Source organism: Callithrix jacchus, chromosome 8 (assembly GCF_049354715.1).
Source record: "Callithrix jacchus isolate 240 chromosome 8, calJac240_pri, whole genome shotgun sequence".
Lineage (NCBI taxonomy): Eukaryota > Metazoa > Chordata > Mammalia > Primates > Cebidae > Callithrix > Callithrix jacchus.
The window spans coordinates 97,874,790-98,018,968 of record NC_133509.1 but is presented as its reverse complement, the minus strand read 5'-3'; the positions used below and the strand labels follow the sequence as shown (position 1 = coordinate 98,018,968).

At 40.4% G+C, this 144,179-nt stretch overlaps 2 protein-coding genes across 2 annotated transcripts; one reads left to right on the top strand and one right to left on the bottom strand.

Moving 5' to 3' along the window:
• Positions 1-3,598: 3,598 nt before the first annotated feature.
• On the top strand, positions 3,599-9,961 carry GPHB5 (glycoprotein hormone subunit beta 5). The gene is made up of 2 exons (XM_002753994.7): positions 3,599-5,026; positions 9,195-9,961. The coding sequence occupies exons 1-2, from the start codon at positions 4,823-4,825 to the stop codon at positions 9,381-9,383; spliced, it is 393 nt and encodes a 130-aa protein (XP_002754040.1). The 5' UTR covers positions 3,599-4,822; the 3' UTR covers positions 9,384-9,961.
• A 17,892-nt stretch (positions 9,962-27,853) lies between these two features.
• On the bottom strand, positions 27,854-118,518 carry RHOJ (ras homolog family member J). The gene is made up of 5 exons (XM_002754011.7): positions 117,872-118,518; positions 51,977-52,035; positions 40,275-40,439; positions 37,945-38,040; positions 27,854-30,190 (listed from the first exon to the last, which is right to left on the bottom strand). The coding sequence occupies exons 1-5, from the start codon at positions 118,047-118,049 to the stop codon at positions 30,044-30,046; spliced, it is 645 nt and encodes a 214-aa protein (XP_002754057.2). The 5' UTR covers positions 118,050-118,518; the 3' UTR covers positions 27,854-30,043.
• Between the last annotated feature and the right edge of the window lie 25,661 nt (positions 118,519-144,179).

The following is a 144,179-nucleotide window of genomic DNA, read 5'->3' as shown; positions in this document are numbered from 1 at the left end:
CTAATTAATTTGACCCTTGGCAGAGCTTTGTGTATTTTGAGGATCCCGTGGTGAAAAACATATTAGAGCTTGTACATCTTTTCTAAACTCTTAGGAGTCATGTAAAGTGATACAGCCAACAGATTAGCTCCTTTGGGCTCTCACTTCATACCTGGGCAAGACAGTGGGTGCTCGGTGAACACTGGTTGGCTTAGTTGGTTTGACTCCATATTTGGTCAGAACTGAAATTGAGTGTTTATGAAGATTTATTAGTATATTGAAATTTACAACTGTGATAAAGCTTCTACCCTCAAAATGTGAGATTTGGACTTTTAAAAATGAAGCCTAAAAATTAAGATCTGAAAACATGTTGTTAATTTTAGTGTCAGATTAAAGCACCTGGTGTTGGTTGGGAAAGTAAGGTTGGTGCTTATCCATGTCCTGGTTTGATAAGGCTGGTGAGGTCCCGTAGTCCCCAAAGACTTGGCTGCTTCTCTTCTCAGATTCAAATTTTGTTTTTTCATATCTAATATTTTTGAAATCAGGATATGTCTAATAATTGCTGGTGTGATTTAATGTTTTATTGGTACCTTTTTATTTCTCTGGGGTACACATGAAATGATGCATTTCCAGGGAAGGAAAGAGAAAACAAGTATTGCCTGCTTATCATTGTATCAGGCCCTGTAATAAGTAATTTATAGACATTATTTTGTAGTATCCTCACATGACCCCTAAGATGGAGGCATTTTCAATTTTGTAGGAAGCTGAGATCCAGGTAGGTTACTAGACTTGTCCAAGATCATAAGCAGATGAGTGTCAGCATGAAGATTTCAGCACCAACATGGCCAACTTTATGGTTGTGTAACCGTCTGCTCTCTCCCTCTGACTTGTCCTCAGCTTCTTGTCCTCAGAAAATAGTTTATAAATCTTTAAATTCTGGAGCTGGGGAGGGCCTTAGGAGTCACAGGGTCCAACCCCACTGTGTTGCAGGTGAAGAAACTGAGGCTCAGAGAAGTGACTTGCTCAAGGTAGTCCCAAAGGAGATTGTGCCACTGAGAATCAACATGGCTGTGGGAGGGAAGGGCGTGTTTCCAGGCTCTGTCAGTGTCTCCATCTCCTGCACACTGTGTGCACCCCAGGATTTCCCCACCTGGGGCTGCCTTCCCTGGGGCAGGCCTCAGTTTCTCAATCACCCATTTGAGGCACTAACACTTGGCTCATTCCTCTGGACTCACGCTCCTCCAAGAACTCAAGATGATTGCTCACGTTCACCACTTCTCCTTTCTTTTTACCCCTAGTGAACCTATAGCTTGTGCCTCATCCACCAAGGTGACATGTGAAGATGATCATGGAATAAAAGGAGAGAAGATTCTCCAGAGCCTCTCCTTGGGGACATCACTCATATGTTTGTTTGCTACCTCAAGAGAGTGACTTTCATCGTGGGAACTTCCATGTAGATTGAAGGGAAGGTAGCAGGCACATGCATGGTCTGTGGTGCAGAGTTATTTCCTAGGTAGCAGGGCATTAATTAGCCTTTGAAGTCACACTACAACCTCTCACTCTGCCCATAGCGAGGTGCGACACGGTCTAGATTGCAAAAGGTGGCATCCATACACCATTCTCCTTTCCGACACCCAGGATGAAGCTGATGGGCCACTGCCCTCTGTCCTTAGAATAATTTCAGCTGCCTTCTCTAAAACAACATTCCTGGTAGCCACTTCCCATTAAAGGTAGTTGGTTACAGCGATGAAATTTGACACATTTGCCATTCCCGGTGTTGTTGAAAGGTTTGGAAGTAGACAGGTTACAAAACAATTGAGTTTCTATTTCTTCCAGTGTAAAATGGAGAAAAGAATAACTGACTTAAAGAATTGTTGTGAGGTCTAGAGATAACATATGTAAGAGCACAGCAGATTTCATGGTACCTGGTACACAGAAGATGCTTCGTGATTATGGATTGTCATTCTTACAAAGTTAATGCTGACGGGGTAGAATGCATGATGCCAGAGCTCTGCATTATAAAGAAGTTGGAGATTGTGAAAGAAATCTGCTCTTGGCCTTTGTAGTCTGTCTTTATTTTGTGACACTGCAGACACAAGTATGTGTTTCAGGTCTAAAAGGGTTGAGCAGCCGTCTTCAGAAACAGCTCAGGATGGCAGCTCACCACGACTGGCCAGCTCTTGGCCAGCAAGTTAGGAAGATCATGCTCATTGAGCATCCAACCCCAGAACACTCCAGTTGTGGTTATGCCTCTCACAGTCTGAAGGGGTGAAGAAAGTCCTTTATTCCAAGCCTAGTTCAATTTTCTATAAAACATGTATAATTCTGTTCTAAAGAGAGGCATGGTAAATTGATGGACTCACTGGGCATTGTTATCTGTTTTGAAAATGAAATCTATAATGAGCAGTGCATTTATTTAAAGAATACCTTTCTTTGCAGGAAATGGAAATGGTTTAACTTCTTTATATAGTTTCACTAGTTAGTGTGCATCTTAAATATCTCTGCCTATGTCATTATTTACTGTGATATCAAAAGTCCTAAGGGCAAAGATGATGTCTGCTTCATTTAATTTTTAGAGCACTCAGAAAAATGCCATGAACAAGTACATTTTTAATCCACTCATATACTGTTATTGTAGATTGAAATATAAACTATATCCCATACTCATAAAAATATTTTGTTATTTATTTATTATTATTATTATTTGAGAGGGCGTTTTGCTCTTCTTGCCCAGGCTGGAGTGCAATGGTACAGTCTTGGCTCACCATAACCTCCACCTCCTGGGTTCAAGCAATTCTCCTTCCTCAGCCTCCTGAGTAGCTGAGATTACAGGTGCGTGCCCCCATGCTCAGCTAATTTTGTGTTTTTAGTAGAGATGGGGTTTCTCCATGTTGGTCAGGCTGGTCTCAAACTCCTGACCTCAGGTAATCCACCCGCCTTGGCCTCCCAGAGTGGTGGGATTACAGGTATGATTGCATCACGCCCAGCCTTTGTTCTAATTTTAATAATTTAAGACCAAAAATCTGATGAAACATCTCTATCAGAGCAGCCCTGAATGTCTTTCCACTCAATACAAATGCATACCTATTGGTTTACTTTAAACATATTGATATTGACCGACTCTCTATTACAAAAGCCTGCCCAATGTAGAAAATGTGAAAAATGCTGAAAACCATATAAAAGAAATGAAAAGTTTTCTTTAATTTCCATGCTGGAAGATAATCACTTGGAATATCTTGGTATTTTTTCCCAAATGATTCATTTTAAGGTGTTACTAATATCATCTAATTCTTAGCTAATTTTAAGACTTTCAACATGTTTCTTCTCACGGTGATTTCCATTTTTCAGTTAGTGATTCTGCATTCTTTCCAGCAAGAATGATGGTTCTGTTATTTTTCAGTGTATTAAAACATGTTGTGGGTTAAAGGAAAGAGTTTGCCATGAGCTGCTAGTCACTTACCCCTGTTTCAAAAGAAAGTCATGGTTACCATGAAGGAAAATTTAATCCATCTGCCCCAGTGCATTTGTTCTCCTGAGAACCAGGTGGAACTACCTCTGTTTCCCTAGGATTATGCCACCCACCAAGGTAACTTTCTGTTTCAGTAGGTGATGTTGAGAAACAAAACAACACCCTCTAAGTTAATCAGTTTTGGAAAATAGAGACTGGCTTTATATTCCGTGGCTTTGATGTGTTTAGTAGTTCCTGTAAGGATCTGCCTCTCTTTTGTTTTGATTGACAAGACTTTCCTATATATTTGAGCAATCAAGCAGCCCAGTAACTGAAGGTAGAGACATTTACTCAGAGCAAACCTCTACCATTCATTGTGACTTTCTGAAATCTTAGTGCAAGTTTCAGCTCTAAAAGAAGAGTTGGCTCCTGCAAGATTAGGTAAGTGCTTCTCTGTATCTGCAACCTCATTCCAGAGGAGGGGAAGCCCAGAGAACTTGCTACAAGGTCAGAAGTAGGAACTGTGAGAATAATGAGTTCAGTGGGGGGTCGGGGTCCATGAATGCCATATCCTTTATACTTCAAAATCCAGGTGAGTTTTGTCTACTGGGTTAAGTATGAAGGGGGGTGATTTTGGCTTCTGAAAGAGCACAGGGAATGACCAAGACCCAGAGAGGTTAAACTTGACAGTGGGTTGAGGTTATGTGTTAAATAACTCCTATGCTTTCCATCATTTGGATTTAAATTGAATTATAAGTAGGTAATACAAATAGAAGCCTAGAGCAGAAGCAATTTATAGTGAGTAGGATACATTTATAAATGGCCACCACCTTAGGTGATAGGTTTCATATCTTCTGCATATCCTTGTTTCGTGGTGAGTTGGTTTAGTAGCAATGCATATAGGGAGTACTATTATTAATACTTATCAATGACTCCCCCAAATCATTCCCCATCATGATGCTGAAAATATAGTTTCCAGCAAAGTGTGTAACACGGCACCCAAATACCCTGGACCTGAATACAAATAATTTATATGTATTTGTGTATTCTATTGGGTTATGGATTACTTTTGGTTTTACTCCTATTTTATGTTTATTTTGGAAAGACCGTTTGGAAACACACAAGTCAACTGCAGCAGTTAAGTTACAATAAGGAAAAGCCTGAGAATGCACTCAGAGGGTGGGCATCTAGAGAGGGCTATGGAATCCACACTGGCACTAGTTACATCTCTGGATGCCTGTGTTGCAGTTTGTGGGCATTTACAATTTCTGGGCTCATTTTCCCTGAAATGCTAGGAGCAAGGTCCCTTTGATAGTGATCAATGCATGGTTGGCTGCCCCACTGAGGGCCGCTGGATCTGTTAAACTCTCTCCTTTCCCTCTTTGGAAGAGCGGCATGAAGCTGGCAATCCTCTTCCTTGGCCCCATGGCCCTCCTCCTTCTGGCTGGCTGTGGCTGTGTCCTTGGCGCCTCCAGTGGGAACCTGCACACCTTTGTGGGCTGTGCCGTGAGGGAGTTCACTTTCCTGGCCAAGAAGCCAGGCTGCAAGGGCCTTCGGATCACCACGGATGCCTGCTGGGGTCGCTGTGAGACCTGGGAGGTGAGTTGCTAAGATGTGTAGATGACAGTGTCTTCTGGGCCAATAGCTTGGGTCTGATTCTTAAGAGTTCACTTTTTAAATGATATGAGGTAGATCTGGGACATCTGCCCTTTCCTGTGGATATACAAAACCAAAACAAAACTATGATTGGCATCTTCTAAAAGTGATTTGAAAAACATGATGTTGCCCCTCTAACAAAGCATTGATAGAATCTGGTTTCCATAGTGTCTGTGTATTTGGGAATCATCTCTGGGAGGTCAAGATGTACTATTCTATCCATTTTACAGATGAGATGGAGGGATTCGAGGGAGAGTGGCTGCAAAGTCACATAGAGTGTCAGTGTAAAGCCGGGCATCAAACTGTGGTTCAAGCTTGTGACCTAAACTCTTCCCTATATTCTCTCATTTTGGATAAATCAGCCAGTTTCCAAGAAAGAGGCCCTGAGCTGAAGGGTAAGAGTTGGTTCTAGACCCCTTCACTGACTCTTCTGCAGCCTGTTCCCCCTCAAGTCCCTGGGGGCCCTCTGGGGTTATCGCTGAATGATCCATTAAGTTCCTTTATATTCAATTATACCTAGTCTTTTTAGAGACATTTAATTTAAAGTGGGGCTACCAGTCTCAACAAAGTTAAAATCCTATTGGGCTAAGAGAAGCTATGTGAGTGGTGGAGAGGAAGAGAGCTGTTCAGCACCCCAGCAAGTCACATCACGTAGTGACTGTTGGCTCTTCCCCCTGAGGCCCACCCACTTGGTACCTGATGAAATGCTAGCTCTGATCTTGTCACTTACTGGCCTAAAAACCTTGAATGTCCACACACCACTGCAGATTTAATAACCAACTTTCAAAGTCCTCAGCAATAAGGCGTCCGCCTGCTTTCCCGGGGACAACACATTTTCTTAGCTCTGGCCTTGGTAAGTGACTTTCAAAGGTTTTATCCAATAGCCCTCATGGATCTCATTTTGGTCCTTTCCTCATATCCCTTCGACGTCCCATCTGCCATTGCCGTATTTATTCCTGATGGCCATCTGCAGCACCAGCTTCCTTTCTGGGCCTTTTTTGACTCTGGGTCTTTTTTGACTTGCCCTTGACTATGTCTATTTTTTGGTCTTACTTCCTCCCCTACCACACACGTGTTTTAAAGTTTTTGAGGACAGAGGTTCATTCTTATAACCCTCACAGTTTTTGTCAAAGTGTTGTGTATGAATAAAGCATTCAAATCATATGTGTTGGTTGAATAGGATGGACCTCTCCCTGGAGCTGTAGATCCTCTAGCTGAATGGAAGGCCACTTAGAAGCACACGTGCTCTGTGAGGACACTGCCATTAGGAAAAATAGCTTTCCCTTCAGGGACCCAGAGGGTAACTTGCTCTTGCTTAAGTACAATTAGGCCCTATGAATGGAATTGGGTTAAAGAGATGAAATCTCCAAATTGAATGAAACTGTTCCATCAAAGTAGTTTTCTTTTCACCTCATTCAGGGGCTTGAGCCTTACCAGCCACATGAAAATCGGGTTTTGCTAAATAGACTTTGCCTATCAGTTGGCAGCAAACTTACTTGGGGCACTTGGGGCCTCCTCCTGTTCAGGGATTGGCCTGGCAGGGCCTCTCCCTGTTTGCATCGAGTATCTGAACTATTTGAAGCCATCTCTGTGCCAAATCCTCAAAATCCTGCTTCCCCTCAATTCAGTCCATCTTCTCTTCTTTTTAAAATCTGATGAATGTCTTTAATCAGAGCATGGTCACCCATAGGAGGTCAGGAACTGTGCTCTCACTGGAAAGATAGAAGCACCCAAACCATTAAAGAACAAGATTCTCCCTAATCTTAGCCACTTTCATTCATGTCTTGACTGTGTTATGAAAAGGGAGGTTACCTATAGAAAGCAAATAAAACAATGAGGTTCATTTCCCCAGCACTTGATTTTCTTGTGGGGTAGGGGGAACTTAACTGAAAGCATGTTTGAAAATAAGTATGTTCATGACGACAGACTGGCTGGATATACTTGGAAGGTGGAACGTTTGTTGAAAATAACTATTCCTCATAATCTGGGTATAGAGTTGCCAGATTTAGTGAACAAACAAAATAAAACAAAACAACCAATCCCCTCCCCACAAAACCCAAACTGAAACAAAACCAGAAAACCAGGAAGACCAGGTAAATCTGAATTTCAGAAAAACAATAAATAAGTTTTTAGCATAAGCCTGTATGTCTCATATAGTATTTGGGACAGACTTATACTAAAAAATTATGTATCTGAAATTTAAATTTTATGGGGTGTCTGGTCTGCCTAGGTTCCCAGAGTACTAATGGTAAGAGGACATAAAGCAAACATGGCAAGGTAGGAGAAAACAGCTGAGGACAAATTCAGCTCTTCTGGTCCTTATCAAAGGCAAGGCTGGCTGGGCACAGTGGCTCACGCCTATAATCCTAGCACTTTGGGAGGCCGAGGCAGGTGGATCATGAGGTCAGGAGTTTGAGAACAACCTGGCCAATATAGTGAAACCCCATCTGCACTAAAAATACAAAGATTAGCTGGGCATGGCAGCGTGTGCCTGTAGACCCAGCTACTTGGAGGCTGAGGCAGGAGCATCTCTTGAATCCAGGAGGCAGTGGTTGCGGTGAGCTGAGATCACACCACTGCACTCCAGCCTGGGCAACAGAGTGAGACTCCATCTCAAAAAAAAAAAAAGGCAAGGCTCCTATTTTCATGACATTCATGAAAGCTTCACTTGAGCTACATATGTATATATGTTCTTTTTTGCCTAGAACGAAGAACAAAAAAGCAAAGGTACTGTCATTTGAAAGCTTGTTATTATTTTCATTATTATTTCCACATAGTGATTGCTTTAATAAGAACAATGGATTACATTTATTGAACACTTACTTTGTGCTAGGCTTTGTGCATTGAGTATATCGTCTTACCTTATCTCCCAAACAATGGTGGGAGGTAGATAATTTGTTTTACAGAGGAGGAAACTGAGTCTTCAGGAAGTTAAGTGGATTTTCCAAGGTCTCCAGCAAGTGGCAGAACAGGGACTCAAGCTCCATAGTTCTGACTTCAGGGCTTGAAATTTTAACTCCTGCTTTGTGCTGATTTTGTTTCTGATCTTTGTGTTCTGTTTATCAAAATTATCTTTGAACCTAAGATTTATAAAAGGCTAAGGAAGGAAATGAATCTTTCAATGATCAGAACAGTGCACAGAGTATTCAGGAACCTCTCTTGTAATGTTTTCTTTTATTGGTTCAGTGACAAATAGTTATTGAAACCCTCCCAGGGTCTGTTTTAGGTACTGGAAGCATAGCAGGCAAACATCTCTCTCCTAAAAGGGCTTATTTTCTGGAGCGGGAGGAATATCACATGAATGAATGAAAGATAGATTATGCCATGTGCTATTGACCAGTGTTATGGTGAAAAGTAAAGCAGGGTAGGGGATGGGAAGTTTCTGGGCATAGAGATGGAATGTTGCAATTTTAAATAGGATGGTCAGAAAATGCTTCCCTGAGAAGGTGACATTCTAACAAAAACCAAAGATTGGTGAAGGAGTGAATCATACAGGAGAAGAATGTTCCAGGCAGAAGGAACAGTAAATTCGAAGGCCCTGAGCTGGGACTGTTCCTGGTGGGTCTGAGGAGCAATGAGACCCCTTTGAGCCTAGTGAGGAAGTCCGTGAGGTGGGGATGGTTGCAGGCATTTCAGAAGGTAGAGGTGCAGAGAAGGCGATGGACGTCTTGAAGGTGATCGTAAGATCTTTGATTTTTGCTCTGTGCGAAATGGGAAATCACTGGGGCTTTGGGCAGTAGAGTAACTTGATGTGACTTATGTTTAAAAAGGTTCACTCAGGGCCACTGTGTGCAAATAGATTGCGGGGAGTAATAAAGGAAGAGGGGAGGGGAGGCCAGTTAGAAGGCATTTGCAGTGACCAAGATGATTCATTTGCCGACTATGTATGGAGCACTTGCTGTGTGCCATGGTCTTTCCTGGGAGCTTAGGACATGGTCTTGAATGAAATCAGCTTCTTGCTTTCAGGAGTTTGTTTTCTACTGGCAGATGACAGAGTAATAAGTAAACCAATGAATAACAAGTTAATTTCTGAGAGTGATAAATGATACTAAAACATTGAAACAGGATCATATGTTCTAATGAATTCCCTGTTTTCTATCTGTGGGGACAGAAACCCATTCTGGAACCCCCCTACATTGAAGCCCATCATCGAGTCTGTACCTACAACGAGACCAAACAGGTGACCGTCAAGCTGCCCAATTGTGCCCCGGGAGTCGATCCCTTCTACACCTATCCTGTGGCCGTCCGCTGTGACTGCGGAGCCTGCTCCACTGCCACCACGGAGTGTGAGACCATCTGAGGCCGGCATGGTCTGCGGAGCCCAGCCAGTGGCCTGAGCCTCACAGACCCACCTGTGTGAGCAGCACAAGCAGTTATACTTCCTGGATGCAAGGCTGTTTAATTTCGACCACACCCATGGAGGAGGTTACCTGTCACCCCTTAGATCCAGCTCAGGCAAAAGGCCCAAATGCAGCCTACTTATGCTAAAAGTGCAAAACAATATTTGTGTCTTCACCAAAATAATTTCTCCAGTTAATATGCCTGCAAATTAATTTTTCTTTGCCTTGAGTCTTGGAATATAATTTGTGTATCACAATCCTTGCCCAATTTGGACTCATAATATGCTAATGATTTAAACATACTGGGTGTAATTAGGAAATGGGGCTGGAAAGTGAAAGTCTTTAAATTCTCATGTTCTATTTAACCACTGACTCCAACTGGATTTATGATTAAAGGGCTAGAAATGAACAAAATCCATGCACTAGTCTTCCTTACCCCAGAGGAATTCCAACGGCAAGCTTCTTTAGGGAAAATGCTCCCTTACCCCTTTTAACTGAGCAATTAACTACATAAGAAACAGAGAGTGCTCAGATTAAAAAAAAAAAGAGAGTAGCTTCAATGAAAAGATGTTTGGATTTGGATAACTCTTTTTCCTAGCAAAATTCCCTAAAATCCCTTAAGATCCTTAATAAAGAGGCTATGTTGTGATTAAAAAACAAACTCAGAAATAAAATATGTAGCTGGTAGCTATCATTTAGCCTTAAAAATTTATGAAAGTAAACTCATGTTTTAGAGTGTGATGCTCTCCCAAAGCTATGGAAAAAAGGTCATGCACGAGTATTCCTCCCCATTTATCATATTTTAAACTTAAAGTATAACGTGTTAAGCTCAGAAATTTTACATGTGTTTAGGGATAAAACTGCATCGCTGGCTCAGAGGAAAAAGTCTGTGATTTTCTAGCTCTTGCCCTCTCTAATTAGCTAATTCTGTGATTGAAAAAATAAAAACCCAAAACTCTAATGTTATGCAAATGTCTTTAATTCTGACATTTTTGGGGTTGAATTTAACCTTGTTCCTTTTTCATAATGTGCCAAGAATACCTATATTGATGCCAATAAAGTGTGTCCTCTGTCTTTTGAATTCATGAAAACTTTCAAGAAAGTCTTTTTAATTTTTAGTACACTTGGAATAACAGTGAGAAGCACACCTCAACTAAACGACATGATTATTTTTACTTAATCATGAATTTGGCATGTTATGTTTAGTAAGGGACCTTGGGTAGCATGAGTCCCAAAGATGGCACAAACTGCACAGACATACCCACTGATACCACGGCTGGGGGCCAGGAGTTTTCCTTGAATAAGGATTCAATGAATCTCCCTAAAACACAGTAAAGCAAATGTTGAGATTGACAGTCAAGTACTGGGATGTGGGGTGAACATCTGGGCACAAAGGGCAGGAGCAAAATCCACCCAATCTTTAGCAGATGTGTTGGTAGGAACGGAAGTCACTCTAACATAAAAAGAAGGCAAGTACTTGGGGTCTCTGCTGGACCAGGGGGTGATAATTAGGGATGAATCCTGGGTGCTGCCACTCAAGCGTTTTCAACCGATCCCTGAAGACTTTCCTCAGAATTTTCTGAGGCACAAAGGGCTTGGCAGGATTTGAGAAAAGATGACCACAGCATGAATAAGGAAACTGGTGATCTGTTGTTGTGGGATGCTGAAGAGATGATTTATAAATGTGTGAGTAGAATTAAGGAAACCAACAAGGGGGTGAAACAGATCTGGTTCAGCAGCAAAGGACAACCCCAGGCTGAAGGAACAAGGGGAGGGAGTGATTGTCAGACCCCAGAGAGAAGTGTAGGAGTGAGATCCTTGACAGGAGCTGCGGCCTTTGGTAGGAAGATGCAGCCCTTCCCAAACTGAGACCTGGTAGGGAGGGAGGTAGGGGAGCAGATACCCATCCTCACTCTCCTTCCATCCACTGGTCTGTTGGTTGAAATGGGAATCAAGCTGGGTGTAGTGACTCATGCCCATAATCCCAGCACTTCCGGAGGCTGAGGTGGAAGAACTACTTGAGGCCAGGAGTTTGAGACTAGCTTGGGCAACATGGTAAGACCCTGTCTCTTCAAAAAATAAAATGATTAGCCAGGTGTGGTGGTGTGCACCTGTAGTCCCAACTACTTGCAGAGCTGAGATGTGAGGATCACTTGAGACTGGGAGGTCAAGACTGCAAGTGAGCTGTGACTGTGCCTCTGCACTCCAGCCTGAATGACAGAGCAAGACCCCATCTCTAAAAAAAAAGAAAAAAAAAAAAAAAAAGGAAAAAACCCACATGGGAATCAAATGGGAAAACAGAAATTGAGAAAACCCATTGATTCAGTCCATAAATGTTGGCCTCCTAGGCATCAAAGTAAAGAAAGGTAAGAGTGGATTTAAGGGGCCAAATGGATAAGTTCCAGCTTAGCTGCCTTTTGGGAGGCTCAGCTTTAATGCAGGAGGCAGTAACGTTTGCTGAGAGAGCGATAAGACATGCTGTAGCACCACAATTACAGTCATGGGTCACTTCATGAGGAGGATGCATTCTGAGAAACACATCATCAGGCCGTTTTGTCATTGTAAGAACATCACAGTGCAATTTCACAAACCTAGATGGTATAGCCTAGTATAGCCTAGCCTATGGCTCCTAGGCTACAAATCTGAATGCTGTAGGCAACTGCAAAATAATGGTAAGTATTTGTGTATCTAAATACAGAACAAGTACAGAAAAAGTAAAATCTTCTGGGACCTCCATCCTATGTGCGGTCTGCCATTTACCAAAACATTGTGCGGTTCATGACGGTACTGACTGCCTTGTAGTGAATTAATATGGAATACACATGGGAAGGCATGCACTGGCTAATACAATAACATTTGGGAGATGAAGACAATGGTAATTATAAGGCCTGTGGGAATTGGTTGGTCATTAAGTGGAATCAAAGCCCTCAGGGCATGGTATGAAAGCTGATTTGAAGAGACTGTTTTTGAATGCAGCTGAAGGGCAGACTGTGCTGAACATTAGGCACAATATCTAATTGGGAGAGCAGCTGAATTAATAAAAGGGCTGAATTTACCACTCTGGCAAGTCTTCTATACTTAAGTGAAGGTCGTAATGGGGGGAAAAGTGGGACATGGAGACCTAGAATGGGAACAGTTAGGTGGATGATGGACTTGAGGTTTCTCTGCAGAGGAACCTCCCGGCTTCTCCTTGCTAGTGGAGAGCAGACTCCCCTTGGCTGGAGACCATGCCGAGGAAGATGCTTTACATGATGATACTCGCCCTCCTCAAATACTGCCCACAACCTCGTATTATTCTGGATGGTTAATTATGGTCAAGTCTCAGGTTGATCTGGCTGGGGAAGAACTTGCTCTGTGGTGGGAGGAACAAGCATCTCTCCTGAAGGAGCTTCAGAATTTGACAATGTTAACCAGGAGGAATTGGTGGAGTGTGCTTAGCAATGGATCTTGAGGGTTTCAGACAGGGATATGGGGGATCGGGTGGCAGAATATAAGACTGGATAAGAAGATTTCATCCATACCTGGGCATTCTCAGAATTTAATGTATCCCTAAGGGCACCTGGATCTGGTCCCTGTGTGCTGTTGGGATGTGTCCTTCAAGAGTGGGGAAAATGGTGGCTTGTGTTAATGAAAAGAAGATGCTGGAACTGTCATGGCAGAGTACTGAGGAACAAAAGGCATAGAGAAGTGGGCCTGGCAGGATGGATTTATTACACAAGACCAGAGAACTTGCCAGTTGGCTGTGTTTGGAGAGTTTAGTGGCCACTTCTTTTACTAAAGCAACAAAGAATGACTAGTGAGGGGCGCATCTCAGAAAAGCTTGCTGGTCACTGTCCTTTCTAGGCTGAGGTTGATGCCCGGGGAAGCTGCTGTGGAACTGGGCTTCTTGGAGTCAGCGTAGGTGATAGGGATCTAGGACAACAGGGACCAGGTGGTGACATGCAGCTGTAAGAGACAAGGTGGGCATAATTTTCCTAACAGGTAGCAAAGCTGCAGTGGCCACCAGAGGGCTCTGATCTGCAGGATCTGTGTGCTTAATAGTCCATGGTATTCAAACAGTTTCCTCAATAGATCTGTGTTATAATCAGATAATTTATTAGTGAAAAAGAGGAAAAACTCTATCAGGATTTATACTGTGTTAAACTTGAATCTTTTTCAAGTCTTTTCCCCCTTCCCTCTTACTTTCTTCTTTCCTCCTTTCCACAAATATTTATTAACTTAAATTTTGTGCAAGATACTGTGTTTGGAAAATAAATAAATAAATAAATATTGTTACAGTTTATGGATACCATTAGCATTTTATAGATGATGAAATAGAAGCTCAGAGAGGTCAAATAACTTGCCCAAGGTCACAGAGCTAATAAGTAGCACGTGCTGGGTTTCTTTGAACCAGAACCAAACGTTTTCCACTAGAGCACAGTGCCTTTTTGGAATGCTTCTTACAAGTCATTCCTGCTTGGAGAAGTCTTCGGGTTTATCGTCAGACTATCACCATTGGTGAGCATTTCTTCCATCTTTCCTGGAGGTGGCTCTATGCAAGGTTGGATTGTTTTATGGAGACTGGAACTTTTCTCTGGTTTCCTGTATAATCTCTAGAAAGATAATGTTTTGCTGTAGCTTAAATGAAAGCTTGCCACAGAAGAGAATGCAGGAGAAAAAGCAGAACCTGGAAGGGAAATTCCAAAAGGCCGTGGTGGAGCTGAGGAATGTATGTTCTAAGCTTATTTCCTAGGCATGTGAGGAGTGGTGCAGAGAAATTGACTCTGGTGCATAAACTAACTCTCAGCAACTCCTTACTCTTGAAAATGTGTTTATTTTTTATTTTAAAATTTTTCCATAAGTTATTGGGGTACAGGTGGTATTTCATTACATGAGTAAGTTCTTTAGCAGCCATTTGTGAGGTTTTGGTGCACCATCACCCAAGCAGAACACACTGCACCATATTTGTAGTCTTCTATCCCTTGCTCCCCTCCCCATCTCTCCCCAAGCCCCCAAAGTCTATTGCATCATTCTTATGCCTTTGCGTCCTCATAGCTTAGCTCCCACATATCAGTGAGAACATACAACGTTTGGGTTTCCATTCCTGAGTTACTTCACTTAGAATAATAGTCTCCAATCTCATCCAGGTCACTGCAAATGCTGTTAATTCATTTCTTTTTATGGCTGTATAATATTCCACTGTATATATATACCACAGTTTCTTTATCCACTTGTGGGTTAATGGGCATTTGGGTTGGTTCCACGATTTTGCAATTGTGAATTCTGCTGCTATAAAAATGTGTGTGTGGCTGGGCACAGTGACTCATGCCTGTAATCCCAGCACTTTGGAAGACCAAGGCATGTGTATCATGAGGTCAGGACTTCAAGACCAGCCTGGCCAAGATGGTGAAACCCCGTCTCTACTAAAAATACAAAAATTAGCTGGGTGTGGCGGTACCTGTAATCCCAACTACTCAGGACGCTGAGGCAGAGAATTGCTTGAACTTGGGAGGTGGAGGTTTCAGTAAATTGAGATTGTGCCACTGCACTCCAGCCTGGGCAACAGAGTGACACTCTGTCTCAAAAAAAAAAAGCATGTGCAAGTATCTTTTTTGAATAAGACTTCTTTTCCTCTGGGTAGACCCAGTAGTGGGATTGCTGGATCCAGTGGTAGTTCTACTTTCAGATCTTTAAGGAATCTCCACACTGTTTTCCATAGAGACTGTACTAGTTTACATTCCCACCAGCAGTGTAGAAGTGTTCCCTGTTCACTGCATCCATGCCAACATCTACTGTTTTTGATTTTTTTTTATTATGGCTATTCTTGCAGGAATAATGTGGTATCACATTGTGGTTTTGATTTGTATTTCTCTGATCGTTAGTGATGTTGAGCATTTTTTCATATATTTGTTGGCCATTTGTATATCTTCTTTTGAGTGTCTCTTCATGTCCTTAGTCCACATTTTGATGGGCTTGTTTTTTTTCTTACTGATTTGAGTTTGTTGTAGATTCTGGATATTAGTCCTTTGTCAGATGTATGTAGATTGTGAAGATTTTCTCCTACTCTGTGGGTTGTCTGTTGACTCTGCTGACTGTTCCTTTTGCTGTGCAAAAGCTCTTTAGTTTAATTAGGTCCCAGCTATTTATCTTTTTTTAAATTGCATTTGCTTTTGGATTTAAGGTCATAAAATCCTTGCCTAAGCCAATGTCTAGAAGGGCTTTTCCAACGTTATCTTGTAGAATTTTTATAGTTTCAGGTCTTAGGTTTAAGTCCTTAGTTTATCTTGAGTTGATTTTTGTATAAGGTGAGAAATGAGGATCCAGTTTCATTTTCTTATGTGTGGCTAGCCAATTATCCCAGCACCATTTGTTGAAAAGGATGTCCTTTTTCCACTTGATGTTTTTGTTTGCTTTGTTGAAGATCAGCTGGCTGTAAGTATTTGGGTTTATTTCTGGGTTCTCTATTCTATTCTTCTATTCTATTAATCTTTGTGCCTATTTTTGTACCAGTACCACACTGTTTTGGTGACTATGGCCTTACAGTATAGTTTGAAATCAGGTAGTGTGATGCCTCCAGATTTGTTCTTTTTGCTTAGTTTACTTTGGCTACGCAGGCTCTTTTTGGTTCCATATGAATTTTAGAATTGTTTTTTCTATTTCTGCAAAGAGTGATGGTGGTATGTTGGTGGGGATTGCCTTGAATTTATAGATTGCTTTGGCAGTATGGTCATTTTCATAATATTGACTCTCCATCCATGAGCATGGGATGTGTTTCCATTTGTTTGTGTCATCTATGATTTCTTTCAGCAGTGTTGTGTAGTTTTCCTTGTAAAGGTCTTTTGAATTCTTTGTTAGGTATATATATATTTTTGCAGCTATTGTAAAAGGGGTTGAGTTCTTGATTTGATTTTCAACAGCTTCATCACTGTTGGTGTAGCTACTGATTTGTGTACATTAATCTTGTATCTGGAAACTCTGCAAAATTCTTCTATCAGCTCTAGAGCTTTCTGGAGGAGACCTTAGGATTTTCAAGGTAAACAATCATATCGTCAGCAATCAGTGACAGTTTGACTTCCTTTTTAACTGATTTGGATGCCCTTTATTTATTTCTCTTGTCTGATTGTTCTGGCTAGGACTTCCAGGACTATTTTAAAGAGGAGTGATGAGAATGGCCATCCTTGTCTTGTTCCAGTTCTCAGAGGGAATGGTTTCACCTTTTCCCTATTCAGTATTATGTTGGCTGTGAGTTTGTCATAGATGGCTTTTATTACATTAAAGTATATCCTTTCTACGCTGATTTTGCTGAGAGTTTTAATCATAAAGCAATGCTGGATTTTGTTGAATGCCCTTTCTGCATCTATTGAGATGATCATGTGATGTTTGTTTTTAATTCTGTTTATGTGGTATATCACCATTTATTGACTTGTGTATGTTAAAGCATCCCTGTATCGCTGGCATGAAACCCACTTGATCACGGTGGATTATCTTTTTGTTGTTGGATTCAGTTAGCAAGTATTTTATTAAGGATCTTAGCATCTATGTTCATCAAGGATATTGGGCTGTAGTTTTGTTTTTTTGGTTATGTCCTTTCCTGGTTTTGGTAGTAGTGTGATGCTGGCTTCATAGAATGAATTCGGGAGGGTTCCTTCTTTGCCTATCTTGTGGAATACTGTCAAAAGGATTGGTACTAATTCTCTGAATGTCTGGCAGAATTCTGCTGTGAATCCGTCTGGTCCTGTACTTTTTTTTGTTGGTAATTTTTAAATTACCATTTCAATCTTGCTGCTTGTTATTGGTCTATGCAGGGTATCTAATTCTTAGGTGATCTGACCTAGGAGGGTTGTATTTTTCCAGGAATTTGTTCATCTCTTCTAGGTTTTCTGGTTTATGTGAGTAAAGGTGTTCATACAGCCTTGAATAATCTTTTGTATATCAGTGGTGTCAGTTGTAATATCTCTGTTTCGTTTCTTAGTGAGGTTATTTGGGTTTATTCTATTCTTTCTTGGTTAATCTTGCTAATGGTCTATCAATTTTACTTACCTTTTCAAAGAACCAGCTTTTTGTTTCCTTTATCTTTTGTATTTTTTTGGTTTTGATTTCATTTAGTTCTGCTTTGATCTTGGTTATTTTCTTTCTTCTGCTGGATTCGGGTTTGGTTTGTTATTGTTTCTCTGGTCCCTTTAGGTGTGACCTTAGATTGTTTGTGCTCTTTCAGTTTTTTGGATGTAGGCATTTAGGGCTATGAGCTTTCCCTTAGCACCACCTCTGCTGTATCTCAGAGGTTTTGATAGGTTGTGTCATTATTGTCATTCAGTTTGAAGAATTTTTAAATTTTCATTTTGGTTTCGTTTTTGACCCAGTGCTCATTCAGGGGCAGGTTATTTAATTTCCATGTATTTTCATGGTTTTGAAGGTTCCTTTTGGAGTTGATTTCCAGTTTTATTCCACTGTGGTCTGAAAGAGTGCTTGATATAATTTCAATTTTCTTAAATTTGTTGAGGCTTGTTTTATGGCCTATCATATGGTCAATTTTGGAGAAAGTTCCAAGCACTGTTGAAAATAATGTATATTCTGGGGCTATTGGATGATATGTTCTGTATGCATCTGTTAAGTCCATTTATTCCAAGGTGTTCTTTAAATCATGGTTTCTTTGTTGACTTTCTGTCTCGACCTGTCTAGTGCTGTCAGTGGAGTATTGAAGTCCCCACTATTATTGTGTTGCTGTCTATCTCATTTCTTAAGTCTATTAGTCATTGTTTTATAAATTTGGGAGCTCCAGTGTTAGGCGCATATATGTTTAGAATTGTGACATTTTTCTGTTGGACAAGGCCTTTTGCCATTATATAATGTCCATCTTTATCTCTTTTAACTACTGTTGCTTTAAATTTTGTTTTTCTAAGAATAACTACCCTTGCCCCCTTTTTGGTGTCCATTTGCATGAAATGCCTTTTTCCACTCTTCTAGGTTTATATGAGTCCTTATGTGCTAGGTGAGTCTCCTAAAGACAGCAGATGGTTGGTGAGTTCTTATTCATTCTTTGGTTCTTTTAAGTGGAGCATTTAGGCCATTTACATTCAGCGTTAGTATATTGAAATGTGAGGTACTGTTGGAGTCATCGTGCTCTTTGTTGACTGTCTACTTTGTTCTTTTTTGTTTTTGCTTTTTAACTTGTATTTTTGTTTTATAGGTCCTGTATGACTTATGCTTTAAACAGGTTTTGTTTTGATGTGTTCCCAGGATTTGTTTCCAGATTTAGAGCTCCTTTTAGCAGTTCTTGTAGTGGTGGCTTGGTAATGGAGAATTCTCTCCACATTTATTTGTCTGAAAACGACTGTTCTTTCCTTCATATATGATGCTTTGTTTTGCTGGATATAAAATTTTTGGCTGGTAATTGTTTTGTTTGAGTAGACTGATGATAGGGCCCCAATCCCTTCTAGCCTGTAGGGTTTCTGCTGAGAAATCTGCTGTTAATCTGATAGCTTTTCCTTTATGGGTGCTTCTGTCTCACAGCCCTTAAGATTCCTTTGTCTTAACTTTGGATAGTCTGATGACAGTGTGCCTAGGTGAAGATCTTTTTGTGATGAATTTCCTGGATGTTCTTTGTACTTCTTGTATTTGGATGTCTGGGTCTCTAGCGAAGCCAGGGAAATTTGCCTTGATTATTCCCCCAAATATGTTTTCCAAGCTTTTAGAATTATCTTTGTCTTCAGAAATACCAATTTTTCTTAGATTTGCTCATTTAACATAATGCCAACCATCTTGGAGGTGTTGTTCATCTTTTCTTACACTTTTTTCTTAGTTTTTGTTGGACTGTGTTAATTCAAACACCTTGTCTTCAAACTCTGAATTTCTTTCTTCACTTTCTATATGTGGTGTCTTCTGCCTGGAATTAATTTTCTTTCTCTTTCTCTCCCCCTGCCCTCCCACTCCTGGTAACCAACTGGAATCACCTCTCAAGGAAGTATGACCTCCGTGAAGGTTCTTAGCTTTGGTGGTTTAATGTTCTATTTTTGTGCTGGTTGGCCTCCTGTCAGGAAGTGGTGATTTCTGAGAGCATCAGCTGTGGTATTATGGGGATGAATGGTGATGGGTGGGGCCTTAGAACTCCCAAGATTATATGCCCTTTGTCTTCTGATACCACGGTGGGTAGGGAAGGATCATCAGGTGGGGGCAGAGCTAGGCGTGTCTGAGCTCAGTCTCTCCTTGGTCAGGTCTTGCTGCTGCTGCTGTGGAGGATGGTGGTGAGGTTCCCAGGTCACTGGAGTTGTATATTTAGGAGGATTATGGCTGCCTCTGCTGAGTCATCCTGGTTGTCAGGGAAGTGGGGGAAAGCTGGCAGTCACAGGCCTCATGCAGCTCCCATGCAAATCGAAGGACCTGTCTCATTCCCACTGTGCCCACCCTACCCAACAGCCCCAAGACCGTTTCCAGGCAGAGTGCAATGTGGGCTTGAAAACCTGCCCCAGGCTATCCTCCTTCCAGCTTTGAAAGAAAAGGGCTCTCGGTTCTTCCCCCACCTGTGGCGTCTGCACACTGGATTTGCACCCTCCCACGAGTTCTGGCTAGGAGGCTGCTCACCCAGCTCAAATTGTTACAAAGTTCATCCCCGTGGAGTTTTATCCCCTGCTTCTCTGGCCACCCTTCTGATGGATCCCTGTCGTGCCAGGCAGGAATGGGCTGCTTGGGGACCCAGCGAGCTCCCAGGACCTTTCTGCTGCTTTCTCTACCCCTGTCTTTCACTTGGCTGTCCAAATTGACTCAGCTCCTGATAAAGTGAGAAACTTCTCCTGCAAGTTAGAACTTCATCTTCTCCAGTGCATGTGTGTGTTCAGGAGAGGAGAGTTTCCCTTTCCCACTTCTGCAGTTGGGGCACTCATAGTTTTAGGAGATCTCCTGGGTCCTGCAGGAGCAGTCTGCTTCATTCAGAGGGTATGTTAAAATCGGAAATGCATTATTTTGTAGTTAATAAAGGGTAAACAGAGGGGGAATTTCCTGGAATTTTATTTTTCCATGGGAGCTTTATTTTTCTTATTCTTTGAAACAGTGTTTCTCTCTGTCACCAAGGCTGGGGTGCAGTAGCTTGATCTTGTCTCACTGTAGCCTTAACTTCTCAGGCTCAAGGCTCAAGCGATCCTTTGGTTTAATGAATGGGATTGTTTGGAGTTGTGTACAGGGAAGTCTAGAAGGCTTAGTGGCTTGTAGTTGTGATCCTGGAGTGTCTGAAGAGGGTGAAGCCTTCTGAGCAGGTGATGTCTGGGACAAGAACTATGGAAGGATGAGCAAATGAGGGGAGCAGGTGCACAGCTGTATAACTGGCAATGTAAGGCAGGGATTCGTCTCCAATGTTAAGAAATTTAGATGGATTATTCTATTCGCTTTTCCAGGTCCTCATTATCAGAAGTAAAGTAAACCTTTCCAAGCTCTTTGGCTTTACATTTGACTCTAAGTTCCTCTGGCTGTACAATTGCTTTAGCATACTAAATAATTGAGTTTTTAAAATAAAAGCCTTCCTGATACACAAGAACAGTTATATGCTTTGACCTTGACTGTGAACTATTGGGGCGTTTGGAAAGTCACGCAAAGCCAAAAATGCAAACACCTCCTTCCCCCTCACCCCTGGCCATAACCAAACAGACATTCTCTAAAAGACAAAAAAATTTATTTTAATAAAGAATATCAATAATGCCAATATAAGAATAGTAATTTTCTTTTGGTGATTTCAGAGAATTATAAGCCAGGAATAAATGTGTCTATCTCCAAGTTAAAAATATGAGTTAAAATCATTTGAAAGAGCATTTACTCACTGAAAATAAACTGTACACATACACAATAAGGGATATTGATGAACTATTAATAGTCATTATCTCAAGAAAGTATACATACAGAATTGTGCACTTAAAATAGAAATTTTATCCTGTTAGTTTGCAAGTTCTTTCTACCTGAAATGCATGAACAGATAATGCTTTCTTGGCTTTACTATGTTGCTCATGTAAAAATTTTTCAGGTAATAGCCAGGCACAGTGGCTCATGCCTGTAATCCCAGCACTCTGGGAGGCCGAGATGGGTGGATCACTTGAGGCAGGAGTTCGAGATCAGCCTGGCCAACCTGGTGAAACTGCATCTCTATTAAAAATACGAAAATTAGCCAAGTGTGATGGCAAGCACCTATAGTTTCAGCTACTTGGGAGGCTGAGGCAGGAGAATCACTTGAACCCAGGAGGCAGAGGTTGCAGTGAACCGATATCACGCCATTGCACTCCAGTTTGGGCAACAGAGTGAGACTCTGTCTCAAAAAAAAAAAAAAAAAAATTCTTCGGGTGACCCAGTATGGAGGAGTGAGCCATCAAAGTCACATGATCTAAGCTTCCAGACTGTTTTGAACCTCCCATCTTCCATTTCTTCTTGGAATCTGCATATCAAAATTAAAATACTTTGAGGGACCAGTTTTACTGAGTGGAATTAAACTACTCAGTATTTTAAAATATGTTGGATTCTTTTTTTTTAAGATGGAGTCTTTCTCCATTGCCAAGGCTGGAGTGCAGTGGTGCAGTCTCAGCTCACTGCAACCTCTGCCTCCTGGGTTCAAGTGATTCTCCTGCCTTGCCTCCCAAGTAGCTGGGACTACAGGTGCATGCCACTACACCTGGCTAAGTTTTTGTATTTTTTTTTTTTTTGGTAGAGACGGGGTTTTGCTGTGTTAGCCAGGATGGTCTTGATCTCCTGACCTTGTGATCTGCCTGCTTTGGCCTCCCAAAGTGCTGGGATTACAGGCATGAGCCACTGTGCTTGGTTGGATATGTTTTTAAGAGGAAGATCTTGTTCAGCTTTTGGCTCCTGCTTGAGCAAGCTTAAGGAGCGAATGCTGAAACATCTCCCCACTGCAATATGAACTCATTAATGAGAAACAAAGTCCAATTCAAGTCAGCTGCAAATTTCAGCATTAACACAATCTGAGCCAACTTCAGGACAAAGCTGAAAGGAACTAATGTACCATAAATTTGCCCATGCCAACCTCTAGGCTGCAGAGAATGGAGGAAGTGAGTGGGCTCTGAGCGGGGGGCAGGGGGAAGGTTCTCTCCTTCAGCAGTTGATCATTTCAATGTGCCTAATTCAGTAGAAATGTTTTTATTCAAATGAAGAGAGGCCTTTAGTTATCCTCAATAGGGAATTTATTTTCCTGTTGCAGTAAAGGCGCTGGGAATTAAACATTTTAAGATTACAAATAAATTGATTCTTGAAGGCAAATAGATTGTCGATACCAGTTTTCTCCCATTAGTTTTTCTTTGAAGAGGATAAAAGAGACTTTCCTCTGTGGCCTGAGGAAGGAGGTGGCTGGGTGGGGGCGCTATGCTGTGGCAGACTCTAGGAAGATAGGCAGCGCCTTGAGGTGGAAGCCCTTTTGGCTGCTTGCACAGTGGTTACAGGGAAGAAATCAGTGATGCATTTGCAATAAAAAGAAGTAATCTTTGGTAAGATTCTGTTTTGGGATTTGCTCAAACCCAAGAATGTTAGCTGCTTTGTCTAGCTGAGTGGCTCCCAAAGGTGACAGCTATCCCAGTTTAAAAGCTTTTCAGTTGCAAGTAATCTTGGGACACAGGTGGGGTTTCTTGGAGCATGAGGAACACCTGATTGAACGTCCTAACGTCAGTCCTGTGTCTGTAATGGAAAGCGAAGCCCTTCCAGCAGGTGGTTGGTGCTTCCTAGAGGAGGTGGGCCTTTAAAGACTGCACCTGCACAAAGCTATCAGGTCCTTATTCTGGGATGGAATCACTGACATCCTAGTGAGAAAGTTAGGCCATTTGCAGGTACAGGAGCACTGGTGGACCTTGTGCTCTTTTTTGATTTGTTTAAAGGTAGGTGTGATTTGCCTTTAGAACTTCATCAGCAACAATAGGTTACGAATAAGAGGATAGGCTGCAGTACACGGTTGTGTACAATTTTTAAAGGGCTCTTGTACACAGGATAGGGTGTGGGCAGGGAGAACAAAGCCTGGTCCCCAGTGGTGGTGGTAAAAATATGTTGAGGAAGTGAATAAAACTCTGGTCCGTGCTTAAGGCAGTAACAATACAAGTCTTTGGCATGAGTCTGTGTCCTGTTTAGAGGACAAGTTGTTTGTAATCAACTCATATTCTGTCATCTAGAGCTCCGTGTTTTAAGCAACGAAGACAGAAACTTCACCAAAAGTTTTATGTCTCAGAAATGTGTTTTATCTTTATTTCATGAGTTTTTAAAACTTCATGGGCTATGAATCTTTCTTATGACTTCATGGAAAATAATTTTGGGGGGAGCTTTTTTTCCCTCACCCTAATAAACACAAAAAAAGCTTTCAGAACAGAAGGACTTTAGATCTAGCAGATCTTTCAAACCAGATGCTGCTTTTCTGCTTTTGATTCTAAAATATGCATATTCCTTTCCTGCAGCTGGGCAGCACATGACAAGCAAAAGAAGAGACGTCTGACAGCCCTTTTATTCATCCAGTAAAAGTGAGCAACTCAAATATTAGCCTAAGGAATACTCAAAAGGTAGCATCTGAGACACAGGCTAAGTTGATGGTTCTTCATTAGGCGCTATATGTTTGGATGTAAAGACTGATGATGAATTTTGTTATCTTAGAGACCAGTGCTTCCCCTATTTCACTGTGTATACAGATCATTTGGGGTCCTGTTAAAATGCAGATTCTGACTGGGTCTGAAATTCCATGGTCCTTGCTAGCTCCCAGGTAATGCTGAGGCTGCTGATTCCTGAGTCACATTTTGAGTCACAAGGGGCTGGACAATTTCTTGTTCTAACAGAGGCCTGGGGAAGGCAATTTTCTGGAATGGCAGATGGAGATACCCTCAGATTACGCAGAAATATGAATAGAAAAAACATGATTTAATGACTTAATAGTCAGAACATGGCACAAAATAAATTGTAATGTTAAAGAATGCATAAAATAATATTCCATTAATGACACAGGCAGACAGAATGGCCATTACATAAGATGCAGATTGTAAGAACGCCGTCCCGTGAGCAGGTCAGCCTGCTTCCCTTGATGATCATTTCCTCTGCAGAGATTACATTGGGAGAAACATGACTGTTGCAATTGGGATGAAATTCTGCTGAAATGTACTTCAGCAGTAATTACTGTTTACTCAGAGCAGAAAACAATTTAAACCAGGTGATGAGAAGGATGTAGAATTCATTAGCTTTCTTGCCCATAGCTCCTCTAGGAGAAAAGAATCTGATTGCTTGAAAAAAATTGATTTAAAAAATGGCAAATGGAGGTAATTTTAGATATGTGTTCACAAAGCAGCCCCAAACATACTGCCCTATTCAGAAGTTGTTTCTATTTTTTTCCCCCCAAAGAACTAACATAAGCTCAAAAGATTGACTTGCATGGAGGCAGTGGGAGGCTAAGTGTGCTAAGGTTGCTTCAAGGCATGACTCAGGTGTGGGCCCTGGGGACCCTCTCCTTGTAGAGCCTTAGACATCATTTTCCCTGTAACACTGATCAGATTCTGTTCGGCAGATACCCCTACATATACTGGGAGGCTTCGAGGACATGGCTAAAAATACAACATTACTCTAGTTATAGTATCATGGAGCTTCTGAGTCACTGAAGAACTCACAGAACAAAATGAAAGTATCAAAGCAGAACATACTTAAAACACACGCACACACTGAAGCAACCCTCGTTTTTTGACATAATATCCTCTAAGGAGAAAAAAATAGATTGTGTCCAAGATGAATGGTGCAGATTTTACTCTAATTTCCTGTAGTGAAATTTCAAAGCCAAGAACTATTGTTGAACTTGGAGCTCACCATTTCTCAGAGCAGCCAAGCCCCTTTGACTCATTCCTCCCCTAATCCGAGGAGATCTCCAAAATAGCCTGGCTGAGCTTCGGAGGGCTAACGTGCTGCTGAGTAGAACATGTGCTGTAATGTCCTTTCTGGTCTTTGTCGACTGTTGCGCCACCATGAACTGTTGCTTTATCTTGTATTTTCTTTTTTTTTTTACTATGGTTGTACATTTTAAGTACAATTTTTTTCTAATTAGAAATATCTCACTGAAGATGAATTAATATTATTTATACAAGTAACTATCCTTCCAACTATCCCCAAATCATCCTCTTCATGTTCCTGCTCAATGAGACTTTCAAAATCATTTATTCACTCATATTACTTGGCAAGTTTTCCTTGACTGCCTGCTGTGTATGTATAAGCAGAGAAAGGGAGAGGGTGATGTCCTTCATTGCTATTAAAGACCCAAAAGGCTTTGCCCAAGATTCCACTTGCTTTTTAGTGAATTCTGAGGTGGAATTACTCAGGATTATCACATGGTTAGCCCCGTTGACCGACTCTGCTTGGATACCCAGAACCTCGGAGTGTTCTTCACACTAACAGTCCTTTCTTCCCTGTGCTTCTAGGGGCCAGGCAGAAGTTCCCAACTTCCCGGAACAACTGTCAGCTGTGTGGTTGGGCTGTGTTTGGTTTTAGCTTCCTCTCCATTCTCTAAACATTTTCTTTTTCAAAGTGCCTCACTTCCTTCGTTAGAAACTAAGTTTCCCTGTCCTTCTCTTTTCCTTTCTGTTTCTAATGGTCCTTGAAATGAAAACAGTTTGTTGAGTTTCCCTATTTGTACTTGGACAGCCTACTCAATGACTCCTGGGAGAATACTAGCTGGTGACCTGTGGCGCTCTCTGTTGAGAGAATGTGCAGTTTGCATTTTGGCAGCTAGACATAGAGATGGATTTAAAAACGAACGTGTAAGTAGCTGGATAATACTTTCCAGCATGATGTCAACATTTCTTTAAAGCAGAGCCTCAATTTCTAATCTTCTATCACTTTGGCCTCAAGGATGAGTTTGCCTTTATGAATGTAAAACGGCAATCTTGAAAGCCTTACCTCAAGTCAAATATTTCTTCTTGAAGATGTTCTACTTTGGAAGGTAGTGTTCACAGGAACTTGACCCTAAATAATGACATTTTTTTGTTGGCTTCAAATTCTGGATTTAGTTTTATTTTCTCCTAAAATTGTGAGTATAGTTGTGATTGCTTTTTTACTACCATGTAATACTATTTCCTTCCTGGGGGTCCTGTGCAAATTGTGTATGGTCACATCCACTTCATTTAGTACTTCTCTTATGAACTAGAAATCATCCAAATGGCTCTTTGCACATCCTGATTGGACGTATTCTCACTGAAGTCTCAGGACCAACTCCCACGCCTTGTCGTATGTCTATGACTTAGTTTTGGACTTCCTGGCTTAGTGCTTTCTGGTGTAGGGTTGCTGTAGTTACTGTCTTCAGCAATTGCTCTTTTTTCTTTCTTTTATCCATTACTTCTTTTATGTCGAAATTTCCCCACGTGACCAAGTAATTATTCTTTGTAACTTTCCTTGGCAGAAATCAGCCGGGATTTCTTACTGTGGACGTGGCTTTGTGGACTTGTGTCCTAGTCCTTTTGTGTTCCCCAAATAGCCCAAGGAGTCCATTCATTCTACCAAACAACCAACCATTTGAGTGAAATCAATATGTGTAACTAGCTACCTGATTGAGCCATTATTAGATGGGGGCTAAATTGCCGTACACTGTGGATTTCCAGTATCTTAGTGTGTAGGTCAGATTCTCCAGTGTATTACCAGTTTGATGGATTACTTTATTTTTAGTGGCCTAACTACATGAAGTTTTGAGTTTAAAATGTGGCTAAAATCTACAGGATAAACAGCCGCAACTCCAATAACATGGCAACAGAACTCTAGCTTAATATGTGTGATAACGAATACACTGTAGTATTGAGTTGAAGAGCACTGTATGAAGCAGAAGAACTGGGATCCGTCCCAGCACTGCTACAACACACCTCTTTTTACCCATCTAGGCCTGACTTTCTCAATGGTGCAATGAGGAATTGAACTATAGTTTCTGAGGCCTTGTCTAGCTCTGAAAAGTTAGGACTCTACTTTCAAATGGATATCAGCTGCCACTTCTTGACTTCGGAAGATGGTGTGGGCCATTAAAGGATCCTTCTTCAAATTTCTATGTCTCTCCTTATCTTTGGTCTCAGAAGACAGCTTAATCTTGTAGCAGAAAACACTTTTTAGTGAAACAAACTGGATCTTGCCGTGGAACAAGGAATAACTAATTGATTTGGCAGAATAACATTAACTCGTTTAAATTGCTTTGTTCTAGAGTGTTTTATTCAGTGATTAGCTCCTAAGACCCCTAGGAGCCTGTGCTCCATGCAGACAGTAACAACAGTCTCTATCCAGTTGCTGGTTCTAGGTGAGAGAGTGATCTCGCCATCATGATCAAGTTACTTTCTGTGGCCCGTTAGGGAAGTGGTGACCTGGGGAGCTATTTGCCTGTTTGGTGCATATACCTGGAAGCACACTGCCCTCAATTTTTCACCCACATCAATGAGAAATTAGTGGCCCGTTAGCAAGATGTAACTATGCAATCATGCAACAAAACTGCCTAATAACATTTCATTTATTACAGGACTAAAAGCTCATTATTGTTTGTAAAGGATGAATTCATAACCTCTGCAGAGTTATAGTTTATACACAGTTGATTTCCATTTATAAAGGCAGAAAGTCCTTGTTTTCTCCAAATGTCAAGCTTTGACTTAAAACTCCCATTTTCTAGTCAGCGGAGTGTGTGTGTATGAAAGAAAATGTTTAGCAATTAGATGGGAAAGAAGGGAAATAGTTCTTAAATTGTAGGGTTTTTTTTTTTTTGGAGACAGGTTCTTGCTCTGTCACCCAGACTGGAGTGCAGTGGCACAGTCATGGCTTACTGCAGCCTTACCTTCTGGGCTCAAATGATCCTTCCACCTCAGCCTCCTGAGTAGCTGGGACTACAGGTGTGTGTCACCACACCTGGATATTTTATAGAGACACAGAGTCTCACTATATTACCCAGGCTGGTCTTGAACTCCTGAGCTCAAGCTATCCACTCACCTCAGCCTCCCAAGGTATTGGAATTAGAGGCATGAGCCACTGTGCCTGGCTAGCATGTAATTCTCATGTGCTTACTCCAGTAGCAGAAGAGATTAGAAAGACTGGCTTTTTCCAACAGTGGGAGCTTGAATCTGGAAAGTCTTAAACTAAAATTGTTGTAATTTCATACCACTAAGAAGCACTTTGCTCATGCAATTGAAAAAAAATTAAGTGCCTACTTGGGTGATTTCAGGGCACTTATAAGCAACTAAGACTAATTAGAAGCCCTCATAGCCTCTAATGACAAGGTAGGAAGTAATTGGCTCTATGATACAAAAATTCCTAGATGTTTCGAATTGTTTCACATAATTGGGCACAGGATTCCTTACTGGGAGCTTTTGCTTTCCCAGGGCCACGTCCCTGTTCTATGTCACACATTGTGGAGGGCAGGGGACAAATGGATATGGAGCTTGGTATCCACGGATATGGCTCCCTAACAGACATTTGGGAGGATGAGTAAGGAAAGAGAGAGGCAATATCTCAGTACCAGTTGTAACTGGAAAATGTCATTTACATGGAATGAAATGAGAACTTACATGAGGCAAGCTGAGAAGCACTTTTGGTTGAAGCAAATAGAAAAATTAAGGCACTTTCCTTAACCTTTAGGTGCTATTAAACATGTGTTTTTATGCTCAGATCTTTCTTTTATAACTGAGTTACAATTGGAGAGAACACAAGGATCTGGGCATGAGAAAAAGTGAAATCAAGGGAGGAAGAAGGCATGCAATGGGGAAAGGGAGGAGCAGGAACGTCCACTTTACTGAATAAACAGTACTGTAAAAGATGGATCCTGCATATTCTTCCCCCAATCAACTTGGATGAAAACCAGAAATACTACATTCTTAAACACAGTTCATTTTTAGTTTGTCATGGCAATATAATATGGAAAAAAGTCAGACCACTAATAAGCATTTTCAGAGTGCATCTTTGGCAAAAATGTGGACCTGCAACAATTCAGATGGCTTTTTTCAATCCAGTTCAAAAATCATGGCTCTGTAAATTTCCAGAAGTTTTAAAGTCTTCTCATGTCTTCTTATAATCAGGCATTCAGAGGTATGTGTTGGTTCTCATAGCTTTGGTAGAAACATGCTGAAAATAGAAATGAATATAAAACGCCTTGTCTTTAGGCTGATTTGGTATGGATTTGTAAGGCCTGAGTAAACTGGAAATTAGTACATTTCTTGAAATAATACAAATGAATGTGAGACATGTGGGTAGAACAGATTCAGAAAAAAAAAAAATGGTTAGCGTTATAGTCCCAAGTTTTGTAAAAGACATCAAGTAAGACCACCGATAGAGGAACCAAGTTTGTTTTTCTGGTTCCCTGGGGTGGTTTCCTATCAGCTTCACATTCATGAGCGGGGAGATGGAAAATGTAAGAAGGCCTTTGGCTTTGTTTTTGACACGGTCAGCAGTGGCGCTGTCTGCAATCCAGGCCCAGCATTCTCGGAGAGTGTGCAGTACGGATGCTTCTGGCTGGCAGGGAGGTCGTGGCAGTGGGCTGACGAGTGTGGTGTTGGGAGGGCTCCCAGGGTGGCGGAGCAGTCCTCCGTGCAAAGGGAATTCCTTTCTGGTCATGCCCTCCTTTTTGGCTGGAGCTTGGCCGCAGAGATTGGCTGCCATTCTCACCCCTGGATGGGGTGGAGGCAGGTCTCAGACAACCTCAGATAATTGAACAGCAGCTGTGACCCTTAGAACAGCGTTTCTTCTTTTTCTTGGGGTGGAAAATGGTGAGGATGGCTTCATCAAAAACGGCTTTGAGACCTTTCTGAGTCAGAGCTGAGCATTCCAAGTAGCACTGTGCTCCGATCTTAAACAGAAAAGAGAGAGAAGCATGAGAGGAAAAACAGAGAGAAAAGCATGGTGGTATCAACCCACCGCCCAGACAAGCACTTACTTCTGCCTGTCCTACAAACAGCCTGTGGGTGGTTTGGATTATGTTTGTCTTTTTTTTTTTTTGCATTTCAATTTGTACCTGTCATCCTATTTTATTGTATTTTTGTATTTTTACATTCCTTTATTAGCAATAAATGGTTGTGGATCACTTCTGGAAAGCAGTGAGTCATGAAATTGATCCCTAGCCATTTATTCCTAATAATATAAAAAATAAGAGGATCTAAAAAATTAGGAGAGAATTCAAAACCGATGATATAATTTCAATATGTTTTGTGAAGAACAGGGCTGCATGATCTTGTTTTTCATATTCTCTCATTTGTAGGCAGAACATGTAAATCATGTACAAGTGAAATATATCTCCTTTGGTGTGATAAAAGGCAAAGTGTCAGCTTGGTTGATAGAGCGGCTACAAAGAGAGCGAGTGATAATAGTTTTATAGGTCATTCTTGATTTAACTGTACCTCTTTAAAGGTATCCCTCAATAAACTAATATCTAATTGGCATTATTATTTAGTTTTAACATACTTTATTTATTTATTTATTTATTTATTTTTGAGATGGAGTTCCACTCTTGTCGCCCAGGCTGGAGTGCAGTGGCACCATCTCGGCTCACTGCAACCTCCACCTCCTGGGTTCAAGGGATTTTCCCGCCTCAGCTTCCCGAGTAGCTGGGATTACAGGCATGCAGCACCACGCTGGGTTAGTATTTGTATTTGTAGTAGAGATGGGGTTTTCCCATGTTGGCCAGGCTGGTCTCGAACTCCTGACCTCAGCTGATCCGCCTGCCTCAGCCTTTCAAAGTGCTGGGATTATAGGCATAAGCCACCACGCTCAGCCTTAACATACTTTAAAAGGCATAGTTTTTAAAAGGTTATAAAAACCCAATAAAACATGTAACGATAACAATAAAACATAACAATAATCATAAATACATTTACTGCCAAAGGCATCCTTCTTGTCAGTGTACAGTCTATATGTTTAAATGATAAAGTATTTCATACTTGCACAGAACTTCATTTTCAATATTTGGATGATTTTATACTATGGTGTGTTTAATAATCACAAACACCTCCTGAGAAATACAAAAGTTCAGGTTAGAACTATAGATTCTCATCTAAAAATCACAGACCAGTACAGACCATATTTGTAGTCAGCTTCTTGTGCAGGAGACCTGAGGTTTTAATTGTTCATAAGCTCAGGAAGAGGCAACAATGTGAGGTTGGCCTTTTACTATTAAGGACACCTGGAGAAATGACTTTATTTTTTGATTTACATTTGAAGAAAAACTTTGAAAAATTAAAGCAGATTCAGCAGAGGTTGGCTAAATGGTGAGTTCCCAGAAAGCACAGCAGACAAATGGCTAAAACAAGGTAGCAAAATCACAGACCTATCCTGTCCACTAGCTTATGTAAATGATAAAGTGGGGCTGGTGCAAGAGAATATATAGAGGTGGGGACTACGGTGGGTTGTTGCACGCACACCCCCTCTAGAGTGTGCAGCCTTACTTAGCTTCCAAGTGGTAATGTTGGTTCACTGTTGCCCATTTTTGTATTTTTCAAGAGGAGTTCGAAATTTGGATTTTTAAATTTAATATTTACCAATTTATAAAATATTTACCATGAGCCAAGGAAGACGTGATGTGGGATGTATTCGGCAGCAGCCAGCCAGTTTGCAATGTGTGGACTAAATATGCTTGTGCTTCACCTTAGAATGGAGTGGGAATAACCCCAGAGAGGTAAAATGAATTGCTTATGGGCACAACCAGAAAGTGAAAGAAACAGACCTAGAATCTGGGTCTCTTGATACATGTTCTTTTCCTTGCTCCGTGACAGTAACTGTGACCCCTATCACTCAGCTCTGCAAGAAGCTGGTCTAGTTGACAGTTGATGAAATGAGGTTGTCTACTTATTTCAAAGGCCACAGATACGAAAACTAAGCATCAAATAGAGTTGTTTTGGTTGGGCCCAGAGACTATTTCCTAACCTCTCTGACAGAGATTATGCACTTTACATTTTTTTTCTGACCAGAGTGGTTACTGTATTAAATGCCAAAAGAAAAGATGTTGTATGTTGAAAATCTATTTTACGGCTTTCATTTTGACCATGGTTTGGTTTCCAGATTAGGAAATAACTTTTAAAAATAATTAAAACCAGTTAGGTACAAGAGAAGAATAAAGGGCAGAGAAAAATTTCCTAATAACATGATGAAATGCATTCTGTTGCGTTTTGGGATTGTGTTCAATGCTTGATTCAAACACACATGAAAAGCATGCTCATCTAAGTGACTCCAACTTGACTGTAATGTGGTGGCACTTGTCAGTCATGCTGAAAAAATACCTAGAAAGTGCTGTGGCACCTTTCTGTCTGGAATACCTCTCCACTAAGGATCCCAAGCCTAGGATTGATTCTGCCTGGAATTCCAGGACAGCTGGGCTGAGCTCGTTCACACCTGGAGTCCCGCAGGAGAAGCAGGGCACTCCCCACTCTCCTCCCCACAGAGTGCTCCTGACAGCATGCCAGGCTTTGCCTTTCGATGGAGCAGGAGTAGCCCAAACTTGTCTCTTCTAATTCAGACATTTCTGAAGACAATAAAATAGCAGATAAAGGCATTATTGTCTAACTGGGTTAATATAACATTATGTTGTGCTGATAGAAAAAGTAGTCATCGGGTTATGGTTGTGATTTGGGAAACGTGTGAAGAAACAGAACCGAGTTATGAGGTAGGTATTGTTACCATGTGTCGAGTTCTCTAAGGGTCAGAGAAGAATTCATCCTGGTTCAGGGAAAAAGCAGAGCCAGATTGCTAAAAAAATTTTCTGTGCCCTCAAAGATGTGAAATGAAAAATGGTCTCAAGGAAATGTGGCGACCTACACAGTCAAGTATTTAGAAGCCATCTGGGAGGGTTCAGGATTCGAGGCTCCTCGTTCAGATACACATGCAAGCAATCTGGAAAGTGTTCTACCCAAATGACTTATTTTCAAGAAACAAGTAGAGATTGAGGATATAAACGGAAAAAAACACTTTTTTGATTGTTTTATAATAGCTAACACTTATTATCTCAAAAGGAGGGAAATTTATCAGTGATGTACAGAAGATACAAGAGTCTGATGAGAAATTAAAAAAAAACAAACATAATGACTAATCAAGTAAAAGAAAACTTAGTACTTCTTCCGTATTGTTCCACTGGGGGCCAGGACAAGTTATAGAATAAGACAGAAAGTAACTGGAAGGGATCTAGGCAAAGAGATCTTCCTAGCTGTAGCCATGTCTGAGAGGGCTCATGGATTTGACACCAACTGTAGTTTGCTGAGCTGGACCTAGTGGTACATGAGCTAATTTCATTGTCACAAGAACTGTGCAAGGAAAAGTCTATCACCATCTTCATTTCACAGCTCAGGAAACTGATGCCCAGGGAGGCTAAGTAACCCCTGTTATGGCCACCCCACTAAGAAAATGGCAGAGATTAGAATTTGTCTGCCTCCTGAGCCAAAGTCTTAACTACTCTTTTGGGCTGTCTCTAGCCAACGTTAAGAAATTGTGGCTGAAAGAGCAAAATCAATGAACACAAGGGCGAAGTTGTCATGGATATAGTAAGCTATTAAAAGTTTCTGTTGATGAGGAAATGCTGGCCTAGAGTTGCTCGACCTTCTGAATTTTTTTAGAAGCTAGAAACGTGTTTCCAAACTGTTAAATGCAGGCCACTAAATTGCATAAAAAATATCTGTTTGGGCCAGCTGTGGTGGCTCACACCTGTAATTCCAGCACTTTGGGAGGCTGAGGCAGGTGGATTACCTGAGGTCGGGAGTTCGAGACCAACCTGACCGACATGGAGAAACCCCATCTTTACTAAAAATACAAAATCAGCCAGGCATGGTGGTGCATGCCTATGATCCCAGTTACTCGTGAGGCTGAGGCAGGAGACTCCCTTGAATCCAGGAGGTGGAGGTTGCGGTGAGCCGAGATCACGCTGTTGCACTCCAGCCCGGGTAACAAGAGGAAAACTCCATCTCAAAAAAAAAAATCTGTTTGGACTGATCAAGATATTTGTGGGGGTGAAATTTGGCCGGTCAGTTGCCAATTTGCTCCCTATGCTTTAAAGGATGGCTTTGCATGTCCCGGTCTCCCTGCCTGGAATTTTGTGCCCCCCTAGATCCCTTTATTCACCTGAAAAACTTTTCCTCATCCTTCGAACCTGGCTAAGATGTTAACTGATTCAAGGAATCTCTGAAAGCTCCTTCTCTGAATGTATTAGTCTCTCCCTTTTCTGTGCTAGCGGGTACATTGCCCAGCTGTTTTTACTGTGTTCATCCAGGTGGCATGCTTTTGTTTGCCTGTCTCCCTCCTCTTCTGGCCTTTGTAACCCAGATACCAGCAGGGAAGTGACTTTCAATGACCAGGAGACAAAGGGAAAATGGCCAGCACAAGGCAGGTGGCAGTGACTCTTCCAGTCAGGAGGAGGGCATTGAACACTCCAGTTGATTGATTGATGACAGGATATTTGCAGCAATTTAGCTGCTTTAAATCCCACCTGTGCATGTGACAACCCCAGCAGGAAACTTAGCATCTGCTAAGTTAAAGAGTGACAACAAAAGGCACAGGGTGAAGAAGATGGTAGGAGAGAACGAAGAGAACCCAAAGATTAAAAAAGGAAAAATGGTAAATTCCTGTATCAAAAAATACCTTAGGAAGTCTGAACTTGGAAGATCATGTTTAGACTGTATTAGATGGAATTGGGGAAGAGAATGCACAAAGAATTATAATCTTAGAGCTAAAAAGTGTAGCACCCGGCATAGCACCTGGCATGTATTAGGTGTTCAATCAATTGTTGTTTAATAAATCTAGCAGCAATATGGACAGTTACAAATGGGTAGAAGAATGGGAAAAGTAGGCTGAGGATGAAAAACTACAGTAATAAAAAGAAGAGGGAGGGTAAAACAAGTAAAAGAATAATGAATATTTATGATAAATTAATGCACATTATGTAAATATGGTTGACTTTGGAGTACAAAGAATTGTAAATATGTCTGATAGAAAAATGTCCTTTAAAAATAAAATCTCTTTTTGAGACCAAAAAGAGATGATTGAGGAAAAATGCTTTGGAAATTGAAAAGTATTGAACAGAAATAATCAGATATGAAAAATCTGAACTTGCAAAGCCTTTAAGTTGCGGGGAGCTTTGCACATAAAAATAAGGGACTCTAGTATATAAAAAAGAAGCCCCACCCTTAAGGTTTCTTTTCAGATTATAGGAGGGGGCAGAAGAGTGGGTGGGGAAAGCAGTTTTATATCCTCACTCTGCCACTTTCTAGCTGGGCGATCTTAACCTCTCTGAGCCTCAGTTTCCTGTAGAAAAGTGGAGATAATAATATACACACCTCAGGGAGTTGCTGTGAGGATTAATTAAGACAAAGCCTGTAAGGCGCCTGGCACCCAGCCTAGCACATTATAAACACTCCATAAATGCTAGCTGTGATTATAAACTACTTGACAGAAAAGTCAGAGAGTAGAGAAACTTAAAGCATCTCTATAATTACATGAATTGTGATAAAGCAAGTTAAAATCTTGCTAGGTTTTCTTCTAAATTGGATTTTGTAAGCTAAACATGATTCCCTCTGTCTCTGAGAGCAGTTGCTAGGAGAAACTAGCAAAAGGCAATATAAATGGTGAACTCAGCCATTGTTCCGAAAATAAGTATGAAATGAGATGGGAGGCTTTGGATCAACTTCTTTTCAGAGGGAAAAAAAACAACTTCTCTAATGAGAAGTGAGGCTAGGAAGCTGACAGCATGAAGGAATACAGAAAGAGTTCCCGCAAGAAGGTGGTGCTGGCCGATGCGGACCTCTTGGCTGTGAAAAATGTGTAGAAAGGAACCACATACAATTCTTTATGGGGCTACATATTTAGGTATCTTAATGAGAACATTTGAGGCTGAATGTTTGAGAAGGCAGAAGAGCCTACAGGCATACATCCATTTCACCAGAGGAAAGGTACACAGTTGGAGGTCATTTACATTTCCACAGTGGTCAGATAAACAGCTGGTGATGTCCACAGAGCTGGACTGGAAGTTTTTTTTTTGTTTGTAGAAAGTGATTTATTTAGAGAGAGAAAAAGGAGAAGGAGAGAGAGAAAGAAACAGCTAATTCTCACACTGAGTAAGAGGATCCAGAAAGATGGAATCCAGGAGAGGAAAGCAGCTTCCACACTGAGTGGAAGGGAATAGAGAGAGATGAAGTTTAGGACGGGAAGACAGGCTTCCACTAGAGAGTGTGGAAGGGGACTTCAGAGAGGAAATCCAGGAGAGAGAAAGACGGCTTCCACGAGAGTGTTCGCGGAAGGGGACCCAAACATGGAGTCCCTGGATTGGAAGTTTTTGACTGTGTTATTAGCTATGTGGATCAAACGTGCTTGTCTTGGACCGTTTCCTCATCTGCAAGCTGAGACCAACACTATCTGCTTCAGAGGGTTATCATGAGGCTGAAATGAGAGATTATAAAGTATTTAGGATCCTAAGAGCTCCGTGAAGGGCTGGGTATGTTGCAGTATTGATATTACTGTGCTTAGAAGTAGGAAGAGTTCAGTATCTCAATCAGGTGTTTGTGAGATGTTCTCATGCATTTACCTGTTAAAAGCATAATTGTATTTAATTCTAATTGTACTGAATTCATTTCTAGTCGAGTGTATCATGCTTAGTTTTAGTGCCTACAAGCAAGTTTTAGTAAGATAAATGCATACATTTTTGTAAGTGAAGACTTTGTAGTCTTCTTGACTGGCTTGAAGAAGTGACTTCTAACTCTGCCTGGGGTATGCATTTTTACTAAGTTAGTCACTTAGAAAGTAAGATGGAAAATTTTCAAATCTCTGACGTGGGTCAATAGATTTACGACTTGGTGAGGAATCAGATTTAAGTTCTGGAGATGTGATCTACAGGCCTCCTCTTGCATAAAGCACTTCCATCCTCTTGTATGGCTGCTGTGCTCACACCTCAGGGCAATGGGGGAGACTTGGTGTCTGGCAAATACTTTCTGAAGCATTTTCCTAACTCTTCATAGCTCTCAAGAAGGAAGAAAGGTCCATGAAAACAGTTCCAGCTCTGAGCAAATTGCTATTATCTGCCAAAGAGCCACTTAGATCCCCAGCTAGTCACTTTTTGGTATATGTTATCCTTCCAGATGCTGTTTGTGACACAATCCAGGCTCTCTAAGTGGCTATTCATTATATGGTGAGAAATATGGGACAAATATAACCCTGCCAGATGCTAACCCAAGTCTCTCCCAAGAAAATCACGAAATGCCTCTTATGGGGTTATTTAAATGAGTTACATCCATAATAAGCAGTAAGATTTACAAATATATATCTAACGACTCCCTTTATTCATACTAAATATGGCAAGTAGATGTTCTAGAGGTTGCTAAATCAAATGATAAGTGCTTCAGCTGTTTAAATTCACCAAATTGCTTTCTTAATGAAAAACAGACAACGCTGGCTGACAAGAAGGCTAACCAAATGGCCCCTTCCAGCCCGACTAGAAGAGAGGGGATAGAACGCTTAGAGAAGATTCTAAACACATTGCACTTCAAAGCAAAACCCAGTGTTGCACACCCATTTCAAAGCATACAACACACTCTTCTCTCAGCATACATTTAAAATTCAGTTCAAATCTGACTGTACCGCTTTTGCAAGCTTCACACCATGCTCGTAAGTGAGAGGTTTTTCTTTCATATACAGCAAACGGGCCAAGGTTTTTGGGTCATCACGGAGATCAATCTGGCAAGAAAACACACATGATAAACTTATTTATTTTCTCAGGCCTTGCCAGATATTTTAAACTGTGATATCATAGAGTCTTTTTTCCTGTTAACATCTTTGAAGTTGCTAAATTTTCTTGAAGGAAGCACATACGCATGCCTATGTTATGTCTAAAAAAGTAAAGCAATTTCTTCGTTAATGTACACAGCAGACTTTCCTTATGTTTTCCCCTTCAGTTACCCTGTGAGCAGAAGACTTACGCAGATGATTCTGTTGCTATCTCTGATGTTTTTTCAAAATTTTCTATTTATTTCCAGATTCTATTTACAGGGCATGCAAGATAACCAGTCAGTCTCATTACCTTACAGTGATGCCTTATTTGATCCCAAATTATATTACTCATTCTTTACTAGTTTATTCCCTGGCTTTGAACACATCTCTTTTTTTTTTTGCTTTTCCATATAAAAATCTTCATACCTCAAAAGAGGTATGAAGATTTGCTACCTGTGGGGATATTCTAACAAATGCGCTGCAAGTTCTGGAAGACAAGTCCCTAACAGAAATTTTCAAAGGGTTTGCTCAAGATAAGCATTAATCTTTTCAAAGGTAGAACTTTGAAGATAGCATTTATACATCTGGATGAGATTTGATAATTTAATTAAATATTTTGGTTGCTTTAAAACCTCACTGTGTATGTGAACCCATGTCCACATGAATGGGTGTGAATGTGGGAACACAAGGGCTTGTATCGTAAAGAAAGGCCAGTATATTAGGGTCCCATTTATAAGCACATTACTCAGCTCTACTGATTTTGCGTGTGTGTGTGTGTTATAATTGTTCATTTTGTGCCTATCTGTAATAAAAATCAGCTCAATTCACAGAAAGGTGATTGAATGTCTCACATATTTTGGTAGCAGGGATTCAGGCTCCATCAATATGGGCAAAAATTATTATCTGGAATTCAAGGCAAAAGACTTCGTTTAAACAATTACCTTTCAGAGCAGAAGCATTAACTCTGATTACTCTGATTTATGGCTATGTGTATCCCTCTATTTTGTCTCTAAGTAAATATATGTCTCTAAGTAAATACCTGTCCACATCTTCTTTAGGAAATATTTTTCTTTTCTTTCCTTTATGTTAAACAATTCTCTTGTTCAAACAGAACATAAATGAATAATAGAAATAGCATGTGAAATAGATAACAATGAAGTCCTCCAGTATTAGTGCTTTCCTATGTCTTTGGGATAGTAATTTGGATTTTAAAATGTCAAAGAACAAAATCCATTTAAAACGATAAACAGTAACAATCTTTAATACATTTAATGTGACTGGCTTACTACTGGAAGTTCAAACTGTGGAAATTATTATCTTTCAGAACATGGTAAAAGCTTTCACAATCGTAGGTTTGTTTATCTGGTATATGTGTTTTAACTTCTTCTCTAAGACCAAGAGGTTTAAATGGAATAGACAATCATGACTTTTTATCTTCCTTTTCCAGAAGTGTAATTTACCAGTTCCTGTCAGAATATGCCCATTCTGATGGCTGGGGTCACCTTGACATTCCTACCTATTTTGTGATTTTTTTTTTTTTTTTGAGACAAAGTCTCCCTCTGTCACCCAGGCTGGAGTGCAGTGGCCTGATCTCGGCTTACTGCCACCTCCACCGCCTAGGTTCAAGCAATTCTCTTGTCTCAGCCTCCAGAGTAGCTGGGACTACAGGCGCGTGCCACCATGCCTGGCTACTTTTTGTATTTTTAGTAGAGATGGGGTTTCACTGTGTTAGCCAGGATGGTCTCCATCTCCTGACATCGTGATCTGCCTGTCTCTGCCTCCGAAAGTGCTGGGATTATAGGCGTGAGCCACCACACCACACCTGGCCCTGTTTTGTGATTTTTAAATGACTGTGGATTTCAGATATAAAAATATTAGGTAGTATGTTCAATTGACACCCTCACCTTATTGCTCTGATGCAGGCCTGGTGAAAGGCGTCTATTTTAAAAATTACTTTGTTATTCAAGAAACCCAAGAGATTAATTTTTGAAGGCCGTATCAAAACTCCACATTAAAGAGCTCTATTATCTTTTCTACTATCGGCTTAATCATCAGGCATACTTTAAGAACTTCTGTGCATAGGACTGAAAGGTCTGAGACACTCTTAGATAGTGTTTGGCAGAATAGGATGTTCATGAGGTACCTAAAGCATCTTCCCGTTTTTGCAGCCCGCCCCACCCCGCCATCACCCGCATTTTAACCTGGGTCCCTATGAGGACGTAAGGCACGTGAGGCATGCAGTCCTTGAGCTCGGGGACCCATTCCTCCTGGACATTGTGGTAAGAGGCAGGATTTACGACAGAGAAGCAGATCAAAAACACATCCGTGTTGGGGTAGGAGAGTGGCCTCAGCTGGTTGTAGTCCTCCTGTGGGAAGAGCAGACAAGGGTTTGCACAGCCTGTGTCAGGGGTGTCCCATATGGTTCCATGGTCAGATTGCAGGTAAGATCCCACTACAGCACACTGGGATCCTGTTTCTTCCCCCACCCTAGAAGCTGGTAGTTCTCTCTCCACTAGAACTAAAGGAGCCATCAATCAGAAAAATACCTTCTTTTTGCATACAGAGATTATGTATTGCTGTATTGCCCCTTCTTATTTTTTATTTTTATTTTTTTTGAGAATGAGTTTTCTTCTTGTTGCCCAGGGTGGAGTGCAATGGTGCAATCTCGGCTCACTGCAACCTCTGCCTCCCAGGGTCAAGCGATTCTCCTGCCTCAGCCTCCCAAGTAGCTGGGATTACAGCCATGTACCACCATGCTCGGCTAATTTTGTATTTTTAGTAGAGAAGGGGTTTCTCCATGTTGGTCATACTGGTCTCAAACTCCCAACCTCAGGTGATCTGCCCGCCAAGATGGGTGGATTACTGGGATTACACAGTGCTGGGACTATAGGCATGTGCCACTGTATCTGGCCTTTCAGTATTGCCCCTTCTTAAGATGAAATTAAAAATATTTTTAACAGTTTTATTGAGATGTAACTTACATGCCATAAAGTTTGCGAATTTATATTTTATTTTTAAATGGTATACATTCAAGGTGTACTGTAAGGTGTTTGATACACATATACATGCTGCAGTGAAACAAACTAACATATTAATCTTCTTACAGCTTACCTTTAAACATATATTTTATGGTCAGAGGACCGGAAATCTGTTCTTTTAGCATATTGCCAGTACACAATATAGTACTATTAACTATAGTTATCATGCTGTACATTACAGCTGTAGACTTACTCACCCTAGCTAACTGCAGCTTTCAACCCTTGATCCTGTCTTACTTGCCTCTGGTAACAACAGTTCTACTCTGTTTCTCTTTATTCAAAAGTTCAGCTGACAGGGCACGGTGGCTCATGCCTGTAATTCCAGAACTTTGGCAAGCCAAAATGGGAAGATCACTTGAGTCCTTGAGTTTGAGACCAGCCTGGGCAACATAGCAAGACCCTATCTCTACAAAAAAATACTAAAATTAGCTGGGCATGGTGGCACATGCCTGTAGTCCTGGCTGCTTGGGAAGCTGAACTGGGAGGATTGCTTGAGCCTGGGAGTTTGAAGAGGCAGTGAACTGTGATCATGCCATTGTACTCCAGCCTGGGCAACACAGCAAGACCCTGTCTCAAAAAACAAACAAATAAAACAAAACAAAAACCAAAAGTTCACCAATTTAAAGTAGACCACTTAAAGTGTAACATTCAGTAAGGATAACTTCAATTTCTGTCATATCGGAATGGCGTTGTTTTGAATATACTATATTTAAATTAGTGAGCTGTTTACCAAGGCACAGGAATCCTCTCCTCACACGATTAAAAAAATTGTATCCAAATTTAATTTAGTATAAATGAACTAAAATGCAACATGAGAGTTATTGCCAAACTTGCCACCACAATATTTGAAGAAATATGTTGGGTGAGGGTTCAGAACTAAGAATTTGGGATTTGTTTCAAAGATTACTTAAAGGCCAAATAAATAAAATGCCAGCTTAATTTATTCCCTTCCTAAAGATTTTTCAGATCAGAATATGCTCTGCGGAGGAGTTTCTGGTTACGTAAGATATTTATGTATTTGCTATTTTAGTGGGAGTTGATAAATACAAAGTAAAACTTGGCATCATTTCAACTTTGGGAAAATGTTAGCAAGAACATTTATGGTATATAAAATGTTTTAGGAGGTTCCAAGGTAAGACCTGATATTTCAATAGAAAGTTTGATGTATTTTTATAGAATTTAGTAACACATAAGCCAACAGTAACTTCGTGTGTGAGTGTGCATACACATGCCATATTTATATACACGTCACATACCACAACATGACATGTGTCCTACACACCATAAGTAACTCGTATGTGTATACACACTATATATGTGTGTATACTACATGTGCAGCGAAACTTATATGTTCACACCTGTATTATACATGTATTCACAGAGATGAGTTAATAAATATTAACTCATTTATTAGGGCCTTGAATAGTCTTCCTATCATTTCAGAAACTTACAAAACATGTATGTGCTCATCGCAAAAATGCAAACATTATAGAAGAGCACAGAGTTGAAGTGAAAGCTTATTTTCATCCCTGATATGATCTCTAATAGTTTTTCCTCTCCCCAGAGGGAGCTACTGCTTAAATATTGTCCTTCCAAACATTTTACTTTACTTTATTTTATTTTTTTGAGAAGGGTCTCAATCTATTGCCCAGGCTGGAGTGCAATGGTGTGATCACGGCTCACTGCAGCTTCAAACTCCCAGGCTCAAGTGATCCTCCCACTTCAGCCTCCCAAGTAGCTGGGACTATAGGCACACCCAGCCAATTTTTGATTTTTTTTGTAGAGAGGGGGTCTCACTCTGTTGCCCAGGTTGGTCTCAAACACCTGGGCTCAAGCGATCCTCCCACCTTGGCCTCCCAAAGTGCTAGGATGACAGGCATGAGTCACCACACCTGACTCATTTTATACTTATGTATGTATACAACATACACATGTTTAGTTTAAAAAAAAATTGATTAAATAGTTCATATTGTGTCACTTGTGTTTTTAAAAACAGTATACCATGCATATATTTTTAATATCAACCTTTCTATCGACTTTAATAATGTATTTATAAAAAGGAATTACACACATGTGCACATGCATATACACGTGAGACTGAAAGGAAGTACCTTAGAATACTAAGTGTGATCAACTCTGGTTGGTGGGCATGCATTGATCTATAGTTTAGCTACTCAGAGTGCGCAGAACACAGAACTCAGTATATGTGGCCACTACTGCGTCTATTATTAAAATTTAAGCAGGCTGGGCGCGGTGGCTCACACTTATGATCCTAGAACTTTGGGAGGTCAGGGTGGGCAGATTGCGAAGTCAGAAGTTTGAGACCAGCCTGGCCAATATGGTGAAATCCTGTCTCTACTGAAAATACAAAAATTAGCCTGTCTTGGTGGCGTGTGCCTGTAGTCCCAGCTACTTGGGAGGCTGAGGCAGGAGAATCGCTTGAACCCAGGAGGCAGAGGTTGCAATAAGCCAAGATTGCGCCACTGCACTCCGGCCTGGGTGACAGAGTGAGACTCTGCCTCAAAAACAAACAATCCCAAAAATCTCAAGCAAAGGTTTTAGGTACCTAATGCAAAATGCAAAGCAAGATGGCAAAGATGCTGAGAAGTAAAATCCTAAAAAATAAATCCCAAACCAAAAAAACCCCACTATTGTGGCTAATTTACCACATTCCTAGTAAAGCAAATAATTGGGAATTGGGTGCACAGCTGAATAAACGCTGGTCATACTGGGAAGTTGGGTCAGGTCTACTGAGTTGTGCCTCAGCCAAGTTGTGTCTCTCTCTCTCTCTCTCTCTGCAGCTAGGAAGGCAGTGGGGAAAGGGATAGTTAATTTATTGCCATCCCCCTCTCCTCTTTACACAACTAGCCCTAAAAAACAAACCTCCTTTCCCATGGTCTCTCTATTTCTCTCCTTTCTCTCTGGACTGTTCCCTTAAAAAGCAGCTGTAAGCCCCATGAGCCAAGAAGTCTCCTTCCCAGGCTATAATCTACAGCTGTTCACCATGGACTTGCCCTCTGCCACGGCCTGCTCCCATCTGGATTGTATAAATGGGGGTAGGGACCATGCTGATTTTTTTTCATTCCTACATGTACTCTTTCCACAGCAAATATTCAATAAATGTTGTTGACAGACTGGAAGAAATGACCTCTACAGTGACCTGCAAATGAACACATGGCATTTCTGTGGGCTATTTGCTGCAGTGACTTTTATTAGAATCACCTGGGGAGTTTTACACCATCTTGATGCTCTGCTAATGAACTCCTTGCCCCACGCCCTTTTCCACTGTGGAACCAGCTAAATTAGAATCTCTGGAGAGTGGGCCTGCGTATCTGGGAGTTCTGACTTAATTAGATTGCGGTGGGCCTGGAGTTGAGAACCACGGCTGTCCATCACCATCATCTCCACCATGAATGGACAATGTGCCCTAGGACTTTTTATTAAAGGTCAGTCATTGTTTCATACTCTTACATATGTTCTCATTACATCCTCCTGATGGAACTGGAAGGATGGTACCATTAACATTCACATTTCAGAAGAGGAAGTTAAGGTTTAGAGAAGTTCCACAATGGGCCAATGTTACAGAGTTCGTAAATACCAGGATGGGGTATTTAGCCCAAATCCAGCTCTGGCTCTCAACTGTGACCACACTGTTTTCTGCAGCTCAGAATTTTAAGTGACAGATTAAGCATTTTCTTAACTCACTTATCTAAGAATCTTGACTCATATGTTACCCAGCAATCGTCAAAATGACCACAGGATGTGTTTTCTATTTGATGGCCTGCATCTGCTTCAAATTACCACCGGATGGCAGCAGACGCTGTATATTTAAAGCCTCAAAGCCAAAAACCAAAGCAAAACACCGTCAGGAGAAATTAGATTTGAGTAGGAACAAATAACTGTTGTGAATAGTCTGAAAGGGGTATGTTTGCCTGATTTTTTTTTAACCCAGTGGCTGCCAAAGGATTTCTATTTACATTATGGGAAAGTTGGGAAGACCGCGGGTTGCTGGGCTGACTGCAGGCGGGGCGATGAGAGAGGTCTGTTTCTGGTCATTTACCCTCCTGGCCTTCCAGCTGGGTGGTTTCTGACAATGTCGCTCGCTGGGCTCACCGCGCTCTGTGTTCTGGATCTCTACTCTGTGGAAACCTTAGTCTTGCTGTATCATTCCATCTAAAAAGATTTTGTGCCTACTGAATGTGCAGCACTGTTAACGGAGGTGGTATGAATTACATAAAGGTGAATAAGAATTGGCAATCTAACTGGGAAAAGAAAATGAAAATAATACGTGAAATAATTCAATTTATGTGGAAGTAAGTCAGGTTAAGTTTCTCTTAGCCTTTGCTGGCTAATCTCAAAATGGAATGATGTAGAATATGTATCTATCTGAATTGGGAAAATACAATTCCAAGAGGAGAAGAGGCCTTAAAGATTAGCTAATGCAGGGGTTTCCAAACTATGCTCCTCAGACCAGCAGCATTGGCATCACCTGGGAGCTTGTTAGAAATACACATTTCTGGCCGGGCGCGGTGGCTGAAGCCTGTAATCCCAGCACTTTGGGAGGCCAAGGCGGGCGGATCATGAGGCCAAGAGATCGAGACCACCCTAGTCAACATGGTGAAACCCCGTCTCTACTAAAAATACAAAAAATTAGCTGGGCATGGTGGCACGTGCCTGTAATCCCAGCTACTCAGGAGGCTGAGGCAGGAGAATTGCTTGAACCCAGGAGGTGGAGGTTGCCGTGAGCTGAGATGGTGCCATTGCACTTCAGCCTGGGTAACGAGTGAAACTCCGTCTCAAAAAAAAAAAAAAGAAAGAAACACACATTTCTAGGTGCCACGAAGCCCTCCCGAAGCTCAGGCTCTGGGGGTGGGGGTGGGCGTGGGGGTAGGGGTGGGGGGAGGCTGCACCATCAGTGCTGTAACAAGCCCTCCAGGTGATTTGGATGCAGCCCAAGTTTCAGAACCACAGGCTATTTATTGTTCTTCCCTCTCCAACAGCCACTTTTACAGTTTCAGAAACAAAGGTCCAGATAGATTAATTTAACCAGGACAACGGAGCAAAAATACTTTTACAGAAGACTCACAATAGGGGGCTAACCCTGGGCTGCAGCTACAAAATATGGCGGGGGTGGGGGGTGGTCAGGATTAATAAAAGAAAGTGTCCCTTTGAGACTGGGGGTGGTGTGGGGTTGGGAGAGTTGAATTTGTGCCAGCTGGTAACATTTTTTTTTTTTTTGCAAGGAAGCATGCTTTGGCCCTGGTTTGGATGGTTAACATTTGGGGATGATGTGAAGGGCTATAAGAAGCGGATAAGTGGCTTAGTTGGTACTTGAGGCCCTTTCTAATGTTGAAATTCAGAATGGAAGACAGGTGCTTGTTTGCTTCTTGAAGAGACAGAATTTTAATCTAAAAGAGAGGCTCAAATGGGTGGGGCTTTGGAGCTAAAGTAGACAAAGAGGCCAGGATTGAGGAGTGCCGGGGAGGCTTTGGGGAAAGCAGGCCTTCGAGTGCTTTTCGCCCGACTTCGCCCTGAAGGCAAGAACATGTTCAGTTTGAAGGTAGATCTAATGCTCTGGCGAGACTATGGGTGATTATTAAAAACAACAAGTTCAGAGAAAGTGTTAGCATCGGATGTGCCACACACTTGGGTCCTAAATATTATAGGCTGCATTCTGAGGGAGGTAAGTGAAATAATTTTCTAAACCGCACTTCTTAGACTCTCATACATTTGCATGACCTGTGGACCTTGTTAAAATGTAGTTTTGTGTGGTTTTCTTTCTCTTTTTTTGAGATTGGATTCAAGACACCAGTGAGCTATGATCACTGCACTACAGAAAGCCCCACTGCAGCTCAGTGATCATAGCTCACCAGAGTCTTGAACTCCTGGGCTCAAGTGATTCTCTCTCCTCAGCCTTCCAAGTAGCTGAGACTACAGGTGTACACACCACACCTGGGGAATTAAAAAAAAAATTTGTAGAGATAGGGGCTCGCTATGCTGCCCAGGCTTTAGTGCAAATTCTTCTTCAGTAGCAGGACTGGAATGGAGCCTAAAAATGTGCATTTCTAGTAAGTTTCCAGGTGATGCTAGTGCTACTGGGTCCAGGGACCACACTTAGAGCAGCAGAGTTGCATTGAGCTCCTCCCACCCTGCCATACCACATTAGACTGGAAATAGAATTCTGCTTCCAAGTCTTGGGTTTAGTGACATTTATCCCAGATTTTTTTTTGCACAAGTCTTATTCTAATAATCTCCCATAAATCAGGCTTAATTTGAAAAACGTGGGCATCATGTATAGGGTGGGTGCATAGCATGGTGCTGAAGAGCATGGGTGGTGGGTACAAATTCTCTGGGTTTGTGACTATGGTATGATCTTGGGACGTTCTCTGTGCTCACTTTGCTTATCTGTAAAATGAGGCTAATAGTGCTGGCCATATGAGTTGTTATGAGGATATAATATGTTAACATTTGTAGGCCACTTAGAACATTGTGTTGAACATAGTAAATACTTTAATGATCCAGTAAAAGAGTCCATCCTCCATCCCACTTCAACAACAGCTGCTGGTCCTGGAAGCATTTCCCCGCTCTTTTTGGATACTGGGGCTGATTCAGAAATTAACTTTTTCTGAACTGATTAGTAATAAGACCCAAATGTTTGCAAACGCCAACTGCAACTCTTAATGTTCCTACAGCTCTGTTTTTCTTAATTTGGGGAGAAGTAAGATTGTGTCCTAAGATTACTTTTACTAAGCAGCTGTCACGTGGACAAACTTCTCCCTAATACCCCAAATTGCCTACTCCTAAAAATCCACATGAAAATACACGTGAGCGAGAAAGTTGGAGTTGCTCATTGAGGGAAAACATTTGTTCTGAGGTTTTAGGCAAACTTTCCATAGAGGGTGGCCGCCAGATCCTGTGCTCCAGATGGCCCCATTGGATCAGCCAGTAGCCAAGGGGAAGGCTTATGGTTGTCCTTCCAAGTGGAGCCTGGGTTGCCATTCATAAACCCTAGCTGTACTTGCTTCCTTGCCTGATTGTATGCTTCTTCAGCCCTTGGGGAAAGTGAGACTTCAGAAATCTGGGCCTGGGGAAGATGTGCGACATGTGGGAAGATAGGCGAGTAAGGGGCTGGGCTGATGGCCTTCCCTGCTTCTCTACTCCCATGGTCACTGGCGACAGCTCAGCTGCTGTGGGCTCTGGTTTCTTGGTGACAGATACCATTCTGTGCTTGGCCACATGTAGATGGTTCCTGATTCTGTGGGGAACCTGGTGGTTCACCCTTCCACAGAACCAGGTGCCTGGCCAGGATGCACCTGGCCCTGATACCAGGAGATGCTCATTTCTCCCCACAGTGCTAACTGCCATTTTCACAGATGTTGTCTCTGAGATATGCCCATCCTGGAGTATTGCCCGAGAGGCCGTAATCTGAGCAGGGTTTTGCCCACATCATCCTTCTAGGTGAGGCCACATCAAGAGAAGGAGGCAAAACCTTGTCCTAGTACAATGGCTGGTTCCACTCTAATGGCCTGCAGTGAGGTAGGAGGACCCTTGGCTGTAAGCGGTAACCTGGGAAAGAGCCCTCTTCCACTCTGAAGTTGCTCAGCCGGTGAATGCCCAGGGTTGGCTGTAGCATCCCCAACCCAACCAACACTCTGCTGTTCACTTGGTCTCTCCTAATTCATTGTCAACCAATTGGCCAGCAAGGTAATCATGGGAAAGTCAGCTCTGGGACTGTTTCATAGCTGAGCCAAAGATCTGAGTGCTAGAAATCCCTTTAACATTCAGTAACACACTACTAGGGATATGTCTCGTATAGGGTGAGTTGGCACAACCTAGATAGATTTGGCTCACAGTATTGCTTGGCCTTATTTCCTCCCTAGTGTGATCTGAGGAGTAACATGCATTCACCCTGAGAAAAATCCCTCACTTCATTGCCTAACCTAGTGTTTGGAATTCTACCTAACAGAGTTCTGAAGACTCTATCTTCAGACTCTATCATCCAAATGTTTGTTTCAGCGTTTTGGGGAGGGAACTAATGTTTAACAGCAGCTGCCGCATGTCGACAGTGTATGCAAGTGGCTTCATTATAAACTCTCTTTTGCACACGCTTGGCTGAATTGTGGAGGGGCAGGAGTGTCTCAGGCCAAGGTTCGTGGGGCTGCAGCCAGGTCTGAGGCAGACTAGGTGCCTCAAAGTAGAGGGAAAGCAGGTCAAATGATTTTGTTTAGCAGTGACATTGAGAGTTGAGACAATGAGTTCCTATCACTTTACCTCTCAGAACCCATTTGCTTCAGTTAGTTCAAGACAAAGATGTGAGGTACTGCTCCTTGGTTTATTCATGCACAAAAATCTAATTATTCAAGCAAGATGGACTCTATAGCTGGATTCAGAGACATTTCCTTTTTGTGGTTCAGGGATTAATCGATTGGTTTTGAAATCATCTCTCTTTCATTGTTAGTAATTGACCAAATGAGTATTTTTGAATTATAGAAGTTCTTTAGCTATTCAGCATATTTAGTATGTGCCGCCTCTCCTAAGCTAGTAGAATATAACTGAGAAGTGACAGATCATTCTACCTAGGACTGGGAATGGACATTTTGGGACACTGCTTCCAAATTAAATTTGTTACGAAGTCTTAATAGCTGAATTGCAGAACTGTGGGAATAAACTGCAGTAATGGTTACTTTCCATTGCATCTTCCTAACTTTCAGAACGATGCCTCAACCACCGGAAATGTTTAGGGTTGTGCTTCCCAAAATTTAATGTGTATTCTGGTGATTTGGAGATCTTCTTAAAATGAATTTTCAAATTCAGTAGGCTGGGGATAGGCCTTGAGATTCTGCCGTTCTAATATGCTCCCTGGCGATGTCGACACCACTGGTTGGTGGGCCACACTTTGAACGGCAGTGTGCTAGCACAGTGGTGCTAGGGGACCACCAGCAGCACTGCCAGAAAGCCTGTTAGAAACACCAGCTCTTGGGCTGGAAGCAGTGGCTCATGCCTGTAATTCCAACACTTTTGGAGGCTGAGGTGGGTGGATCTCCTGACGTTGGGGTTTTGAAACCAGCCTGGGCAACATGGTGAAACCCTGTCTCTACAAAAAAAACATAAAAATTAGCTAGACGTGGTGGTGGGTGCCTGTAATCCCCGTTACTTGGGAGGTTTAAACTCAGGAGGCGGACATTTTCTGAAGCCAGAGGGACCAGAGAAAGGTTTCAGAGTCGTGAAATAATCACTTCCTTATTGAACTTTTTAAACCGGATTATGTTCATAAAATTTGACTTTGGGGGAGGAGGGTACAAACTCCTGTTTATTTCAGGCTGTGAGTTTCTGATGAATGGGGACACCCAGTGATTGTGTGATTGAGTTAGAGTAGGCAACGTCAGCCTCCAAAGTGGTGTACCCTTGTTGCTGGAAAGTTTTCTATTGGGGGTATGATCTATCCTGAGGCCCTTGTATCTTAGATTACAGGAGCAAACAGATTTTTTCATTTGAGCACATGGGGTGCTCCTTTCTTAGTCGTGTGTCTTGCTATTGACGTGAGACACACGTGTCTCTTCCACTCCCAGTTCCTGGTGGTAGCTTACCAGAACAGGCATCCGTCAATGAGGGGACCCTGCATGATCTTAGAAGCTCTGAGTCTGGTGCTAGATTTTCCAGCACCAGGCTGGTGTTGGCCAGGCTATGTTCTGCACCCTAGCCTGGCCAACAGCAGCCTTTGATGTTCCACATAGGTTTATGCAGGGGCCCCCACACATTTTCGCAGAAATCCCCAAAGAGAATTCCATTTATTTATAGTCTTGTGAGGAGCTTTCAAGTTGAGTAAAATGATATATATTCAGATAGTTGTAAAAAAAAAAAAAAGGCCTAGACGAATGCATCACTATAACAATTACCAGGAAACTCACACTGAGAAATAGCATGGTAAAATGTTCGCTCCAAAGGATGTATGAATTGGACAGACTGAACAACCTGCTGATTTTGACCTAAATAAATGACCCAAGACATATGGTAACAAAAGCTCTATCCAAGAAATTGGGCCACGGCCATCAGTTGCTTAACTGCTTCCCCTCTACTAATCCACCAACCGGATTAGAATATTAGAACATTAGGAACTTCATAGCGATGTGCAGATGCTGGGAAAGACAGAAAGGCAGCATTTTCACCCAAAGAGAGCATGTGCCAATGGATTAAATGTTGAGAGTTTTAGCCCATTATCTTGCATTATTGGTGGGCCAGTTTCTCCAACTTGAAGAAACATTTCTGACAAAGTGAGACTATTTTAAGAATCTTAGGGAATTTAGGGTCAACCCCCAGTTATTCAGGATTGACTCTTACTTTTGGAAAACCTCTAGGATCCTGGCTTTTCTTCCTTCCAACATTCAATCCATCTTCTCCTATCTCTTCCCCTCACTCCCACCACTCTCTTTTTGTGCCTTTTCGCAGTTCATTAGGCAATTCAAATAAAGGGCAGGCAAAGAAAACAACCTGAAAAAAAAAAGAGTGGAACTAAACACTGTGAAATTGACCTATGAATCCTGGATCTGGAATGGGTTTTCACAGAAAGAAATGGAAACTCTTGGTCACAAATGTGTCATTTTGGTTTTTGATGGTCATCAGTCAATGAATGATCATTATTTACCTGTCAATACCTTGAATAATATACCAATTTAGATTTTCATAGTTGTAAGTATTTTTAAAATATTGAGAATGTGCTTTTGGTTGTCATTTAGGCAGACAACAGATTGGCCCCAAATGATCAGAATGGGTAATATCTGTGCTATGAGTCCCGCCTGCCTAACCAAACGGATATTTTTCTCCCGTACACCACCCCGCTCCAATGAATCAAGTTAATAAAAATGTACCTGTCCTGCGGTGTCATACAGTCCGAGCAGGTGTTGCTTGCCTCCCACTGTCACAGTAACTAGGGGAGAAGAGAAGAGGAGAGTCCGTAAACACCGGTTTCAATCAGGAGCCTTCACATTTTTCCATGCTGGCATCTCCTTGGGCAGCAAGGAGAAGCATATGCCATGCCCATGCTTTCCTAAACAAAGTTGACAGCATAATTTCCAAATGAAAGGTAACCTTGGGCTGCAGTGATGGCAGATGGTCTGAGCCAAGTCCAAATTTCACAACAGGGATGAGTATTACTGGCGCCAACAGGACACTGTGGTCTGCCCACTGATCCTTATTTACCTCTGGAATACCAAGCATTCTGATGAAAAAGAACGCTGGACCCCTTTTTCCTTTGATTATTGCCTTCTTTGGTGTGAGACACCTTTCAGGGCACAGAATTGTGTAAACAGCTTGTCTATTGGAAATGTCTCTGCTTTTATCTGTCTCTGAAATATTTACCAAACCCTAAATACAAAGAATATGATCACACCTGTTAATACATATTTTTATAGTCTGTAAAGCAAGGCAAATAATTAAATGAGAAGGGTTTAGCATTGATTTTGAAAAGTTTTTTTAAAATTAGATATTCCTGTGCTTGAACACAATTGATTCATTTCATTATGATTTTGAACTTGAGTTGTAGAACATGTTGTATGTGTTCAGTCTCACATTTGTAAAGGGCGTTTAGAGGGTGAAAAGTAGTGAGTTTGACTTACTCAGTAGCTTATGGATTTGCCAAGGAATTGTACCCGGAAAATGAGGAGCAAAACAGGGACAGCAACCACTCTGTCCATGCCTGGAAATGAAACTCAACTTGAAACTAAACTGAGATTGAACAGATTGAATGCAGGAGTAATAGAATTCTTTTCGTGAATGGAAAGAGCGCATTTACATTTCAAAAAAAAATTGAATCTCTTTTTGGGAAAAGGAAATAAAATATGAAGAAAAGTGTGAGCTTTTTCTCTTGTTGATTAAAAATGTGCAAATTCAATGTGAAGATGATTTTTGATTCCTCCTATCATTAGGTGTGCACGAAATGAAAGAGAAACTGAATAGCAGTCTTTTATAACCGTATCCCTAACGGCCAAATCCTCCAGCCTGCTGCTTAGGGTTGCTGTTTTGGTATTGATTTTACTTTTATTTCTTTTCAGGCTCATGGGCTACATGTATACAGTGAACTTCTTAATGGTTCATTCTTTGAAATGCAAAGCACTTGTTTAAAAGCACTGCATCCTCAGACACTGGGAACTATTTTTCTAATCTACTCAGATCAACATGTGTTCAGCTTGATAGTGTGGCCACAGCCACTCAGATGAGCTGTTAAAAGTGTATTGTCAAATGGTGGACCCAGCTCCATCCACCCCTGGTTACCACGCTGACAGAAGAAGGGCATTTAAATGGTTTCACTTCCTTTCACAAGTCGGGTTAGCAATAGAAATGGAGGTGAGGCTGTGTGACCCAGAGCTCTCATCCTGTTTAATTTTTCCTCTTCATGCACAATGGCAAAAGGGAGACCAGTCAGATGTTCCTGAAATCTGCCCAAATGGTTTCTTTAATTACCAGTTCATTGACTTGTCATGGATTAGGCATGAAGGGAAACATCCAGCGATTACAGCATGGTGCCTCGAGTGAGCCCAGTACCTGCAGGTCATGGGCAGCTGTTCCGCAGACCCCTTAGACTGTGTCATGACAATACAAGCCCAGGGCCATCTGTGGAGTGAGCCCTAGAAGCTGAGTCATCCTCACTGCCCCACTGGGTACTACAAGTATTGCTAAGCAATGGCTCTGACCTTTGTTACTGAAGCCCTGGAGCGCCCGCTCAGATATTCCTTGTTTTCTCAGTCATTCTCTCCCATCTGTTTTTCCTCAGGCCTCACCCTTTTCTCCTTTGGCAGCTTTGATCCCTGGGAATTACACCAGGCCTGAAGTGAGCAAAGGAAGGTGCAGTGGTGGGCGGAGGGTCTGGGCAAAGCTTTCTTTTTTCTCTGTTCTTTTTTTCCAGAGTCTACTGGGTTCCTGGACTGAACTCAATGGTGGGAGTAGGAAGACCAGATACAATTCCTCCTGCCACAGAGCATGGAGACAAGTGGTTTCCTGGCGAAGCATGGGCATTGTGCAGCGTAGCATGAGCTGTGGCAGGGGCGGTGTAAGGGTTATAGGGTCATGCGGCAGTGTAAGGGTTATAGGGGCGCTGCTGGCTGTGCACATGTCTGCACACACACACTGCTGGAGCTGGATCAGAAAAGGCTTTCTGAGCCAAATATGAAAAGAGAAAGTCAAACTATCATTCTTTGCTGACAATATGACTCTATATCTGGAAAACCACAAAGACTCTGTCGAAAGGCTCATAGAACTGATGAATGACTTCAGTAAAGGTTCAGGATAAAAAAATTAATGTACAAAAATCTGTAGTATTTCTATATACCAATAACATCCAAGCTGAGAGCCAAATCAAGAATACGATCCCATTTACGATAGCCACACAAAAATAAAATACCTACATCTACAAGGGGAACTATAAAACACTGCTGGAAGAAATTATAGATGACACGAACAAATGGAAAAACATTCCATGCTCATGGATGTGAAGAATCAATATTGTTAGAATGGCCACACTGCCCAAAGCAATCTACAGATTCAACAGCATTCTTATCAAACTACTGTAGACCAAAAATAAAATTCTAAGCCCCACTACTGACTGAATGGACCCCTCCTCTTGGGTAAGGGCATTCCAAAGCAAACCTGAAAAACTAGTTCAGAATCTATAAGGAATTTAATTCAACAAGCAAAACCCAAAAAACCCCTTAAACATGGGCAAAAGATATGAACAGATAATTCTCAAAAGAAGGAATACAAGTGGCCAAGAAACAGGTTTATAAAAAAAAAAGTTCCACATCACTAATCATCAGAGGAATGCAAATCAAAACTACAGTAAGATACCATTTCACAGCAGCCAGAATGACCATTATTAAAAAGTCAAAAAACAAGAGATTCTGGTCAGACTGTGGAGAAAAGGGAGAGCTTATACACTGCTGGTAGAAGTGTGAATTAGTTCAGCCATTGTGGAAGGCAGTTTGGATACTTCTCAAAAAATGTTGGAACTACCATTTGACCTAGCAATCCCATTGCTGGGTCTATATATTAAAAAGAAACCCCAAACCAAAAACCCCTGTTCTCCCAAAAAAAAATATACACTTGTATGTTCCTTGCAACACTCTTCACAATAGCAAAGACATGAAATCAATCTAGGTGTCTATCCAGGGTGGATTGGATAAAGAAAGCCTGGTGCACATACCTCATGGAATACTCTGGAGCCATACAAAGAATAAAATTGTGTTCTTTGTAGCAACATGGGTGTCCCTGAAGGCCATTATCATAAGCTAATTAAGTCAGATATAGAAAACCAAATACTGCATGTTCTCATAAGTGGGAGCTGAAGATTGGGAAATCATGGAACAAAGATGGTAACAGTAGACAGTGGGGACTATTAGAGGGGAGAAAGAGAGGGAGAAAGGGAAGGATGGGTTGAAAAACTACTGAGTCCTATGTTTACTGCCTGGGTGATGGGATCAATCATACTCAGCATCATGCAAGATACCCATGGAACAAACCTACAGATGTATTCCCTGAATCTAAAATAAAAGTTGGAATTAACAAAAGAAAGGGTTTCTGGAGAAGGAGGTGTCTGAGCTCAGTTCCTGAGAATGGCCAGGAGCTACCCAGGGTGCACTGGGGGAAGAAGAGCTGTGGTCTGGAGCTGCCCAGGGTGCACTAGGGAAGATGATGCCAAGAAGGTGGGAACACAGGGCAGGGCTGCCCTGGCTCACTAACTTAGGCTTCATTATGATGGCTTTGCTAAGCTATGAAGTCCTGAATTATTCTTTTCCTCAAAACGAGTAAAAGAGAAGGACTTGAAATAATTTCCTTGAGTTAAGGCAGAATGGTAGGGGAAGGGAAGATGCCATTTTGGGTGTGGGAGCCATGTTGGATGTTCAGTTTTGTGTGTAGTGGCTGTCTAGTCTGTCTTGTGTGGGGCTACTCCTGCTAAAGGAATCCTAAAAATGGGGCAAAGCTTGTGCTCTTAACTTTTTTTTTTTGAGATGGAGTTTCACTCTTTATGCCCGGTGGAGTGCAATGGCATGATCTTGGCTCACTGCACCGTCCACCTCCCGGGTTCAAGCAATTCTCCTGCCTCAGCCTCCTGAGTAGCTGGGATTACAGGCATGTGCCACCATGCTGGCTAATTTTGTATTTTTAGTAGAGACAGTGTTTCTCCATGTTGGTCAGGCTGGTCTTGAACTCTTGACCTTAGGTGATCTGCCCACCTTGGCCTCCCAAAGTGCTGGGATTACAGGCGTGAGCCATTGTGCCCAGCAATTTTTTTTTTTTTTTTTTTTGAGATGGAGCCTCGCTCTGTTGCTAGGCTTGAGTGCAGTGGTGCAATCTTGGCTCACTGCAACCTCTCCCTCCTGGATTCAAATGATTTGCCTGCCTGAGCCTCCCAAGTAGCTGGGACTACAGGTGTGTGCCACCACTCATGTCTAATTTTTGAATTTTTTAGTAGAAATGGGGTTTCACTGTGTTAGCCAGGCTGGTCTCGATTTCCTGACCTGGTGATCCACCTGCCTCGGCCTCCCAAAGTGCTGGGATTACACGTGTGAGCCACCGCACCCGGCCGCCCTTAACTTTTCATTTCCTCCTCTCTGCTTTTTATTATCTCATTCTATCAAAAGGAAGATAAGTAGATCTCACAGTTTATGCCAGAGGACGTCAAGGGACAGCCAGAGATAGATCAAGCGTCAAACATTGAGGGTTATATGGGTCATGACTTTGTGAGTCCTTGTCATGGGCTAGCAATGGATGCCTTATTGCTTGCCAGCCCGTGTCCCATGAGGCTTCTTAATTTGGAGATGAGTCAGTCACACCTGCGCTGAAGGAAGATATTGCCATAAAATGCTGCTAGTAAATGTAGTGAGGTTCAAGGAGCAGGATCTTTCAAGTCAGGTAGTTCTGTATTTGAACCCTATCTTTGCTATTCTTGACTGTAACGACCTTGAGAAAGTCACCTACCATCTCTGAGCCCATTTTCCTTATCTACTAAATATGGGGATAACATCACCTACCAAAGAAAGTTCCTTTGAGGAGGAAATTAAATGAGAAAATGCCTGGCACATAGCCTGGCCTATGGAGGGTGCGAACAACTGTTATTTTTCCTCTTGCAGCAAATGCTTATTGAACCCATCCTAAGGAAAAGGACTAGCCTGCCTTGCTTGCCACTGAATACTCAGTGACCTGTAACTGGCACATGGTAGAATCTTAATATTTGTGAATTACTAGTCATTTTCTACTCTATATGTAGCTATTTAGATCTGTTATTTCCCACTGGACAGGAAGATCCTTGAGTGTAGAATCCCCATGCCCAGTATCCCCCAGAGTACACAGCTGGTTCTTGGCATACATAACAGATGCTGAATACACAGTACAGAAATAGAGCACCACGGGTAGAAGAAAGTTCTTCAAAATGTTCAGAGGGGCAGCCTGAAGCTCCTGGCAAGATTGGAACTGCTGGGAATTGCCTATGGCCAGCAAATCTGCCTGGTGGACAGTGGTCAGACTAAAATCTCAGCTCACCTTCGATTCCTGGAGCTATTAGTGTTGTTTTCTGAGCTTAGAGAGGTTTTAAAGAGAGTAGGTCAAATGACCTGCTAATGGCTCAGATGGTTCTCTCAATAAAGTGTGAAAAGTTGTCAGTGACCCGTTAAGTATGTAAAATGAAGGTCCTCTTCCCCAAATCCATTACAGTCTTTGCTTTCGTGTGTTTCTTCTTTGAGTAAATTGGAGTGGTTAACTTTGTGACTTGGTGTGAGATGCTAATGAAATCCAAGTCATGGTCTTGCTGTCTTGAGTTTCACCCAGAGAGAAAATATCTCAGGTAGAACTTACAGTCTACTTCCCTCAGCATTTCAGTTATCTCACAAAACTGTGTGTTTTGTAAATCTGGATGAGGAAGTGTTGGTCATGCCCTGTAAACTCTCAAAGCCCCTTCCTCACTGGGTGGTGGGCTGGATGTCTCAGCTGCCGAGAGTGGTCTTCTGAGGTGAGTACGTTGAATATATGATGGCTTTTGAGAGAAATGTTGGAAATGTCAGGTCAGTTACAGGGACTCCTCCAAGTGCCGTTCAATTGCTAGTACATAACCAGCTATCTGCATTACTATGTCTAGTGTACTGTATTTGCCAGGTAGAATGAGGCACACCTGACTATGTGGTATATGTAGTACCATAAAGGTGCTATTTTGGAGAAAGAAACACAAGATTCTGGATATAGCAAGAAGTATAATTTTCAGAAAGCTAAAAACACAGCTTTCATGTGAGTACAGGATGAGCACATGTCAAAGATTTATTAACTCATTTGTGAGTGATTTATTAACTCATTTGTAAGATGGTAAATCTTGTTCAAAGAGCATGTTTGAATAACTAGGTGTTTATATATTTAAAAAGCAATGTTAGGCCAGGTGCAGTGGCTCATGCCAGTAATCTCAGCACTTTGGGAGGCTGAGGCAGGAGGATTGCTTAAGTTGAGGAGTTTGAGACAAGCCTGGGAAACAAAGTGATACCCTGTCTTTGCAAAACATTAAAAAAAATTAGCCAGGCATGGTGATGTGCATCAGCCCTAGCTACTTGGGAGGCTGAGGTGGGAGGATGGCTTGATCCCAGGAGATCAAGGCTACAGTGAGCCGTGTTTGTGACACTTCAGTTCAGAGCCTGGGTAACAGAGTGAGACTCTGTCTCAAAATAAAATAAAAGAAAAAAGAAAAAAAAAGGCAATGTTAGCATGGGTGGTTAGGTTCAATAGAAAACTGGTTATTGTCCTATAGAAAAGATAACTTTCGATGTCTTTTCCACCAAATGGGAATTATTTGTGACTCTACTCACTAAGATTTACAAGTTAACATGTAACTTCATAAAGTCTTAGCTTGTAATTAATAGCAGAATGAAATGAAAGTCCTTCCTTTGGATAATTAATCCTTGAGGGTGGGGTGTTAAACACTGCATAGAATGACGATGGAAGGACATATTGCATGCTTTTGGCCTTATGTCCAAGTTTCTAATGCTTTTTATAATGCCTGGATTTAAAAAATTAATTTTAGGTTCAGGGGTTCATTTGCATGCTTGTTACATAGGTATATTGTATACTGATGGGGCCTGGGCTTCTAGAGTGTACCCATTGCCCAGATAATGAACATTGTACTCATTAGGTAATTTTTCAACCCTCGCCCCCCTCCCAATGTCTGAATTTGAGTCCATGTTGCTACTCATTTGGTGAAATGGTGTGAAGTAGTCACTGGGCCTCTGTCTCACCTGGAAAGTGAACTAATTGTGTGTACTCTAATGCGGCGTAAGAAACGATCCAAAGTCAAGGGTGACCATCACATACATGTAGAGAGGGCTGCAAGGCATGGAGAATGTAGATGAGCATTTGCACTTCCGACCCTCATCACGCAGACCGAATATCTTCAGCAGCTTCCACTGCCCTTTCTCATCGGAACTGAGCCTTGTCTCCTGCTCCTCTTCTTTTTCTGTGGCCTTGATGATCCTTTCCGGACAGTGACTCACTTAGCTCCAGCGTCTGCTGCTGCAGGCTGCTTTTGTGCTTTTTTGACCTGTTTGAAGGCTTACAGACATTCATGTACCTTTTATAAGGAGCAAACTCACAAGCATCAGGGTTGAAATTCTCTTCAAATCAAAATAAGTTACCAGTTTATATGACACCAGAAACAATAAATTTACATAAATATGAATGGTAGTGAGTTCTTCCCTGGTGGAGTTTCATTCTTCTTCATGCTGCTGGCAATTCTTCTCCGACACTAGCTTGCCTCAGCCAGCTCCCTTGTTTCCCTTCTTTGCAAAGAGTGCCTCTTGTCACCCGAGCTGCAGGCTGTGTGTGCATGTGAAATGGAAGTTGGTCAGGCAAGTCCCTTATCTGATGTGCTGGCATGAGGTCCTGTTTTCGTAGAACAAAGATTGAACAGAAAATCAAAGAGGTTTCCTGAGAATATGTTAGGGTTTTGAGCTGAGGACTTTCTTTCCTTAGATCTGTATATTCGTCCTCCAATAATGAGAGTCCCATTTGGACAGGGTAGCATACAAGTGCCATGCTCCAGCCTTGGTCTTGTTTCTTTTCTCCTTTAGGTATGCCTATTGTGACTAGTGATTTGGTTTACAGTTGTGCCAATTTGTTGTTTTTGAGGCCGAGTCTTGCTTTGTTGCCCAGGCTGGAGTGCAGTGGCATGATCTTGACTCACTGCAACCTCTATCTCCCAGGTTTAAGTGACTCTCCTGCCTCAGCCCCCTGAGTAGCTAGGACTATAGGCATTAACCACCATGCCTGACTAATTTTTTTGTATTTTTTTTTCAATAGAGATGGGGTTTCGCCACGTTGGCCAGCCTGGTCACAAACTCCTGGCCTCAAGTGATCTGTCCTCCTTGGCCTCCCAAAGTGCTGGGATTACAGGCGTGAGCCACCACATCTGGCCAGTTGTACCAGTTTGTAACCTCCCTGGATTTTAATGCAGAAGAACTGGTTGGAGCCCTTAGACCCACTGTGAACGAACTCTTGAAACTTGAACAAGCTGCAACTAACCTAAGCCTCGATTTTCTTATTGGCACAATGAGGTTTATATAAGGTTTTGTACCCAAAACTTACACAAATATAAGGTGGTATCACTGGGCAAATGGCTTCTGAATTAACAATACTTCTGGGAACAGAGCTTTCTGGAATAAAGTTGCCCTATTCTGGGGTGAGCTGGATATTTGGGGAAAGATCTGCCCTTTTCAGTATCTGTTTGATGATGGAGAAGGAGGAGAGGAGAAGGAGGAAGAGAAGGGAGAGGAATTTGCTTAGTTCCAGGACTCTGAGCTGAAGCCAAACCGAAGACAGAGCCACAATTCCAAGACATTCACATCTGGAGTTTCAGTCTTGCTTGACCTCACTCTTTCTTCTTCAGCATTTATTTGATCTCCACATCCTGCCAATTCTACCTTCTAATTATCTTTAGAATCTGTCTCTTCCTTACCATCCTCTTAGCTGTCCCCATTAACATCCCAGCCCCACCTTGTCCATTGCAAAAGTTTTCTAGTCGGCATCCCATTTTCCAGGCTCCATCTTCTGTCTGTCCTTTTCCTCACTACAACCAGAGGTGATGCAGCTGTAGCTCCCAATGATCTCCAAAGTAACATTCAAATACCATCTAAGAGCTTTCAAAGTCTTTGCAATCTGGTTCCAGCTTACCTTCCCAGCTGTCTTTTATGTTTTACCCTCCTACTTCTTGCAATCTGTTGTACTCATGATGCCTTTGCTTAAACTCTTCCCTCTAGAATTCTGGAAAAGAAATTTTGGAATGCTTTCTCCATACTCAGCCTGGAAAACTCCTACGAGCTGGAAAACTTACTTCCGTAATGTGTCTCTGATGCCCCTCAAATATCTTAAGCCTATTTTGTGTTTACTTATCCATGTCATAAGAAGCAGTGTATTATTTATTCTCATGTCCCAGGTTCTAACATAGGCTAGGCATGTAGCTCCATAAATATTGGCTAAGTGAATGAAAAATGCATTATGCATTATCCTCCAACAAAACTGAAGGTTTTCATGGAGGCATCAGTTTTCTCTTGATGAGTCTTTGGCATTTCCCAAAGGGTCATCTATGAGCTTTTCTGGACACTTAATGGCAGGATAGATTACCAGTAATGACATTAGAACTGACTCACCTGCTGTGAGGGGATGCCATGGACATGTGACTCTGCTAGGTAGAATCTGTGCTTGGGACTCTCTTCCACTTTCCCAGGCTACTCGATTCAAGGCCAGCAGGGCAGGACCACTGGCAAGATGTGTGAGAGTCTAACTGAAGCCAGACCAGCCTGACATTAGCTACAGAGGACAGGGGAGTTGTTTTTAAGTAAGACTTTGGGAAGAGTGACCGAGTTGTAAGTGATGATAAAAGTGGTATAGTACATTCTTGTCAATAGCTTTCAAAAATTATTAGGCTTCTAAGAATTCCGTTAGATGCCAGCTATACCTAGTTGGAAATGTAATGGAAAAGATCTTTTTCACAATCACAATAAAAAGTGTAAAGTGTCTAGGGATGTGCAAGACCTTCATGAAGAAAAAGCACATCACTTTGCTGAGATACATAAAAGAAAACAAATAGAAAAACAGCTTATGTTCTCGGGTGGAAAGCTTTGTGGTGGGAAGATGTCAGACATTCCCAATTTAATAAGTTTCAAGTCATTTCAACAGGACTTTTCAGTTGGAAACATGGCAAAGTGATTATGGTGGCCATATGAAAAACTAAACTGGTGAGAATAGCTAATGATGAAAAAGAATGGCATAATGTATACGTTAACATGTATTATATGGCATACTATATATGTTAATGTGTATTATAGAGTTTTACTAATTAAAGCCGTTTGGCTCCAGCACAAGAATCATTGAAACTAAACAGGATTCTCTCTCTGTCACAGTACCTATGTGACATATGTAAGGTTTTGGTATATGATAAATGACATTACAAATCGCTGGGAAAAGAAGAAGTAGTCGATGATGTATTATAGTTATCCAATTGGTCACTATTTGGAAATAAAAAAAACTTTGAAAATACAAAAGCAAATTATGAAATCTATAAAGAAAAAGATGGCTATATTTGAATTTTAAAAAAGAAAGGTATAGTAGGTCACTGATGGAGTAAAAAAAAGGAGAGGTAAATATACTGGGAAAAATGATTATAATATATGAGGGTCAAAGAAGATTATATCTTTGATACATAAACAGGTTTCTAATCAATAAGGATCAACCCAAAAGAAAATAAGAAAGTTTATAGACAATTTACCAATAAATAAATATAACGGGCAAATTAACATTGGAGTAAAAACAATTTAAATTACACAGAGATACAACCTGTGTCATTTAAATTGGCAATGATGAAGAGAAGAAATACCCAGTGCTGGTGAGTGCATAAAGATGGGGACACTTCACACTGCTGGAGCACATGCAAATTATGGCTGAATTGTTTTTGGAAAGCCGTTTGGCTACATAGATGGAAAGCCTAAACATGAAACATCTTTTTTACATTTGACTAGGCAATCTTATTTCTGCAGTGTATCCTCCATGACAAAACAAAAGCTAATGTAGTGTTGATATAATTAGAGGGCATTTGGTAATTATGGCAAAAAGAAATGACTGAACATGTGTACAACAATGTATGTATGTAAGTCCATTCATCATCAAAGTGTTTATAGTCTAACACTTGGAAACAATTTATACACTCAACAATCAGAGATTGGTACTCAACAGCTACAGAGCACCCTTAAGATGAAACCTTTTAAAAAAATAATGGGGAGTGTGGTAAAATATTCAGGACATAATGTGTAGATAGCAGGAGATAAAGTTCTACATATATATGGAAAATAACCACAGAAAACACCTTAATTTTTCTGTTCTTTGCTACCATGAATGTGTAAAGCAGTTAGAGAAACTAGTATTTGGGTGCTTAGGAATCATGGTTATTGTGCTGTTGTTTATGTATATATGGATTGGATTAAATGTCATTTAAGTGACCTCTCATCACTTAAATTCTATCATTTTTCCTAGATTGACTCTTAGAAGCTTTTGTCTTAGGCCTATCCAGATTTATGTTAGGCTGTAGGACCAAGCTTATAATTTTACGAGTAGAACGTGTGATAAATAGGTCTGCTGCAGTGGAGGTTTATAAACTGTGTATTGCAGAGCAACTCATCTTTTTCAGAAGACTCTGATGAACCACTAATGCTCTACCTATACTTGCTTTCCAAAGGTGCCAAGAAAATAATGTGTATTTGAGAACGTGGGAATCTGCCAAAATGTACTAGTTGTAAACTGAAAGAAATATATGAGCTGTAAAGACAACAATAGTGAATTGGTTCTAAATATAGCCCTTTATTGACAATGTCTAGGCATAGTGAGATAAACTAGCTAAGTGAATTTTTTTTTTTTTTTTTTTTTTTTTGAGACTGAGTCTCGCTCTGTTGCCAGGCTGGAGTGCAGTGGCATGATCTCGGCTCACTGCAACCTCTACCTCCTGGCTTCAAGCACTTCTCCTGTCTCCTGTCTCAGCCTCCTGAAGAGCTGGGATTATAGGTGCCTGCCACCATGCCCAGCTAATTTTTGTGCTTTTAGTAGAGATGGGGTTTCACCTTGTTGGTCAGGCTGGTTTCGAACTCTTGACCTCAGGTGATCCACCTGCCTTGGCCTCCCAAAGTGCTGAGATTCAGGCATGAGCCACTGTGCCCAGCTCAAGTAAATATTTAGTGTGTGTTTCTGCTCTCAATAACTTCTTTTCCAGATGTTTACAATATAATTTGGAGAACATTAAGCGTTCCTGTTTTCTACTTTGGTGCATGCTTGTCGTCCTAAGATTATATTTACTTGTCTGTCTCTGTTATTCAGTCCTAGAATTTTATATATTTGTGGTTTTTCCCTTTATTTATTTCATTTATCTTTGTCTAATATCCCCAGCCAGAATATGGATTCTTTTTAGGTAACAAACATAGGTTCTTTTCAAATAAAAATAAGGTAAACTTATTTTTTATTTCTTAACATCTGTCAAGAAATATTTGTATCTGCTGATTCACATTTGGTGGTTAATTATGATTGGAGGATTATATATATGATCATTTTAGACAAAACAGGGTTTGGATTCTTTCTGCGCTGCTGCCTTTATTATTAAGTACATTCTCAGAGTTTGTATGAGGTAAAGTCTACCATTTCTCTGTCCTTGTTCACATATTTTTCCTAATTGTTTTCCCTCAAAGCACCTAAAAATAAAAATATAATTTTGGGAATGCTTATCAGCGGCATAAAGTGCGTGGCTAGCTAGGAGAGGTTCAAAGTTGGTGAAGGGCTGCACTTACTGTTGAGTCCTGTCAGAACCTGTGGCATGTGTTGTCACTCGAAGAGAGAAAGATACCCTGTGTGACTTTTGGCTCCTGGGGTCAGTTGGGTCACTGGATTAGCAATCTGAGGATTTGAATTGGCTTTGCTGATGCTTTCCTGTCTGGTTTTAGGTAAGGTACAATTAATTCACTAGAGTTTCTGTGCATTTAAAGGCATTAAAAAATGCAACTCAAATATAAGTGAGGACCATGTGTACAGTCCCATGGTGGCTTCACATACAAGGGAACACACAGCACCTGCAGCCAAAAATGCTCATAAACTGTTTGGATCTCACCTGAAAGATAAAGACACCAGAGGGGATTCAAATCCTGAACCATAGCAGTGCTTCTTCTTCTTCTTCTTTTTTTTTTTTTGAGACAGAGTCTCGCTCTGTTGCCCAGGCTGGAGTGCAGTGACGTGATCTCAGCTTACTGCAACCTCTGTCTACCAGGTTCAAGCAATTCTCTTGCCCCAGACTCCCAAAATAGCTGGAACTACAGGTGTGTGCCACCACACCTGGCTAATTTTTGTATTTTTAGTAGAGATGGGGTTTCACCATATTGGCCAGGCTGGTTTTGCATTTCTGACCTCATGATCCGCCTGCCTCAGCCTCCCAAAGTGCTGAGATTACAGGTGTGAGCCACCGCTCCCAGCTAGCACTGCTTCTTCTCGGTACCTTTCATGGCCTGCTGCAGCCTCACCGCTTTGCTTCCACCCTCTTCAGCAGCATGCCTTTCTTTGTAAAGGGTCCAGTCTCCTTTCTGGCAATTCAGGAAAGGCCAGAACATGGCTGGTACCCTCATACTCTCCTTTGAGCTGTGAGGGCAAGGGAAGCTGGGCGGCCAAGGGTGCTTTCTCTCCTCAGTCGAAGGAGGGGAAAATAGAAGGAGGGGAATGATGATAAACTTTTATGATTTAATACTTTTTCTTGTAGCCCCAACACAGCACATTTATAAAAACAGGTCAAGGGGTTATTTGCTGAACTCTCTTATTATACTAACCTCTATCTTTCTCTTGGAACTGGCAGATACTTAGCTGCGTAAAGTATGATACTGTCAAGGCTAGCCTGGGTGCAATCTCTGTTAGACCAGAAGGTTAAAGGCTCCAGGGTAGGAAAGGGAATTAGAAATCAGAAGATGGCCCTCTTGGAATCAGTCACTAATGGGTTAGGGGCAAAATGAGGCTGTGCCAGGGAGCCCTGTGAATGAAGGGTCGGGACTTTTCCTGCATGGAGGGATGTGAAATCACCTCCCCTACCCTGTCCTCATGGAGTAAGGCATTCAGGACCTGGCATGGCAGTAAGGCTGGAGAGGGTGGTATTCAGTGGCTTTGCCAGTAACTACAGAGAAATGACAGCCTTGTAAAAAAAATCAGAGGAAGAAAAAAAAGTCATATTTGCTGGAGAGAAGGATGGGGTGGGTAGGGAAGGAATCCAGAGAGGAAGGAAGGAGGAGGTAGGGAGCCGTGGGCTACTGTAACCTGAATCCATCTTTCAAAGCACTTCCTGAGAAGAAGGGGCTGGTTCAGTCTGGTTTCCTGGGCTGTTCGGGCCTGGCTCACAGCTTCCATGGTGTCTTCATTGTTATCCTCAACTGACCTGGTGGCTCAGATAGCCCTCTGACCTGTGGCCTCTCTCTGCTTCCCTCAGACTTGACCTGTGACCCTTCATCTGGAAAAATCCAAATGCATTTTGGAGGATTGTTAAGCTCTTTATCTGAGCTGACTCTGCTTGGAAGCACAACTCAGCCTGAGCCGGGCTTGGCTCTTGAGTGGATAGTGGTCAGGGATGCTGGGCACTGGGTGCAGGTGAGCTGATAAAGAGATTTTTTTTTTTTTTTGAGACAGAGTCTCACTCTGTTCCCCAGGTTGGAGTACAGTGGCATGATCGCGGCTCACTGCAACCTCCAGCTCTTGAGTTTAAACGATTCTCCTGCCTCAGCCTCCTGAGTAGCTGGGACTACAGGCATGTGCTATCATGTCTGGCTAATTTTTTGGTATTTTTAGTAGAGACAGCGTTTTACCCTGTTGGCCAGGCTGGTTGGTCTTGAACTCCTGACCTCAAGTGATTCACCTGCCTTGGACTCCCAAAGTGCTGGGATTACAGGCATGAGCCTCTCTCTGCTCAGCCAAGAGACTCTTGTCACTTCTGTCCAACCTGTTCTTTCCTGGGTGGACTCCCACATCACTGAGCCGTGCCCTCCAAGTAGGGACTGGTCAAGAGACGTGGTTAGACAAAGGATGTGATAGAAGAGGCACGCATGGGTATGGTTAGGGGCAGGCTGCAGTAGCATGCTGATTACCTTTGCTGTCGCTCTGGCATGCCTATCCTGTGAAGCTTGTGCCTCTCCCTCTCCTCCAATCACACATTTCTAATGAGGGCTACACAGTAGGACTGTGCAGTCTGATCCACAAGCTCTTCCTTAGAGGACAAATGTCTGGCAGAGTATTTGGCCCACTATAGGGATTCAGCAGATGGATAACACATAAAAGAATATTTTTAGTCACAGAGAACTGATGCCAGCCCCCAGTTGACATATAATGCAGGGAGTAAGTGACATAGGGATGAGCTGTGGAAGTGTGTGGTTGAGGAATCGAGGATAAAGATGTGGCCAGGCATGGTACTCACACCTGTCATCCCTGTGCTTCGGGAGGCCCAAGCAGGAGGATCACTTCTGGAGCACAGAAATTCAAGAAGAGCCTGGGCAACATAGTAAGACCTTGTCTCTACCACACACACACACACACACACACACACACAAAGTTAGCTGGGTGTCATACACCGATACTCTTAACCACTTGGGTGGCTGAGGCAGGAGTATTGCTTGAGCCCAGGAGTTGGAGGCTGCAGTGAGCTATGATTGGGCCACTGCTCTCCAGCCTGGGCAACAGAGCGAGAACCTGTCTCTTAAAAACGTTAAAAAAGGATAAAGGTGCTACAATGATTGCAAATGCCCCAGCGACACAGAATATCCTTCTATTCACGGTAGAGTTGACATTCTTGGTGAAGTCAAGGCAAGAGCATCTTAAGGCTACAAGAAGTATGTGGCTCCGAAACAGACAGAAAAGCTCGCTCTTGGCGTGGTGGCCCTTCGTTGAGCTGAGACAGGGCACAAGCAGGGCTGGAGCTGTTTCCTCCCTCTGCGGCCATCACAGGTGCTAATGCGGAGATTCTAATTCAGTTGCTCTGGTGGGTCCTGATGATCTATTTTTCTAATAAGCTTCTAGGTAGTGCCCTTGCTCCTGGTCTGCAGACCTTGCTTCAAGTGACAAGGCTCTCATCCTTCCCTTAAATGTAGCTTTTCTGAGCCCCTCAGGTGGTTGACAAATATGTATAAAGGAAGCAGCAGATTCCACAAAGGAAATACAGAAAGGAAACTGGGTCAGGACAGCCGCTGGAGTGCTCATCCTTGCCCTCTCCCTGGTCGCCAGATCTTAAGAGGGTGGGAGGGTGGGAGCGTGGTTCCAGATGAATTCCTGCAGAGAGCTGCAGGGGCCTGTTGTGTGGAGAGCCTCCCGAGAGGGCTGATAGTTACCTCAGCGGGGATTTGAAGCACGGAAGGGACTGTGGCCAAAAAGAGATGAAAGAGATATAATAAATATAATAAAGTAAGCTTGGGTCTTGGAAAATTTTCTCTCGCTCCCCTGGGTCATCATGATGGGGACGATGTCCTCATCATTTGAGAGCACAAATAAAGGGAAGGAAGTGAGCTATGGAGGCCAAGAGGGCTGCGAAAGGGCTGCTTTTCTGCTGTTTATTCCAATATTTCAGTAGATTGTACCCAGCAGCTTGGATTGTTCTAAAAATCCAACATTCCTTCTTCTATATGGGGACTTTAAGAGTCCTTTTGAAGTTCTCTGACCTAATTTGAAAGATGTGCTTCTGGACCTGTGGAAGTACCCAGTGTTGCTATCTGTCCATCTGTCTGTCTGTCCACATGGCAGGCTGTGTGGGCTTGGCTTTAGGAGAGGCTGGGGAAGTCACCCAAGTTTATCTTCTCTGGGTGAGCTCTGCTCTCCCGCTCTCTCCTCCCTGGCCTTGGAAATTGGTATACTGCTTTTCTCTTCTCCTTGACTAAAATCTGTCCAATTTGCTTTTTTTCCCCACACACTGAGCTACTATAAATGCTTAATAAGTGACTGGACTGTGAACTCCTTACAGGCAAAGAGAAGCCTCTAGGGCCCAGCACAGTGCTTTGCAATTAATGAGTATTCCATTAATGAGGTTTGCTGAATGAATGGATGGCTTAAATGCCCCCTTCCCCAGGAGAGCACACATTTCACAGGGGATCACATCAAACCGATATAGCTCTGCTAGGGATCTCAGGAGCATCTGGTGAGCTGGAGGGGAGTTGTGGAGTCTTGTAGCTTTCCCAGCACCCAGGAAATCACAGCAGAAGGCCATAGTGATACTTTCTGGTGTGCATGCCAGGAGATGCAGTTGTTGAATTGAAACTGATTAAGTCTAGAAAATAAGAAAGGCTGTTGAGCCCATGGCTTGGGCTCACTCCAAGATAGATGGTGACGGAGCATTTGGCCAGTTCCCACAATTGACAGCCAGGACAACTCTGATCTGGTCCTGTGTGACATTAAGGCAGCCATTGCAGTTGTCAGTTTCAGGTCCTGAGGGATCAGCTCAGGACTTTGACCCCCACCTCTGCAAGGGGCTGGCTCTACCATCACTCCAACCACTGTGCTCCTGGGGGCACTATAGGGGACAGTGCTAGTGCTGCAGTGACTCTGCTTCCAAATCTGACTCCAGGCCAAGAGACAGAGAGAAAAATAGAATATACCTGCTAGTTACGTTCCAGACTTAAGAATTAGTGAAAATAAATGGATATTAACCATACCTCCAGAGACAAACTCAAGCAGTGTGTGTGTGTTTTTAACTATCACATTGATTGACCCTCTAATAGTCAGCAAAAACTGTTTCTTTCAAACTGTGCTCCAAGGATCAGATCTTCTAGCTCATTGACTGCAGAGTTTGGCATTTGTAACTAGTTGTGTTTGTCATATGATCTCAGTAACAGTAAGAAGGGAGTAGCCTGACAAATTAATAAGTGCTGACCTGCCTAAAAATAGAAATGGCTGGTGGAGAGCAGAGAGAGGCAAGGAGGGGGAAGTGGCCTAGATGGATACAAGGAAATAAGTAAGCAAATGAGCTCAAATTTTATCTAGGGGCCAGGTGCAGTAGCTCATGCCTACAATCCCAACACTTTGGGAGGCCAAGGTAGGAGGATTGCTTGAGGACAGGAGTTTGAGACCAGCCTGGGCAACATAGTGAGACCCCATGTCTAAAAAAAAAAAAATGAGCTACTTGGGAAGCTGAGGCAGGAGAATCTCTTGAACCAAGGAGTTTGAAGTTATTTGAGCTATGATTGTACCATTGCACTGCAGCCTGGGCAACAGAGTAAGACCCTGTCTCTAAAAAAAAATATTTAAAACTACATGCTTTTAAAGTATTCAGGGAAGTGTACTTTTAGCAGATGGGGGAATTAGGAGTTGGCATGTGCAAATGACAGCCTGAGGCTCAGAACTGGTAACAAACATGTATCTATTGAATGACTCTTTGCATGACCTGGAGAATGATAGAGGCCTTCACCTTCAAGAGTTTATAAGAAAAGAAAGAATAGGGAAGCGATATAAACAATTTCTATACAGATCCAGAGCTAGAAAGAGAGCTAGAAAAATTGTCTAAAAATTCAGCCAAATCCCATTCTAAATAGTTACAGAGAATTTTGTAATTTGTCTGTTAGAAATTATCTCATCTTCATGTTCCCATTCTTAAGAGATGCTTCTATCAGGTATGGTGGCTCATGCCTGTAGTCCCAGTTTCTGGGAAGGCTGAGATGGGAGGACTGCTTGAGGCCAGGAGTTGGAGAACAACAGCCTGGGCAACAAATGATGCACCATCTCTTAAAAAAGAGATATTTCTTATTCCATCTTCATGTCCCTTTCCTGATGCTTTCCTTTTTGGGTAGGCATAGGGGAGGGAAGGGAGAAGATCAGGAGATGGCCAGGAGTGAGAGTTGGGGCTACGGGGGCTTGGGAGACAGCAAAGATAGTGTAAATTCCAGGAAGGAAGAATAACAAGAGAGCTCTTTCATCATAGCTGCACGCTAGAGGACTATTGATTAGCAAGGACTTTTTCTCAGGGTTAAAACAAAGTTTGGAAAATGTCCCTGGGCTACTTTTTTAGGACGAAAAGTATTTCACATCATGTGTCTTTGGGCTGAACTGTTTGAATTCATGAACTGGTCTGAATGGATGATCCTGGATACTGAAGATGGCAGATAGTTCTTGGCTATGGTTTTAATCACATCCTAAATATATACCTTGGCCTATCAACAGACCTCTAATTATTTAACGGTTGTAGGTGGAATAATGGTCCCCCAAAGATGTCCACATCCTAATTCCCGGAGTCTGTCGGAGAAGAAGTCAGAATAGAAGCAGAGGTTGAAGTGCTGGGAAGGGCTCATGAGCCACGGAATGTGGGCAACCTCTAGATACTGGGAAAGACAGGGAATGAATTCTCCCCTGGAGCCTGTAGGAATGCAGCTCTGCTGGCTCCTTGATTTGAGTCTAGTGAAACACAGTTTGTACTTTTTTTTTTTTTTTAGACAGAGTCTCTTACTCTTGCCTAGGCTGGAATGCAGTGGCATGATCTCAGCTCACTGAGACCTCCACCTCCTGGGTTCAAGTGATTCACCTGCCTCAGCCTCCAGCGTAGCTGGGATTACAGGTGTATATGAACACCCCTGGCTAATTTATATATTTTTAGTAGAGATGGGGTTTCACCATGATGGCCAGGCTGGTTTTGAACTTTTGGCCTCAAATGATCAGTCTGCCTCGGCCTCCCAAAGTGCTAGGATTATAGGCATGACCCACGGTGACATTTTGGACTTTTGACCTTCAAAATTGAAGTTGTGGTAATTTGTTACAAAGCAATAGAAAATGAATAGAGACTTTATGTGATTAAATACTTAATAAATAAATGTTATTAAGTCAATGATGTTTGGGAGAGAGGACCTTCTTTCCCTTGACATAATGTTCCCATGCGAAGGGAATCACTTAGGGTCAACACACTTGGCTTGAATGCCTCCAGTGGAGTGAGAGAATCATCTGATTGGTAAATCTGGGAGCAGTAACTGGGTGTGCATTGCTCAGCACCTTCCCCTTTCTCCTTGGGTTTGTCTGCAGAGAGCTTGCTGAAGCTTAGAAGGAAAAGGTTTGTGTTCCTTTCTTAGGAAAACCACACTATTCCTAGAACTGAGATTGTAAAAAATTCTTTTTGATGGGGTTTTATAAAGAGAAGACTTACAATAATGTAGTGAACAAGGTTCTAAACACGATCTTGAGTAAATACTTCAGAAGCTATTTCTTACAATGCCCCTCAGTTTAAGGAAATGGTACAATAAAACATACTTCTTTTCTTTACACTTAATAATTATTTATTGAGAATGTACTATGGACCAGGAGCAAGGCTGGGTGCTAGGGCATACATGGGTGAGGAAAACAGAATTATCCTTGCCTCCAGGGAGCTTGAAAGGGGAGCCAGATACTATACAAACAACCCTTTGCTAGGAAAATATAAAACAGGACTCTAACGGAATGTAAAACAGGAGGCTCCCTTAATTTTTAAAATTTTTTGTTTACTTATTTTTGGGATGGAGTTTCACTTGTTGCCCAGGCTGGAGTGCAATGGCACAATCTTGGCTCACTGCAACTTCCCCCTCTAAGGTTCAAGTGATTCTTCTGCCTTAGCCTCCCGAGAAGCTGGGATTACAGGTATGCACTACCACACCCAGCTAATTTTTTAGTAGAGATGGGGTTTCACCATGTTGGCCAGGCTGGGCTTAAACTCCTGACCTCAAGCTGTCTGCTCACCTCAGCCTCGCAAAGTGCTGGGATTACAGGTATGAGCCATCACACCTGGCCTCTGGAAGCTCACTTTAGGTTAGGAGTCAGGGACAACCCCTTTGAAGAAGTGACATTGAAACTGAGCCCTCAGCAATAAGTTGTGCAAGGCAGAGTGTTTGTGTGCATAGTGGAAAAAGGTCTTTGTGTATTTGTGTGTGTGTGTGTGTGTGTGTGTGTGTGTGTGTGTGTGTGTGTATAGGACATTCTAGGCAGAGGAAACAATGCATACAGAGGTCCTGAGATAAGAAAGATGTGAGACTGGGTGTGGTGAAATGCCAGCACTTTGGAAGGCCAAGGTAGGCAGATCACTTGAGCCCAAGAGTTTGATACTAGCTTAGGCAACGTGGCAAAACCCTGTCTCTACAGAAATTACAAAAATTAGCAGGGCATGCTGGCATGTGCCTGTAGTCCCAGTTGCTCAGGAGATGGGAGGATAACTTGAGCCTGTGTGGTTAAGGCTGCAGTGAGCCATGATCAGGCCATGGTACTCCAGCCTGGGTGACAGAGTGAGACCCTGTCTCACAATAAAAAAAAAAAAAAGAAAGGTCAATGTGGCTGAAGTGTAGTGAATGAGGGGGAGCAAGCAGACAGTGGCTGGAGAGCTTGTATATTTTATAGCTTGTGAGGATATTACAGTGGCCCAGGGAAAAGATGATGGTGGCTTAGACCAGGTGGTAGCAGTAGAGACGTGGGAGATGTGTGGATATGGTGGGGCAGAAGCATGCACAGATGCATGGCTTGCTGTTCACGTGGAGGACATTTCCCCCTATTTCTGAATTCAATTTAACCCTGTGTCAACTTTAACTTTATTTCCTAACAGATTGGTTATAGCATTTAAACTGATTGCTTCTGCAAATCTGGCACGCTTCCTAGGAGACGTTATCTTTGTCTCTAACATGGTCCTACTGAAAGCAATGGTTCTTAACCTTGGTTGCACCCTGAATCAATTACAACAGAATCTATTGAGATTCAGGCATTGATATTTTGGGGTTGAGACCTAGGTATTGATATTTCTTAAAGCTCCCCAAGTGGCCAAGGACCACTGGCTTAGAGCATTAGATCGACGAGGTATAATATGTGAGGTTAGAAGTAACTCCAGCATTCAAGGTGGAAAACAAGATTGAGAAGGAACAGTTCAACTAACGCGAGGTTCTAATAGAGCTATTTTCAGTTTTATCTAAGTAGGTCTACTTCTTAATCAAAATTAAATTATGATTAAATGAGGAAACTCATATCCTTGCAAACACTTTATCTTTTAGTAGCTCTTGTCAAATTTATCCAAGATCCTGAACTTTATAAATAAAGGTGAATTCTTAGGCACTACATGAGTCAAAGTGTAGACTAATTGGAAACGAAAGGTTTCACCTCTGAATCACTGCCAGAGGCCAGCAGTGTTGAGCATATGCTGGCTGCTCAGTGGTAGTTTTTAACAGCACACTCGGCCTGCATCCTGTTGCTATGGGAAGATTCCCAAGACTATACACTTGTTAGCCCTCATCTATCAGAAGTGATTCATGTGTATGTTGGGTGGGCGAGTTCCCATTATTCTGTCAACTCTTTAGAAGCTTTTAGCTCTGAAGGACAGGGACTTTAGCGAACATGTCTTGTTCCTTCCAGCATCAATTCCATGCCTTCTTTTCTTTCCTAAAAGTGCCCTGAGCTTCTCAGCCATATGCAGTGGGCTATGACTGGTTGCAAGAATGGGCTCTGATGAGCTTAAACCTGTTGTATATTGCATGTCCTTGATCACATTGATTGCTTAGGTACTAGCACATGACCTGAATCAAACCAATTGGGACCAACATAACCCAACTTTAGGTCCTTTCTTTGAGTGAGCAGGGAGATAGAGATGGAGGGGAAGTGAGCCTGGGTGGTTAAGTTGACTTTCTTTCTGACTAGTAGTGCATATGCAAGGAGGTAACTCCAGGAGCTGCTAAGAGCCATCTCGGAACTGTGAAAAGAAATCTGAGAATGGAAGCAACCCTGAGAAGGTAGGGCAGAAAGATGTTGTGTGAGTAATGTTCAAAGCTTCCTCTGAAGCTAGGACTACCCCTGTAACTTGTAGTGATAAAGGGACTGTGTCTGCCTTGTTCATTCTGTGGCTCCATCATGCCAATAAATGTTTGCTAAATAAATGAATGGTAAACAGAGGAAAGAGAGTAGTGTTAGGAAATATAAATCAGTATTGAATTTATGTAACTGCAGAAGAAAAGACCATTTCTATTGAGGGCCAACTTCCCATCATTTTTTCTGTCTCTGAAATCTACTCAAAATAGTAAAATATGGAATTCCCTTCTGGATACCTTAGAATGACAAAGGGAGCTAAAATGGAAAAGAGCTGTAATAAATAATAAATCTGGCACAGGAATAGATGGGAGGGAGCAAATTCTTTCTCTATAACACTAGTATCTAGGAAGTCTGACTCAGATTTAAGGCATGTAAGTCAAGGAATTCCTAAACTTGAGTATTTTATTATTTCCTTAGCTCTACAAATGTTCCACTTCTTTTAATTACATTTGCCTTGACATAAATCACCAAAATTTTGCCCACATTTGAATTTGTAGAATTACTGTATTATAAAGGAAAATATGTATTTTGATACATTGCTCAAGACTAACACACCTAGTCAAAGATCCATATCGTAATTTATTAATATGTTATTTGATATGGTTTGGCTGTGTCCCCACCCAAATCTCATCTTGAATAATAGCGCCTATAATTCCCACATATTGTGAGAAGGACCCACTGGGAGAGAACTGAATCATGGGGCTTGTTTCCCCCATACTGTTTTCATGGTAGTGAGTAAGTCTCATGAGATCTGATGATTTTATCAGGCATTTCCCTTTTCACTTGGCTCTTATTCTCTCTCTTGCCTGCTGCCATGTAAAATGTGCTTTTTGTCTTCTGCCATGATTGTGTAGCCTCCCCAGTTATGTGGAACTGTGAGTCCATTAAACCTCTCTTTTTAAATTACCCAGTCTTGGGTATGTCTTTATTAGTAGCATGAGAACAGACTAATAAAACACTTTGTTAGGGGCTGTACATTACATAAGGAATTTATCTTATTTCACACGTAACCAATAGGTGAGAAGAAGGCAAAATAGAGAGGTCCTACCAAAAGCCATTATGACACCTCTATCATTTAAGTCCACATTCAAATATGAGAAGGAGACAATTTACTTTCACAAGTGGGAATAAGGATAGTTTGCATTTGCTAATAGATACTTATTAGTCTCTTCCCAGACAGTTTACAATGAAAATGTCAATAATTTCTTCCAAGATTGTAGTTTATTCTTTTTCTGATATATTTTTTCACCTACTCATTAGAACACATTAAATTGTAGGGATACAGGAAAGAGAAAGTAGAAACAGAAGAATGATGAAAAGAGGTTAGCCTATAAAACAGAAAGGTGTTTATTTCAGATTCCATGCTTTGAAAGCTCAAATACATTTGGTGAGCAGGGAAGCACCCCATTGGAGATGCTATTCTCGAAGGCTATTCTTCTAAGTTCATTGCTTAGGGGGCTTGTTGAGGGTAAAAAGAGCTCACATACTATTGATGGTTTACACGAAGAAAACTTGTGTATTATTTCAACACAATTCTACCAACTTTTGCTTAATCTTTGGTCTGGCTACTTCATTCTTCATTCTTTACCTAAGATCAAGGCTAAGATTCCCTTTTCTCCTGTAAGCCTCCCAGCCTACCTCCATGTCTTTCTGATTCCATACTTGTTCTGAATCCCCTTCCAATTCTGTCTCAAAGTCTGTAAAATGGAGCTGGTAGGAATGGAGGGAATAGTTAAAATGGATGAATGAATTAATGAATTAAAGCTCTATTTCCACTAAGGGCTGACTCTAAAGCCCTCTCTCATAAACCTGTAAACAGGTTATAGTCTAGTTTGTCAAGCTGAATATGGAACCTGGAATATATTTTTCTGCCCACTCTCCATTCCTTACCACTTCTACATTTAGATTCCTAGGCTAGCTCACAATAGTGCAGAGTAAAGCTGACTTCTTATTAACGTTTAAAAAAACAGGTTTTCTTACTCCACATACTGTTACATTAAAAAATTGTGAAAATTTTATTTTCAATTCTAGTGGTCAAAGAAAAACAAGGTGCAGGAAATAGGAGGAGAGAGAGAATCATGTGAATAATAGCTTACATTTGCGGCATGCTTACCATGTAGGCACTGTATTAAGTGCTTTATGTGAATTATCTCATTAATTTCTTACTTTAGTAGTACAGGGGAAAAAGAGTCTCAGGTTTTGTGATTTTATCCAAGAACACAGTAGTAGTAAGAGTCAGAGCTGGGAATAGAACACTGGTTTGTCTGTTTCAAAGTCCAGGCTTTACCTATGATGTGGTTTTTATAGAGATTCTGAAGAAAACCTCTGGATTCTTACAAGGCTCTTGGTATCACTGGCTTATTATTAAGCTGAGTTTTTCTAAACACTCTAGACTTTTAATTTTAATTTTTATTGTTGTTGTAGATCGTGCTGTTATACATGAAATGGAGGGGAAAGAAATTGCCTGAGATTAAAAGAGAAATATTTCCAAGACTACAGTGAGAGATAGGGGGTTAGAGATGAGTGGTGAGTAGTGAGGATGTGAGAGAAGGGAGGGAGAAAGTGAGTAGTTAAGAAGGTGATGGGAACCAGACATGGGGTTATGCCCTTCTCTGGAGCCTGGCCCAGCAACCTGGGTTCTTGCCAGGAGAGAGCTGGGGTAGAGGAGGGGAATCAGGAGACTCTTAAGCCGGGTCTTTGAAACACCAGGAATCCTTGTACCATGGAATCTCCTTTGGGTTTATGGAAAGGTAATATCATCTAATAATAACATCCATTGTCTGGTTAATAGGTGACAAAGCCACGATTAGAATTCAGGTCTGTGGGAATTCAAAGCTTGGGCTCTAATCACCCCCTGCTTCTGATGACTCTGATGGTCTGGGCCACTGTGCCTGTGGATGTCTTCTATGGAGTCCATGGGTAGTTAACTTAACTTAACTGTCCATGGGTAGTTAAGGATTTCATGAGTGTCCCAGACCCTTCAGTTTGTAAGCATTTACCCACAAAGAGATCATAGTTCCAAATTTATACATTGGTCTGAGATCAGATTTGTACAGTTATAACCCCTTCACCCCACTTTTTTTCTTTTCTGAGACAGGGTCTTTCTCTGTCATCCTGGAGTCCAGTGGCACAATCACAGCTCACTGCAGTCTCAAACTTCAGTGATCCTCCCTCCTCAGCCCCCTACCAAGTAGCTAGGACTGCAGCAATGTATCACTATGCCTGGCTAATTTTTAAATTTTTAATAGAGAGGGGGTCTTGCCATGTTGCATGGTGCCTAAGGTGGCCACCAACTCCTGGCCTCGAGTCATTCTCCTGTCTCCTCAGCCTCCTAAAATATGGGATTACAGGCGTGAGCTATTGCACCCAGCCAAGAAAATTGTTTAAACACTATACTCTGTGTATTGATGTAGCCAGTTGTGTTGTCTTTTTTTTTAAATGAAGCAAGACAATCTTGAACCTCTTTTCTGTTAAGAGTTTGTATGTGATAACTAACATGTAGTAATGCTCAGACACAACAGCCCTGAAAGAGCTGAAGTTGCTTCAGTACCTCGATGCTTACCAAGTTTTTTAGAACAAGATGGAAACACTTTGGGTTTAATATTTCCAAATACGTGATTGAGGTGATGAGGGAATGTTTGGATTTTAGTTATTCAGCAACTTCTACAGTTAAAGACAGTGCTATGCAGAGAGGGTCACATAGCCAGTAAACCCTGGACACTGTATGTAAATTCATGTTTGTTGAACTCCAAAGCTCATGCAGTTTTCAATATGCTGTGCTGCTTTTGGAGTGTCTGAACACACGTGTTCACAAATGCCCATGTGTGGGTCGACACAATCAGAGACAAGAATAATGACATCAAAGCTAAGTCTTTGCTGACCTGAAAACTCCTTTATTTATTTGTTGAAAATTAATTTTTAAGTACTTCTATGACCTTGGGCACATTATTTAATGTATTTCAGTCTCAGTTTTCTTGTTTTTAAAATTGGTATCTTAATACTTTTGTGTTATTATTGTAAGGATTAGAGATAATGTGTCTCAATATCACTAATATAATGCTTGAGATTTGATGGGTGTTCAAAAGTGGTAGCCATTATTAATTTCTAAAGATGATCATTACCTTCTTTTTTTTTTCCAGACAGAGTTTTACTCTTGTTGCCTAGGCTGGAGTGCAGTGCAGTGGCATGATTTTGGCTCATCGCAACCTCTGCCTCCCAGGTTCAAGTGATTCTCCTGCCTCAGACTTCCCAAGTAGTTGGGATTACAGGCATGTGCCACCACTCCCGGGTAATTTTTTAAATTTTTAGTAGAGATGAGGTTTCTTCATATTGGTCAGGCTGGTCTTGAACTCCCAGCCTCAGGTGATTTGCCTGCCTCGGCCTCCCAAAGTGCTGGGATTACAAGTGTGAGCCACTGCACCGAGCCAGAAAATTACCTTTTTTTTGATAATGTTCTCAATATCTTCATAAACAACAACAATAGCAACAATAGCAGCTAAAATTTTTGCCTTCTTGGAATATGCCAACTGCCAACAACTTTTTCTGATTGTTTTGTATCTTACATATTTCTCCCAACAAATCTATGAAGTCAGAGTTCTATCATCCCCATGCTGGAACTAATGAGACTGAAGATGAGCAGTAAATAGAATCATCTGTTTCAGAAATGAATGTTGTACGTGTTCTGAGTAGGAATATGTACTGTTAACCAATTGATGTTAGTCAGTTATAGAAGATCATCTATAAAGTATGGTTTTCAGAATGTCGCCCTTTTGGCATCACATCAGAGAGAGTGCCTTGTGCACCATTATGTAAATGACTGCTGCTGCTTGCCTTGGAAAGTGTATGATCTTTCACAGCCCAATTAAAAAAACAAAGATCACCATTCCAAAGTAGTGACTGCTATTGTTGTATTACTCATAATGTGTTTTAAAGGAGTCATGAGCTAAGCTTTCCTCACTCTCTGAGTGGTTGCTTCATGGCAGTGCTTTTTAGGATATCCTTGCCATTTAGATTTAAAATATGGTGTTGGCCATGGGGTTAACTCCCCTTTGGTGCATTAGAAATGTCAAGTTTTGGATTAGTGTGGTGACTCACACCTGTAATCCCAGCAGTTTGGGAAGTCCAGGTGGGTGGATCACCTGAGGTCAGAAGTTTGAGACCAGCCTGTCCAACATGGAGAAACCCCATCTCTACTAAAAATACAAAAATTAGCCAGGCATGGTGACACATGCCTGTAATCCCAGCTACTTGGGAGGCTGAGGCAGGAGAATCGCTTGAACCCAGGAGGTCGAGGTTTCAGTGAGCTGAGCTCACGCCTTTGTACTCCAGCCTGGGCGACAGAGAATCCATCTCAAAAAAAAAAAAAAAAAAAAAAAAGTCAAGTTTTATATCCTGATGCAACTCCAAAGAGCACAGGAATAGGAGCAGCCAGCTTTGGTTCTTCAGTCCAGTTGAGACATCAGTTAATAATGACACCAGCTGGTTACCACAAGACAGATGAGGAAAAATACTTGTTTTCCCTTTGACTTTTAGCAGGGCTTGTTCAGATTGGGCATGGAGAGACCCCGAAGGTGTATTTTATCACCTTTTTCCCTTGAGAATTTTCTTCAATTTGTTTTTGATTTCAATGAAAAAGTTATGAGAAGGTGCAAGTACCACTTGGCCACTTTTCTATGATTGTTATGCCCCTTGGAATCCAGTGGGTTCCTTGTATTTGAAGATGTGATGACACAACATATTGATTTGAACTGTAAAACTCAACAGGAAATGGAACATTTAATTTTTAAGCATTTGCCAGAGTTTTTCATTTATATAAAAATACTGCATGTAGCAAAAATTGTGGCTATTTTATTTTACATCTTTGAGCTATCATCCTTTTCTTTCTTTTAGACACAACTACACTTAGGCTATTCTGAAAAGAAAATACATACACTTCACTTTCACTTTAAACAGGGGGATATCGTGCGGTAGAATGCCAAACTGATAAGGAGATTAAAACATGGAATTCAAAGACATTTTGCACTCTCTGTTTCTGGATACACTCCGATACCATCTCCAAGTCACTCAACTTCCTTTGGACTTAACCACCAGAGGATTTTACGTTGTAGTCATTTTCTGCCAAAGAACTACATTTGGTGAAAACTTTAGAGAGGCATTGGCGATTTCACCAATGAACCTTTAATTCACTTGAGGGCAATGTAGCCTTGAAAAATAGTGTTCTCAGGGAGGGGAACATCACACACCAGGGTCTGTTGTGGGGTGTGGGTCTAGGGGAGGGATAGAGGGGGTTAGGAGGTTGAGGAAGGATTGCATTAGGAGAAATACCTAATGTAGATGATGGGGGGATGGATGCAGCAAGCCACCATGGCATGTGTATACCTATGTAACAATCCTGCACAAACTGCACATGTACCCCAGAACTTAAAATATAACAACAATAAAAAAATTAAAAAAATAGTGTCCTTATACTAATTATTCATTTACCTTTAGTCCATGGAATCTCCTGGCCTGAATATAAATTAGCTTGACATTTTGCTACTGGATCAACAGTGCCTATGGGGCTTTGTGCCTTCAGATACCCTGTGGGCCTCAGGCTGACTTCCCAGTTGGCTCTGGTGCCCTCCTGCCCTTTTTCTCCTCTTCACCTCTTAACGACATAACTAACTGCTCTGCAAAGTTAACAGGATATTGATGCTTCGGTCATCTGCAAAGCTGCAGAAAGCACATAAATGTAGTTAATGTGAGTGTCTTTTGCTTGTACTTTCTTTCCTTTGTATTAATAAATCTTAAACCTTCCCTTGAAGCCACCAAAAACTATTGGCAAGTCATTCTTCTGAATGTGTGCCCAGAGACAGGGGTAGCAGGCATTCATTTAAAATATAAAAATAAAACTGGCAAGTTGTTGATGGGATTAGTAATCTCTTCCTCTCTCCCTGTCTCTGTGGCTCTTGAGTATTTATGGCTCTATCGAAGACTTGGGAGGATGCAAATGATTTTTAGTCCTGTTTTCCCAGAAAACTTAGAGGACAGATGATCAGTACATTTAGGATGAGACTGAATTTTTGACTTGCTTCTTAAAATCCATATTAAAAAAATGGAGATGTCAATGACCATGGAATGAATGGACATACGGCGTAGCCCTCCCACTGCACTGGACTTTTCCCTAAGCAGCATTTTGTGAGCCACTCTACAACTGATAATAACCTCAGAGGGACTTTCCAGATGTCTTTGTTATTTGGCATTTATATATTAAGTTAGTCACTGTTTCTCCTGAGCTCTCTGGGAAGAAGGCAAGTAAAATATTCAGAGAGGACTTGCCATGGGTTGAATTTGAAACCAAAAGCTTTAGATACTTAGGCTACCATTGAACACATTCTTAGTGAATTATAGTTGCCATTTCATGGAACCATTTTCAAAAATGGGGAAAGCAATATGGTGTAATCCTATTATAAATGTCATAGGAACATTAAATGAATTGAATAATCTTCCTTGCAAAACCTAATTTCATGGGGAAAATCCTGACATAACTTGATTTCATTGTTACTTGTTCTGTAAGGATAATAGGTATTTATGAAATAGCCATTGTGTGACTTAATAACAAGTTTATAAAACAAGTGACCCTATAGTGTGTGGGGTTGCTTTTTTCATATATATATATTTTGAGACAGAGTCTCACTGTGTTGTCAGGTGCCAGGCTGGAGTGCAGTGGCGTGATCTCGGCTCACCATAACCTCCGCCTCCCGGGTTCAAGCAATTCTCCTGTCTTAGCCTCCCGAATAGCTGGGACTACAGGCGCGTGCCACCACGCCCAGCTAATTTTTTGTATTTTTAGTAGAGACGGGGTTTCACCATGTTGGCCAGGATGGTCTCAATCTCCTGACCTCGTGATCCGCCTGCCTCGGCCTCCCAGAGGGCTGGGATTACAGGCGTGAGCCACCTGGCCCGGCCGCTTTTTTTTTGTATCTTGACAGCGTCTGCTGGGTATCAATCATCCACTCCTTCCCTCATTACTTTTACCACATAGTCAATGTAAATATTCCATTATCTCTCTATTTATTTACATTTCTCTTCTCGTTCCTGGAGCCCTACGCATCTTCAGCTGTATCACTATTTTTTCCCCTATTCTGAGATCAGTCAACCAGCGAGCATTTGTTATACTGTGCTGCAGCAGCTTCTGCAGGAATGAGGCTATAATTCCTAAAGAAATGTGAGATTTCGGTCTCAATTGCTCTGCGTAGCAACTAATACAGTAGTATCTCATGCCAAAAAACACTTAATGGTTTTGATGACAATATTAAATGTGTATCTTTGAAAAGGATGAAATTTGTACTTTCTTTCTTGTAGACACATCTACACTTAGGCTATTCCAGATAGAAAGTATATTTACATACTCTTATTAAGACTTTTAATGTTTTTGTTTCACCACGAATAACCTCTCAGCCTTCGCTTCTTCCTATTAACCAAATCTAGCCTTTTAAGGATTTTCAGTGTTTTAAATTATTCATTTTCTCATTCTACCATATTTACAGAGTGTTTACCGTGTGAAATAAAATATAAAAATTCTATGGCACTTTATAAAGGAAATGCAAGTCAGAGTGGTTACTTCTGAGGGTTAGAAATAGTGAGATTTGGCCAGGCGTGGCTCACGCCTGTAATCCTAGCACTTTGGGAGGCTGAGGTGTGCAGATCTCCTGAGGTCAGGCGTTCGAGAACAGCCTGGCCAACATGGTAAAACCCTGTCTCTATTAGAAAGATAAAAATTGGCCAGGCATGGTGGCAGGCATCTGTAGTTCCAGCTACTCAGGAGGCTGAGGCAGGAGAATTGCTTGAACTTGGGAGGCGGAGCTTGCAGTGAGTTGAGATTGCACCACTGGACTTCAGCCTGGGCGACAGAGTGAGACTCCATTTCAAATAAGTAGATAAATAAAAAAATAGAATGAGTTATTATTCACTCAAATGGGTTATGCCCAGCAGTGTCTAGTGATCTGGAGAGACCATGTGCTAAGTTGGGCACCCACTTTCCAGCCTAGAGTGTGCTATAGCAGAGTGGTTTAAAGTTATGAGCATGGGGTGCAATTCCAACTCTGCTGACCACTCATGCATGATGCGACCATGGTCATGTTTCTTAGTTAAGCTGCATTGTCCTCATTTCCAGCGTTGGGAAAATCAAAGTTACCTCCCAGGATCCCCAACAGGCCTCCATAAGCTCCATGCTCACTGTGTTTACCATCCTATGTACTACTGACAGTACATAGGACAGGTGCGGTGGCTCATGCTTATAATCCCAGCACTTTGGGAGGCCGAGGTGGGCAGATTGCTTGAGCTCAGAAGTTCGAGACCAGCCTGGGCAAAAAAGTGAGACCCTGTCTCTAAAAAGAATAAAACAATTTTCTGGGCATGATGGTCTGTGCTTATAATCCCATCTACTTGTGAGGTTGAGCTGAGGTGAGAGAGGATGGCTTGAGCCTGGGAGGCAGAGATTGCAGGAGCTGAGATGGCACCACTGTACTCTAGCTTGGGTGATGGAACCAGACCCTGTCTAAAAAAAAAGTACTTAGCTCAAGACTTTCTTCTGACCCTGGTTTTTGAAAAACTAGTTTTATACCATGCTGATGATGACTGTTGCTTCAAAGCAGTTTACACAGCTTCCTAAAAGTTGTCTGGTCTAAACTACATTTTTCACTTATGGCCCAGGAAAGCAAGCAAGAAAATAAATAAACAAGCAAGCAAAATACAGGAGCTACCTCTAAGAGTACTTATAAAATGAATTTGATTTCAGCTTTCTAAATATACCTGAGCTGTACAACTTTTTGTTCTCATCTCTCATGAGTTATCAAGAAAGATTTTTTCTTTACATGAAAGATTTGCGATGTTAAGCCATGATCTACTGCTGGTGGAAATCATGGCCAGGAGATGAACTCATTAGAGTGAATCTAGAGTGTGGTGAATATGGTCTGAAGCTTGCCAATGCTTGGCAGCTGAAGGACCAGCAGGACAGAGCAGGGTAGGAGAACAGCCAGGCTTAAGTGACAAGAAAAATTTCTTTCACACCTAAGTTGTACTTGCTAAAGAATGAGAAGCATGTGAAAAATCCCTTTGTCTCGCTGTGTGTGATAACAAGACCAGGTGTGAGGGAGATAGTCTGAGAACCCACACCAATTAATTGTCTAACTTTTGAATCCAGTAGAAATTCATAAAAAGTCAAACTTTATACAAATATGTAGCTAAATTTTCATCAGCATTTCTCAGCTATATCTTTTGTTTCTGCCATATTTGGATACTATTTGGAAAACCAGAAGAAGCAATTGCCCTTTGAAACCATGAAGTTTTAAGTTAAACTGAAATGTAACAAGGGTGTATTGGAGTTTTTGAGTGATGGCTAACAGGATGCATGCCACATACTAGTCTCCTGTTTTGGCCTAAGAAGGAAGCTAGGAGGATTTCAGTAATGAAAAAGATTTTCAAGAGCAGACACTTTTTAATGTTTAAAATTAAAAATTTTCCTGGGACTGCAATTGATCTGACATTTATAATGTTTCAAGTGTTGTGCAGAGTACTTTGGAAGCTAAAGAAAATTATTCTTTTTAAGTATTAAAGTTTTTTTTCTCATGCAATAAACCGAGCTGGTTAGTGTTTTGTCAGATCATACTTTCTAGGTTATGTCATCCTTTTTCATGCAGATCCAACCTCCTTCTCAAAAAATGAGAAAACTGTTTTTTCTCTTGCTCATATTTTCTCTTATTTCTATAGGCAAACTCTCATGAAACATCTTTTGTCTATTCAAGTTCCTTTGAAATGAAGTTCTGCACAGTATAAGGTCAGCCCTCCATATCTTTGGGTTCTGCATGCATGGATTCAACCAACTAAGGATCAAAAATATTCAGAAAAAAGGGGACAATTGCTTCTGTACTGAACACATTTTTTCCTTGTTATTATTCCAAAAACAATACAGTATAACAAATATTTGCATAGAATTTACACTGCAATAAGTATTATAAGTAATCTAGAGGTGATTTAAAGTATACAAGAGGATGTGTGTAGGTTATATGCAGATACTACACCATTGTATGTCAAAGACTTGAGCCTCCATGGATTTTGGTATCTGTGGGGGGTCCTGGAACCAATCCTCCTACAAAGATTGAGGGGTAACTATATATATATGTATGTGTGTGTGTGTGTTTCAAGTCTTTTCCAAAGAAGAGAGAATTCTGGACACTTCACTACTTGTCAGTAACTAGAAAACATTTCATGCCATGTGAAAGACTGATATGGTTTAGTTATGTCCCCACCTAAATCTCATTTGAATTCCCATGTGTTGTGGGAGGGAGCCAGTGGAAGGTGGTTGAATCCTGGGGGCAGGTCTTTCCAGTGCTGTTTTCGTGGTGTTGAATGAGTCTCACGAGATCTGATGGTTTTATAAAGGGGAATTTTCCCGCACAAGCTTTCTCTTTGCCTAACCCCATCCACCTGGGATGTGATTTGCTCCTCCTCGCCTTTGGCCATGATTGTGAGGCCTCCCCAGCCATGTGGAATTGTGAGTCCATTAAACCTCTTTCTTTTGTAAATTGCCTGATCTCAAGTATGTATTTATCAGCAGCATGAAAACCGACTAATATACAGGCATTGAAAAAAATATTCCAGAAGGCATTCAGCTGGGTAATCTAGCACCACAGCTGGCTTACACGGCAGGCATTACTGAAGAGCTCTTGTTCCAAGAAAAGGTGCTACCCATGTATGGTGATGCATGAAACAGAGCCTGTAGCCCTTCTTGGAACTTGTTGGCCATATAACAGAATTCTGTAGGGTCACAGTAAGAAGAGAGGATGTAGAAAGGAAGGTTTGTTATATGTGGAGAAATTGAAAACAATAAAACCTGTTCATGAATGCTTTAAAAACATTGAAATAATGAATAAATATATTTAAGAAAGGAGAATTTCTTCCCATGTGTTTCCATGCACACATTTTTCTCCTGGGGAATACTTGTTCAAGCAAAAACGCATTTGAAAGTCATAAACTTATATGTTGAGATTTCTTTTCTAGGAGAAAGTAATTATAACCTCAAGTCTTTTGATAAGTTCTATGGTAGGATCAGCAAATTCAATTTTCTGATTTAAACACAGTTCCGGAGTTAATAATGAATGACCAACAGACTTATCTCTAATACTAAATGATCTTATCAATTTGAAAGTGTGTTGCAGTACAAGGGATAGTTATTATTTTAAAAAATCTTCAAAGAGAATTTGATTTCAATTTTTTGTCTTGAAAATTTCAAAATATACTGAAAAGTTGAAAGAATTACAGGAACACCTTATGATCCCCATCTACATTCAACAATGTTAACAATTTACCATAAATGCTTTCTCTTTTTATATATATGCACATATTTTGTCCCCTGAACCGTTTGAAAGTAAATTGTAGACATGGTAACATTTTACCCATAAATACTTCAGCAGCATCTCCTAAGAATAAGAGCACTCTCTTATATAACCACAGCAGTATTATCATAACCAAGAAGATTAACATTAATTTCTTAATGTAATCCAAGTCACTGCATATTAAAATGCCCTTAATTGCCTACAAAATGACTTTAATAGCTTTTTTCTTTTTAAAATCAGGATCCAATCAGCTTAAAACATAGCATTTAATGTATAACTGTGTCTTCACTTTTTTTTTCTTCCTGTGATAGTGCCTTGTTTTTTTTCTGGAGTCCAGGAAAGTTTTCTTGTGGAATATATCACATCCTGGAATCTGCAGTAGTTTTGATATGCCTTTTGATAATTTAGAGTCCCAAAAGAAGAACGCCAGGAACTTAGTTTGGCATATTAGTAAAGAGATAGTCACCAAAGTGCTTGCGTCTTAGCATAGAAACCCCAGGAGATTTAGATTAGAAGATTTAGATTTAAAAGAAACTTGGCAGGAAACATAATGGTATTTTGGGATTACAATGTTTCTGAGTTTACTGGTTCCCAGATATTTTAAAATTAAAAGGGAACTCATTTCTTTAACAGGGCACCACGCCTCAGTGGATATGTTTAGCAAATGATTGGAATGTTGGTTTGGGGCTTACCAAAGAAATTGTAGTTAAAGAAAACAGTTATCTGCATAATTATGTGGATGGAGATCTATGGGGACAGAGAATTTCACCTTTCTTAAGTACAAATTCACACTTTTTTTTTGAAAAAATATATGTGAAAAGTCAAAAGTGAGAAAAATTATGTTAATGGTTTATCTTTCATGTTCAAATATGAAAAACTATATAATTACATTTGTCTATATGCACATGTGTGTGTGTATGTGAGTGGGTTACATGTCCAAAGGTTTTAGATCTGAACAACCACAAAATGGCGTTACTATCACTAATACCAATAAAACAGATCTCTTTTATATCAGGTCTTTTATATTGAAGTGAAAGGATGATTTGTAGGTAAGGTTGACCATATTCAAATAATCTCTTTAGTGCCTTTTCCCACTTATCCAAGGCATTGTTATGTACCTATAATATGTCAGGCAGCATATTAGGGGCAGGGATGCAAAGATGAACAATAGAACATGACATCTCTCCTTGAGGGATCATAGCGTAGTGGGAGGAGCACAGAAGTACAAAGTTCTAGCAGTATGAGCCTTGCACAGACAAGGTGCTATATGCTTGACCCACAAAAGCCACTCAATAAATATTTGTAGAATCATGGATGAATTAAGGAATCATAGAGTAAGAATCACCCAGTAGAACATCTGGGGAAATAGAGAAGCTTGCAAGAAGGAGGTCAAGTTTGAGCTGTGTATTAAAAGATGTACAAGAGCTTTTCAAGGACGGGTTTTTGTACCATCACCATACCAGGTGGCTTGCACAAATGTGGAAGTGAGAGTGTGGTACTGACACGGAGTGCAGTGTGGCCTAATCCGAGGGTTTACCTGGGTGGTGGGTAGGGATATGGTTGAAAAAAGGAGTTAGAGCACAGGAAACAAAGGCATGTTAAGCCTGTCTAGAGATTCCTGACTCCATTCTGGGAACAGCTAGGAGCTGCTGAATGATATTGATCAGAGGATTGATGTCCTTGGATTTGTTGTTGTTGTTTGGAAGACCTCTCTGGTGTAACATGGAGAAGGAGTCCAAAGGGAGAAGCCAGGCTGGTTAAAGGGCTGTTACTGTCAAATGGTCCAGGGAAGAGACAATGACTTTATCAGTGACAGCAGGAATGGAGATGACAGATTCAAGAGTTATTTGTCCTGGTAGCCAGGTGTTACTGTAGCTATTAAATAAAATCCAGTTTGTGCTTTCAGGAACTAAGGATTTTGATGAATTTATCTAAGAATTTGAAAAAATTTTCTCTCCTGTCATTTCAGTTGTCGGCTACTATCTAGTTTGAGGTTAACTTTCATAAGCAAAGGCGTCGTATTACTAGCTTTACTTTTCCCCCTTTCAATTATTTTTTTTCAGCATTTTAATTGGGATATAATTTGCATACCACACAATTCATCCATTTAAAATGCATAATTCAATAGTTTCTTAGTATAGTCACAGAGTTCTACAACCATTACCACAATAAATTTCAGAATATTTAAATTACTCTAAAAGGAAACCTTGTACACTGAGCAAGTTACTCCCCATTCATCTCCTTCACAGTCCCTGAAAACCACTCATATAGTTTTTGTCTCTCAGGATTTGGCAGGAAGTTACTTATTTCATGAGCTCAAAGGCCATGCTCTTGAGCACTGTTTGAGAATACAAAGCCCTCTCTCTCTTTTTTTTTCATTCCCAAGTAGCTTTTCCATTTCTTTTTACATCCACTTCTTATAATCCCCACATTCTCCTTACTTTAGATTGATTCACCTATAAATTGGGTTAGGATAATTCCTGTTTTATCACTCAACTGAATGGGTAAGACTCACTACTTGAAAAATAACAGATTATTATTGTACAGTTTAAATGGATGAATTGTATGGTATAATTATTATTATATACATCATAATTATTTTTGCCTTTCAATTTTATTTGAGAAACATGATAATCTGACTTAATTTTAAATCAACTATGGCTTATCGAGTTTTAATATAGACTATGCAGTGAAGAGCTGCTTGCAAGGGACCACGGTGCATTGACTTTATATTCTGGGAAACTTCCTAGCAGCTATTCAGGGAAGGGGCTCTGAGACACAGGCTGTGCTTGTTTTCCTTGTTGCCCACTTCCCAGGTACCCTAACATACCTTTCTCCCTTCTGCTACCATCTAAATCCTCCTTTGGATTATGTTGGATCAGCAAAGTGTAGTTTTCAGGGACATAAGACAGCTTTCTTATTCTAAATTTAAATTTAATAAGGACTTGTGAAAAAGTAATCTTTTCAAGTATTGGAAAGGAAGAAAGTACGCCTGAATTCCCAAGAATGTAAGACTTTACTTGAGGGTGGCAGCTGTGATCCTCTAGTTGAAAATGATTTGATGAAATTCATAGTGTATGGAGATTTTACCAAGAAAAATAAAATGTAGGCCTGGAGGAGACCTCAGGAAGTCATGTCACATCATTCCCTGCCTCAGGCATACCAGTGTCCTAACACTCAAATGTCATGACTGTCTGTTCTTATGACGAGATCGTTGTACACGTGTGCATCAGAACTTCCAACCTCATTTCAGTGTCTTATGAGCCACACCAACTGACTAATCCACACTGATTTTGTTTATGGGCATTTTGTATTATTTACTCTTCCCTGGACATAGGAAACTGAGCATAGCCAAAGAAAATATAGTTAGGAGATGAGATATTACAAAAGGGCAAAGAAGTTGAATCAGCTTGAACATGAACAAAATAACAACAGCAGAAGCCACTGACATTTGTTCAACACTGCTACACATATTGATGCATTGGCTTATTCAATCCTCATAAGTCCTAGGTGAAATAAGTCCTATTATCTTCATTTCATAAATGAAGAAACAATAGCTTAGAGAATTTAAGTGACTTGTCTCAAATCCAGTCACTGCAGTACCAAGCTGCGTGTTTACTTTGGACATATTTGATTTCAAATCACATCTTTTGACCACACTATATGTGTGTGCCTCCATTCCTAACATGGCTATACAACATTTTTGTAATGTGAAGTTTTGCAAAAGCATGACTAGTTCTTTGCCCATGGAACCAGGAAAAACAATGGTTGAAGCAGAGCATGTTATAAAGAAAGTGATTTTGCTTTATTTGAGTAGTTGTTAATATCACCTAGCAAGGTGGTTGTGTTTACTAGTGAAGTATGGAGTTGGTACCATGTTTCTGTGCTTATTAATAAATATGCTCTTATATCCACTATAGAGGGCTTATAACATCAGAGGAAAAAGGTAGGGATGGATACAAATCGTTGTGGGAACTGAGGAAGAGCTAAGGTATAAAAATAATTAAAAGTGAAAGCCTTATACCTTTGTAAACTTCCATTTATTTACTCAAAAAATATTGAGTTCAGGAATTCTTCTAAATGCCAGAGATATGACCCCTTTTTCTTAATAGATGATAAAGAAGTATGCGTGTGTGTGTCTATATGTACATACATATGTGTGTGCAATGTATTAAATTGTGATAAGTTCTACAGAAAAATAAGGCAAGATGAGTAGAGAGTATCTCCTTTTTACACAGCATGATTAGGGAAGACCTTGCTGCTAACGTGACATTTAAGCAGAGTTGTGAAGAAGGTGTTAAGGACAGTCATGAGTACTGGGGGCATAAATGCTGGACAGTGGGAACTACTGCTTGTTTTGATGGTACTGTTACTTAGAAAAGCAATATCAAATCAAAGGGAACTAGAGAATAGACATGCAAAATAATACCAGATAATAAGAATGGAAGGAAAGCGTTTAAACATAGTTCTAGGGAGAAAAACTGGAAAACACCAAAGTCAGTTGAGTTGATGGGAACTTCAGAGGCTTTATATGATTGATGACATTTCTGTTTTCAGTAGAACTCCACTGAGATCTGGGGAACTTCCTTCTAAATGTTGGTCAGTCTTAGATACCTATACAAACTGTACTCACCAGTTTGTTTTTTTTTTTTTAGAATTGTCCATGCACATACCTTTGCTTCCATTACCACTGCCACCCCACTGTGCCCTCCCATCCGCTGTTTTTCTGTAAGAGTGGTTGAGGCAATCTTTAGAAACACCAGCTGGTGTTTTCAGGTCATTAAATCCCAGAAATTGAAAGGAGAGAGAAATATATGGAGAAGGGAGAAAATTCTTTGTTCCCTAAATTTCGGTGACTATTCCTTAGGGATGATCAGTGTTAACATGTTAAGAGCCAACATGGTATGGTGGAAATAATTCTAAAATAACTCCTATGATCCTTGACCCCTGGTATTACTCCTATGTTTATGTTACTGTTACCTGGCAAAGGAGATTTTGGAATTGTCAAGATGCAGTGAAGTTACTAATCAGCTGCCCTTAAGATAAGGAGATTATCTGGATGAACCTGACTAGTCACACTTTCCCTTTAAAAGCAGAGCGTTTTCTCTAGCTGGTAGCAGAACGGCAAATTAGCGATTTAAAACAGGAGAATAATCTGTTGTGAAGGCAGTGCTTCACTGATGGCTTTGCAGATGGAGGGGGCCATGTGTCAAAGATTGAGAGTAACCTCTAGAAACTAAGAACAGTGCTTGGCTGATGACCAGTAAGGAAACAGGAACCTCAGTTCTACAGTCCCAAGGAAATTAATTCTGCAAAAAAGAAAAATGAGCTTAGAAGTAGATTCTTCTCCAGAGACTCTTGATAAGACCATCCTGGCCACCAATTTGATTTTGACCTTACGATATTCGAAGCAGAGAATCTATTCATGCCTACTGGACCTCAACCTACTGAACTGTGAGCTAATAAATGAGCATTGTTTCAAGTCACTAAGATTATGGTAGTTTGCCATACAGCAGTAGAAAATGAATACATAATACTAACATAGTTAAATTTAAACTAACATTCCTCCTTCTCTTTTTTGCTTTAAAGTAGATATTTGGACCCTAATAATTTGGACTCACTTTGTAGTTATACTGTCTAAGCAAATGGTGTTGAGCATTATACTTCTAAAAGAAAATAACTTATTTCCTATTGACTTTTTCTTGACGAGCATTTTGTACACCTTGTATGAAGCAGGCACTATGCCAGATGCTTAGAGATTTGGTTCCTCTTATGAATCTTCCATTTTAGTGAAAAAGACACCTCAGTATATAGGCCATTATAATACAGTGTGATAGGTGCTGTGACAGGTCAGAAGAAGGAGCTATGAGAGCACATAGGAAAAGCAGGCAATCCTTACTGTGGGCTCTGGAAGCTTCTGGAAGAAACTTGGAAGGTACTTCTGCCATGAGGTTCTTCAAAAATTACTTATTTGTGGATGTATAATAACATTTATGAGTTAAAACATAAAAAATATACAAGTGCATACAGTGAATTGTCTAATTCCCACTCATGTTTCTCATTCATCTAGTTTGCCACTTCTAACAGATGACCGGTGTCTTAGCATTTTGTTTATTGTTCAGATTTTTAAAGTGTGTGTGCATTGCAATTCTGTCTATTCTGTTTTAGTCTTTTTTCTTTTTTTTTAGTTGGAGTCTCTCTCTGTCACCCAGGCTGGAGTGCAGTGGCACGATCTTGGCTCACCGATTCAAGTGATTCTCCTGCCTCAGCCTCCCGAGTAGCTGGGACTACAGGTGCATGCCACCATACCTGGCTAATTTTTGTAATTTTAGTAGAGATGGGGTTTCACCATGTTAGTCAGGCTGGTCTTGAACTCCTGACCCTGTGATCCACTTGCCTTAGCCTCCAAAGTGCTGGGATTACAGGTGTACGCCACCGCGCCCGGCCTGTTTTAGTCTTTTTTACAGACATGGAACACACTATACACAATTTCCTTAGTTTGATTTTTTTCCACATACAACTCTATCACAAGATATTTATATATCAATTCTTTAAGTGCTTCCTCATTATTTTTGACAATGGCAAAATATTCCATTTTATGAGTGTGTTGTCCTTTATCCCTGTTCTTAGATAGTTGAATTATTTCCAGTTGTTTGCTCTTACAAGCAATGCTGCCAAGAACAAGACTGTAAGTCATTCTGCACATGTGCAAGAACAGCTGTAAGATAATATTTCAGAAGGAAGGATTGTTAGGTCAAAAGACTATGTGCTTGAAATTCTGATAAATTTGCTCTCCAGTTTACATTCCCACCATCAATCAATGGATGAGTTTTCTTTAAGAAAGATAATCCAACAGTTAGAAATACAAAGTTAGTATAAAAGTACACATGTATTTTATTTAGAATGAGGAACATATCAAGCCTTATAACACCTCCACAACTTATCCTTCCTGTGCCAGATACTGGGACATGCTCACAGGACAGTAGAATCTATGGCCCTTCACCTCCATCCTACAGCATTAGGGAGTTGGTAGGTGGGTCACAGGAATATTCTTGGAAGACATTCCTATCCTAGGAAGGCTAGCATTAACTGGGCATAAAAGAAGTGAAACCCCATACCAATGTGATTAAATTCAAACTAATTAATCTATGACCATGTGAGCACCTTTTGGAGCCATTCCAGAACCTTGGAAGGTGCGCCTGCAAATGAGGAGCCCTGAAACTTAATCCTCATTAGCTTCATCCTTGCCAGTCAAGTGTGTTATTAAGCTAGAATCGTTGTCAGATCCAGCAGTCTCAAAAGTATTTGTTGAATAATGTGTTTTTCTTCTGCCAAAGTCCCCTTTGTATCTTCTGTGTTTCTACTTTCTAGAAAGTACTGTTTTGGACTGTTGGTACATTTATTTGTCAGTTCCACACTGTTGTAATTAGAGATTTTATAATCTGTTTTAATGATGCGTACAGTATTGTTCCTTTTTGTTCTTTAGCTTTTTCTTAGCTATTCTAGATTGTTTTGTTTTTCTATATAAACTTGTACTAAACTTTTTAATAAGATTGTCCTAAATATATAGATTACTTAGGGAAGAGTACATTTTTGTTATGTTCATATGTATTACCATTTGTCCACATTGTTTTGATGTCCTTAAGAAATATTTAAAAAATTTAAAGTAAAGATCTTATACATTCTTTTAAGATAGTTAATCCTTTTTTGTTTCTATTATAAATGGAATAATTTCTTTTATTATATTTTCTAACTGGTTTATGTATGTATACAGTCTATTGACTTCTATTTATTAGTTTCCTATGTCTCTGATTTTAAGCATATTTTTATAGTAGCATTTTAGTTGATTTTTCCAGCTATGCTATCTGCAAAGAGTAATAGATTTCACTTTCTTAAACTTCTTTTTATACCTATATCTTCCTCTTATCCAATTACATCATCTTGTACATCCCATGAAATGATAAATAATAATGATAATATGGGAACCTGTGCCTTATTCCTTACTTTAGTTCAAATACTTCTACTTTATTAAACATATTCCTAAATTGATATATTTTTTATTTAAATTCTATTTTTTAGTGACAGGATCTCATTCTGTTGTCCAGGCTATAGTACAGTGGTACAGTTGTAGCTCACTGCAGCCTTGACTTCCTGGGTTCAAGTGATACTCCCGCCTCAGCCTCCTGAGTAACTGGGACTACAGGTGCATGCCACTACACCTGGCTAATTAATTTTTTTTTTCTTTTGGTAGAGATGTGGTCTCATGTTGCCGAGACTGGTCTCAAATTCCTAGCCTCGGCCCATCAAGGCACTGGTATTACATGTGTGAGCTACCATGGCTGACCTGATTTGATAAATGTATTGAGAAAACATCTATGTGTTTAAGTTGTCTATTCCTGCATAACGTGCCACACCAAAACTTAGTGACTTAAATCAATAATTACTTTATTATCGCTCACATTTCTGTGTGTTGACAGGTTCAGCTGGGCAGTTATTCTGTTTCACAATGGATCAACATGGAATGAGGTTGTCTGAGAGCTTGGCTGAGCTGGAACATCCAAGATAGCTCACTCATCTGTGTGGCAATTGGCGTTGACCATTATCCGGTAGCACAGCTGAAACTGCTGACCACAGTGCATTCATTCTCATTTGGGTCTTTCTACATGGCTTGGTTTTCACAGAGTTGATAGCCGGATTCTAAGTGGAAGGAAGTATCTGGTATTTCTGTACACAGAAATACCAGAAAATCAATTTCTCTGCATTCTCTTGGTTAAGACGCTCATAGGACCAGATCAGATTCAAGGGTTGAGAAATAAACTCCATCTATTGCTTTATAGAGGAACAAGATGTATAGATGTCTTGATGTATAGAGGGAGGGAGATGCTATGTATAGAGGGAGGGAAGGAACTGACAATGGTCAACTTTGAGGCTATCATACCATCAGTTCCCTATTTTGTTGTTTAAATTAGATTTTAATAATTCATTTCTCTAATGCCTTAACAATCTTCAATGAAGATGATCATATTATCTTTCTCCTTGGGCCTACTAAAATGATACATTTTATTAATAGATTTTCTGATGTTGCACCATCCTTAAGTACTTTGGATTACCCCTGCACCTGGCTGCTGAATTCTGTTTGGCAGTATTTTATATATGTCTTTTGTATTGATATTTCTACTTTTTAATAATTTTTTTTTCAGTTGTACATTGATATTTCTAAAATGAGATTATTCTATAGGTTTCTTTAGTTAAATCTTTGTTGGGCTTTGATATTAGTATAATGCTTATTTCACAAAAGTAATTTGTATCTTTTCCTTCTGTTATGATGCTTTTGAATAGTTCTAATGTTCTGAAAATGGTTTGGTAGGATTTTCCTACAAAATCATCTGGTTCTAGTACTTTCATTTGTAGGTTTTTTTTACAGAACGCTTGGAGATTGGTACTTTTTTTTTTTTTTTTTGAGGGTTAGCCCTTTAACAACTCTCTCTATTTCTTCTCTGGAAATATTTCTGTTGAGACTTTTTTTGTCTCTTCCCCTTCATCTACCATAGGTGGAGAGAAATGAACTAAGGATCACTTTTACCAATGTGTTCCTAGTTCTCTTTTATATTTTCTAGGTTTTACTTTCTGACTATTGATACTATGTTATATCATGTATTGATGGTTATAACTTATATTCTCACTGTGTTTTGAACTCTTTAGCATTATAAAGTGCACTCTTCTCTTTTGGTACATTTTGATCTGAATTTTACTCTGATATTACAGTCAAGACCTTGCTTCCTTTTATGTATTTATCTCATGAACTTTTGCCTATCTTTAAAAAATATTTTTCTAAATCATTTTGTTTTTGGTTTGTCTTCTGTATACAGCATAAAACTGGGTTTTTCTTTGCAATTCATTCAGAAATACTTTTAAAAAAACAGGTTAATTTTGGCCATTTATATTTATTGATATGACAGTTATAATTGGTCTTAATTTTGTCATTTCTTTCATATTATATATTCAATATTTATAATAAATATTCTAGTTTGTATAGTACTGATATTTAGATATGCTTACATTTTTATACTAGGTATCACTTCATCATTGTTAATTTCTTATAATGGGCTTTTTCTTTCAATTTTTTAGAGAATATTATTTCCTTACTATGAACAATGATAAAATAAATACATATTTTCTTTCTCTCCTCTTCACCCCCTTTTTGCCATTATCCATTTCAGTGAATAGTATTATCTTTGTTTGGATTTATCACATGTATACCTCTATTATTAAACTTGTTAGCTTTAAGTATTCTTTTGATTTCCAAGTTTCTACAGAGAAGGGAATTTTGTTCTGTCAGTTTAATGCCTTCATTTGTTGTATCTTAGTTCTACTGCCATCTCTCCTGGATTTCTTGCATTTTTGCTTTGTGTTCTTTCTTAATGGAGGTAATCATTTCATTATGTTTTTCTTAATCATAGCAAAATATTTGTTTGCAATATTTACCTATCATATGGCATTATTTTTCCTGAGAGCAAGTCTCATCTGCTAATAAATTTTGCTGATCTCTTCCTCCTTTATTTCTTCTGGAAACTTTAAGTGCAATACTAGTTTCTTTTTAAAATTGTTTGTTCCATAAAGAGGCGAATTTTTCTGAATAAACTATTGTAAATGGTCATGAGATGGAGTCAAAGGGGCATTCCAAGGTGGGCAGTTTTTTTGCATGAAAAGGCTGATACTTTCAATTGTTACAGAGATTGTCTTGTCTTGAGATAAATATGGCTCCATCTGTACTACTCTCCTAAAGGTGTTAGCTTCTATGATGTAAACCAGGTCTTTTGGAGGCTTCTGATACCTGCAAGATTAATCTCTTTTCTGAACCTCTTTTATTTACATAGGTTTAGTCTTTTCCCCTTCAGGAATGTCCCTCACCTTCAAAAAAGTGTATTTTTATGGGACATTTCTGAGACCGGACACCACTGGTCTTTCTTTCTATTTCCCATTGTTGTCTGTTCTGTGAATTCTGTTGTTTTCTGGCATCCTTTTCAAAATACTTTAGAGTCTCTGTCCAAGTTTTACTGAAAATATAATTTATGTTTTTGTTTCCCATTTTTCTTTTGGATAGTTTTCAGGAATAGAAGAGAAGAAAACTGGGTTTACACAATCATGATCATATCAGAACTTTCAATGAGATAAGATTATTTTTACAGAGTAAAGATGAAAACATCAAATGGGTTTTCAGAAACTCTCAGTACACATTTTGGAGTTGAAATTGCTTGAGAAATGAAAGATTTTCAATGTTTATGGGAATAGGGATGAGATTTTTTATAAATGGCTTTCTTTTCTTTTCTTCGATAGCAAATATAACTCTCTCCTGGAAGACTGGAGGCAATTCATGTTGCTCCAAGGGAAAATTTTTCTCCCCTATCAACTTCTAACCTTTATTGTTTAAAAATGTACAAATAATAGTTGTATAAGTGATAAGGATTATTTAAGTGACAGATGGATGCATCTGAGGGAACTGGCTTTCTTGAAGGTAGACCTCAATCATTTCCAAAATTGTGATGGGGTCGAGGTGCTGGGGGTTAGCTCAGGGCTCCCAAACTGGGAGTGTGGTATAAGAGTGAACATTAACTTCCAAAGTCAGAATGCTAGGGAAATCAGGAAAGAAACAAACATAATCTTCCAAATAGCTAAATTCTGAATCTATCCTAGTAGGGGCTCATTGTGCTTATTAACTTCTCTGTATAAAGAAGGCCTGGATTTTTCACTAGACAATACATTGTTTTAGGTATAGTATCAAGAGTAAACAGTACAATTACAATTATGTCTTTTAGAATAGAGTGTTTTAATATCCAAATGTTCTTATTGGGAGTCTTTCCAAGGTCATACAAATGGATTTACATGCTTGATTAGAAACGATTCTTCTGGTACTGCGGCTGAGGGATCTGGGCTATGCAGATCCCCCTCCCCCAGGCTGCTACTGAGATAATGCAAACAGCTCGGAGGCATTTCTACCCATAAAAGGAACAAGACTCTGCGCGTGAGTTACAATACATGAAGCAGAGACCTCCAGTTCTGAGCCCTATTTCTGGCCCTCATGTATTCATATTGCTTATGTATGTGTGAAGGAACAAATAAAGATTAACTACATTCTTAGAGAAGATGCAGTGTTGGGGAAAGAGGATGTCTTTGGTTTTATGATTTTGCTGTGCCTTGTGGCTAATTATACCTTATGTCATTCTACACTCCCGGCACATTTAATAAATGATTTATTACTAATAAGAAACAATAACATTATATAGTGCTTTCCAGCACACAAAATGCTTTCATGTGCATTATGTAATTTGTGATTTCTTGGGAGTGTTTGGCTAGCAAAGATTAGTTGCCTGGGGACCCCTGGAGTACTGTGTTATCAAAAAGACAGGTTATTTCCTAAATATCTGGTTTCAATGTAAAATTACGTGTTGGAGAGAGATTGTGAGCTGTGGTAGGTAATAAATTTGCTCAACAGGGTATTTTGAGAGACTCTCAGGATTGAGTGAAATTGTACTATGAAATGAGACTGTAAAGACTTTTAAAGAGCTTTCCTGGATAATACCATAGTTTCTTTAAAAAGATTAAAACATGTTGAAGTCATCTTTTAAGGATGAGGTTGAACCCTAATCTGAAAAAGCAGCTGTACAGGAGTACTGGAAGACAATACTCAAGGAATATATTAATATATCTCCCTTTTTCTTGTAACACCAAGAGAGATGAAGTCTTTTTATCTCTGTCACTGTCTTTCTCTGTCTTTTCTTCCAGTATGTCCTTGAAATTCAAGGTTGGGATATTCATATTTAAAACATCCTTCCCAGCACTGAACTAATGAGATAGGTACAAAAGTTAGCATCTATGAATATTTCATAACTTTTCCATGAAACTCTGCAGATAATAATCTGCTGGTAAGAGAAGCACTGATACAGGGGGATGATAGAATGGGGTTTTTGGGCAGTACTCAACTTGTAGATCCTGAGGTGATAAGAGAGTAGGGTAACTGTTAAGCACGTCCTGGGTAAATGTAAACTTGGATGAAGATGAGAGAAAAGTCATCTGTAACACTAAGGAAGAGTCATCTGTCAAGGGTGGGGGTTCAACACAGAGAAGCTGGGTGGAGCCTTAAAGGCAGAGGATAATAGGACCTCTTTCCTAGACCAATAGAACCCACCAGAACCAATAGTCCAGATGGCTGGCCATCATTTCCTGCTTCTCAACTATACCCATCAGTGTGGATAAAACTTAGAGAAAGTGCCTCCAAGATGGAACATCTTTACACACGAGTTGGATCTCTGAATCCTGTGAAAAACAATCTCAGGGTCCACTGATTTAGTCATGAGCCCCAAACTCTGCTCTGACCCTTTCTTGTCCCTTGTCATTCAACAATGATAGGTGAGTTGAGAGCAGGAGGAGCTGTGTCCTTCCTTCCGTAGCTCCTTTGTGTTCTCCATATACACAGAGTTGAGGAGTGCGGTAAATGAAATGCTTTTTAAGAAGTTGCATTCTTCTGCCTTTGTTCTCTCGACACTCAGATCCACCACAACACCAGGCTGTGCCCGTCATGTAGTGAATCCACTCACACTGAAATCTCAGAGCCTCTGAAGGGGGATGCCATGACTACTTTGCATGGCAATGTCATATTTAAACCTGTCTAGTTTAACTTTCTCCCTTTGCAGTTTCAAATGAACTCCTTGGGCACATCCATGAGAGATGCATAACACAATTCTCATTGCTGGGGAGTCCATTGTGTTTCTGACACTAAAAAAAGTGCCATATCCTTGCATATATAAGGCTGATTTTATTTCTAACATCAGAGAATGCTATCACCATTCTCCAGTACTAGAAATATGATCAGTATTTATTGCCAAGTACCTACTCGAAGCCCATGGGTACAGGAAAAAATAGGCTTGCCTAATTAGAAGGAAGAGCCCGGCAGAGGAGTTAGGAGCATGTCTTGAGTAGCTAGGACCGTAACCACGCACCACCATGTCTGGCTCATTTTGAAAATTTTTTGTAGAGCGGGGGTCTCCTTGTGTTGCCCAGGCTGGTCTCGAACTCCTGGACTCAAGGGATCCTCCTGGCTTTGCCTCCCAAAGTGCTGGGATTACAGGTGTGAGTACTGTGCCCAGCTGGAGCAGCTGTTTCAGAGGGAGTTTCATGTAGCTGAGAGACAATAGAGGAAGAGAAGTAGGAAAGCTTGTGGGGTCTTATTGCCTCAAGAGGCCAAGCACAATATAAATATTTAGAAACAGAACGGAGTGTCAGATTCTTTAGTAAAAAAATTCCAGTTTTGCTTTTTGAATTTCTGTATCATTAGTCATTGAAGGATAGTGTGTGTGAGAGAGTAAGGAGTTTGGGGCATCAAGTTAAAACTGAGGTCTTTTGTATTCCAGGGAACACTTGGATCTGTTCCAGGAACATCCAGCTCCCTTAAGTTAGGTGCCTACTCTGATGTAACGGAACAGGATTCCAGCAGATCTTTCTTTTAAAAGCGCATCTCCTGGCCAGTGAGATGGAGCTGACCAGCCAGGATTTCTGGGCACTGCGTAGTTCCTCTGCTTGTCTTCCTCCCTAGATTACATGGAATCTTCTTGTTTCTGAGACCTGAATTTTATTTGTTTGTTTGTTTTTCTAGTTAATGTAATTAACTAGATTTTTTTTTTAAACTTTAAGTTCAGGCGTACATGTGCAGGTTTGTTACATTGATAAATTTGTGTTATGGGGGTTTATTGTACATATTATTTTATCACCCAGGTATTAAGAGACTTGATATTAATTTGAGAAAAGAGCAGAAGTTTGGGGAGTAATAGAGGAGGATCACGGCACCAAAGAAAGGATACTAATGGATTCTAGTGAAAGAAAGAATAGGGGTTAAAAAAAACCTTGTCCTTGAAGAATCACAGGGAAAAATATTACTTAATTTTTCTTTCTGTAGACTTGATTGGCATGGCTTGGGGATAGACTTGCATTATTTCTTCAGAATCTCTGATTAATTCACCAAAGAAGAAATACGCAGTCCTTCTTCATTCCCCTTGCATCACAGCATAATTTCCATAACTGAATTTCTATGATTCTCATATATACCATTAAAATATTTTGTCTTTTTATTCCTTAATAAAGGATGAAATTTAAATAGTACTTGCATGAAATTTTGCTTATCAGGAGTTACTCATCAAGTTAATGGACTTCAGCCTTTCTCTTAGAGAGATGTGCATTCCCCTTCACATAGAATGCACCGGATAGAGATACTTCAGCTGGGTAGGAAAAGAGAACTCTTTTTTTTTTGAGAGGGAGTCTTGCTCTGTCACCAGGCTGGGGTGCTGCAGTGGCATGATCTTGACTCACTGCAAACCTCTGCTTCCCTGGTTCAAGTAATTCTAGTGCCTCAGCCTCCTGAGTAGCTGGGATTACAGATATGAGTTACCACATCTGGCTAATTTTTGTATTTTTAGTAGATATGGGGTTTCACCATATTGGCCAGGATGGTCTCGATTTCCTGACATTGTGACCTGCCTGCCTTGGCCTCCCAAACTGTTGGGATTACAGGCGTGAGCCACTGAGCTGGGTCAGGAAAGAGAACTCTTAACGCACATACCAAAGAAAGTTTAGAAACCTCTAAAAAAAAAAGTGGAAGAAGACAAAATGACTAAATAAGAAAAAAACATTTTTCTTGGTTAATAGATTCTTGATTTTAGCAACCATGAAATGAAAAAAAAAGTGCACTAAATTCTCCAAAGTCACCATTATCAGATACTTTGTTTAAAGGTTGCTGGTCCCCATTTTCAAAGAAGTGGAAAAATGCAAGCGTCTTTTACTGAACAAATGGATCCTTCTGTGGGCTAACCCTTTTCACCCTCAAAATGCTTGATGTGGTGCTCTTCTTCTCTGGGCTCTGAGTTAATTGCAGGGTTTGTGGGAATAACTAGATACTGGCTGTAACAGTAGAGCTAAGTGTCACCTAATAAAATATAATTCTTGTCCTCATTTCACAGGGAACAGGCTTCAAATTGTTCAAGAGATGGGGAAAGGACGGCTGAGGCAGTAAGGATGTCACAAAGGAAACCATGGTAAGTTTACTAGCTCCTTGTGACATTGAAGCTACGCATCTATTTGTCTATCTCCCAATCCTTTTCTACTCTTCCTCCCCTGCCGGAAGTGCAACACTTGAACATCAGTTAGAGTTTTGGAGATCACTTGAGGAACCACATATGCAAACTTTTATGATGACATAAAGCCATTTCTTTTGCTGTGTATGTTACTATACCTAAATGACACAAAGCTATTTCTTTTGCTGTGTGTATAACTATACTTAAGGTTAGCTGATGAAGGAGTAGGCTCCAAGATGACTTGTGGTCAATTGTAATTGCCTCAGGGATTGTTTATAGCTTAGAGCCTCAGATTTCTTCCTGGGTCTAGAAAATCTACTGAGTTCTAGATTACCCTCGTATAGAGTATCTTTTGTGAAACTGGAATTGGATCTGTAGTAGTTGGTCAGGTTGCTAAACAGGATGCTTGACTAATGTGCACTACCCTTAAGAAGCTTTTAATATGTTAACTGGCAGGAAATGAATGAAGCATAAGAGTACTCAAGATGAGGTGTAATGTACTGCATACTAAATCTTAGTAAAACTAGACTCTCCATTAAAATCATACCATATTCATTACTATAAATTTCAGTGATCTATGGTAATTGCAGGGATCAAAATATCTCCAATAATACCAAAAACTGTTGAGCTAAGCCAAGATTAGTCTCCTATAATACCAAATATCTCCTATAATACCAAAATGTCTCCTATAATACCAAAAACTGTTGAGCAAAGCCAAGATTAAGTATGCTCTTCAAGTGCCAGGTGGCCTCTTGAACTTATATGAAGATCCCATAATGATATTAATTCTTAAATCTAAAGTCTTAACATGGCTTTAGAAAGCCTTAACATGATATTATAGTATAGATAAACCTGGGGATAATTGAATGGAGATTTATTAAAATGGCAGAAGAGAGATGTAGTACTCTCATGTTGGCAACTTGAGTTGTTTGCATTTAATTTGGTTGACCTAAATTAACTTGCATACCCAGGGGGAAGAAAAAGAGGTAATATAAGAGACTATTTAGAGTTTACATCCTGTTAGGACTGCACCTACCATGTTGACAAGATACCTGTATTCCTACCAAAAAGTGCAAGAGGGACTGTGTGGTTGCTGTAGATTTGAAATGCAAATTGTTTGTGATCGACTTGCAGCGAATACATGAAAACTGTCCATTAAAAACAAGGGGAGAGAATAGGTGTAGCTATGGGGGAGTTAGAAGGATCTGGGTGTATCATCTGAGGATGACAAGGATGAGGATTTTCTTGGTCTTCAAATACATGAAGAGCAATTATTCTGAGGATGATAATGAGGTGTTCTTCATCTTTGCTCAACCTGAGGGAAAAAAATGGCTCTGACCAACCTGATTTAGTTTTTTCTAAAAGAAAGAACCTGGTATGGAGAGTTATTAAGAGGACAAATGAATGAAATGGAGTAGAATCTCTACAGCAAAGTTTATGCCTAATATTGACACTTAGGATTTAGCATCCACTCTCTGTCTCTTTTGAAAAGTTTGGTTAAAAGTGTGTTTACTATGGAAAACTCTTAAGGCTCTTATTTACCAGCTTGAACTATTGCAAATGTCATATGAAATTCATTTTAGTTGAAGAAAAAAAAAAAGCGTTTAGCGCTTTCAGTGCAAGCTAATTCAATATGAGCAGAGAGGAGGACTCCTGAGGAGAAAGAGCATAGCTTTTTTTTTCCTCCTGGTAATTCTTACTTTGATGAGTATAAAGTGCCCCATTATTAATGAATGCGAACATAGCCACTGCATCTCTTGTAAGCATACCAGTTGAAAATTGATGCACTTTCTAAGAGATGAACAGTTACATTTTATGAACATTCTTCTTAAGTCTTAGGAGGTTTGTTCCTGGCATATATTAAGGAGACTACTTGCTTATTATTTTCCCTCTTAATTAATCTCATTATTTGAAAAAAATGTATGCAGCACATACTTTAAGTAATTGAGTTTTTCCTTTTGCCTCTTGAATATAGCATCAAGAGAATAATAGATACAGAACAGAAATCCTTAATATAATTAGGAAAACTACTTCATGCCTAGCTAAATCACTCAGAACTCATAAGCTTAAAATTTGACTGGAAGCAAAACCTTTTGGTGTTTTTTATTTTTCCAGAGTAAATGAATTTTTTTACAAGTTTTAAATAAGGTCAATATAATCTATTTTAATGTATGCTCATGGTGCTTACAATATATCCTTTCAGCATGTGGGAGGATAAAATAATTTCAGCTTAGAAAGATTATCCTGCGAGTCCACATAGGGTGCTAATTTCAGTGTAGTGCACTGGTTAAGACTGAGACTCTTGGATGTCATTCATTCATTCATTCATTCATTCAACAAACAGTTCTGGGTGGCTATTATGTTATAGGCTCATTCCCAGGCATTGAGGGCATAACAATAAACAAAATAGAAAGAGCCTTGCCTTCAGGAATTGTATGTTCTAGGGGGAGACAAGGCATGGAAAATAAAAGAAATAAAGAAACTGATAATGATAGAGGAGATACACTGGTTTTGAAAGGCGGCCCAATTTAATCAGGGTGGTCTGGGCTACTGAGGAGATAACACTTGAGCTGATAGATTTGAATCCCAATTCTGCTATTTCTTTGCTGAGTAATATTGGACATGTCACTTCTCTGAGCTTCAGTTTTCTTGTCTGTGAAATCAGGTTACTTACTACCTTGAAATAATGTGAGGCTCCAGTGAGATAACAAAGGCAGCACAGGACTGGACACACAGTAAATACTCAGTTACTTAATGTTGGCTAATTAAGTAACCTGCTGCGAAAAGATCAGGAATCATTTTGTTCATTATGGTGCATTCTGTTCAGGCCAGGCAGAGTGTTGTTTCTCTCTTGTTGGCAATCTGTATTCAGTTGATTTACCAGTTTGTATTAAAACAGCTGGAGAGACTAAAGGAAGGCCCGATCCCCGTTAGCAGGAGTGCTTGTAAACTGGTTTTCCAAATAAGGGTGGCTGAGTTCCAGTTACAAAATATCTGCTTCTCCCCAAATTTATGCATCTCTCTTTGAGGAAGACCCAAGTAGAGATCTTTTTGGACTCAGATAACTTGTATTGTAGGTTTTCTGTTTTTGTTTTTTTTTTCTCCTTTTTCCCAAATATTAGGTCAACGCATGAAGAACAGAAGGATTTGCAGAGGGGAAACAGATGTTTACTGTTCATTTCATAATCACAAGGCTGGATGAATATGGAAGAACAAATAATAGCTTCCAAACACAACTGCATCAAAATCGCCCCAAGGATCCCAGGCTCTTAACTGTTTTTTTAAGATTCCTTTGTTTCTTCCCATGAGGATAGGTGCTCTGTGATTTCCCTCTGTGACCCCTCTGAAGGTCTTACAGTCATGTTTCTTATTTATTTCATAGACAGAGCAATTCACATGTATGTAGCTTTGCGGATTATGCCCAAGCTCAAGGCTTTTCTCTCAGCAGCTGGTACTTGGTTACCCATGGCTGCCCTTGGTTAGCAAACAAGGTTGGTCACAGAGCCTACTTGCCTCTGGTCTGACTCCCTGAGGCTTCTCCTCCCACTCTGCACCAGCCCTCTCCCAATACTTTGTTCTCAGCCTTCTGTAGTCTCCTTCTTCCAAGGTTCTCTATGTGCCCACCACGTGTACAGATCTTTTTTTGAGAGCACCCTTGTTCCTCACTTAGGAATTTGCTGTTTCCAAGAGGCTCTAAAGGCCTTTTCTGTTGGACACAATCTGCTGGAAACTCCCAAGTCAAAAAATTTTACACACATATCTGTTTTTAAATTGCTTTTTACTGATTGATGGTTGGCTATAGAATTACTCCTTTTGGCTTGATTAATAGTCATCTTTACAGCATAAAGAAGGGTTTTCTGAACCCACTAAGTCACATTAGCTTTAACTATATACATTTGTGGTATCTAAATGGGTTTGAACTATAAAACAACAGCATCGCAAGTTCCACCTAATTAGAAATGCCTATGAAGCTTATTGAAATTCATATTCACAGCTCTGTCTCTAAATGGGTCTGGTTTAGAAGCCTTTATATGGACCCAAGAATCTGCATTTTTAGCAAGTAAGCTTTTCTTCTGACTAGGCAAGTTTGGGAAATATAGGTATGCCACATATAGTTGAATAAATAGCAAGTTGAATATGGTGCTAATGCAGTTTATATTGTTTATCTGTGCCTATTGTATTTGGTATAAGCAATTTCAACTTAATGGCTGTGGTGAAGATGACTAAGTGTCTATTAAAATCTGTTTGTTCCTTCTTTGGGCACATAGCTCACCTTCCTTGTGATTATGTGAGGCCTACAGTGTACGTTCTCTCCAGTGAAATGTGAACAGAAGTGATGCATGCCTGCCCATGCATCACCATGCATACCTGTGAGCCTGGCCCCTACCACCACTCCCTACCCTTACTCCTCCATAGTCTTTTGTCTTCAGTGTCTAGATACAGAGCACCACAAAGCCCTAGATGATGGCAGAAGAACAAGATAAAGAAAGTAGATTCCTGAATGACCACATGGAGCAGAACTAGCTCACCAACCTGAAGACCTGCCTAGGTCTCTTATATGACCAAAAGCAGGATTCTACCCAGCAATCCTATTACTGGGTATATATCCAAAAGAAAATAAATCATTATGCCAAAAAGACACATGAACTTACATATTCCTTCAGCATTACTCACAATGGCAAAGACATGGAATCAACATAGGTGCCCATCCATGGTGGATTGGATAAAGAAAGTGTGGTACATATACAACACAGAATCCTATGTAGCCGTAAAAAAGAATGAAATCATGTCTTTTGCAGCAACATGGATTCAGCTGGAGGCCATTATCCTAAGCAAAGTAACATAGAAACAGAAAACCAAACACTATATGTTCCCCCTTGTAAGTGGGAGCTAAACACTGTGTACGCATGGACAGGAAGATGGCAACAATAGGCACAGGAGACCACTGGTAGGGGAGGGAAGGAAGAGGCCAAGGGTCAAAAAATTATTGGGTATTGTGCTCACCAGCTGGATGACAAGATCATTCATGTCCAAAACCTCAGCATCATGCAATATATTCAGCTGACAAGCCTGTACATGTACCCTCTAAATCTAAAATACATGCTGCAGTTATGTAAGAAAATAGGATTTGATTGTAATGGTTTGAACCATTGCATCTTTTGGTCTATATGTTACATCATCTTAGCTTACCTAATAGTGTGGTACCATCATTACCAAAACCTAAAAATACATGTGCTGTTGGCTTAGGTTTTAGGTGGCAGATGGTGACAAAACAGAGCAGGTTGGAAAGATGATCTGTGTTATACTGTGACAAAACATTTTGTAAAACTATTGTCTGTGAAACCTGGAAGGTAAAGCTACTTCCTACTGTGTCCATAGTGCTCTGTGAAGAGACTGGAAAATGGCAGAATGTTAGTATATATGAATTGTTACTTTATGCATTTAGCAAGGCTTTATAGGAAAGGGAAGAATCTCAGCTAAGTAAAGCTGAGATTGATAGAACATAGATTTTTCATGATTTTACAGAGTTAGAAGATTGATTGTTTCTGGATTCCATTTACTGACAATTCTATTATTGCAATGTGTCTCTGATTCTTCCCTTTCTGAAAGGGAGTTTGAATGTTTTGATTATCCCATTCCTGTTCAACCACTGCATGGGGGCAAATGGTGAATATGGGCAGACAATTTGTCTTTTATTGGATCACAAGGAGTCACGTTTAGATCAAATGAGCAGAATCATGCACCACTTAACAGATGCTGGCCTTCGACAGGTACAGTGCCAAAATGCAACTCTAGGTGGTCCCTGTGGGATAAAGGGTGAGTTTGTTTTACATGTGGGAAAAAATATGCAAGGATATTTGGTAGCCAGATGCAGGCAGAGGCTGCTGTTTTTTCCTCTTTTGGGCACATAGGTGAGCTTTCCCCCCAGCCTCCTTTACAGTGAAGTGTGGCCTTGTGACTAAATAAACTCCTATGGATTATGATTGAAAATCATGTCTGTCACGTCCAAGCCTGGTCCGTAAAACTTTCCATTCAAGTTTCTCCATGTTCTTTCTTATTGGACTGGGTGGATGCAGGTAACTTAAATCCTAGGGGATGTCAGAATTACCAGATGTGAGAAGCCTGAGTCTTTAAATGACTGCATGGAAGAAAGCAACCCTGCTGACTTGAACAGCTGCTTAAGGAGCATGACGTGAGCAAGGAATACCTTGCCATTGAATTAATCCCTTACGTGTTTGGGTTTATTTGTTAATAGCAGGTTAGCACATCCTAACTAACAGTGGCTTTTGTATTGTTACTAGCTCTACACTGCTTGTATTGTTTGCTATTCCATGGCCTCCGCTTACCCCATCATAAGCAATTTAGCCTTGAGGGAAATAGAGTAATATCTTTGTGCCGGAAGTTGTTCATCAGGAAAGTTGAGAAAATAATAGCATCTTATGATAAAGAGGGGTTGGCTATTTGGTACAAGGTCTAAAAATACAGTTAGATGGAATAAAGTCTAGTATTCAGTAGCACAACAGAGTGACTATAGTCAGCAATAATTTATTGGATATTTCAAAATAACTAGAAGAGTAGATGTAGAATGTTCCCAACATAAAGTAATGATAGATGTTTGAGGTTATGGATATACCAGTTACCTAGATTTGATCATTACCCATTATATGCCTGTATCAAAACATCACACACACTCCATACATAAATACGAACAACTACTATGTAAGCATATATATATATATATATATTTTTTTTTAGAGACAAAGTCTTACTCTGTTGTCCAGGCTGGAGTGCAGTGGTATGATCATGGCTCACTGTAACTTTGAGCTCCTAGGATCAAGGAATCCTTCCTTGTATGTTGGCTTCTTAAAGTTCTGTGATTACAGATACGAGCCACCACACCTGGCCTGTATCCATAAAAATTAAAAAAATGAAAAGTGAAAAAAAAAGCATCTTATAGGATCATTGCGAGGAGGCAATGAGTAGATGTATAAAGTACTTCAAATATGCCTGAATCATTAGCAAGAACTATATAAGCGAATAGCTATAGTTATTATTATTAACATATATTCTAGTGACATCCTAGTTTCACAGTCAACATCACAGTTCTGCTTGTAGGATTACACACATGTGGCCACGGTGAAATTCATGTTGAGACTGGGAATGAAGGGCACCGTGGATGAAAGCTGTACAGTGAACTAAGACACAGTGCTAAGTGAATACACATGAATCAAGTTCTTTGTTGTGTGAAAATTGGTCACATCCAGAATGTTTGCAGACTTTGGAGTATTCAGCAACAATGCAAGGCTATCCCGTGACTCAGAGCTGGCCTGTATTGAATTTATGATGGGACTGATCCTGACTGTGTTGTCTCCAGAACATTAACTCTTTGGATTCTAGCCCAAGGTGTGTCATGGATTTTTGTTTGTGGGGAAGCAAACTTTCAGCTGAATCAGAACTTGTGCTATACAGTGGGTAGGGTCTCCATAGATCCTTGTGGTTTTTGTGCTCAGGATTAATGAGGGAGATAGTTTCTGCTGCATTTTCTTACCTGTCCTTTCCTGAGCTGCCTTATGTTCGTGCCCACCTCCATGCTGACATTGTAGAACAGGGCAAGCCTATCCAAAAACACAGTATCCCATGTATGGAGCCATTTGAGCCAAATTTGTTATTTACCCCATGAGAAGGAAGAGGGATGGAAAATTTTGAAAAAGCTAGCCTAGAAATAAAATTCTGTTTACCTGAAGCTCAACTTCAATGGGCAAATACATAGTAAAATTTATGAAGCATTTCCTGACCTGTATGGTGCACGGTGCAGAGCTATGTGGAACTAAAAGTCTTCTTTAGAGGGAGCCTGTCCAATGAGGCCTGAATTGGTCACAGTTCTTGGTTTGTTGCCAGCTGAAGCTGGAGTGCAAGAAGGTCCCAGAGGCAGATGTAGCTTCTAGCCCTGGGAACATGGCTTTTCTCATGCTGCTGTGGTCACAGACACTTTTCTTTGTCCCTCTTCTATTTTTCCTTCTTTCTTACTCCTAAGAGAAGCAACTCGCAATTTACCATTTCTGCAGTACATTTTAGCTTTCAGGGTGCAATTTCCATCCCTGAAGACTCTGAGTGAGTTTGCTCTTATTAAGTATCACAATGTACATTGTGGAGGAATCTGTGCCCCTGATTCCTGTCATTGTATCTTTAGTGTGGCCTCCCATAATCTAGAAAGAGCATCAGCTACACATCACACTGTCTCAAAAAGAAACACTGGGGGACTGGATACTTAGGAGACTCTGCGTTTTTGAGTATCATTGCATTTAGAAAGAACAGAGTGAGTGATCCAACTGGCCCATTCTTGTCTCCTCTTTCACAGACTTCTTTTATATTTGTGTTTAAGAACCTGGTGATTTATTTTATAATCCCATGTAAATTGCTTTAGCTTTCCTTGTGGCTTACAAAAAAAGAATCTCATCCATTCTTCAGAGACTCTCAGGTGTCTTTGGGAAGAGCAAAAGAGAAACTCCTGAATACATTTTCCCAAATGAGCAGAACTATGTTACAACCCTTTATAAACCTGGGATTTTATTTTTATTCACTATTTATTATGATTGTTATTTCTTCCCACCATGGATTGGACATGGTTCCCACCCCCTGCTCTGACCATTAAGGTTGTGACTGTCTACCTTGGGTTGATCACCATTTAACTAAGTGGAAAAAGTTAGAACTGACTTTCAGCTTTCTGTAAAAACAACTTCCTTTTACATCTCAATCAGATGATAGAACAACGGTATTTTTCTCCTTTCCATGAATTGTGTTAATTTCCTGCATAGGCAACCTGGGTTTGCCAATAGTGGCTTCATGTGATTTTCCAAATTTGATGGCTTTCGACAAAGGAACTCTAGGAGGGGGGTGATAGAAGAAAAATTCACAGACAAAATAATACAGAGGATGATGGAAATGGTGAACCTTATAAAGAGGTTTCAGCTGGAATGAGCTTATTTTACACACCTGTGTACCCAGACATATGAACCATGTAAACAATCTGACTCAACATACAATCTAAACTCAAAACGGAAGTCGTATCCTTATACTATTTGTTATATGAAACATTAATTGGTAGGAATATTTTACCAGTGAGGGGTTTGCTACAAAATTCAAAACTAAAGATAGGATGGAGGAAGAAATGCAATTCTTCCATGGTAAGCTGAGAAAGCTCTAGAGCTCATTAGGACACATCATCCCTGGAAGGGATTAAGGAGCAGAGCCCAGGGATTTTTCTTAGGCACACTTGTAATGGACATGAGTGACTTTTCCCACCTTCATCCCACTGTCCCTACTCTTTAGACCTAGCCGTCAGTCAATCTTAGGGTTGCTCTGTGTATTAGAACTAGACGAGTTTGAGTGAGCCACCCAAAATGTATATTGACTTTTGAACATAATGTAAATGAAGGAATCCCAAGTGACATTTATGTATTATATAGTTAGGCTATTCAGTATTTGTGACTCTGCCACTTAGGTCAAGAAAATTCAATGCTGGCCGGGCGTGGTGGCTTACGCCTGTAATCCCAGCACTTTGGGAGGCTGAGGCGTCCCAGCACTTTGGGAGGCTGAGGCGGGCAGATTATGTGATTAAGAGATTGATACTATCCTGGCCAACATGGTGAAACCCTGTCTCTACTAAAAATACAAAAAAATTAGCTGGGCATGGTGGCGTGTGCCTATAGTCCCAGCTACTCAGGAGACTGAGGCAGAAGAATCGCTTGAACCTGGCAGGTGGAGGTTGCAGTGAGCCAATATCTTGCCACTGCACTGCAACCTAGTGACAGGGCAAGACTCCATCTCAAAAAAAAAAAAAAAAAAGAAAGAAAAACAGAAAATTTAATGCTATATTACAATCATAGTGGGGATAAAGTGATTATTTAAAATATGAACAAAATAGTTCAGAAATATAATAAAAGTAATAAACGTTTTTGTATGTTCATTTCTAAAGTGGTATCTATTGGATAAACAATTTGTTCATTTATTCATCAAAGTTTTAATGGACCAGAAACTATCTAAATGTTGGAAGGACTAAGATTGTGAAGACAAAATAATTCATTTATTCAGTGATTATCTGTTGAGAGTCTATTATATGTGGGACTCCATTTTTTTGAAGCCAGAGATACCAAATACATATATAATGTCAGGTAGTATTAAATATTATAAAGAAAGATGTGGCAAGATAGGTTAAAGAAAGTGTGTGTGTGAGTGTGTGTGTGTGTGTGTATGCACACATGCATTACATAATGTGATCAATTGAAGATATGGGAAAGAGCAAGTATAAACTCTTTAAGGGAAGAAGGAGTTTTGTGTGCTTGAGGAATAGTAATAGTAATAGCTACAGAAAAAGCACTGATGAGGGAGTGTTAAGAGATGAGATTGGAGTGATAACAGGGACTGAGTCATGGTGTGCATCCTATACGACATGATATAGGGTTGGGTCTGAGTGTTTAGGGAAGTGATTGGAGAGGTTGGGCTTTTGGACAGTCCCTCTGCCAGCTATGTGGAGAATTGATAATAGGGGGCAAGGTTGGAGGTAGGGAATTGGGAATTGATTATAGTAGTTTGGATGAGAGATGATGGTGGGTTAAACAAGAGTGAAGGAAATGGAGATGGTGAGAAGTGATCAGGTTTGGGATGTATTTTGAATGTTGAGCTGATTGGTAGGAGGAAGTGATGATAACCAATGGTTTGAATGGAAAGGGAGGGGAGTGTTGTCAAAGGAAGAAAGGAGTCAATACGAAAGATTTTGTTTTCAGAAACTGGGTAAAAAATAGTGGTCATGTACTTACATGGAAAAGCCTAGGGGAAGAGTAGATTGGAGGAGTTAAAAAATTCTGTTTGGACAGGTTAAGATTGACATGCCTATTAGATATTCAAATAGTTGGATATATGAGTCTGAGTCTCAGGGGGTTTTGATGGTGGAGCTACAAGTTTTGGAGTTATCAGGATATGAATGATGTTTAAAGTTACAAAACTAGATACAATCAACCAGACCATAAAAGCAAATAAAGAAGAGGATCCAGGGACTGAACACTGAGATTTGCCAACATTTGGTGGTTGGAAAGAGAGAGGGGAGGTGACAGGGTAATTTGAGAAAGATTTGCTGGTGAGTGGAAACAAAACCAGGAGAATGTGGTATCCCAGAAACCAAGCCAAGAAAGCGTTTTAAGAAGGGTAATGAACCATAAAAAAAGCTTCCAAGAAATGAAGATGAGGACCTAGAACTCCCTGTTGGATTTCACAGGACATGAAAGACACAGCTCCAGAGACAGGAAAAGAAGGATGCATATAAATTGGTATACAATGGTGGGAGATCCTGGAGAAGTAAACAAATTTCTGAAACTAGATTGAAGATGGAACAGGGAATTATTTTTGGGGAGTCAAAGAAAGCTACATGGAGCAGATGTGCTTTTGGATTTTGGTAGGTAGGAGGTAGGGATACATCAGGATTCATAGAACTTTAAAAATTGTTTTTTGTAGCTGGTTGTTGATTTTTCCTGCAAAAATAATTCAAAACAATTTTGCATAGTTTCACTCATGGAAAACTGATGTTTCCCCTCCCAATTTAATATCCCACTACTATTACTCCATGTAGACACATCTGTTAATTATCAGTGAACATGGTAACTGTTTTATGAAGAAAATACGTACACTCCATCCTACCTTACTCTTCTGAAGGAAACTCTTGTAATTGCATTTTTCCTTCTTGTAGTCTCTATCTTTTAATTACATTTTCATTCCTTTTTCTGGCTGTATGCAAGTATCGAGACTATATTCTTAATAGCTACCATGTACCTAACTCTTATCATATATGCGGCACTATTTTAAGAACTTTGCGTATATTAATTATTTTTCTCCCATACAATTCTAATAATATCTTCATTGCCCCTGTTTCTTATTTGTCATAACTGAGGCACAGAGAGGTTAAGTAACTTCCTCAAGGCCACAGAGTAAAGGACAGAGCCAGTATTAGAACTGGGCTGTCTGGCTTCAGAGCTCACCATCTTGCATGGTAGGTTGTATTTCAATCTTTACTATTTTATCTCTACGTTTCTAGGTTGGGTCCTTATTAGTAAAACATCTTCTTCAATGGATAGGCTCTCTATAACTTCAACTACAGCTTCTGAAGATTCAGTACTCAATTGCAGGTTGTCATTTTAGAGTGGGCCAGTAGGACCCAGGAACCGGATACTGGATCCAAATGGAGAAGAGGGCATTTAGTTCTTTTACAATTGATTGTAGGTTCTCATGTGATTGCATAAGGATTTATGTTCACCCAGATCATAGATCAGGAGAGTGGTGGAAAAGGAAATCAAGTTTGTGCGATGGAGAAGATCCCTCTGCTTATAGAAATGATCACTTCATTACAGTCCTAGACGTGTGTGGCTCATGTCTCCATTCCCTTTTAAACCTTACTGAAAGCACACGAGATGATTATACACTTAAAGAGGTACAAAGTGTACATCAAAGGAACCATGTTCAGGAATGCTTACTATGTGCAAAGTATTGCTCTTTGGTGTAGTGGTTGTGATTTCTTGGGAGCTAAAATAATAGACTAGCCAAAATCTTTAAGATGCTTTAATGCTCAATAATAGTATGTATATAATTAAGATATAAAATAATTTGAGCATAGTGGAATCTAGCTATGGTTCAGCCTTTGTTTGATTTCTAGTGTGTGTGTGTGTGTGTGTGTGTGTGTGTTTAATAGGCTGACTTGATTCTCTTTCTTCCTGATACAACATGGTAATTGGCTCCCTACATGTATGGGGATTTGGATACATAATTTTCATAAGCATTTGAAGCCTCTTCCTTTAGTAGATTTTGAATTCCACCCTTGATTTTAAAGTTTTTGAAATAAGGTAGCCACTTTCCCTTTCTTGGCAGAAAGAAGATGTAGAATAAATAACTTTTGCTAAGATGCTTTCAGGACATGAATCTGAGTAACTCTCTTAAGGCGCAGACCCTCAAATTTTATAATTAGTCTTTTTCTCAAGATGAAAGTCAACCTGTTCTTCTCTTTATTCTGTTCTCATTAAAATGTTCTTCTCTGGGCAGTGATTATATTTTCAGAAAGGCTTAAGTGAGCCAGCATTAAAATTTGCTCTAAATTTTTACAAATACAAAGAAACCTGCTGAGAATTGGATACTGTATTCACTGTGGTTCTCTCTCTGTCTGCTGGGTAATATTTTCTCCTACACTTGCTGGGTAAGTGTAGGAGAAAGCAGTGATTTAGGTGATGACTTTGTTCTGGAAAAGAAGCTACTTTCTACAGAATGAGGATTTCAAATGGCCGCATTGCCAAGCAGACACTCATGCTGGTTTCCTGTGGGCCATTTTCCTTTTGCCGAACCTGACCCAAAGCCAAAGGGAAGGAGGAGAAATTTTCCTTCCACAAAGTCTCAGATCTCTGATAAAGATCACGATAATATAAATAAGTTATAAAATTCAGGCTACTATAAGCTTGAGGAATTTCATTAACTTGCATTTGATAGACTTAATATAATTTGGTTTGGAAATTAAGGGAAAAAGTAAGAATCAAAATGGAAAAATTTAGGGAACGCTATCACCCACTTCAATTAAGATATTGTAGTCACAACCTAATTCTTTCAGAGGACCTTTAATGTTTTGAACTTTAGAACATTCAAAACATTAAAGGTCCTCTGAAAGAATTAGGTTGTGACTACAATATCTTAATTGTCATGCTTTAAAATATTGTATGTGCATTTTATCCTTCAGGACATACTTTAAAATGATTCAGATTTTATTTGTGTTTTTAATTTTAAAAACATGTTAATGAAACATTTTTCTTTTAAGATACAGATTACCTAATAGATATTTAAAACCTTTTAAAAACTTTCCCCCAATCTACAACCCCAGGAAAATAAAACTATAGTATTACAGCACCAATTGTTATAGAAAAATGAGTGTTTTATTAATCTTAACATTTCATTTATAATGGCATGGAGTGAATATAAGAGTGGCAAGAACATTCCTTTCACTGTGTATCTAGTGGTGATTCTTTTTTTTGGCAGAAAAGAATTGTGATGGAATTACACTGCATTTAAAAATGTTCACAAGAAAAAGTTAATGAATCTTGAGGCAAATGTGGAGTAAAATCTCTGGCCCCCAAATCTAGAGGGCACGTCAGAGTATTTTCCTGGCATTACCCTTTTGCTTTAAGGGGGAAAAAGTGTTACCCTACAAATTGATGCACAAATTGTTCTACCAACAATTTCAGCCAAGTCCTTGGTTGTATGCTACGCTAAGCTCCCTGGTTACTGCCAGGCCCGCACCCAATACTGACATTAGAAATGAGCCAGGACCCTCTGAAGTTAAGGTATCACCCCCCGCATCATTGGTCTGGATGCACAGTTTCCCAGTTTTTCTTACCTGCGTAGTGGTCAAACACAGTGGGCACGTATTCCTCCGGGAAGGCGTCGTTGGCGTAGCTCATCAGCAAGCAGGTTTTCCCCACGGCACCGTCCCCCACCACCACACACTTCAACATCTTCTTCTCCTCGTTGCCCCTGCAGCCGCAGCTGCTGTCAGTTCCCTCTTTGCAGTTCATTCTTGCGGCTCCAGCTGCTAGGGACTCCTGCTGCTGCTCCCGCTTCTCCCAAAGCACATGAAACGGCGGAAAGCCAGTGCCAGGCTTGAGTTTACTCTGACTGACTTTGGGAACCTTGGCTCATACAGACATGTCCGAGGCTGGGATATACCCTGTTGCTTACCATGCTGGTAAGGAAAGGTAACTCACACTTGGAGGAGTTGTGAAAAGGATCTGCCCCTTTCCGCTATCAGTGTGAGTTAAGAAACCTTCAATTTCACAGAATTCGGGGGGCTTCTTAACAGCCTAAAAATTTCAGCAGCCTGAGAGTTTTGCTCTGTTCTTCCTATCTCCAGTCTGGCAAAAGACACAGTGAAATTTTGCTAAATCGTCCTCATTTTCCAAGTCACATCTAACATGGAGGAAAGCTGGGCTTTTTAATGGAGTTTTTTCCCCTTGCTTCCTCCAGCTTGCCGAGTGTCAGGAAATCATGGGTTTCCTGCTGCATTCCATATTAGGATCAGTGGGCTGAGGAAGGCTGCAACAATGGGAGCTCTGTGTGTGTGTGTTTGTACTTCTGGGGAACGATGCCAGGACATGGAGTGGGAAAACACTAGGGGTCCCACTGCAGACTCAAGCTGTCAGACTTCCTGTTTCATCCGCTGCTTGTGAGGCTGTGTGCTCCTGGCTGGCTGGGAAGAAACTGACTAGAAGATGGAAACCGGGGATGACTGCCTGCCACAGAAACAGGGGGAATGGTTAGAGTGAGCAGAGAGAACCACACCAGTGGTCCTAGGATAACACATGACATCACCCCTCACTGAGTCACCAGTTGAAAGCTCTGCAAACTAAAAACGAGCAGTTCTTTACTGACTTAAATGAGAAACTTTAAGTGACTTTCCCAGAAATAAAGAAGAAAACCTTCTAGAGTCATCTCATTTCAAAGGGAAAAATTTTTGTAGGTTGTAGGTATAATATGATCAGGTTTATAAACTGCCACATGTCTGGAATATGTATTCCACACACAAACTTTTTTTTTTTTATGATCATAGCACATGAGAAATCAATCAGATGTGGGACATTTGCATATTCTTATTAGTGGATAAACACATGTGTGCTTGACTCATATGTAACACCCTTGGACACAGCAGATACAGGATGGCTTTTTGGTTGGTTTAAGGCCCTCGATGCTGTTTTTGCTTGGACATTTTGCTTTTTGATTTAGTGTCCCCTTGGGTCAGACTGGTCCTCTTCAATTACAAAGGAGCCATGGGCAGCTAATTTATTTGACTGTTTGGTCACTCAAAATGAAGCCTCTTTGACACTCTGTATTTGATTAATGTGCTTGGTCTGAGAAAAGAGTGGAACTCTGCAAGTGATTTTTGACAAATGGGTCAAAATGAGGAAATTTGTTTTTTTTTTCTTTCATTTTTTGAACATTGATTTTGAAGAATTCACATTATCCAATTGTTTGAGAAGTTTTTTTTTTTCCTTTTATTGGGTGAGGGGTGAGATGGGAGAAAAGTCTGTTTTACTAAGTGGCTATTAATAATAGATATACCCACATATCATTTATATGCTGCCATATAAATATATATGGTATAGTATATAGTATAGTCTCACGTTTCTACTGTTTTAAATTATAGTAACATTTATCATAGTGCTTAGTGTCCAAGCCTTTCTTTCCTATAAAGGGATGGCATTTCAGACAGGTTATGATGTATCAGTCAGGTTATATTGCAGTAACAATCTCCAAAGCTAAATGAATTAAAATAATATATATATTTCTTGCTCACATTGTATCTTTATTGTATATTGTTATCATCTTTATTCAGGGATCTAGGCTGATAGAGCAGTCATATTGAGAATATTGATGATCATCATGGCAGAGGACGATGATCCTTTTACCTCTAACTCAAAGGATTGGTACATCTGCCAGATAGATTATATGCAACGATGGGTTATGAGCACTGAGAATGTTGGCTATATTTCTCAAAACAAATATAGTTTATGACTGTTTACTACTCCTGCACCAAATTGAATATTTATGGAGAAAAGATTTTGAGACATCCTCTTAAAAGTGGCAAAAAATTTAAAAATCTAACATCTCAGCTCTGTGATTATGTAGATCATATTGTCCATGTGAGACTAAATCTTTTTAAGTATTAAAAAACTGATCTGAATCAGAGTAACAGAATCTTAAAAAAAAAGTAGAGACAATTCATCATTGTTTTTATAGGTCCATGAGTCCACAGAGTTCTGATTGCTTGTCCAGGTGGGATGGTCAAGAAAGTCCTTCAATTTCAAAGGTTGACAGGTATGCATTTTGGAAGTGGCATGAAGACCATTTGCTAAAATATTCTTTACCAGATGCCTGTGCTTTTGAATCTTGGGCCATGTAAATGATTGAGTGGTGGTTTTGTAGCCATTAATTATTTGGTTTACCTCAAGCACCAAGTTTACACAAACTTACCAGAATGTGGTGAAGTCTTTCTGGGTGATATTTTCTGCTTTTTCCAAGAGATCTTAATTCTTGGCTCTTTCTTGTCCTGTGAGCCATGGCTTCACACAAATTTCCCCAAATGCCAACAGGGCATTTTTGTGTAAAATTCTGACTCTTCTGATTGCTTCCAGTTTAATGATGACCTTCATAAGTGAGCCATGTCTTCATTCCTCTCTTTTTTATTTTTTATGCTTGAAGCTACATAGAGAGGTAATGCAATGAGATCGGATACTCTGATTCTGGATCATCCTCTATGGATAATATTGGTTTTTTCTTTTTTTTGGAGACGGAGTTTTGCTCTTGTTACCCAGGCTGGAGTGCAATGGCGCAATCCCGGCTCACCGCAACCTCCACCTCCTGGGTTCAGGCAATTCTCCTGCCTCAGCCTCCTGAGTAGCTGGGATTACAGGCATGCGCCACCATGCCCAGCTAATTTTTTGTATTTTTAGTAGAGATGGGGTTTCACCATGTTGACCAGAATGGTCTTGATCTCTTGACTTTGTGATCCACCTGCCTCGGCCTCCCAAAGTGCTGGGATTACAGGGAGAATATTGTTTTGACTGCAGTCTTAGGAACATGAAATGTGCTGTGATTCTGATGATTCCAGGATGCCCAGTGTCGTTATGAGTCTCCACTCCAGAGAAAGCCCTTTCTGGGACTAATGTGAGAATCCGGCTTTTACTGGTGATGGTTATGAATCTGAATGGGCTATGTAGTTCTAGGGGTTCTGACCCAAATCTCCCACTGACCTAAACCTCAAGATCAGTAGGGCCCCTGCTAAAACTGAACAGCCTGTCCTAGGACTGGTCTGGACTGGAACCACCCCTCCCCAAGGGAAGTGAGTCATTGCTGTCAGGGATGCTCATCTATCTGCATTTTTTTTCTGTGAGGCCACCTGCACCCAGCTTATGGCTGTTGTCCATGTCATATCATGCCATATATCACACATCGTATTCACATCCCATTCCATCCCATCCCATCCCATCATATCAGCTACATTTTCTTGGACATGATCTTTTATAATTCCAGAAATGACTTTCCTTTTCTTACTTGGAATACTTCTGTCCCCCCCCCCCCCCCAAATCTCTTAATTCTGAGAGAGGTAGGTGACTTTTAGCCACAGGCAGATGGGACATCTTTTTCCTTCCTAGGAAAGAAGAGGCTGATTTGTCCACTAATGATAAGGATGTGTGTGTTTCTTCTGTATTTCATTATTGCATCCTTTAACTCTGAATACAAAGCCTAGTCTCTGAGGAAGAGGATCCTATGGTTTATCAGACCTTTTTTTTTGATCTCTTTCTTTGGGAACCAGGAAATTAGAGACTTTTATGTTCCCTTAATGCAGAAAATCTGAAGCTAGGTAACAGTTTAGAAAGAACTTTGCTATTGACTCCTGATCTTCCAGATCGGAGGGGTGTGCTTTAGAAGGTAGAAAAGTTTGGTGTTCAGGTAGTGCTGTGCTGTTCCTTCACCAAGGCCACAGAGCAGGGAGTAGCTTGCAGAAATGGCCATCTTACAGTCAAAGGAAGATCTCTGGTGATGACATTCTCTAGTTAGTGATATGGGCCTAAAAAGGCTAAAGTCATTGGTTGGCCATTGTCTGGGTGGGTAAGCATCACACCTCTGCCACGGGCTGAACTTCCGTGGATTGGGGCCAAGTCACAATCTCTTGTCCCTTTTTGTACGGATCTCTTGGGAGAGTAAGAAGATTGGTGGGAATTTTCCACTTTTGGTAGGAAAACAACTAAAAATTTGCCCTCTGCTTACAATGCTCTGGTAGCATCAATGTCATAAAAAATTAATATATAGATGGAGGACTCGAAAGCTGCTCAACAGTAGCTGGGGACATTGTGCTCTGTTATATGCAAGGAGGCATTTTGGTTATTAGGACTGGATTACACAAATACAAGTTTCCCTGAGAGACTGCTGGTTGCTGATCAGCCCCTTGTTAGTGAGGCACTAAATGTGGAAAGAAATGCAAATCTACTCTGTGGACTGAATATGTCTGCTCAGATTTCATTAACAGCTCATTTGCTAATTATTTTGTATCTAGAAATGATCTGTATCAGAAAAGAGAGTCATAAAAACTACCAGGGCTTGAATAAGACCACAGCGCAAATCTTAGATTTGATAGAGACTAGGAGGAAAGATCTGGGAACCAACCTCAATGCGATAAGTGGAAGAAACAGTCTGCGGGGGCAGTGAAAACACCTTCAAACAAATCTCTGAAACTCCCCAGGACAAAAGATGAAGGGAATTAAATTCTTCATGTTTATAACCGCAGTAGCCATGGACAGAAGGTGGATGGAGTCATTATGCAAAAGAACACAAAGCCTTCAGCTTAAGTGCCCCAGAAAACACTCCCACCTTATTATTAAGATGCAAAATTCTTGCAGAGTGTTTATTTTCCAGACACGTTTTATGAAATCTCCCTTTTTTATTGTTTTCCACTTCACAATTATGGTGACTTATGAAAAACATTGGTTTTGACCATTATTTGACCATATTACATTTGGAGATTATTATGTATCTTTCCTCACATTTCAGAAAATTTGAAAAATTATAATTGCATGAAAGGTGGATCTCTTTTGTCTACTCTGGAAGTGTAAAGTAAGTTCTTTTCTCTTTAATTTTATGTGATAAAATATCATTTTTTACTGACTTTAATGGGAAAATAGGCAATATGGTTAAAATGATTTGGCCTTTGTAAATTTCACATTTGCTCTTTGATCCAGTCTTTAGGTCATCCTTCCATGTCGAAGGGAAGATGATCCTTCAAAGCTATCCACACCCATAAAGCGTTCATGGCTAATTCTAATGACGGCAAAACCTGAGTGCTGCCATTTGTTTGCTCTCTTGAATGAAGAGCCGTCATAGCAATATGGGCCCACTTTGTAGATACCGTAGATACTCAAAGGTTTATTTCTATTGCATTTTTATTTTTTAAAAAATTATGTCTCAAAACTCTTTCTAAACCTCAATTTCATTGAATCTGGAGAGGACTTCAATAATTATCAAATCTAACTTCCCAAACAATAATTTTTTCTTAAAGCATGGCTTACAGACTGTGTCCTTCTCGTGAATACTATTGTTCACCGTGTAAAACAGCAACAATTATTATTTACCATTTTGCTAATCAGGATATAGTTGGCTTTGTAGTGAATATTAGGTGTTTGTGCCTATGATCTCTTTCCTTTTTTGGTAACAGCACTCCAATTTCCCTTTGCAGAACCCCTCTCTTCTACCTTTAGTGCAAATTACTCAGCAGGGCTGACCCCACTCTCTGATCCAGGGGTGAGCACGTAATTCAGATTTGGCAAATTGTTGCTTTTCCCGAAGCTCTCTGGAAAGAGGTGCTTTTTCCCCTGGAGTTCCTCTCACTAAGGATCACATAAGCTGTTGTTGAGGCCATCTTTGCCACCAGGAAGAGATTTCCTGATGCTGATAATGACAATAATAAAGGAGTTCACATTTTTGAACTCATTTTACCTAAAACCTAGGATGTAAACATTATTATTATTCTTATTTTTATTATTGAAAGAACGGAGGCAAAGTGAAGTCAGTTGATAAGGTTAGTGTAAAACGGTTAACACGTTGTGGACTCGGGATTCTAAATCTGTCAGTCTACTGCTAGAGCTCATGCTTTTTACTGCTACACCACAGAAAAATAGCTGAAAGAGAAAAAAAAGATACCCGATCATACAGTTTGAGCCCTAGGACTTGAATTTCCCTTTTGAATGAGGCAATTCATTCCTTTTTTGGTTTAAATTCATTTAGGTTAGATTTTCATTATGTGCACTTGAAAGAGCCCTGGCTAATACATGAACATAAAATAGAAGAAGTCCTGGGAACCATGTTTTGTCATGTGCTATTTGACACAATGCCTATAGAGATGGTTTGCTTAACAACTCGATGCTTGCTTATCAATACTATGAAAGGCTGGAGGAATGTTCTGGGCACAAGTGATTATAATTTGACTTGATTTTCTCTTCATGTCTACTATTTTGTATTTACACGATTAAGACCTAGATCCAAGTCACTTAAGCCCTCACTTATGTAGACTCCTGAGAGATCTTTATCAAATAATGACTTCTTGTCTTTTAAATAAAAAATATATTAATCCCACATCTCATAAAACATAGTTATGAAAAATAATATATCTAAGCAACAAAATTGGTCCCAAACTAACTTAAGCTAAAAGAGATTGATGTAGTGCACTTGGGCTGCTATAGCAAAATGCCTTAGATTGAGCAATTTACAAACAACAGAAATTTATTGCTCACCTGGAGGTTGGGAAATCCAAGATCAAGACACCAGTACATTCAGAATCTGATGAGGCCTGTTTTGTTTTTTTTTTTTAAGATGGAGTCTTGCTCTTCATCCAGGCTGGAATGCAATAGTGCAATCTTAGCTCACTGCAACCGCCACCTCTTGGGTTCAAGCCATTCTCCTGTCTTAGCCTCCCAAGTAGCTGGGACTGCAGGTGCATGTCACCACGCCTGGCTAATTTTTGTATTTTTAAAGTAGAGACAGGGTTTTGCCATGTTGACCAGGCTGGGCTCAAAATCCTGACCTCAGGTGATCCACCCACTGTGGCCTCCCAAAATGCTGGGGTGACAGGCATGAGCCACTGCACCCGACCAAGGGCCTGTTTTTATTAGATGATGCCTTCGGTGTGTCCTCACATGGCAGAAGGAATAAACAAACTCCATTAGACATCTTTATAAGGTCACTAATCCCATTCACAAGGATGTGATTTCATGGGGATGCTCTCATGACTGAATCAGCTTCTTACATCCCCACCGCTTAATACAGTTGCACTGGTGATAAGATTACAACATATGAATTTTGGGGGGACATAAACATTCACACCATAGCAGTGATTTACAGTCCTGTAGCTGAACATTCCGGGGAAGCTGGCTTTTGGGTTTGGCTGATCTAGGATTCAGTTTTGCCACTAGGAGTTTTTCTTGGCTCCCACTTTTGGTTGGCTCCATCCTCAAGCTCTGCAAGTGGGCCTCTGGCACACCAGCCACTCCTCAGACACAATGGAGGTAAGCTTCCCATCTTCAGCAACCGAGCCCTGTTAGGAGGAGAATGAGTAGCTCTGCATTTCCTGCACGAGTGCCAGCTTTCTCTCTGCCTTGCTTGGGTTAGGGGAGATGTGTTGATGGGTTTCAGTCAGTCAGGTCGCACCTCTGGTGCCCACTGAACTACAGGAAGGGCACCAGAGGTGGGGCCTGATTGACTGAAAATCATCAGTATATCTCCCCTATGCTAAAAACGAGGGATGTGGGTGAGAGAGGAGACTCCAGATACTGATATTAGGAGGAGAGTAAAAAATAATAATGATCATGATAATAATGGCTAACATTCTAGTACTGTGTCAGCATATGTTAACATATTTAATCCTTACCAAAATTCTATGGGATAGGTATAATTAAGGTGTCATTTTACAGATGAGGTAACTAAGACACAGAGATATTAAATTCATACAGCTAGAAAGTGACAGAGCCAGGATTCACACTGGCCCCCTGGCTATAAAATCCATGTTATTTACTTAGTGTATTAGTCCCTCCTCATGCTGCTAATAAAGACATACCTGAAACTGGATAATTTATAAAGGAAAGCAGTTTAATTGACTCACAGTTCAGCCTAGCTGGGGAGGACTCAGGATACTTGCAATCATGGGAAAAGTGGAAGCAAGTACATCCTTCTTCACATGGAAGCAGCAAGGAGAACTGCTGAGCAGCAAGGGGGAATAATCTCTTAAAAAGCCATAAGATCGTGTGAGAACTCACTATCACAAAAACAGCAGCATAGGGGTAAATGCCCCCATGATTTAATTACCTCCCACTAGGTCCCTCCCATGACATATGGGGATTATGGGGACTATAATTCAAGATGATATTTGGGTGGGGACACAGCCAAACCATAACATTTTGCCCCTGCCCCCTTCCAAATCTCATATCCTCACATTTCAAAACATAATTATGCCTTCCTAACAGCCCCCCAAAATTTTAACTCATTGGCGTATTAATCCAAAAGTCCAAACCCAAAGTCTTATCTGAGACAAGGCAAGTCCCTTCCACCTATGAGCCTGTAAAATCAAAAGCAAGTAAGTTACTTCCTAGATACAATGGGGGTACAGGCATTAGGTAAATATACCCATTCTAAATGGGAGAAATTAGCCAAAACAAAGGGACTACAGGCCCGATGAGAGTTTGAAATCTAGTCAGGTAGTCAAATCTTAAAGCTCTGAAATAATGTCCTTTGACTCCATGTCTCACACCCAGGTCACACTGATGTCCTTGGACTCCATGTCTCACACCCAGGTCATGCAAGAGGTGGGCTCCCACAGCCTTGGGAAGCTCCATCCCTGTGGCTTTGCAGGGTATAGCCTCACTCCTGGCTGCTTTCATGGGCTGGCTTTGAGTGTCTGTGGCTTTTCCAGATACATGGTGCAAGCTGTTGGTGAGTCTACTGTTCTGGGGCCTGAAGGACAGTGGGCCTCTTCTCACAGCTCCACTAGGCAATATCCCAGTGGGGACTCTGTGTGGGGGCTCTGACCCCACATTTCCCTTCTGCACTGCCCTAGCAGAGGTTCTCCATGAGGGCTCCACTGCTGCAGCAAACTTCTGCCTGGTTCCAGGCATTTCCATACATCTGCTGAAATCTAGGTGGAGTTTCCCAAACCTCAATTCTTGACATCTGCAGGCCAATATCATGTGGAAGTTGCCAAGGCTTGGGGCTTGCACCCTCTGAAGCAATGACCTGAGCTATACATTGGCCCCTTTTAGCCACAGCTGGAGTGGCTAGGATGCAGAGCACCAAGTCCCAAGGCTGCATACTGCAACGGGTCTGCTGGGCCAAGCCCATGAAACCATTTTTCCTTCCTAGGCCTCCAGGCCTGTGGTGGGAGGGGCTGCCATAAAGGTCTCTGACATGCCCTGGAGACATTTTCCCTATTGTCTTGGTGATTTGCATTTGCTACTTGTTGCTTATGCAAATTCTGCAGCTGGCTTGAATTTCTCCCCCCAAAATGGGTTTTTCTTTTCTGCTTCATTGTCAACCTGCAAATTTTCCAAATGTTTATTCTCTGTCACCTCTTGAATGCTTTGCTGCTTAGAAATTTTTTCCACCAGATATCCTAAATCATTCTCTTAAGTTCAAAGTTTCATGGATCTCTAGGGCAGGAGCAAAATGCCACCAGTGTCTTTGCATAGCAAGAGTGACCTTTACTCCAGTTCCCAACAAGTTTCTCATCTCCATTTGAGACCACCTCAGCCTGGACTTCATTGTCCATATCATTGTCATCATTTTGATCAAAGCTATTCAACAAGTATCTAGGAAGTTCCAAACTTTCCTACATTTTCCTGTTTTCTTGTGAGCCCTCAAAACTGTTCCAACTTCTGCCTTTTACCCAGTTCCAACGTCACTTCCACATTTTTAGGTATCTTTACAGCAGCACCCCACTACTTGGTTCCAATTTACTATATTGGCCCATTTTCATGCTGCTAATAAAGACATAGTGGAGACTGGGTAATTTATAAAGGAAAGAGGTTTAATTGACTTAGAGTTCAGCATGGCTGGGGAGGCTTCAGGAAACTTACAGTCGCTGTGGAAGGGGAAACAAACACATTCGTCTTCACATGGTGGCAGCAAGAAATATCATGGAAAGTGGGGAAAAATATTCCTATAAAACCATCAAATTTTGTGAGAACTCACTTACTATCATGAGAACAGCATGAGATTAACCACCCCAATGATTCAGTTACCTCCCACCAGCTCCCTCCCATGACACATGGGGATTATGGGAACTATAATTCATGATAAGACTTGGGTTGGGAGACAGCCAAACCGTATCACTTGGCTGTATTAAGAATAGATGGTGGGTCACAAACAGTGGGTGGTTCTGTGCTGAATTTTTGCCCTCTGGTTTTAATCTTTGGGTGTTTATTTATGAGCCATAATGTGTAGCAGTGTTCAGTGATATGTTCTACAGTCCATGTCTCCTGTAGGTATTTTTCCATATCAGTTTCCACTTTGTACTTTAACTCACTATTTACACGCCTTTGTTCTTACTGAAGGTGTTGCTAATACAATATACTTCTTACTGTGTCATCTCTGCAGCTGATTGCAACTATTCCTTAATCAAGAATGACTGCTTAATATCTTCTCTCCCATTTTATGGCCTTCTTTTGCATAACCAAAACAGTATTGGGACTGTGAATAAGTGTGAAACTTCATTGCTTGGATATAAAGACTATATCTGTAGCTACAGATTTCTTGATTTCATATAGAACAGAAGCCATCTAACCTTTTGTTTTGTTTTATTTATTTATTTTTTTCTGATAGGTAATTTGGTGCCAATGGGAAATGTGTATTTCCTCCTACTTTGGATACAAAAGCTTATTGTTAGATAAATTAACTGCCTTTGGTACAACTAAAAGAAAAGACCTAAATATCATTTTCAGCCTCTTCCTTCCTCCAAAATATATCTTGGACATAATACATACTTAAAAAATTAAGCAATCACATTCTCTATACCATGAGGACATAAGAGATACTGTTAATGGACATAGTCAACTTGATGAATACGTAGGATAATAATTATATCCATTTCTAAAACTCTTTTCTTCAGTTAACATCTGTCTCATGCACTTATTCTTAGTATTTCTTACACCACTTGGATCAATACAATGCTTAATCCTAAATTATTCTGGACTGAAGATCTTTTACAGAAATGTTGACATTTTCTTTATGTCATTGGGAGAAGCTTCCTTCAAGTAAATGTGGGTTTTCAAAATCCCGTTGAGGACATAGGATTTGTGAAGCCTGATTAGCTAACCCTCCATGGTCTGAATATACTGAAAACGGCAGACCTCATAAAATGAAGTGACAGCTCAATTGCTTTGACAAGCTTTTGTAGAAATATGGATTTTCCACTGTCTTTCCTTAAGCCTTCCTTAACCTCAGAAATAATTCTACAACTGATGCTTGTGTAACAGATCTCTTCTCACAGTTATGCTTAAAAAAATCAAGTGAGTATTTTGAGTAGAGGGTTCTTTTATGAGGCAGTTGGGTGAGTCTGTAAATCCAGGATGGTAGATTCTGCTCAGGTGCTGCCATTCTCCCCTCTAACATCAGGGTGGATATTGTGGGGCTGATTTGCTGACTCTGGATGTTACTGCCAAATTCTTCTTCGCCTAGTGTTCCAGGCAGTGAACACGTACTGATTGACATGCAAAATAAAATCCTTTGCCAGCCCTGCTCAGCCTTTGTCAGATAGAGGAAGTAATTCTCACTGTAATCAAAAAGGAAAGGAAAAAGGGAAATGGAACTTACTAACATTTAATGAACAACAATTCTGTGTTAGTCATTGTGCTGAGAAACTGTGCACGCTTACCACATTCAGTCCTTTCAATAATTACAGAGGTAGGTGTCATGATTTCCACTGCTTTGAAATGGAAATGGAGGCTCAGGCCCAAAGTCACAAAGTCAGTAAGTTAAGTGATGGAGCAGGAATTCAAGTCTAAGTCTGAGTTTTTAAGACCATATCACACTTGGCTCTTCAGTAAAAACCACTGTTACCAATCAATTTTTATATGATTTTAAAATCTAAAGTACAGGTTTGGGAAAACGACCAGAGTCATTTCCAATAGATCTATTGATTTCTGTAATAGATATTCATTGAGCAGCTACTAGGTGCTGAGGATTTTATGGTGAACAAGTCAGATAAAAAGCATCAATGCCTTTGTGGAGTATACATTCTAGGGGAGGAGATAAAAAATAAACCATAAACATAATAAATACAAACAAGCTTTTGCAATGAGGAAAGAATTAAAAAATATATATATTTTTCTTTTTCTTTTTTTCTTTTGAGATAGAGTCTCACTCTGTTACCCAGGCTGGAGTACAGTGGCACATTTTGGTTCACAATAACTTCTGCTTCCTGGGTTCAAGTGATTCTCCTGCCTCATCCTCCCGAGTAGCTGGGATTATAGGTGTGTGCCACCATGCCTAGCTAATTTTTGTATTTTTAATGGAGACAGGGTTTTACCATGGTGTCCAGGCTGGTCTTGAACTCCTGACCTCAAGGGATCCGCCCAACTTGACCTCCCAAAGTGCTGGGATTACAGGCGTGAACAGCTATGTCCTGCCAACATTTCTTCATGATGATGTGATAATAAACAGTGTTATGTCATTGAAATACATTTTTAAGTGGTTTTCTCAAGTGCTATATCTTAGTCATCTTGGAATCTCAACCTGACTGACTGTTTGAAAGTTGGTGTACGGTGATTTTTAATGTTGAAGGTAAAATGACAGCATATCATTTTGCAAAGACTGCCCTGCAATGAAAGGGGCTCTGTTGCTACGAGTCTGACTTTTTTTCTAGCACATGATGATGTGCTAGTTCCCAGAAAATTGGTTATATATTATTGAGTGTTAGTTGAAACCATATGTAAATGCTACCATAGAACCAGAAGCAATGCTGCTGGGATTGAATGTTATCAGAATGGATTGGGAATTGGTTCAAATCACTAACATTTCTGCTTTTGTATCATTTGCTCTTTTCTTTTTCTTTTTCTTTTTTGAGATGGAGTCTTTGTCTGTTGCCCAGGCTGGAGTGCAGTGGTGCGATCTCAGCTTACCACAACCTCCACCTCCAGGGTTCAAGCAATTCTCCTGCCTCAGCCTCCCAAGTAGCTGGGACTACAGGCATGTGCCACCATGCCCGGCTAATTTTTGTGTTTTTAGTAGAGACGGGATTTTACTATATTGACCAGGCTAGTCTTGAACTCCTGACCTCGTGATCCACTGGCCCCAACCTCTCAGGCATGAGCCACTGCACCCAGCCTGATTTGCTCCTTTCTTAGTATCTGACAGAGCTTTGAAAATGATCTTCAGTGAGAAATCACTCTATTTTTTTGGGTCCTCTGCTTAATTCACTTATGGGCTCTCTGACATATTCACCCTAGATTGCCATTGTGGATGGCCCATAATTGTGATTTAGGATTTTACAGTTTATTAAAAATAAATATAAGAAAATAAACCATCTATGTATAGATGGAAACTGAACCAAGTTTATGTGGAGCTGTATGCCTTGGGTGAAAATTATAAACAATATTCAACTTCTCACTTATATGTAGTCGTTATCATTTTTACTTTTAAGTGACAGTTTATTACTTAATATTAGGATAAGCCTTTGGTTCTTTTTTTTTTTAACCTGAAATTAGTAGCACTGTGTTATCTGACTACCCATCATGTGGTCTTCAGCTGTCAAAAGTTGGAGAAACTCTAGGCTAGGTCATGCAGGGACATGTGGTCTTTGAAAAAAAGTTTGGATTTTATTCAAGGGTAAAGGGAAGCCACTGAAAGGCATTAAGCAGGGGAATTGCATGCTTCCAGCAGTGTTTTGTGAAGATCCTTTAGTGTCATGTAGGTTAGAGAGGCACAAATGCAGAATTAGAAAGATCAGTAAAAGGCTGGTCTAGTTGCGAGATGATGGTTGGACTAGAGTGGTGGCACACAGTAATATTGAACCCTTATTGAGTACTCAGTGTAAGAATCATAATATGGATACCATTACTGGGCCTAGTTTTACAGCTGAAGACACTAATGTGCGGTGAGGCAAAGTAACTTGTTCAAGGTCACACAGTTATGTGGCTACAGCTTGGATTCCAATTCTAGTAATCTGATTCCAGAATTCGTATTTTTCACCACTAAGCTTACTTTCCTCTCTTAGATGGAAATGAGAAAAATAGATAGATTAAAGATATATTTATGGCTGGTCACAGTGGCTCATGCCTATAATCCCAGCACTTTGGGAGGCCCAGGTAGGAGGATCATTTGAGGTTGGAGTTTGAGACCAGCCTGGACAACAGAGTGAGACTCCATTTCTACCAAAAAAAAAAAAAAAATTAGCCGAGTGTGGTAGTGTGTGCCTGTAGTCCCAGCTAATCAGGAGGCTGAGCGGGGAGGATCACTTGAGCACAGGAAGTTGAGGCTGCAATAAGCCGTGATTATGCCACTGCACTCCAGCCTGGGTGACAAAGCAAGACTCTGACTCAAAAAAAAAAAAAAATGCTGGGCGTGGTGGCTCATGCCTTTAACCTCAGTACTTTGGGAGGCCAAGGTGGGGAGTTCACCTGAGGTCAGGAGCTCAAGACCAGCCTGGCCAACATGGTGAAACCTTGTCTCTACTAAAATACAAAATTTAGCTGGGCATGGTGGCGGGTGCTTGTAATCCCAGCTACTTAGGAGGCTGAGGCAGGAGAATTGCTTGAACCCAGGAGGTGGAGGTTGCAGCATGCAGAGATGGCACCACTGCACTCCAGACTGGGAAACAGAGCTCAGTGAATGTGAATGAGAGGAAGATGGAGGATGCAGAGGTGATGCCCATGTTTCTCCCTGAATCAATTAAAAAGATTCAATATTAGTTGAAATAGAAGAAGATGGAAGGATATACAGATTTGAAGGGGAAGATGAAAGTTTAGTTTGGCTGGTACAGGTGCAGATGCCTGTGAGACATCTAAGTGAAGCTATACAGTAGGTTGTGACTCATGCGGCTCTGCAGCTCTGGACAGAGGCGTGACTTAGAGACTCCTGTCTGGGAACTGGTAGTTTACTGGAAATCATGGATGTGGTTTAAGATGGCTTGCCATTGACTTAGTGCCTGACACATAACAGAGGCCTAGTAATACAGAGGGAATGAATTTGTAGGGGAGCCATGGATCTTTGCATTTGGAGTGTACCTTATAATAAACATTCATGATGTTCAAAGTTTAGCTTTCTGGATGGTAAGTGTTTAACAGTGTCCACTGAAAATGTTCTCACTCCTCAGGTATTTCCAATGGAACTACTGTGACAGAAAAGCACTCTGAGAAATATCCATTTCAAACATGTGTAGGAATAGTTAAAACTATCTGTTTAATGAATAGCTCTAATTATCTGTGTTATTAGGTTACCAAGAGATAAACATCATTTTTTTTTAAGTTCTGGAACTAACCAACATTATTTACCAAGATAATGTGTATTGAAAGCAATGATGACTTTTCTTATCTTTCAAGTTTTAATAACCTCATGTTTTTAGAGATGAGTTTAAATATTTTTAAATTTAACTTTTTGGTACTATGGGTACTATTTGGGTACTATGGGTACTAACTATTGGGTACTATGCTCACTGCCTGGGTGATGGGTTCATTCTACCCCAAACCTCAACACCTCACAATATACCCATGTAACAAATCTGCACATGTACCCCCGAATCTAAAATAGAAGTTGAAATTATTAAACAGAAGAACAATTCTAATAAAATATTTACTGGAAGTATAATCTAAAAAAAATTTTAAAAAGAGTTATAAGAGAAGCATAAAGAACTCCTATACACTCTTTATGCAGATTCACTAATTATTAACATTTTATCATATTTGCTATATCATACCTTTTCTCTTTATATCTACATAATATTTCCTGAACCTTTTGTGAATAGGTTGCAGTCATTGTGCTCCTTGAGTTAAGCCTGTGTTTTACTTAAAGCATGTACTCCCTAAGTATGGAGGCATTCTTCTATACAGCCATAGAGTAATGATCAAATTCAGGGAACATAACATTTTAATGATACCCTTTTACAAAATGAAATCCATATTTAAATTTTTTCATAGCAATTTACCCTCTAGTAGAAGATCAAACCTGGGATCATGAATTGCATGTAGTCCTAATGTCTCCTCAAACCTCCTTTAATTTGGATAGTTTCTCTACTTTTGTCTCTCAAGACATTGTCATTTTTCATGAGTATAGACCAGTGTCTTACAAAAAGTCCTTCATTTTAAGTTTATCTGGTGTCCCCTCATGATGCATAACATGATTAGATTCAGTGTATGCATTTTGGGTAGTCATACTAAAAACGTTAGTGTTGTGTGTTTTCAGTGTACAGTGTCAAGAGGCACATATGTCAGTTTGCCTATACATTAACTTTGGTCACTCATTTAAGGTAGTATTGCCAGATTTCCTCACTATAAACTCATAATTAGTTCCTTTATAAATATTAAATAATCTGAAAGAGTTAAAGTTGGAGATAAAACCTTTCCATTAAAAGAAACATCTACAACTCAAAACCTGGTTTGCTAATTGCCAGACTTCTAGTGGGAATATGCGCTAGGAATCTAGGTGCAAGTGAACTGAATTTGGTGAGGTGACCAGTGTTAATTTTTTCAGTTTCTAGTATGCGTTTGTTTACATCTCTCAATCAAACCACAGGTCTAAACTGGAAGGGTTGATGGTACCAGATCATATTCCTGATGAGGTTCTGGTCCATTCTTGTAGACAGAAGACAATACATAGTCTTTGCGCCATCCCTACGCTTCCCCACAAACTCATTCTAAAGAGAATTTGCCTGATTATTATTCAATGTATCTCCAAATTATTTTACATAAATTACCATTGACTTCTCCCCTCACAAGGATTCTAATATTCCTAATATCTTGGAATCGAGTATTGGCTTTTGTTCCTTGTCTTTTACTTCCCACATTGATTAATCTTAGACTGCTGAAACAGGCCTTAACACATCGAGAATCTACTCATATGTATAGATACATGAAGAAATGTACAACTGAACTTGTTTTCATTTTATGCTTGAATTAAATGGTTATTCACTCAGGCACGTTAGCATCAATTTTAAAACAAATTCTGTAACAGCCATGAAAACATGAAAAAGCCATATATTTGCATAAGGCTTTATGCATATTTTATCTCTTTTTATTTTATAAACTTCTAATGAGTCATTCAATATGAATTTTGGCAGACTACTGTACAATAGCTCAGTTCTGTGAATTTTTCAGACTCTGGTAACACTGGGTCACATTTCGCTTTGCTTCACATCTTCTCAAAGCTTGCAACAAGTTTACCAAAATTCCTGCTGCATAAGAACTGCTCTAAATATGAGAGATCTCAGAAAGAATTCTTTTTTCAGCATTAATGTTTAAATAAGGTATTTGTGCTTAATCCCTCCCCATAAAATTTGTCTGCTTTTTCCTGTGTTTCTGGTTGTCCGATACTCACATGAGCACCAACACTTTAAAAACAGTAAGGAGAAATTTATTTCACTCAATCATGTTGTCTTCATGACTGACCATCAAGGTAAAGGAATAGATCACAAAATAGGAAGTGTGTCTTGATGCTCTTCAACAATATATCAAATCTGGTGAAAAAAATATCAATTTGCCTCATTCAATCTTACTAAATTAAAAGTTATAAATAAACAAATTAAAACAAGGGTTTCACTTCATTTGGTCAAGCATTGAGATTGGATATTTCAAAAGTACACATTGTTCACGTGAACAGCTAATCTTAGCTCAACAGTGGGCTGAATACTTTGAGTACTGCTCTTAGAATACTTTTCTGTTAAAGTCAGAATGAGAGAAACATTTTAAAGCCTTGAATATATTGTGGTATATACTGAATTAAAAGAAAATTTCTTGCACATTGGTAGGCTATCTTACTGTATTCAATTACAACAAGACACGTTTCCTGTATGGGAGTATTGACAGACTCTAATCCCTTTATAATGCTCCTATTATGTCCACTTCATGAAGAGAACATCAATCAATTTCAAATTGACCTCACGCATTATTTTAAAGTAAAGCATAGAGAGTATATTAGGATAAAGGGAAAGGTACGGTAACAAAGAAACAGAATAATACTATGGCTTAAAGACTGTAGAAGCTTCTGGTAGTCTGGGGAGCCTAGGCTGGTGGGCAGCTCTGCTCCATGTAGTCCTGAAGAAAACCATGTTTCTTACATCTTGTTTCCCCATCATTTTCTAGAGGATTGTCTTTGTCTTTGCATGATTAAAGCTAGATTGTGAGCACATCTATGTCTCAGTCTTTTAGAAAGGGAAGCAGATATGAAGAAGTACATGCCCAATATCTTAAGGTGCAGGCTCAGAAATAGCACACGTTGATTCAGCTCACATTTTTCAGTCATGTGGTTACTAAGTGTGAGAGAGGCTGGGAAATGTAGTCTAGCTGGATGGGCATGTACCCAGTGGAAACTGTGGATGAGGAAGAAGGGTTGGACATCTAGCTCCACCGAGAGGTTGGATACCTTGCCTGAGTTCATGTAGCTGCTACGTGAAAGAGCCGAGATCCAAAACCAGGCAGTCTTGTTCAGGGAACATGAGATTAAATACCTTTTAGTTTTCATTGCTGCATGATAACCAATTCAAAATGCAGTAATTTGTTCTGATTCTGTGGATTGGCTAGGTGGTTCCTCTGTTGCCTGAGCATACTTGTGTGGCTACACTGAGCTGTCAGATTGGTTTAAAACACATTTTACTCCTGGGTATTTACCTAAGAGAATGAAAATATATGTCACAAAAGACTTGTCTAAGAATGTTCATATCAGCTTTCATTGTAATACCCCAAAAGCCTGAGAATAAACCACATATACATCAACAGAAAAATAGAAAAATAAAATAGAAAAATATTTCTATAATGGAACACTACACAACAATGAGAATAAATAATTATGACTAAATGTAACAGTATGGTTCAATTTTAGGGGTAAAATTTTGAGTGAAAATAGCCAGCCTCCCTGCTCCCAAAAGCATACTATTATATCATTTCTTTTACATGAAGTTTAAGAGCAGGGAAAACTAATCTGGGTGCCAGAAATCGAATAATTTTTGCCTCTGCGGAGATGAATAGGAGGGGCAAAATAAACTTTCTGGAGTGACTGAAATGCTTTGATTGAGATGTGAGTTAAGTAGGTTTGTAATTGTCAAAATTTATGGAACTATACATTTAAGACCTGTGCATTTAATGTAAATCATAATTCAATTAAAACATGGTAAGAAATGTTACAAAGAAAAAAATTTGAAAACCCTTTTATAGTCAATGTTCTATAATGCAATAGATGAAGTTTCTTCAAAATTAACTTGTTCTGATAATTACATAACACAAATGTATTAAGGATCTCCTAAATGTGAGACATGTTCTAATGTTCTAGGAATTAAACAGGGTAAAAAATAGCCTGGCTTTTGTGTGCTTTACATTTTAGGAGGGCAAAGAGGGTAGTGGTGGTGGGTAGGTTCAGGGAGAAGCAAACTATACACAAGTAAGCAATGTAATGAATGAGATAATTTCAGATGTATGTCATGAAGAAAACTGTGACTAGGAGAGGCGGTAGAAGGAGAAACATTTTCCACCAGATGGTGAGGGAAGACTTCTTCGAGAAGATGACATTTGAATTGAGTCTTATATAATAAGAAGGAGCCAGCTCTGTCAAGATCTGTGGGAAGAGTTTTCCAGGCAGAGGGAAGAGCCAACGTACCAGCCCTACATTGGCAATAAGTGTGGCACATTGAAAAAGCGCAGTCGGCCTCTGAGACAGGATCATTGCAGGCAACGGGAGAAGGGGGATCTTGTATCTGCTACTTAAGCTGTGTGGATTCTCATGGATCGTTTTGAGTGTAAATATTCCTTGTTAGTGTCCACATCACTTTATGGGGATACAAAGTTGCGTGAGAATATGGTTTTCAAACTGCAAAGGACTACATGCGTTCTAGTTACTATTGCTATTATTAAAATTTTAAAAATATTTGCATGCTTTCATCAGTAAATCCTACTTTGCTTTTTTTATGGTTTAGTAATGTAAATTACAGTGGGGCAATTAGAAAACCATAGCCAAAAGAAGAAAATAACCTCCTTGTGATTGTTTATAACTGGATATAATCTTAGTAATGTAACTGGGTATAATATATATTAATCAACCATGTTGTATTGTTCTGAAAATTGATGTCCTCACTCTATTTCATGTCACTTAATATGTACCACAATATTCATTTTAAAGGCTACATAGTGACTCTCTGCACAGGATATGTAATAATTGATAAAATTGATTCTGTAATCTTGAACGTTGAGATTTTTCTCTACTCTTCATCATTAACATTTGTGCACCTTTGTGCCCACCCCTAATTACTTTTTTTAGAATAGATTTCAGAATTGGATGTGCTTTGGATGTATACTTCCTAATTGACCTTCTCATTGTCTGTATCAATATAATGAACTGTTTCACTGTAACTTTTTCCTTTATACAAGTTACCTGGAAAAAATGACAGCCTCCTATTGTTTTGTAGGCACATTCTGAACCAGGAAATGTGATGTTTTGATTTTTAGAAAGTCAGATCCAAGACAATAGTTTTGTTTGAAAAAACAAAACAAAAAGAATGGTTGTGCTCCAGTGGAAAAGTCGTGGCTCAGGGATTGCCCATTATGCTTCCTTCTTCCTGTTTGGCTGACGTGTTACTGGAACCATGACACGGCTTTATTCTGAGGGGAAAGAATGAGAAGGACATGGTGGGTAATAGGACGAAGGCAATATATTGAGACAGAGCCTAGGAACAGGGCACAGGAGAAAAAAGGAACATACTGTGGTAGGCAGAATCATGGCCCCAAAGATGGGCACATCCTAATCTTCTGGACCTATGCATGTCAAAAGCGACTTTGAAGCTGTGATTAAATTAGGGATCTTGAGACAGAGAGTATTATCCTGGATTATCCACGTGGAATCAGTGTAATCAAAGGAGTCCTTGTAAGGGAAAGAGAGAGACTTGAGAATCAGAGTCACAGAAGGAGCTGTGATGACAAGTAGAGAAAGGTAATGAAATTGTTGGTAGAAGAAGACTGCAAGCCAATGGGAGCAGCCTCTAGAAGCTGGAAAAGCCGAGGAAGCCTGTTCTCCCGTAGAGCCTCCAAAAGGAACCTAGTCCTGCTGATACCTTGATTTTAGCCTAGTAATGTCCATTTGGACTTCTTATCTCCAGAATTGTAAGCTAATAAATTTGTTTTCTTTTAGGCCCCTAAACTTGTGGTAATTTCTTACAGCAGCAGAAGGAAACTAGCACAGATGCTGAATTTGCTGGGGGGAGTTGGGGAGTGATGAAATTTTGGAAGAATGTGAATATTTGCAAAACAAGTTTGGTGTTTATGTGAAGAAATAATGATAGAAGAAGGTCAACTATGTGTGAAACTTTAGGGATGGGTAGTGAAAAGTGAGACTGACTTCAAGGCAAGGTTACCACCCCCTGCTGTCTTTTCTCAGCTATGTAGTTTTCCTTCACAGCACAGCTTGAAGTTAAGTGTATGTTTATGCAGTTATTCATTTAATTTTTGTATTTCCCTTTAGCAGATGGTATAAGGGTAGGGACGTCTGCTTTGATCATCACAATCTCTTGAGCAGCCCCATAATAACTAATAATAGGTATGATAAAGATTACAGTGAATAAATGAACTGGGAGAAGATACCCATAGGTAAACAGAAAACAGCAGTCCAATAGAGAGAAGACTAACATACAGCCCATTTCTTAGAGGTGTAAAACTCCTTATGTTGTCCTATAATGATTTGCAGCCATTAGGGCCAACCCTAGCACACTGTTTTCTTGTGCAGTTTTGGTGTAGTGACTGTTTCAGAGCAGGTGGGGCTTTGGAAATAGACGTCTTTGATTCAGATTCATCAAAACGCATATTAATATAGCTACTCTCCCAAACATACTTAAGTATCTCCCTAACATAATTAAATGAGATACTTGTCAGTTTAGCTGGGCTAAAGTACAGAAAAATGGCCCATTGTCCACCCACCCACCCATCCCTCCATCCATCCGTCCTCCAGTTTAGTTTGGTGGTTAGGAGTTTAAGCTGTGAAGACAGAAACCCAGGGTTCAATCTCAGTTCTGCCAGTTAATATGGCATCTTGGGCAAGTTACTTGAAACCCAGTTTTTTGATCATAAAAAGGGTGCTAACATGGTTGTTGCAAGCATTAAATGCAAAACAGAATCATTCCTGGCACTTAGTTCCTGATAAATATTATTTTGTATTATTACTAGATATTGAGTAAGATAGATTTTGGTTTGATAGAACCAAAGACCAGATCTCCACTATATAGCTGTGTGACTGCAGCCAGATTCTGGTTAGGGGAAGGGATTGTATTGACCAGTGATTCTCAGTCTTTGTTGTGCATATCAACTATCTGAAGGTCCTTTTAAGACGCAGATTCTGATTCAATAGGTCTGAGGTGGAGGAGAAGGTTCTGCACCTCTAGCAAGCTCCCAGGTGATGCCGATGTTGGTGGTTCCTGGACTATACTTTGAGGGGCCGGGCCAACCTCTAAAGCTCTTTCTTGGTTCAATATTTCTGCTCTTGATATCACCATCCTGCTAGCCTCTGGGCTATGTAAATAAACCTTGGAGTTTACTTTATCTTTCTTCTTATTGCCTAAATCCAATTTTTTTTTACTGCTTTTGTTTGTTTCTATAAAATGTCTCTTTAGTGTCCATTAAAACAAAATCATAATAGATTTAGAAAATTGCCATAACTGCTCAATTATACACCCTTAAAAGTTGTCACAAAGAACATTAATTACATGGCAAAATTTGTATAATTTAATATTGTACACATATAAACGTATATCATATATGATTAAATCTAGGGATAAGCCTAACTCTCCAGAATTCTATACATAAGAAAAAAGGGGAAAGAAGGCAGTGTCCCAAATGGGCTGAGTCTGGATGGAAGAAGCATGATTCTCTCTAGGTATATATATTTTTCTTTCTCTTTTTATAGGTTCTTTAATGAGTATGTATCACTTAGAAAATAAAAACACTGTTTTCAAAGAATTACCAGAACTGAAATCCTTCCAGTTCATGGGTATTTCTGGATCCTTAGGGACTGCTGCTCTCCATTCTTTGTAAGCAGCTTTATAGGCTCTGCTGTTCATTTTTAACCTTCAGGCCTCACTGACAGAAAAGGCCCCATTCTCCAAAAAAGATTTTTCTTTCCATCTCCCTTGTGAGTAGAAACTCATTTTTCCCCCAGGTCTTGCCTGTCCAAAGAGTTTAACCTCTTCCTCACACTATTAACATGATGACAGAACACTGGTCCCTACAAAGTGTGGTTTTACTTCTAATGGCTACCAAGGGCCAGGGGACAGAGTGCTGACACTAACCCATGTCTTCCAGAGTTTTGCCTGGACTTCTTGGGGGTCTGCTTCAAGTAAAAGGACAAGGGGGGAAGGGGGTGGAGGAACGTGGAAGAATGAAGTCAGATGTTGCACAGCTGCAGCCCATGCTGGAGCAACTTGGGATGCGGCCCCACAGCTGTGAAGCAAGCCAAGCAGCCAGCCACGTTCACAGCCGCTGAGTCTCCGTGGGGAGAAAGCCATAGAGCCAGATGTTACTTCTAGAAAAAACAAAACAAAACAAAAACGAAACTGCTGTATGGAACTTGGCCTCTGAATGGTGCATCTGTCCACCTTATCTTCTGCTTGCTCAAAGATAGCAAAAACTCTGCTTAAAAGCCTCAAAAAAACAAAGAAGGAACATAACTTGACTATGAAAAGGAAGTTACGGAATACTAATGTTTTTGCCAAAGCATATATTCTGGAGTTTCTCAGTTTTCTTAGCTTGAATTGATATTTAAATGTCCTTTCTAGGAGAGAAGAAAAGTCTGTTGAGTATATACTGATGCAGGTTCCACTGGATTCTGCTTTTTATATCCCATAGGGTTTGAGGAGGAAGCTTGGTTATGCGTTAGAAGGGAGAAAGAAAACCCTTCCATTACCCTCAGTTCCGGACCTTTCTAGAACAAACTTCTCTCTGTGAAGTCACTGTGCCTTCCAGGTCTGCTGGGTACTGTTTGACAGGTTGTTCACTGCCCAAGGGTACCTGCATTAGTCAGCGGTCAGCAGAGACAGAATCAGTAGGATACATGGAAGATTTATTAGGAAGAATTGGCTCACAGTCACAAAGGCCCACAATAGGCCAAGTGCAGGCTGGAGAATGTTAGAAGCTGGTCGCATGGCTCAAAGCTGGTAGTGTGGTTTAGTTTCTGTCCAAAGCCTCAGAACCAGGGAAGCTGACAGTGCAGCCCTCAGGCCCAAGAGCCCCCTGGGAGGCTGCTGGTACAAGTCCCAGAGTCTGCAAGCTGAAGAACCTGGAGTCCAATGTCTAAAGGCAGGAGGAGAAAAAGGTCCTGCTCTGGAGGGGAGAGAGACAGTGGAAAAGGTGAATACCCCTTCTCCTGACAGTTTTGTCCCAGATGGGCCCGCGTGGAGGGGAGGTCTTCCTCTGTCAGTCCACTGACTCACATGTCAATCTCTTCCTGAAACACCCCTACCGACACACCCAGAAACAATGCTTCACTAGCCATCTAGGCATCCCTCAATCCAGTCAAGCTGACTCCTAATATTATCTAACAATGAGGAGGCCAGAATCTAGTCTGTTTTCCACACATCAGGCTGTGTCCTGTACAGGCCTAGGTCCAACTGGGAGGGGCATCTTTCCAAATAACACAGAAATGCTGTGCACGTGCCAAGCACTGTGTCCACAGGTTTACCTTGGTCTGAATGGGATGCCTTTTCTTAGTTAGCATAAAGTGTTATGTGGGCCCTCCCTGACCACACCTCGTATCTCCAACCTGGAGTCACTGCTCTCTCAGCTTCTGGGACAGTCGACTCTGCATCTCAAGGATGGATCTACCCTGACCACAATCCAGTGACTTAGCAGGGCTCTGTCTAGGGTCCAGAGTACCAAGTCGAGCCTTGAACTTGTATCTCCATTATGATGAGGGAAGTTTTGCCCTGGGACGCAGGCTTTGCACTTATACTCAAGAGAGAGATTCTTGTCTTATTTCCTGAGCCAAATTAATATCTCTGCTACCTGCCTAGCATCTTGTTCCCTTTAGAGTCAGGGACCTGTGTTAGCCTGGCCCTCGGTATGCCAGAGATTCAGGCAGTGCTCCTTCCCCCGAGCCTGGCTGCTGAGCCCTGTCTTCCCAGTGATTCTTTTCTCTCTGCATCTCTGAATGTGACTGCTCCAGGGTGAATCTCCTCCTTGTTCCACCCACCTGCTAGTGTGTGTGATACTCCTGACACTGACAGCTTGCCCAGACCACTTCCTTTCTCTGTAGCCTTGAATCCTCCAGACACTGTGTTCTGCCTCTTGGGCTGAATTTTTTCGTGAGGCCTCTCCACTGGGTGGCTCTGTCTTTCCTAGGCTTCCTCAGCTTGATACAAGGAAGAAGGTACATACTTGGCCATGCATGGTCTGAGATGTAGAAATGAGCATTAGGAAGTAACAACTTGTGTGAGCAAATCATCCCTTACCTGTCATAGCGGCCACTATTTCCAGAAACTGCGTTTCTACCAAGGTGTGCAGTGTCTGAAATTCTACCAATGGCTTTACTTCCTCCAGGTGTCTTCTGGAGGAGTGAGGAACAGTGACTAGACAGACACAAACACATACGGCTCTTAGTAATATCATTACCAACCTAACTACAGGAATCCAGGGCAGTAGAGGAGGTCCAGGAAGAGCAGAACAGAAGACACTTGTGTGGAGAACAAGTGAAGAGAGACACTGAAGACAAACTCTCCCAGCCTTCTGACTTTACCCGGTCCCATTCCTGGGTGAGCAGCTCACATACCTTAGGCTTTGAGGTGGTGTGGCATATCATGGGCTCTGAGGGAATACTGGACAAAAATGTTGTCCTTTAGAGTTTATGGAGAAAGACACAGAAACAGGATTTGGTTATTGTTTTGAAGTTGACAGCAAACCTGAAGAACAAGCCATAATTGCACCATTCAATAGATTATA

What these genes read in the sequence shown, in the direction of transcription:
- RHOJ (XM_002754011.7), bottom strand. Translation starts at nt 118,049, where the DNA reads ATGAACTGCAAAGAGGGAACTGACAGCAGCTGCGGCTGCAGGGGCAAC. An exon ending in ACGTCCTCATAGGGACCCAG is followed by an intron (nt 38,041 to 40,274) that starts GTTAAAATGCGG and finishes TTTTCTTGCCAG; the next exon opens with ATTGATCTCCGTGATGACCC. An exon ending in GTGTGAAGCTTGCAAAAGCG is followed by an intron (nt 30,191 to 37,944) that starts GTACAGTCAGAT and finishes TTTCTGTTTAAG; the next exon opens with ATCGGAGCACAGTGCTACTT.
- GPHB5 (XM_002753994.7), top strand. Translation starts at nt 4,823, where the DNA reads ATGAAGCTGGCAATCCTCTTCCTTGGCCCCATGGCCCTCCTCCTTCTG. An exon ending in GTCGCTGTGAGACCTGGGAG is followed by an intron (nt 5,027 to 9,194) that starts GTGAGTTGCTAA and finishes CTGTGGGGACAG; the next exon opens with AAACCCATTCTGGAACCCCC.